The sequence below is a fragment of the Manis pentadactyla genome, chromosome 3 (genome assembly GCF_030020395.1).
Source record: "Manis pentadactyla isolate mManPen7 chromosome 3, mManPen7.hap1, whole genome shotgun sequence".
NCBI classification, from domain to species: domain Eukaryota; kingdom Metazoa; phylum Chordata; class Mammalia; order Pholidota; family Manidae; genus Manis; species Manis pentadactyla.
In genome coordinates, this window is record NC_080021.1 from 139,120,931 (window position 1) to 139,265,109 (window position 144,179).

A 144,179-nucleotide genomic window follows, 5' to 3' on the forward strand; every position below is an offset into this window, starting at 1 on the left:
AGATCTGCGCTGGGAGCACAAACCTACATTTCATGGTGCTTTCATGAGACTCGCATTACTACGGGTTGGAAAGTTAATACAGGCAGAGTTCCTGGGGAGACTAGGATCCCGGTTGCTTGTGGAAAGCAGGGATCCATATCTGGCTGCTCTGGGACAAAAACTTATACCTGTGTGACTGGCCCACTGGTTCAGGCAGTGGAGACAGGCACAGCAGCTGGGAGGAGGGGAAAAGCTCTTTCCTCCCCCCAGACAGCAGTATCGCTCCCCTGCAACCCCTGGCATTGCTTCAGGGGCTCAGAAGCTCCAGAATAGAGCTTCTGGACACTAAAGGGGGCCATATACAAACATGAAATGCCAAAGGAACCTTGTCCAGAGTAAAATTGTTAATACAACTCCCAAGAAAGATTTAAATGATATGGACCTCATGACTCTTCCTGAAAGGGAGTTCAAAATAAAAATAATCAACATCCTAATGGAGGTACGGAAAGACATCCAAGAACTCAGGAATGAATTCAGGTCAGAGATCCAATAGTTAAAGAACACGATGGATGGTATTAAAAGCAGGTTGGATACGGTGGAGGAGACGATAAATGAAATAGAAACTAGAGAAGAGGAATACAAAGAAGCTGAGGCACAGAGAGAAAAAAGGATCTCTAAAAATGAAAGAATATTGAGAGAACTGTGTGACCAACCCAAGCGGAACAATATTCGCATTATAGGGATACCAGAAGAAGAAGAGAGAGAAAAAGGGATAGAAAGTGTCTTTGAGGAGGTAGTTGCTGAAAACTTCCCCAATCTGGGGAAGGAGATAGTCTCTCAGGCCATGGAGATCCACAGATCCCCCTACACAAGGGACCCAAGGAAGACAACACCAAGACATATAGTAATTAAAATGGCAAAGATCAAGGATAAGGACAGACTGTTAAAAGCAGCCAGAGGCAGAAATAAGATCACATAAAAAGGAAAGCCCATCAGACTAACATCAGACTTCTCAGCAGAAACCTTACAGCCCAGAAGGGAGTGGCATGATGTTTTTAATACCATGAAGCAGAAGGGCCTGGAACCAAGATTACTTTATCTGGTGAGATTATCATTTAAATTTGAAAGAGGGATTAAACAATAACCAGATAAGCAAAAGCTGAGAGAGTTTACCTCCCACAAACCATCTCTGCAGTCTATTTTGGAGGGACTGCTATAGATGGAAGTGTTCCTAGGGTTGGATAGCTGTCACCAGAGGTAGTAAAATCATGGCAGGGAGGGTAGAGCAGCATATTGCGAGGCAAATGCAAAATTAAATTGACTATCCCCAAAGCCAATCAAGGGATACAGGAAAAGTATAGAATCTGATACCTAATATATAAAGAATGAAGGAGGAAGAAAAAGGAGAAATAGAAAAGAACCCTTAGATTGTGTTTGTAACAGCATACTAAGTAAGTTAAGTTAGACTCTTAGATAGTAAGGAAAGTAACCTGGAACCTTTGGTAACCACGAATCTAAAGCCTGAAATGGCAATAAGTACATACCTATAGATAATCACCCTAAATGTAAATGGACTGAATGCACCAATCAAAAGGCATAGAGTCACTGAATGGATAAAAAAACAATACCCATCTTTATGCTGCTTACAAGAGACTCACCTCAAACCCAAAGACATGCACAAACTAAAAGTCAAGGGATGGAAAAAGATATTTCATGCAAACAATAGGGAGAAAAAAGCAGGAGTTGCAGTACTAGTATCAGACAAAATAGACTTCAAAACAAAGAAAGTAACAAGAGATAAAGAAGGACATTACATAATGATAAAGAGCTCAGTCCAACAAGAGGATATAACCATTCTAAATATATAAGCACTCAACACAGGAGCACCAGCATATGTGAAACAAATACTAACAGAACTAAAGGGGGAAATAGACTGCAATGCATTCATTTTAGGAGACTTCAACACACCATTCACTCCAAAGGACAGATCTACCAGACAGAAAATAAGTAAGGACACAGAGGCACTGAACAACACAATAGAACAGATGGACCTAATAGACCTCTATAGAGCTCTACACCAAAAAGCAACTGGATACACATTCTTCTCAAGTGCACATGGAACATTCTCCAGAATAGACCACATACTAGGCCACAAAAAGAGCCTCAGTAAATTCAAAAAGATTGAAATTCTACCAACCAACTTTTCAGACCACAAAGGTATAAAACTAGAAATAAATTGTATGAAGAAAGCAAAAAGGCTCACAAACACATGGAGGCTTAACAACACGCTTCTAAATAGTCAATGGATCAATGACCAAATTAAAATGGAGATCCAGCAATATATGGAAATAAATGACAACAACAACACAAAGCCCCAACTTCTGTGGGACGCAGCAAAAGCAGTCTTAAGAGGAAAGTATATAGCAATCCAGGCATATTTAAAGAAGGAAGAACAAACCCAAATGAATAGTCTAACATCACAGTTATCAAAATTGGAAAAATAAGAACAAATGAGGCCTAAAGTCAGCAGAAGGAGGGACATAATAAAGATCAGAGAAGAAATAAACAAAATTGAAAAGAATAAAACAAAAGAAAAAATCAATGAAACCAAGAGCTGGTTCTTTGAGAAAATAAACAAAATAGATAAGCCTCTAGCCAGACTTATTAAGAGAAAAAGAGAATCAATACACATCAACAGAATCAGAAATGAGAAAGGAAACATCATGACAGACCCCACAGTAATACAAAGAATTATTAGAGACTACTATGAAAACCTATATGCTAAGAAGCTGGAAAACCTAGAAGAAATGGACAACTTCCTAGAAAAATACAACCTTCCAAGACTGACCAAGGAAGAAACACAAAATCTAAACAAACCAATTACCAGCAAAGAAATTGAAGTGGTAATCCAAAAACTACCCAAGAAAAAAACCCCTGGGCCAGATGGATTTACCTCAGAATTTTATCAGACATACAGAGAAGATATAATACCTATTCTCCTTAAAGTTTTCCAAAAAATAGAAGAGGAGGGAATACTCCCAAACTCATCTATGAAGCCAACATCACCCTAATACCAAAACCAGGCAAAGACCCCACCAAAAAAAAATTACAGACCAATATCCATGATGAACGTAGATGCAAAAATACTCAATAAAATATTAGCAAACCGAACTCAAAAATATATCAAAAGGATCATACACCACAACCAAGTGGGATTTATCTCAGGGATGCAACGATGGTACAACATTCGAAAATCCATCAACATCATCATCCACCACATCAATAAAAAGAAAGACAAAAACCACGTGATCATCTCCATAGATGCTGAAAAAGCATTCAACAAAATTCAACATCCATTCATGATAAAAACTCTCAGCAAAATGGGTGTAGAGGGCAAGTACCTCAACATAATAAAGGCCATATATGATAAACCCACTGCCAACATCATACTGAACAGCGAGAAGCTGAAAGCGTTTCCTCTGAGATTGGGAATAAGACAGGGATGCCCACTCTCCCCACTGTTATTTAACATAGTACTGGAGGTCCTAGCCATGGCAATTGGACAAAACAAAGAAATACAAGGAATCCAGATTGGTAAAGAAGAAGTCAAACTGTCACTATTTGCAGATGACATGATATTGTACATAAAATGCCCTAAAGACTCCATTCCAAAAGTACTAGAACTGATATCAGAATTCAGCAAAGTTGCAGGATACAAAATTCATACTCAGAAATCTGTGGCTTTCCTACACACTAACAATGAGCCAATAGAAAGAGAAATCACGAAAACAATTCCATTCACAATTGCATCAAAACGAATAAAATACCTAGGAATAAACCTAACCAAAGAAGTGAAAGACCTATACCCTGAAAACTATAAGACACTCTTAAGAGAAGTTAAAGAGGACACTAACAAATGGAAACTCATCCCATGCTCTTGGCTAGGAAGAGTTAATATCGTCAAAATGGCCATCCTGCCCAAAGCAATATACAGATTTGATGCAATCCCTATCAAATTACCAACAACATTCTTCAATGAACTGGAACAAATAGTTCAAAAATTCATATAGAAACACCAAAGACCCCGAATAGCCAAAGCAATCCTGAGAAAGAAGAATAAAGTGGCGGGGATCTCACTCCCCAACTTCAAGCTCTACTACAAAGCCATAGTAATCAAGACAATTTGGTACTGGCACAAGAACAGAGCCTCAGACCAGTGGAACAGATTAGAGACTCCAGACATTAACCCAGACATATATGGTCAATTAATATTCGATAAAAGAGCCATGGACATACAATGGGGAAATGACAGTCTTTTCAACAGATGGTGCTGACAGAACTGGACAGCTACATGCAAGAGAATGAAACTGGATCACTGTCTAACCCCATACACAAAAGTAAACTCAAAATGTATCAAAGACCTGAATGTAAGTCATGAAACCATAAAACTCTTAGAAAAAAACATAGGGGAAAATCTCTTGGATGTGAACATTAGTGACTTCTTCATGAATGTATCTCCCCGGGCAAGGAAAACAAAAGCAAAAATGAACAAGTGGGACTATATCAAGCTGAAAAGCTTCTGTATAGCAAAGGACACCATCAATAGAACAAAAAGGTACCCTACAGTATGGGAGAATATTTTCGTAAATGACAGATCCGATAAAGGCTTGACATCCAAAATATATAAAGAACTGATGCTCCTCAACAAACAAAAAGCAAATAATCCAATTAAAAAATGGGCTGAGGAATTGAACAGACAGTTCTCCAAAGAAGAAATTCAGATGGCCAACAGACACATGAAAAAATGCTCCACATCGCTAGTTATCAGAGAAATGCAAATTAAAACCACAATGAGATATCACCTCACACCAGTAAGGATGGCCACCATCCAAAAGACAAACAACAACAAATGTTGGCGAGTTTGTGGAGAAAGGGGAACCCTCCTACACTGCTGGTGGGAATGTAAATTAGTTCAACCATTGTGGAAAGCAATATGGAGGTTCCTCAAAATGCTCAGAATAGACTTACCATTTGACCCAGGAATTCCACTTCTAGGAATTTACCCTAAGGATGCAGCACTCCAGTTTGAAAAAGACAGATGCACCCCTACGTTTATCGCAGCACTATTTACAATAGCCAAGAAATGGAAGCAACCTAAGTGTCCAACAGTAGATGAATGGATAAAGAAGATGTGGTACATATACACAATGGAATATTATTCAGCCAAAAGAAGAAAGCAAATCCTACCATTTGCAACAACATGGATGGAGCTAGAGGGTATTATGCTCAGTGAAATAAGCCAAGTGGAGAAACAGAAATACCAAATGATTTCACTCATCTGTGGAGTATAAGAACAAAAGAAAAACTGAAGGAACAAAACAGCAGCAGAATCACAGAACCCAAGAATGGACTAACAGTTACCAAAGGGAAAGAGACTGGAGAGAATGGGAGGGTAGGGAGGGATAAGGGCAGGGAAGAAGAAAGGCGGTATTATGATTAGCATGTATAATGTGGGGGGTGGGGGAAAGGGGAGGGCTTTGCAACACAGAGAAGACAAGTAGTGATTCTACAACATCTTACTATACTGATGGACAGTGACTGTAATGGGGTTTGTGTGGGGGACTTGTAGGGGAGAGCCTAGTAAACATAATGTTCTTCAAAAAAATAAAAATAAAAAAAGAAATAAAGAAAAGAAAAAGAAATGAAATCAGATGGAGAATTTTAATAAATGGTTCAAGCTATTTTCTTAAAGAGATTTCCTCTATGGGCAGAGATCTTAAATTGCCTCCTGGTCAGCCACATGAGAGCAGTTCTTGATAAAATTGATGAATTTAGCTCCCACTCTGGACAGAGAATCACCTGTTTTTATGCTTGCTTACATTTTTGCTTTAATGTCTTCTATGGGACAAGGTCCACTTGATGTGTTAAGAGTTTTTGTCTGTTTGGTGAAGGGTTCTTGATCTTTTGATCTTGGTGGTGGTGGTTATGAGTCTTTTCCATTCTGGTTTGATTCTTGTGCCTTTTTGGCTGGAGTATCTTATACAGATTCCTTTACTGGAGTTGTTATTCTTCTCCTTCTCCATCATCTTTAGCAGCAAGCTTAACTTTTGTCTGTGGAACCTCCCCACCACTTCCAGGGGCAGAATGCTTTCCAGATATTCTCATGAGTTTCACCTCTTCTCTTCATCTTCTGACTCTGCATCTTCCTCCACATCAACTAAATGCTATCCAGGAACATGCAGGGGCCCTGAACCACCCTTCAACTACAAGCCACAGGTGGTGTTATTTCAAAGCTCCCAAGGGGAACCATTGGCTTTACAGACATTTTCAAAGTTACCAGTGTTACTTTCACTGGACTTTCTGCATACTGCACTGCTTCCGCCTCACCAATGTGTGATTTGTCCTTTGCACCAACCCTGAACTCTTCCTTAAAATAACTGGTGATCATTTTCTACCTTAAAATTATAATCTGTGTCAGCCTCAGTTTATAACTGGAGCCTCAGGGGGCTCAAGTCCAACTCCATCAAGTTGTTTGTGGGATGGTGGCACTCAGGTGGGAGACAAGGTGGACGGAAATAAATGACTACTGTTCTGGAGAACAGTTGTGCATGATGGAATCGCACCAGAGTTTTTACTGATTTTTAATGGCTTTGTGTATGTTAAGTATACTCACCCTTTGTTGGTTTTTCCATGTTGTCAACATTTTTCTCTCTGTTGGTTTTCAAGTTTGTTGTTGTACTTTTCTATGATAGTGATTTTTCATGCTGTTACTGTTTTATTCTTTAACTGAATTGCTTTTCTATTTCAGGCAGGCAAATCTGTTACTGCTGTGGTTTCTGTCATTGGTGTCATACTTAGAAAGACCACCCTATCCTTAGATTATAGGATACCTGTCCATATTTTGTTATAGTCCTTTTATCATTTCATCTTAAATCTGCAGTTATTTTGGTGAAAGGTCTTATTTCAGGATTCAACTTCAAGTTATTACATTCTAACTTAAGTTTGTAAAAGAGCCATTAGCATGGTTATTGACCAATACTGCTATGTTTCTATAGTGAACACATCTGTATGCCTCATGTTTTACACCTGTTAACATTATCCATGCCTCGGTCTGACCTCCCTGCCCCCTGTGCCCCATGCTGTGAGTATCACCGTTTAATTGCTTAAAAGTCAGGATAGGCTTTGGCCATCCTCCTGGCCTGGAAGGAGTAAGAAGACCGTCACTCTAATGCTGGCTGGCACACTCAAATTTCTTTTTTTTGGCTTCTCAAACACTTAAAATTATGGTCTTGTTTTGTCTTCCTTGAGGCTTTTGAGAATAGCACAATATTTCAGTCATTGGTCAGAGAATCCCTATTTTGTGAGAAATTTGGCTCTCCTGGGGGATGACGATGAGGAGGGAGTGGCTCACCTTCCTTGTGGGACTGTTAAGACTTAGCCTCTATTCCAAGCACTCCCAGCTGGCCAGATCTCAGAGGCCCAGACACCTCTGAGCGCAAACAGTGCTTCTTCCGTGTTGCCCATCTCTGAATGCCACCAGCTGCAGAACAGATTGTTTCCTACTTTAGAGTTAAACTTTGTCTCTTCTTCTTCTTTCTTTTGCAGAGCCCCAAATGCGAGAAGACATTCCAGCTGTAGGATCAGAGGACTCTTCCTACAGTATAAAAACACATGCAGCTGTACCAGATTGAAAAATATACAAAAGAGGGCACAACCTATTTATTCATGTTTTTGAGGTTCCTAAACTTTCATCTTATAAAATGTTGTCATCAGTACAGTACATTTGCAGGTAGGTGACCCAGGTGAGGGGAAGTGGGTGGGTAGAGAGAGGCATGAGGATTTCCAGACATTTGGGAAGTGCTTCCACTTACATTTTGTATTTGTGTTTAAAATTTTAAGAGTGTCTCACAGGCAATTAGCAAAGTAACTGATTAAGTTAACCGTATCAGTAATGAGGTTGCCTGGGCTTTGGGCTAGCAGACAGCTCACTGGTCATTCGGTATTTAATTGGTTGCCTGATAGATGGTGAAAACATTGTGCACTGAGTATCATTTTAGCAAGTTTTATAGTACATCAACCTTACCATATTATATCCACACATTATTAAAATTAAGAAGTGGTATATTGAATTGTTTTCCTTATTCACACAAAACAGATGGTCTTTACTTAAGTACAATAAATTAGGGTTGGATGTGTTGAGTGAAGTGAATACTCTGACTATTTTAGAAGGATAAATGTAGTAACTGTCCTGCTCTGGCTTTATTTGAAAACCATAAATGATATTTTTAATGCACTTTGATGTTCTTCAAATGCCTGGTTGGAGTTCAAGGATTATAAAATCAGATTCTTGAGTAGAGGGATGCAAAAGTACTATGAATTTTGCTTCCCCCATCCCATCCATATGTTGAAGTCCTAACTACCAGTGTGATTGTATTTGGAGATGGAGCTTTTACGAGATAATTGAGGTTAAATGAGATATTAAGGTCGGGTCCTAGCTTGATAGGATGGGTGGCCTTACAAGAAGAGGAAAGAGATTTCTCTCTCTTTGTCCCCATGCACACACGCAGAAGAAAGGCCATATGAGAAGGTAACCAACCACAACCCAAGGCAGAGCTGTCACCAGACACCAGCTGGGTTGACACCTCGCTCTGGAAATTCTAGCTTTCAGCAAATAAATTGTGTTGCTTAAGCCATGCGGTCATGGCAGTCCCAGCAGACAGAGAAAGGAAGGAGATGGAGTGTGAAATAGAGCTCTGAAAGGGACCTGCAGAAGCTGGAGACAGAAAGCAGAGAGCATGTCTTGTGAATGACCCTTTACAGCTGGAGCTTGGTGCACCCAGCATGGTTCAGGGAAGGAGGACCTGCCTGGAAGCAAGAGTCTGGATTTACCTCTCAGCATGGCCAGTAGCTTCAGTCTCAGGTTCCTCGCCTGTAAAATGAGGTGACTGGGTTAGCTCTTCTTTAGGTCCTTTCTAGCACTTTAAAAAGTCCAAGGGGTGTTGTATTTTAATTATTAGAATATTCCAGTGGACCTCAGATGCTTAGGGATTCTCTTCCGAGTGGATTCTGGGATCCTTTTCCAGGTGTGTGATACTACCCAACAGGAAGATATTGTTTCATGCCTCAACCTCAAAGTTAATTTTGAGATGGGAAACAGCAAGGTTGGGAAATATCCTTCCACCTCCACACCTCTGAATTAGGAGTCTTCTTAATACAGATTATCAAGTAGTGAGATTTCTGGGCATCAGCGTGTGTGACTTTTGGCAATTGGGTAATCAAAACATACTTCTGTGTCTGTACTGTCCCTTCACAATCACTCGGTGAGGCTCTCCAAGGATTAAGGCGGTCACTGGCCTTTCTCCAAAATGGGAAGTTGAACACTTTGCAAAAGAGAGCTGATTGCCAATAAAATTTATTGACATGCTGCAAATATTCTAATACATCACACCCACACCCACACAAATACACGCATATACTCATCACTGTGGGGTAAGGTCATGGTCCCACAGAATTTTTTTTATCACCTCATAGGCCAATGTGGGCACTTCCAACACTATTCATGAGTCACCAGGTTGTTGGTGGGGAGGATCTGGGCTCTTTCCAGGTCCATATGGAGTGTTATGTTACATCTGCAGGGCCACGTTCTCCACTGGGATTTGCACACCAGATACACTGACTTCCTGTCCAAAGAAGGCCAGTAATACCTCTCTCCCCGCTATAGGTGGCTTTGTGTGAAACCTCCTGGAGGGTGAGGAGAACCTGTAATTTAGTTCTGGGGGGAAGTCTGGGGTTTTCTTGTTCCCCAAGACACCACTGTATCGGGTCAGGGAAGGACAGTTTCAGGGAAGGGGGCTTGAGGGAATGTCATATGAAAGAGAATGGAGCCCATAAGAAAGTACGGCATTTCAGAAAAGTTGGCCAGGGCTTAAGGTGTGGCCCTGGGGAGAATTTTCTTCCTTCATCAGGGGTGGATAGACACATACCTCTATTGTGTTTAAATACAGTAAATAGAGCCTGGAGAATGGGAAGTCCAATTAAATTAGCTAATGTGGGTATAAGCTTTGCACTGAATCAGTGCATATTTTCACATATGTGATCTCACTGATTCTTGGAACAATTCTTGGATTGGGTTCCATCTGTATTTACCCCAAATTTATTTATTATTTTGGTCCCATCTACTATTTGAGAATGAAAAAATAGGAATCAGGCAGATTAAATGACTGGCCTGCATGACAAAGCTCATATGAGGCAGATTGGGGCCTTATATCCATGGCTTCTGATCCCTAAAATTTTGCTCTTACAGGGAATAGAATAAAGTGGAGTTCAGTGGGTGGAGCTGGAGGGAAGACTTATACTCTATCCAACCTGTTTTTCTCCTCTCTCCTCTGACCACCTTGGAGGGTCACTAAGTAAAGGTCCTGCCCAGATTCTAGGCTATAAGATGCCTCCACCTCACAAATGCCAGTCTCACCCCCACAAAACACAGCCTCTCCCAAGTCCCTGTTTCCTTTGGTTGTGTCACATGATTTAAACATGAAGGTGGGAGCAGATAAATCCTAGGGACACAGGGACTGAGAGAAACATTAAGAAAGTAAGAGCATCTTCTTGAGGAAAAACTTGACCTTTTCAAAATGGAGACTCTTTATCAGGTGAGTCTCTCTGCCAATTCTTCTCCTTCTTTACAATTTTCCATTTACCATTTTCCTGAGTCCTCTGGTGATAGGGTTCTGGGCTGTGAGAGCAGGTTCCCAGGCGGCCTCTTCCTCTGTCAGTGGCCTGGCTAAAATGCCCCATGCTTAGGGAGCACCTGTCAGGGTTGTTTCAGATGGGAGGTTATTTAGAATAAAGGAAAGAGGTCTCTCCCACAGCTTCTCTCTCCAATTTGATCATATTCCCAGTACAGGCTGCAAATCTGGGGTATGTCCTAGTCAGGACTCTCCTCTTCACGGCTTGACCTCCACTGTGCAGAGTACGGTCTCCTCCCAAACCGCTGCCTAACCCAGTATCACGTCTTGGAGAAGGAGGACCCTGAAATAGATACCATTAAATGGAGATGGCAAAGTTCAGTGATTCATCAAATATTTATGGCCCAGAAAAGCTCAATATCGTTTTGGTATTATTTCAATCATAGTATTATTTGGTTTCATTTTGTTTAGATAATACAATATTAATCATCGATTGTTTAGGGGCTGGTTGATTAAATGGGCTACTTGTCTTTCTTCCAGTCAATCCTTGCCCAACAAATATTTATTGAACACTTATTTTTGTGCTGGATATCATGTTAGGCATGGAGAATGCTATGCAAAGGCAAAGTGTAAAGTCAGACAGAGATCCTGCTTGCAAGGATTTACTGTTAAACAACTGATCTCGCTAAGATGCCTAATTACAACTAGAGATTGTGATAAAGGGAAGGTGTTTCTGTGGCAGTGTTAAACAAGGCATCTTGTACTCCTGAGCTGAGTCAGGTAGGAGTCCTCTGAGTTGAGAAGCCAGGACTGTGTTCCCTGAGTGAAGGGGAGATACTTGCCAGGAGTCAAATAGCAAAAGGTGGGGGCAAAAAAGAGCATTCCAGCCAGAGGAGAGTCCTTCCAATGACCTTGTAGAGAGAGGGATGGGACGCTTTCTTAGAAACGAGGGTCAAGGATAGTGAAACTCCAAGGATGGCTAACATAAGCTGAGGCTGGAGAAAAGGTTGGAAATAAAGCCCAAAAGGCCTTTTAGCCATGTAAAATATTAATACCATAATCACAGGTCATATGGAGAGCCACTGGAGGCTTTTAAGCAGAAGTGTGTGTGTGTGTGTGTGTGTGTGTGTGTAAATGATTAGATTTGTATTTGGAAAGGAAACTGGCTACAGTAAGGATCTTACAGAGATAGGGAGATGAGCAAGGAGCCTGCCCCAGTCACTCCAATGAGGGACAGTGGTATCCAGAACTAAGAGTTAAGATGGCAATTGGTGGTTGGACGTTTGGGCAGTGGATTGGATATAGACATGAAGAGGGGGAACCGTGTTGAGGATAAATCTCAGATTTCTGATCTATACATTTGGAAGGATGGAAGCATCATTTCCTCTGATGAGGACACTTGAAGAAACTCCAGGTGAGAGGGGGTTTCAAGAGTTCAGTGTCTGTCTTTCCATTAGTGATCAGCTACAAAGAACAGAAAGCCCTACTGGAGTGATGAAATAGTTAGGGGTGTGTGTGATTCACAAGACAGGGTGTCCAAGGCTAAGCAGTCGGGTCCTGTAAGGCAGCTCAACAATTCATGGATGGACAGGCTCTTCAGCTTTCTGGTCTACTTACTTTGGTGTGGAACTCCTTATCATATTGCTTACCTCCTTATCATTCAATATGGCTGCTGTGACTCTGCCCTCATACCTGCATTCCGAGTAGGAAACTGAATGAAGGGTCAAGAGATGAAGGGCTTTATCCTAGAAAAGATTTTCCCTTTTAGTTGAGAAGGTATCACTCCCCAGGAACTTTGTCTATATCACACTGGCCTGAACTAAGTTTTGTGGCCATTTCTAGCTAAATGGAAGCTTGAAAATCCAGAGTTTTAGCTTTCTAGCCTACGAGGTAAAGGAAGGTCAAGGAGAGGGACCATGTGAATAGCTTTTAGGACTAGCATATGTCTAGCACAGTCACGTGGAGTTCGAGGTGCTTTGTGTCATCCAAATAGAGCTTTCAAGGAGAGACAGAGATACTTTGGCCCAGAGCTGTTCTCCTTTTCTTCCTCCTGAGGGGGAAGAGGTGATTTGGAGACAGTTAAAAAACATGGCAGTTAAGGAATATATCCCAAGTGCTCTCCATCTCCTCAAAACAAAAGGAAGGCAGAAAAGCTTTGGCTAAGAAACTTGATCATCCAAAAGGGTGATTCCTTAATATGAACAACTGGATCATTGGAGGTAGGTGACTAAAGGGACTTTAAACTAGGATCCAATAATTCTGTGTGGGTCATGCTTGGAAAATGTCACAGAATGGGCTTCCTGACCTTGCACTGACCCAGCCAGCCTCTTTGATGGTGCATGAATCTGTAGCATTACCTCTTATCATGTGGCCACTCTGGACCACATTATAAACTTTAATGCACCAGTGATAATGATAGTAATAACCTTATTGCTTTATCAGCCAAATTGCATTCTTCTCCATTCATTCTTTCTTTGAGAAGAGATGATGAGAGCAAGGGTGGTGCCATTTCATAGGAGATTGTCACTGAGATGACAGTTAAGGAGAGAGCTGAAGAAAATGATGGAGGATGCCGTAAGGACCTGGGTTGAGAGCAATTCAGACAGAGGCAGAGTCCTGCAGTTCAGGATCTTAGGCAGCACCAAGATGGGCTAAGCAGTTTAACTATGCACAGGGAGAGTTTATAGGGGAGGATACCAGGAGAGAAATAGAATATTGCCATCAGATTCTTTATTTGAGAAGTTTTTAGTGAACTATGAAAACAGAACACAAGAAAAATAAAACATGGGACTTCTTCTTTGCATTGCCACATTTGAGTCCTGTGCCCTGCAAACCATCTCTCCCTACTGAGCAGGCTTCTAGAACTGCATCTGTCTCAGAAAGGATAAGTTGGGTGTAGGTAACAGAAATTTTGACTAACATTTGCTTTACATAAATGAAGTCTAGAGGTAGGAGGTTCTGGGGTTGGTTTAGCAACTCAACAACCTTTCTGTCATGGGGGATAAGTTATCAACAATAACTCCAAGCATCACCCACTGGTGACCCAAACAGGAAGGAAGGTGAAGGCCAAAGAAAGGGAGAAGCCCTTTACTTGTCCAGTTCTCTGTTTATCCAGGAGGAAGAGAGTGCCTCAGCACATTTCTGCTTATATCTCATGGGCTGGCACCCAGTCAGCTGCCTCCTCTACAGATGATCAGCAATGGGAATGAATGGTCACGCTTGGTTGTGCCAAGCTTGGCTCAGCCAGTGGGGGGGCTGTGGGAGGGGCTTAGCTACTCCAAGCTTGTTGTGGTCAAACCAAATGGGCTTCTATTGACTACAGAGGGAGGAAAACTTTCTATGGGATAGGTGACCAGGAGCATTTGTCCCACCAGCATATCTGTGAATCCTCTCAAGTTTGGTCAAGAAGAGTGACTATCTCCTTTTCTTTATTCTGTCTGGATGTGGACTGTCAATGACCCATTTCCTGACCACATCTAGAGGATGAATTCACTTTATCCTAATTTGGGTTCCTTCTAGAAACTGACATAGAGCAAATATTCAAGTGAGAAGAGTTCCTTTGGGAGGTGCAGGGAACATTGGCAGGGACATGGAAAGTGAATCGAGATGGGAAAGCAGTCGATAAGCACTGAATTAGTGAACTAGTTACCAAGGTGAGCAATTGGAGCTTAATAATGTGGGGGAAACTCTGGGAAATAGTAGAAAGCACATGTCTCACAATTATTCCACTTGAGAGATGAGGGTGCTGAGATATTTATCTTCCAAAGCTCATTGGTCACTGGGGAAGGCTGCTCCCAAGATGTGCTAATTCCCCAGTATTCCTGGCCTGCCCACTTGGGCAGAGTGATCTTCTGTGGCTCTGGAAAAAGCTCTCAAGTCCAGCCATTGCAGGTTACTGCTGGTGGAAGTCATCCAAAGCACAAAGAAATGGTAAAGTTCAAGGGACATGGGAGGGGCATGGACAACATTTGCTCCACACAGTACCTCAAATGTGCATGAGCCCCTTCCTTGATATGCACTGAAATGCTTTGGTGGCATACTTCTAATTTAGATATGTAACTTGATGAGTATTCCAGAAACTGTATGCTCCTCAAAACAAGCACTGACCAGACTTGTATAATTGATCAACACAGCATCCTGCATAGCACTATGCATAGGTAACTATGCTCTCAGCTGCACTTTGATGGTGTCATGTTGAGGATAAGAATGACTTTGTCTATGCCACAACATTTGGGCCAGTGCCTATCATCATGATTAGGCCATACTTTGATACAACTTTTCCAGTGGATCAAACAGGTCAAGTGGTAAAGGCACAGCTTGTGTAATAACACCACACCAAAAGAGTGGAAATTGGGCACATCCCTATTACTTTGATTAGAGTAGTCAACCCAGTGAAAAAATTCAGTACTCTAAATTCTAGAACCATAATCACATTTAGGCCTAGAGATTTCCTTCTGTCTCCTTTGAATCCAAATGAAAAGAAGCAAAACAATTTTTAACGTCTTTATATGGTGCATATGCTGTTTTTATAAATGTGGAATAATTCATTGAGGATATAAGTAATGTTGAAGAGACATTCTGAGAAAACCTTGCTTTTGATGCAATCTAGTCCAATGGATGATTTTCTTTCTCCCCACTCTCTGCTCCCTCCCCAGTTCATTTTTCCCAAAGTGAGTTTCCATATGTTCCATCGAAATGACTCACATTCAGAGAAATCATTCAAATGATCTGTAGGCACAGATATTTTTCTGTCATTTGTTGCTTCGAAGTGGGTGGCTATAAGGAGTGGAAATGATGGTAGGCTCCTCTCCAAACCCCAAATCCTTTGGCTTGCTCTGACTCTCTGAGCTCTCACATTTCCAACTTCACTCTATACCAGAGGGAAATAGCCATAGCAAATTGCAAAGATTATTCAATTTCAGCCCACTTTAAGTGCCTTTACAGGGAGGCTGTGCTCATGGCTTCTCAGGGGATAGGCAATGCATCTTACCATGTATAAAGTGCTGGTTGAGAGGTTTTAAATCACATTTGTAGAATGGAAGACTAATGTTGGAGGCAGTCCTCTTCCTTAACAGTAATGCTATCTGTGTCGCTGACTGTACAGAGCACTAAGGGGCTCAGGAGGAACCATGCTGACCGGTGTAAGGAATGACAGAACCATTCAAAGGTTGTCTTTCAAGGAATATGAAAACCTTACCCAGGTTAATAAGGACTGTCATTGCGTTTCACACTTAGAGTCTGAGGGATGCGACTGTTCTCTGGGCCCCTCTCTGCTACCTTATGTTGGTCAACCTGAAACACACACAAATCTGAATCCAAATGAGGCAAGACGTTTGATCTGAGCTGGAAAAAGCAGATCTTCTCTAGTAACTGAATTTAATGCTGTCTTTGATTTTTACCCTTTGAATCAAAGTTCATCTTTATGAGTGAACATTTATGGACCACTCACTTCTGACTGGCCTAGTTATTGAGGGTTTACTCTTGACTTTGTTGCCCCCCTCTACCCAAATTGGTCTGTTTTCAAGTGAATAGGTACATTGACAAGGGTTCTGTGGGCTTCATTGTTATTTGGGTTCGATAATCTCTATGGTTTCTCAGAAAAGACTCAATTCAATTCTGCACACACTTTTTGAGCACTGACTTTGTACCTGATGCTGGGATAATAAGCTAGTCAGTCTGTCTGGAATCTTGCACAACTGCATGGCCGTCTATGGCTTATTCTCACTGATATTTGGCCCTGTCCCAGAAAAGACAGAGAAGGAGCAGAGTGGAAGGAAGAATGGAATAAAAAAATGAAGGAAGGAAGGAAGGGAGGGAAGGAGGGAGGGAAGAAGGAAGGGAGAGAAGAAGGAAGGAAGGAATGAAGCAAGAAAGGAAGGAAGGAAGGAAGGAAGAAAGGAAGGAAGGTAGGAAAGGAGAAAGGGAATGAGGGAGTGAGGTGGGAGGGAGGAATCAGGGATCTAAAAATTTCAGATCTTTCCAAGCAGAAATCATGTCTGAGATATGAATGTAATTGAGGCAGGAGGCAAACATCCTGCCTTCCTTTTGCCTCTGTGAACATCACTCTGTTGGACACATTCCGTGGTGTGGGCAGTGTAATATACCCAGACTCCCTCAGCTTCAGCTCTTTAAATGTTTCTAAAATTGGTGCATCTGAAGTCCTTCTATGTAGATGAGGTGGCATGTGTCCAAACCTGGCTGTTCCCTTTCTGCTTCAACAACCACGGTGGCTTGGGTGGAAATCTGCATCTTGCTCCCTTCTTTCTCACTCATTTCTCTTGCTGGCTGGGCAGGATTCCTGCAGCAAGCACCCAGCCAGCCCTGTTAGGCTGATGTACCCCTGGGGCCCAGGTGTGTGGAAACTGATTGAGACCTGTGATAAACAACAGAATTGGGAAGTATGTTGGGGTCAAGGTGTGTCCCTAGATTGTCATTATTGTTTTTTAAATGTGTTTATTATTTAGACCTTACCTATTTCTAAAGCATCTTTGAGATGACTTACAATAAAAGAAAGAAAAGTGATTAGATTCATATAACTTGGACAAAACATGAAAACTTATATATGAAATGACAAACCTTGACCTTTAATAGCTATTTATTATTATAACACTGACTTTAGTAGTGGGCTCCTAGGCAATCAAAACTTAAAAATGTAATGAGGGACCAATTACCTGCTGATAAAAGCATACACACTAATTCACTAGGAGGTGAGTTTTCTCTTTAGAAGACTAACTCTTAATTGAAATTTATTATGTGGATCCTGTATACAGGTGAAGAATATCTAATGAATGCTTTCATTGGTGATATATATATATCTTTTTTGAGAGGGCATCTCTCATATTTATTGATCAAATGGTTGTTAACACAATAAAATTCTGTATAGGGGACTCAATGCACAATCATTAATCAACCCCAAGCCTAACTCTCAACAGTCTCCAATCTTCTGAAGCATAACAAACAAGTTCTTACATGGTGAACACTGCAAGGGCAGTCATATCACAGAAACTTTCAGTTTTGATCATGCATCATAAACTATAAACAATCAAGTCAGATATGATTATTCATTTGATTTTTATATTTGATTTATATGTGAATCCCACATTTCTCCCTTATTTTTTTTTAAATAAAATGCTGAAGTGGTAGGTAGATGCAAGATAAAGATAGAAAGCATAATTTAGTGCTGTAAGAGGGCAAATGAAGATGATCAGGTCTGTGCCTATAGACTAAGTATTGATTTAAGCTAGACAAGGGCAACAAAACATCCACAGATGCAGAAGATTTCTCTCAAAACAGGGGGGTGAGGTTCTAAGCCTCACCTCTGTTGATCCCCAATTTCTCACCTGTTGGCCCCCCTGTGACTGTGCCTGCCTTAGGTTGTTCCTCCCTTGAGGAATCTTATCAATGGTGATATTTTTTAAGTTGTAGAAGTTTCTTAATGTTTGTTTCTCATAGAGTGAGTTGATTGGTTCATATAGGAGAATGAAGACGTTTTTTAGCTTTTCAGTTTTACTTCATCCAGGCCGCATCTTATCCATGTCAGAAATATGGACGTGATATTTTTGGCAGAAAGTGTAGCCATTGGTCCACTTTGTCTTCTGCCAACATGGTTTATGTCCCGGACTCTTAATGGGTTTACCACATGCTTTCCCTGCAAGAGTATCTTACTATGGTTGCATAGTTACTTGGTTATATGATACAACCTTCATAAGAAATCCTTTCTTTTTTTCCCCACAATGGAAGTTTCCTTTTCTTTATTTTTTGTCTTTTTACCTTTTTCCCCAGCTTTATTGAGATATAATTGGCATGTAACATTGTGTAAGTTTAAGGTGTACAACGTGGTGTGATACACAAACATTATGACTTGATAACCGCAGTAAGGTTAGTTAACATCTCCATCACCTCACATAGTTACCATTTTTTTTTTTTGGTGGTGAGAACTTTTAAGATCTACTCTCTTAGCAACTTGCAAGTATATAATACAGTATTGTTAACCTATAGTCACCACACTGAAGTTGTTCACCTTGAAATTGAAAGTTTATATGCTTGACTGACACCTCCCTATATCTCTACTCCCCAGGCCCTGGCAATCATCAATCTCCTATTTCTGAGTTCAGTATTTTTAGATTCCACATGTAAGTGAGATCATACAGTCTTTGTCTTTCTCTGTCTGACTTATTTCACTCAGCAGAATGCCTTCAAGTCCATGCGTGTCATTGAAAATGTCAAGATTTCCTTCTTTGTTATGGCTAAGGAATATTCTTTTAAACATATATGCTACATCTTTTTTCATCCATTGATGGACACTTCAGTTGTTCCCATGTCTTTACTGTGAATAATGCTGCAATGAATATGTATGAGTGCAGATATGTCTTTGAGGTACCTATTTCAATTAGAGATTCTTAAAATTGCCTCTCCTGGCTGACCCCCCAGAGGTCTTTGGAATAAGAACTGGTGGGTCCTTTAGTGCTTAGGTCTGTCCCTAAAAGTCTCTGATTATTCAGGGAAAACTACAGGTCTGCTTAAATCTTTGCATTCTGCTAAGAACATGATACCCTGTTACCTGAGAGATCACTTCTGATGTACGCCGATGCTAAGTGCTGGGGGAGATGAGGACCAAGCTTTTGGACAGACCCTCAGAGTTAGGTATCCTTTCCTTTCAGCAGACAGTGCCACAACTAATTTTGGTAATCTTTCAGTGTTTGACAGAAATGTTCTTCATCATGAATATTTAGAGTGTTTATTTCTAAAATTCTGCCTAGTGCAATGACATCACAAATGAGTAATACTGTATATTCCAACTTCAAAGACTGACAAATAGTTTGATGAAAGTAGCAAATTGAGTTGGCTTAGGGCCATTTATGCAGCATAGACACAGAATCCAGATGTCAAATGTCAAATATCATTTAAGAACAGAAGAGCGCTAAAGCAACAGAACATTCCACCTGCATAGGTGATCCTGTCCTAGTCATCAGAGAATGCAAGAAGGAAAGGCTATCAGGGATAAAAACACATGAAAAAAAATTTAATAATCCTCAGAACATATGGAAATTAATGATATTCAGAGCTTGCAGAATACCAACATTTTTCAGCTTAAAATAATCTTCCTGCTGATGCACGGTTACTGGAGGGTTCCCAAAATGCCACAGAGAAAATTAGATGCAAGCAAAAAAAATCAACTCTGAAATTCAGGGAACAGGGTAGAAATAAAGTAGAATTATTTGTGACAAATTGAAGAGACAATGATGTGGACAAAGCACTAGATGAGACTGGAGTCTATGCCCTGGGTTTCTCCATATCCATCCTACTTGGTCTTGGACAAGGTTCTTGTCTTTAATTTCTTTAATTGTAAAGTGGAGCTTTGTTTTAGCATCTTTAATATATTTTATTATCTTTTAATGTCTTTACATTTTTAAAACTGTATAATTGAGGCCCAATGGCCAGTTTATCTTCTATCAGAAGATCTGCACTGAATTGGGTAGAGTTTCACCCAGAACATACAAGTGTTAGGAAACCTAGTAAGAATTTACAGCAGAAGGAGGGATTGCTCAACTACCACTATACCACATAATCTCAAGGACAGAGCATGGTGTGGGGAAATGATGGGTGAAGAAAATGGCTGATCCTTTGGAAGCCTGTGTATTATCCACACATTACGCATTCATTCTTACCTAGTTCTATTTGAAATGGGGTTTAAATTGAGTAAAGGATTCAGTGCAACCCAAACCTCAGGACTGAGATTTCTCCAACGATAGTTTTCCAAGTTTAAAGCAAAACAAAACAAAGATGTCCCAGAGGTCTAGGTGAATGCACTCCACAGTGGCATTACTGTTTCTCTTACATGCATTTACTATAATTGAATCAGAGCTTCAAAATCCTTGAACCCTTGTCTTCCATTTAACCCCAAGACCTTATTGGCAAGCAGGATGCCTTCTACAGAAAGCTTTTAGCTGACTGTATATTCAAGAGTGACAAGCCTTCTTCAAAGAGCTCTGAGGCCTACAAAAATCACAGGAGTATTGGGAGGTCACCAGAAGATTTTTGAATTATTAACACATGTTTAACAATTAAAGAAAGAGATATTGATAGGCTATCAAGGCAATTAATTATTTATTTGTAAAATGTAAAGAGTGAAAAAAATATGAAGAATAATGGGTATGAGTCTTTGGCTGCAAAGGCAGAGAGGCATTAAATGCCTGTCATAAAATTCTACCTGCCTGAAATCAAATCACACCTGACTCCAAACCCCCATTCCACTGAGCTGGTGCAACATTTAATCTCAGGTGTTACCAGCATCCTTTTCCTACCCTCTTCCAGAGTCATACAAAAGTCCTTATTGAGAAAGAGTAGGTCTTACATGTAACTGATTTTCCAGATGTCTCTCTAATGCTTTGAGCCCATGCCTACACAAGTGAGTATGGCTTCCAGGGGCTCTGCTAATTCTGAGGTATGCTTGGGAACAAGGAAAATTTTGCCTAAGGTTTGGACTTCTGAGGTGACCTCTCTCCTCAACTGCCTCTCAAGTCACTCAGGGAAGCCAGCTATGGGTGGAAACCCAGGGGTCTGCCACCACTTTAGCAAACGCAGGGCCACCTCATCTCTTCTTTACTGCTCTTCCTCTCCTGCAAAAGCATTAACTTCTCTCTAATTCCCTTTGGAATTCCTGCCACCATCCCCTCTTAACTACCTACTCCAATCTCCTCAAGGACTCAGGCTTTAATAAAAGAATGAAAGACAGGCTGTCTTCCAGAAACTTTTTTTTTTTTTCTGCCCAGCAATACAAACTTCTCTTGATTCAGGGCCCAGCTACCTGCATGGATAATGGAGGTGGGAGATAGGTGTGAAGGAAAACACACTGTTAGGACAAGCCCAAATTAACACATCAACAAATCATCCCACCCCTCTTGCCCCCCAAGTAAATCTTTGGGTTCCTTTAGCCCAGATGTCCAGGGTTCTTTCTTAAGTAACTCTTCCACACAAAGCTGGCTGGGTGATGATATTTCCCCGGTCTTTTCAAGGTCTGAGCATGGGAGCCCAGGTATGAGGCAGCATTTTTCCCTTCTGGAATGAAAGGCAGCTCTGTGCACATGAAGAATAGATGTATTGATAGTTATTAATATGGACAATGTAACAAGAAGAAGGAAGACCGTTGTTCCATTCTCCTTGGTAAGGAGAACTCTTCATAAAAGTTTGTAAATAACACTCAGGGCAAATTGATGCAGAATGTGGTAGTACCATGGCCATTTTGGAGGGGACTGAGGGCTCCCTGGCTATTGCATAACTGAAAGGCATGTGAAGACCCTCACATGCCCATGGGTATGATGACTGAAGTAGAGGGGAGACTGCTACCCTCAATCTCTAAGTTAGGAATGACCTCTGCTCTTTTAACCCCTTTAATGAAATTCCCTCTGACTTCAAAAGTATTTTTGTTGTTGTTGATGTTTTGCAGCCCTTAGCAAATAGCAAGTAAATAATTCTTATACTTATTTATTTAATTAAAGTTTGCCTCCCTTGCTAGTTCCATGAGTGCAATGGTCAATATTTGACTTATTCATCTTGATTTCCAGCACCCAGCACAGAGCCTAGTGCTTAGCAGGTACTTAATAAATAGTTTGGTTGAATGAATGAATGATCCAAGTAGACTGCATTTTTATTCTGAAGACATTTCTAGCCATGTAGACCAGAGAGTACCCTCTTTCTTCCTTTGACTGCCCAGAGCACTAATGACATGTCCCACCAAGTTGTCATGGAGCATAAAATGCCTTGTGTCACCCATGTGACCCACTTAGGTACTCTGCAAACCTCCATTGGCAGTTTGTAAGGTCCTAGAGGGGAGAGTTGATAACTTGCACTTCTCTAATTCTCTCTAGCAGTAGCACTTAGCTTTGCTCTTAGTGGGAACCTGATATCTAGTATTTATAGATAATTGTTTTGTTTAGAAATAAATGTTTGGCACTCAGCCCTTTCTTGCAAATGGTGCTGTTTATGTGATGAAAATCCTTTTGCTGGAAAGCAGTTTTGGATATTTCTCCTATGAAAAAAATGCATTTTGCAAAACTGTGCATTAAATATAACAGGGTTCATGGATAAATTAAAATTGGGGCAGGCCATTCAAGACCTATGCAAACTCTGTAACCACAGCCCTTTTGAAAACAAGAAATGCAATCTTGAGAGAGAACTTAGAAGAGGTGGTGGTGGCTGAAGAAGGCCTCGGTAGATATTAAAATGCACAAAACCAATCGGGTGCAGATGTTGGCCCATGAGCACAGACCCCACAGATGCAAGTGAGCCCTGAGCCCTGAGTGCTCCTGTCACCAGCAGAGAGTCCTGCAAAGCTGGTGACACTGGGGGGAGCTCTCACCACAGGCACTCATTTTAAATTTTCTTAAAATTAAGATAAAGTGCTCTAGACTGTGCAGCAGCCAGACTTACGGCTCTTTCCTTTGCTGCTGGGTATTCTTTCAGTTCTGTCGTCTGTGGATAACTCATCCATGAACCAACAGAACTTTCTCATTAGATGGGTGTCATTCAGTGTGAGCTACTCGCTACACGTATGGTAGCAGGATAGACTGTTACATGCCACTTGTTAAATATGTGGTAGCAGGATAGACTACTTGTCTGGTCTCAATCTGCTTGTCTTCTAATGTTCTAGAATGTAGTTCACTCAGAATCATTTGTGGTTAAAATGTTTTATTTTCACACCCCATACTAACAGTAATAACAATGAGACTAGCAACGACCACCATGCCTTTCACACCTCCAACCACTGTGATAAGACTTATGGCCCAGACTGCGGTCTATTTGGTGAATGTTCTGTGTGCACTAATGTGTATTCTGCTGTTGCTGGATCAAGTCTGAGGATGTCCATTATATCCAGCTGCTTGATGATGTTGAGTTCAACTCTGTCCTTACTGATTCTCTCCTTTTGGAACTGCCCATTTCTGAGAGGGGTGCTAAAACCTCCAGCTATAACAGTGGGTGCACCTATTTCTCCTTGTGCTTTTATGAGTTAGGATTGTAATGTCTTCTTGAGGAAGGGAACGTTTTATCATGTAATGCCCCTTTTTGTTCCTAATAACTTTGCTCTGAAGTCTGCTCTGTCTGAAATTAATACAGTGACTACTGCTTTCCTTTCATTAGTGTTACTGTGGTATACCTTTCTCCACCCCCTTTATTTTTAATTTATATGTATCTTTATATAAGAGGGTTTCTTGTAGACAACATAAAATTGCATCTTGCTTTTGATCCATTCTGAAAATCTGAGCCTTTTAATTGGTGCATTTTGACCAGGGACATTCAAAGTGATTATTGGTAGTGTTGGATTAACATCTATCATATTCATTACTGTTTTCTATTTGTTAACCTTGTTCTTCACTCTTGTGTCTTCCAGTCTGTTTCACCCTTTTGGAGTTTTGAGCATTTTATGTGATTGCATTTTCTCTTCTTTGTTAGCATATTAGTTATATTCTTTCTTTAAACCTTTTTTAGTGGTTTTCCTAGAATGTATTCCTTAGTTACAATATACATATATAACTAACCCATGTCTACTTTCAAGTAATACTATACCACTGGTGTTATGATCTATATATACATAAGAATATGAAATTGGCCACATTGTTGCTACTATTATTTTGAACAAACTGTTTTTTGTTAGATCAACTGAGAATAAGAAAAATGAGTTTTTATTTTATTTTCACTTTTTCTTCTTCAATGCTCTTTCTGTCTTTATGTGGACCTGTTTCTGACCTATATTAGTTTCCTTTTCTCTAAAGAATTTCTTTTAACATTTTTTGCAAGGCAGGTCTACTGGCTACAAACTCCCTAAAATTTTGTTTCCTAAGGGAAAAGTGTTTCCTTTTCACTTTTGAAGGATAGTTTCATAGGGTATAGAATTCCATGGTGGTATTTTTTTCCTCTTCAACACTTTAACTATTTGACTCTATTCTCTTCTTGCTTGCATGGTTTCTGCAGATGTAATTATTTTCCTTATTCCTCTGTAGGTAATGTGATTTTTTTCCCTCTTGTTTCTTTTAGGACTTTTTCTTTATATTTGGTTTTCTGTAGTTTGAATATGCTATACCTAGGTGTGGTGTTTTTTTATTTTTGTTTTTGACATTTAACCTGGTTGGTGTCCTCTAAGATTCCTGGATCTGTGATTTGGTGTCTGACATTAATTTGGGAAAATTCTCAATCATTGTTGTTTCAAACATTTCTTCTATTCTTTTCTCTCTTTTTTCTCCTTCTGGTATTTCCATTACATGTATTTTGCACCTTTTGTATTTGTCTCACAGTTCTTTGATATTCTGTTCTTTCCCCAAGACCAGTTTTTGTTCTGTTTTTCAGTTTTAGAGAATCCTACTGATACATCCTCAAGCTCAGAGAGTCTTTCTTTGGTTGTGTTAAGTCTACTAATAAGTCCATTAAAAAGCATTCTTCATTTTGGTTATAGTGTTTTTGATTCCTTTTTGGTTCTTAAGATTTCTTGCTTTGCTTACATTGCCCATCTGCTCTTGCATGCTGTCCACTTTATCAGAGTCTTAGCATATTAATCATAGTTGTTTTAAATTCGGTCTGATAATTCCAGTGTCCCTGCCATCTCTGGTTCCAATATGCATTCTCTCTTTAAACTGTTTTTGTCTTTTGGTATGCCTTGTAGTTTTTTCTTGATAGGCAGACATGATGTATTGGGTAAAAGGAACTGTTGTAAATTGGCTTTCAGTGATGTGGTGGTAAGTGTGAGGAGAGGGGAAGGGTCCTATATCCTGATAGTTCTCAGTTTGTTAGTTAGCCTGTGCCTCTAGGCTAATAACTGGACCAGTGCTTCTCAGTTACTCTCACCGTTTATTTGGAACAGGATAGCTAGAGTGGGTTGATGTTGGGGTTTCCCTTCTCCTAGAGCAGATAGGCTCTTATAAAACTGCAACAGGTTAAGCTCTGGTTAGTTTCTCCTGAAGACGGGCTTTGATAAGAAGAATGAAGTGTTCTGGTGTATTTAACAATGGGTTCCTTTTCCTCTCTGAGGGAATTTTTCTCTAATATTTGCTGCAAGAAACTGGTAGAGATCTGAGAGGTAACAAAAGTGACTGGATTCCCCTGGAGATTTTATCCCTCTATCTTGTCCACACTGAGCCTCCATCAATACATCAGTTACAGTTCTGGCTTTCCTACCTGGCACTGGTTTCCATGGAGGTTTTAGCTTGTTTCTGCTTTTGTAAGTTGTGATTCTCTGTATTTACCTGCCAATCTCTCCAGTTTTGGAGGTAGAGGATTGCTCTGTGACCTCACTTCTTTTATGGATATAAGAAAAGCTGTTGATTTTTCAGTTTAGTTTTTCTCTCATTAGGATAGAGTGGCAGCTTCCACACTCCTTATATGTGGAAACAGAAACTGCCTGGTAAGCTTTTTTGCAGATTTTGTCTACTTAAAATTCAAAGCAACCCTGCAATGAAGATATTCTCATGCTCTTACTATGCATAAATTTCCTCTTGGAGCAGACCACATGGTCTCACCAGCAGTCAGTGATGGTGCTTGGATATCAAGCCAGTCCACTGGCCTTTGAGCCAAGCTGGGTAGTGAGGAAGGTCTGGTTAAGCACCCTCTAAGCTTTGACCTTTCTCTTCTTCCAGCCTCAGTGAGGTTATACTAACTTTCAGTGGGAAGAGTGGCTGTTTTTGTTCTTGCTTAACAGGCAAATGGTAAAGGTATTTTTAGGTTGGCAAAGTGAATCAAGCTGACGTTTAGTCTCTGAAGCTTCCTGACCCCTTGTTTTATAGTCAGTCGATTCTATTGAGAATTTTAAAGAAAGATTTCTTCCTTTATTTATTCTGAAAATACTATATCAGTCTCTTCCTCCAAGCACTTCTGAACTCACCAGGGGCTGACAAATAATAAATATCTAGAAGGAAAAAGTTAATCAAATTTCTCCTGTGATGCAAAAAATGTAATTGAAGATTTCAGGCGATGACTTATGTTTCTTCTTTTCAGTCTACCTATGACATCTATAGGAACATAGCTTGTTTTTAATTAGCACATGATGCCAACCACTTCTAATACTTTAATGGGAAAACACTGTAGATTAATATATTTAAGACCATTTATTATCAGTGACTCTGATATTTACTGAAGGGTGTGTTGATAGAATAAATGTGTTAAGTCAGGATATCAACCAAAAGTATGAAAAAACAATTTGTAAAAATCTGGTGGGGTTATTCTATATAAATTGATCAGGTATTGGAACAGGAATCTCCAGAGAGAAGCTCTCAATATTACTTAAAATCAGTCTTATGAGTGTCAATAAACCAAATAAAGATACAGTAGGGAAAGAAAAGACTGAATTCAAGTACCAATCAGTTGCTTACAAAATCCTAAGTCTGTACAAGGAGATACCTTTAGTTTCTCACACTGTAAGAAAGGGAAACTGGGGACATAGCAGGGATGAGCAATGTGACCTTAGTAAAACAATGAAGAGACCAGGAGCAGAGGTGTGGAATGGTTTCCTGGATTAGTCAGCTACACACCCACGAAGTGCCCGCAGGGCACACAGAGAATTGGTGTCAGTCCAGTACGTCCTCTGAGTTCTAACAAAGATGCCAATGCAAGATATTTTGTTGTTTTAAACTTGAAGTTGTAGTCTTCTTCTGTGTCTTACTGTAAAATCACTCTTGCGAACAAAGTCCACAAGTATCCCTTCAAAAGCTTAATATTTATTTCTCCATTCTTTTCCAGATCAAATTTGACTCTTACTGCTCTTTTCCACAGGTCTCTCTGGTATTTATGATGGCCAGCAGAGCCCCTTGCCTTCTGGGCTGTCACACTGCGATGGGATGTGTATTGTGCTACAGGCAGAAAGATAAAATATATTTTATGATGACAACATGCTGCTCTTTTGGTTTGGTGATTGGGACAAATCAGGGCACATATTCGGGGCTTTACTTCCGGAAGACACCTTAAATTAGTTACATGGATTGTTAAGTTGTTATTTAACTTACTGCATGAACCCACTACTATCAAGTTTTATGGCTAAGTGAGATGCTCTGGGGTGACCTATGCTTCAAGTCTGAAAAACTGGAAGTCATTAAATGACCACCTGAAAACTGTGAAGATGTGTTCTCAGCCCCAAGAGAGCCTGGACACAACATAAGGTACAACTTTACTTTGCTTTCCTGGATATTTGGTGTGGCAAAGGAAAATGACACACATAACTCACCTAGCACTGTAAGATTCCCCCTTATTATTTGCCCTTTTTAATTTTTAAGAAAAGCACACTTCAAAGTAGTTTTTTCAGGGACTGAAAAATTTGGTCGGCATACTGTTTTTCCTTTACAATGGAGTGAAATATACTAAGATTTGTTCCACTGCCTGACAGGCAGGTAGCGTAATGGCTAAGGACTTGGATTAAGGGCTGAGGCTGCTGGGGTTTAAATTCCAGCTTCACCAGTCACTCTCTCTGTGGCTCTGAGCAGGTTATTTTACTTCTCTGTGTGTCGTTAAATGAGTTCATAGATACATTTTTACATATATATATATGTAAACACATGTATACACATTATGTAATTGTGTATATATATATATATGTTATATAAAAGTATATTGCATATAAATATTATATATTTATTTAGAACAGTAGCTGACACATGGTGAAACTAAGTGTTTGTTATATATTTTAGAAGCAGAAGTAAAGTTTCACATATTTACCCAAGAAATTTTAGGGACTGACTTGGAGTCATTGTAAACAAGTTTTCGAGCAACATCAAAGATTATAAATAAAACACAAACGACTTCTCACCTGGAAGCTGTACAAGTAATAGAGACAGAATTTCAGTGTCCTATTTAGGTTGGCATTTTGCCTCTGATTGCTGGAAGAGATTTGTTCATTTCTGATATGTTTATCTTCAAGAGTACTAACACTCTAAGTGTCAATTTGCTGATGTCAATTATAAAACTATAAAAAACTTTACTATAATAAATAAATTTGTCTTCCCGTCTTCCAACTGCCACTCATATTTCTTCTCTCACTCCAGAATATCAACAGATGTTAAAATTTCATCGTGTTTCTCTTTTTTCTTAACTTTGCAAACCCAGAATCACTAAAAAACAAACGAAACGCCACCACAAAACAAAAACAAAAGACCTTTTCTCTTAGTGCCTTTCATTCACAAAACGCTGTATATTTTTTCTCTCCCAAGCACTCCCCTTGGTGTGTTCAATGCCTAGCACACTGCAGATGTTGATCAAGAAGCTGTTACAAATGCTCCCATGAGCCTTTTAATTTAGCTTTCAAACTATGAGATTACTTTAGCAAAAGAAATACGGGATATGATATCCTCAAAAAGCCACCCATTGTGGGGCACATGGTAAGACACAAAGCAACCAATCAAACAGAAAGCTCCTGGAGAGGTAAAGGAATGTCCAGGAATGTTAAGAGCTTCTTGTTTCATCTTAAAACATAACACACAAAATCCAGTGCTTTTAGTGCAATAGGAACTCAGGATTGACTGGAATCCTATAGAAACAAGAAATGAATATACAAAAATAGTTTTTAACATTACTCTTCAGCATAGGTCCAAACTGGTTATGAGGTATTGACAGTTTGGTGGGTTTTTATAAAGGATGAGCTGCAAAGACAGAAGTTTGGAGTCCTCTCATGTCAGAAGGGTTGGAAGGAGGAAGAAATGTGAAGCTTGGTGAAGAGGAGGGGAAATTAGAGCTGTTTTGTTATTTTGGAAGTGAAGATTTGGTCAAAGAAATTTGGTTCGTACATTTCTTCTGTGTTACTCTAAAGTGCATAATTAGCACACAGGTGGAAGGTATAAAAAATTAAATTTCAACTCAAGTATAAGAAAGAACAAAGTAACAATTAGAAATATCCAGGAACTAGATTGGGTTGCTTTTATCAAATTAGCTTGTCTGACCGGCACCACTTATTCATTTACCAGGGATTCTTTACAAGATCACTTTGACTGGAAAATGGACCTTGCTAATGTTTCAAGTCCCTTGCAACTATACATTCTGTGAATTTAAATCGCACTAAAGAAAAAAATCAAGGTTTTACTTCAGGTGCAGTGAATTGCAGCCTAAGATGCACAGAAGGAAAAAAATGTATATTCTGTCCAAAAGCATAAGAGAAAGTAATGGACTGTATCCTCCCAGGCTTCAGTGGGAATGTGTAGCTTTCCTTTATGGGCATTTATTGGGCACTTAGTACATTCACAGCACTATGCTGGGCTCTGTACAAAACGTCCAGCAGTGGGCAGGGGTCATGCTTTTGAGACAACCCAGCATTTGAGCTCCCTCTTTGTGTTTTTGTGAATTTCTTTGGTTTACAACCCTGGGGCAGAGATAGATTCCACTTCCTTTTATAAAAACTGTTATTAAGTTTCTAAGACTTACCTGCAACAAAGTCATGGGGATACAGTTTAGGATCCACCAACTAAAGGCTTCTGTTTGAGACTTGTAAGAGTCTGGAGGCTTCTCCCCAAAGAGAGTGAAGGTTTCGAGAAGAGTTCCTGGGGCAGCAGAAACTGTGGTGCTCAGGGTGGCATCCAGGGTCCAGGCTGGAGACTTGTGGGGTGAATGCCTGCCAGTCTTGGCAGGGACTTCCTCATCAGAGGTTCTGTAACATAATTCCAGACAATGTTCCTGAAATAATTGCATATCTTCCATCCTTCTTAAAAATTCTATGAGATAGGCAATATCTTTTAATAATTTCCTTTGCTTTCTATATCAGTCAGAGAAAATACTTTCTTTCCCTATGAGACCCCTGAATGATACCTAAATTGGTGCCAGGAAAGGTAGCAAGCAAGTAACCTGCACGGAAGTAGAGGAGTCTGGAATTTTTTAGATGCCTTGGTTGGGGATGAAGATTGTGAAAATCCAACTAAGCATTATGTCCTGAACTATTACAGCTAATGACACATAGTTGCAAAACAGTTATGAATCAGTTAGGATCTGGGAAAAGCACTGGAAGACTTTGCCAAGTTATAGATCTTCTAGAGCCTGAAATTGGTGTAGGAATGCATTCTCAGGTAGCTAAATAAAAGCCAAAAGAATATAATATTAAGTAAAGATAAACTTATTAATATGGGTGCACTTAGCAAAAACTCTGGGGTTAACATACTTGTTCAAGCAGCAGGGAGTGATTCCAATGGGTCGCTTGTTTAAGAGCCTGAAATCTGAATTAAGTGGCGGCCATGCTAAGTGATGTTGAGCTGCTGGGATTCCCTTGTTATACAGAGGAAGAAACTCATCTCCTTGAAGAAGAGAATGCTGGAGTGGATCTACCATGTTTAATCTGCATATATGAATTATGGATAAATAATTAGCAATTTAGTTCTGTGGATAAATAATTAACAAAAGAAGCATCACATTTTTAAAATTAATGTATCATTGATTAACACTTTTATGAGGGTTTCACAAGAAAAACAATATGATTATTATATTCATCCTTATAGAGTCCCCCATACTCCATAACAATCACTGTCATTCACTGTAGTAAGATGCCACAGAGTCCCTATTTGTCTTCTTTGAGCTGCACTGTCTTCCCCGTGACCCCCCACACACCATGTGCACTAATCATGATACCCTATAATCCCCTTCTCCCTCCCTCCCCACCCACCCTTCCCCACCCTTCCCTTTGGTAACCATTAGTCCCCTCTTGGAGTCTGTGAGTCTGCTGCTATTTTGTTCCTTCAGTATTGCTTCATTGTTATACTCCACAAATGAGGGAAATCATTTGGTATTTGTCTTTCTCTGCCTGATTTAATTTGACTGAGCATAAATACTCTCTAGCTCCATCCATGTTGTTGCAAATGGTAGGATTTGTTTCTTTCGTATGACTGAATAGCATTCCTTTGGGTATATATACCACATCTTCTTTATCCATTCATCTACTGATGGACACTTAGGTTGCTTCCATATCTTGGCTATTGTAAATAGTGCTGTGATAAACATAGGGGTGCATATATCTTTTTGAATCTGAGCAGTTGTTTTCTTTGGGTAAATTCCTATGAGTGGAATTCTCGGGTCAGATGGTATTTCTATTTTTAGTTTTTTGAGGAAACTCCATATTGCTTTCCACAATGGTTGAAATAATTTACATTCCCACAAGCAGTGTAGAGGGTTCCCCTTTCTTCACATCCTCCCCAGCATTTGTTGTTCCTAGTCTTTTCTATGTTGGCCATCCTAACTGGTGTAAGGTGGTATCTCATTGTGGTTTTAACTTGCATTTCCCTGATAACTAGTGATGTGGAGCATCTTTTCATGCACCTGTTGGCCACCTGAATTTCTTCTTTGGAGAAGTATCTGTTCATATCCTCCGCCCATTTTTTAATAGGGTTATTTGCTTTTTGGGTGTTGAGGCATGTGAGTTCTTTATGTATTTTGGATGTTAACCCCTTGTTGGATATACCATTTACAAATATATTCTCCCATACTGTAGGCTGCCTTTTTGTTCTGCTGATGGTGTCCTTTGCTGTACAGAAGCTTTTTTGCTTGATACAGTCCCATTTGTTCATTTTTGCTTTTGTTTCCCTTGTCTGAGGAGTTGCATTCAGGAAAAAGTTGCTCATGTTTATATTCAAGAGATTTTTGCCTATGTTTTCCTCTAAGAGTTTTATGGTTTCATGACTTACATTCAGGTCTTTGATCCATTTTGAGTTTACTTTTGTGTATGGGGTTAGACATTAATACAGTTTCGTTCTCTTGCATGTAGCTGTCCAGTTTTGCCAACACCAGTTGTTGAAGAGGCTGTCATTTCCCCATTGTATATTAATTGACCATATATGCTTGTGTTTATATCTGAGCTCTCTAGTCTGTTCCATTGGTCTATGGGTCTCTGATTGTACCAGTACCAAATTGTCTTGATTACTGTGGCTTTGTAGTAGAGCTTGAAGTCGGGGAGCATAATCCGCCCAGCTTTATTCTTCCTTCTCAGGATTGCTTTGGCTCTTCTGGATCTTTTGTGGTTCCATATGAATTTTAGAACTATTTGCTCCATTTCATTGAAGAATGCTGTTGGTATTTTGACAGAGATTGCATTGAATCTGTAGATTGCTTTAGGCAGGACAGCCATTTTGACAATACTAATTTTTCCTATCCTTGGGCACAGGATGTATTTCCATTTATTGGTATCTTCTTTAATTTCCTTCATGAGTGCCTTGTAGCTTTCAGGGTATAGGTCTTTCACTTCCTTCATTAGGTTTATTCCTAGGTATTTTATTCCTTTGATGCAATTGTGAATGGATTTGTTTTCCTGATTTCTCTTTCTTCTAGTTTATTATTAGTGTGTAGGAATGCAGCAGATTTCTGTGTATTAATTTTGTATCCTGCAACTTTGCTGAATTCAGATATTAGATCTAGCAGTTTTGGAGTGAATTCTCTGGGTTTTTAAAAAATGTACAATATCATGTCATCTGCAAACAGGGACAGTTTAACTTCTTCATTGGCAACCTGGATACCTTTCATTTCTTTGTGTTGTCTGATTGCTGTGGCTAGGGCCTCCAGTACTATGTTGAATAAAAGTGGGGAGAGTGGGCATCCTTGTCTTGTTCCTGATCTTAAAGGAAAAGCTTTCAGCTTCTTGCTGTTAAGTGTGATGTTGGCTGTAGATTTATCATATATGGCCTTTATTATGTTGAGGTACTTGCCCTCTACACCCATTTTGTTGAGAGTTTTTATCATAAATGGATGTTGAATTTTGTCAAATGCTTTTTCAGCATCTATGGAGATGATCATGTAGCTTTTGTCCTTTTTGTTGATGTGGTGGATGATGTTGATGAATTTTCAAATGTTTTACCATCTTTGCATCCATGGAATAACTCCTACTTGATCATGATGGATGATCTTTTTGCTATATTTTTGAATTTGGTTTAATAAATTGTTGAGTATTTTTGCATTTATGTTCATCTGAGATGTTGGTCTGTAATTTTCTTTTTTTGTGGTGTCTTTGCCTGGTTTTGATATTAGAGTGATGCTGGCCATGTAAAATGAGTTTGGGAGTATTCCCATCTCTTCTAATTTTTGAAAAACTTTAAGGAGGGTGGGTATTATGTCTTCACTAAGTGCTTGATAAAATTGAGCAGTGAAACCATCTGGTCCAGGAGTTTTTCTTAGGTAGTTTTTTGATTACTGATTCAATTTCCTTGCTGGTAATTGGTTTATTCAGATTTTCTGTTTCTTCCTGGGTCAGCCTGGGAAGGTTGTATTTTTCTAGAAAGTTGTCCTTTCTTTTACATTATCCAGGTGTTAGCATATAATTTTTCATAGTATTTTCTCATAATGCTTTGTATTTCTGTGGTGTTGGTAGTGATTTTTCCTTTCTCATTTCTGATTCTGTTTATGTGTGTAGACACTCTTTTTTTTTTATTGATAAGTCTGGCTAGGGGTTTATCTATTTTGTTTATTTTCCCAAAGAACCAGCTCCTGTTTCATTGATTATTTTTATTGTTTCATTCTTCTTGATTTTATTTATTTCTGGTCTAATCTTTATTATATCCCTCTTTCTACAGACTTTGAGCCTCATTTGTTCTTTTTCTAGTTTCATTAATTGTGAGTTTAGATTGTTCATTTGGGATTGGTCTTCTTTCCTGAGGTAGGCCTGTATTGCAATATACTTCCCTTTTAGCACAGTCTTCCCTGTATCCCACAGATTTTGAGGTGGTGAATTATTGTTATCATTTGTCTCCATATATTGATATCTGTTTTGATTTGGACATTGTTCCATTGATTATTTAGGAGCATGTTATTAAGTCTCCATGTGTTTGTAGGCTTTTTTGTTTTCCTTGTGTAATTTATTTCTAGTTTCATACTTTTGTGGTCTGAGAAGCTGGTTGGTACAATTTCAATCTTTTTGAATTTATTGAGGCTCTTTTTGTGGTCTAGTATCTGATCTATTCTTGAAAATGTTCCATGTGCACTTGAGAAGAATGTGTATCCTGTTGCTTTTGGATAGAGTGTCCTGTAGCTGTTCATTTGGTCCATCTGTTCTAATACATTGTTCAGTGCCTCTGTCTCTTTATTTATTTTCTGTCTGATTGATCTGTCCTTTGTAGTGAGTGGTGTGTTGAAGTCTCCTAAAATGAATGCATTGCATTCTATTTCCCCCTTTAATTCTGTTACTATTTCCCCCTTTAATTCTGTTAGTATTTGTTTCACATATGTATGTCATCCTGTTGGGTGCATAGATATATATAATAGTTATATCCTTTTGGTGGACTGACCCCTTTGTCATGATGTAATATCCTTCTTTGTCTCTTGTTACTTTTTTTGTTTTGAAGTCTATTTTGTCTGATACAAGTACTGTAACCCCTGCTTTTTTCTCCCTATTCATTGCATGAAATATCTTTTTCCATCCCTTTACTTTCAGTCTGTGTATGTCTTTGGGTTTGAAGTGAGTCTCTTGTAGGCAGCATATAGACAGGTCCTGTATTTTAATCCATTCAATGACTCTATGTCTTTTGATTGGTGCATTCAGACCATTTACATTTAGGGTGATGATCGATAGGTATGTACTTATTGCCATTGCAGGCTTTAGACTTGTGGTTTCCAAAGGTTCAACAGTAATTCCTTTACCATCTAACAGTGTAATTTAACTCACATAGTATGCTATTACAAACACAACCTAAAGATTATTTTTTTTCCTCCTTTTTCTTCCTCCTCCATTCTTTATATATTAGGTATCATATTCTGTACTCTTTGTCTATCCCTTGATTGACTTTAGGGGTAGTTGATTTGATTTTGCACCTGCTTAGTAATTAACTGTTCTACTTTCTTTGCTGTGGTTTTATTTCCCCTGGTGACAGCTATTTAGCCTAAGGAATACTTCCATCTATAGCAGTCCCTCCAAAATGCACTGTAGAGGTGGTTTGTGGGAGGTAAATTCTCTCAGCTTTTGCTTATCTGAAAATTGCTTAATTCGTTCTTCAAATTTAAATGATAATCTTGTCAGATAGAGTATTCCTGGTTTGAGGCCATTCTGCTTCATTGCATTAACTATATCATGCCACTCCCTTCTGACCTGCAAAGTTTCTGTTGAGAAGTCTGATGATAGCCTGATGGGTTTTCCTTTGTATGTGATCTTTTTGCTCTCTATCTGCTTTTAAATCTGTCCTTATCCTTGATATTTGCAATTTTTATTATTATATGTCTTGGTGTTGTCTTCCTTGGGTCCCTTGTGTTGGGAGATCTGTGCACCTCCATGGCCTGAGAGACTCTTTCCCGGGATTGGGGAAGTTTTCAGCAATTACCTCCTCAAAGACACTTTCTATCCCTTTTCCTCTCTCTCCTTCTTCTGGTACCCCTATAATGCAAATATTATTCCATTTGGATTGGTCACACAGTTCTCTCAATATTCCTTTATTCTTAGAGATCTTTTTTCTCTCTGAACCTCAGCTTCTTTATATTCCTCCTCTCTAATTTCTATTCCATTTACCGTCTCTTCTACTACATCGAATCTGCTTTTAAATCCCTCCATTGTATGTTTCATTTCTGATATGGAATTTCTTAATGATGAATCTCTGTCCTAAATTCGTCCCTGAATTCTTGAATATTTTTCTGTACCTCAATGAAAATATTTATGATTTTGATTTTGAACTCTCTTTCAGGAGGATTGGTGAGTTCAGTTTCATTTTGCCCTTTTTCTGGTGTTTTTGAGATTTTTGTTTGAACCAGGTTCCTTTGACATTTCATATTTGTATGTAGTGCCCTCTAGTGCCCAGAAGCTCTAGTCTCTGGAGCTGCTTGTCCCCTGGAGCCATGTCAGGGGTCACAGGGGAGTGGCATTGGTGCCTGGAGGGAGGAAAGAGCTGTGTTCTGCTTCCCTGCTGCAGTGCCTGTCTCCACTCAGAACCAGTGGGCTGAGCACACAGGTATAAGCCTCTGCGCTTTGCATCTGTAACTGCTGTGGGCAGTGCCTCCCTCTGGCTGGCCTGACACCAGGGCAGGGACTTCCAGTTTATGAGTGGGTGCTGGCAGGTGAGGAGGAAGGTGCAGCAGGCTGAGTATGACAGTGGGTGTCCTCGGAGCTGAGTAGCCAGCCAGGGAGATGGACTTGAAGTTTCTGAAAGTTCCCTGCTGGGCAGAGCATGTCCAGACAACCTTGTCCACTTATCCCTTCTCCCCCACAGCAAGGTGCATGCAAACTCCACCCCTTCAGCATCCTTCTTACTGTTAGGCAGCGTTTCAGACTGCCCACCTTTCCTTTGTCCAAGAGCAGCCATATATGGATCCCTGTCCTCCACAAATGGCTGGAATCTCAGTCCCTCCAAGTATTCTGCCGTCTTAGTTTTCCAACCCCACTAATCTCCAGAGCACCATGTAATGTAGGTTCGTGCTCCCAAAGCATATCTCCAGGGCTGGGTGTTCAGCAGTCCTAGGCTTCCAATCCCTTCCCCACTTCATTTCTCTTCCTCCTGCCCATGAGCTGGGGTGGGGGAAGGGCTTGGGTCCTGCAGGATCAAGTCTTTGGTACGTTACCTTGTTTTGTGAGGTCTGCTCTGTTTTTCAGGTGTATGCAGTGTGGTGCAGCCTTCTTACCTGTTGCTCTTTTAGGATTAATTGTATTAACTATATTTTCATATTATATGTGGTTTTGGGAGGAGTTCTCTGTCTCACCTCTCACCCTGCCATCTTGAATCTCCCAATTTACTTTTAAATCCCTCCATTGTGTGTTTCACTTCTAATTTGTGTTCTTCAGCTCTGAGTGGCTCTTTCTCAGGCCTTCTATCTGTTGAAGTCCTTCCTGAGATCTTGAATACTTTTCTGTAAATCCATGAGCATGTTCATGACTTTTGAAATCTTTGTCAAGAAGATTGGTGATCTCTGTTTCATTGAGATCTCTTTCTGGGGTTCTGTCCTGTAGTTCTACTTGTATTGTATTCTTCTGCCTACACATTTTGTTAGGATTTCATTGTTTCTTCCTTTGTATTAGATACCTCTGCTATGTTTTCTGGCCTATCTAGTAATAGCTTTATGAAGAAAGCAGCTTCAGAATTTCCTTTTTAAGGCTGAATAATATTCCATTGTATGTATAGATCACATTTCATTTATCTGTTCATCAATCAGTAGACATTTGGGTTGCTTTTACCTCCTGGTTACTGTGAATAATGCTGCTATAAACATGGGTGTAAAAGAATTTAGCAGTTTTAAGCAGAAGTCAATAAATACAGAAAGACCTTAGCATGTTTTGGTGTTGATGGAATCTTGGGGTGACTGTATAATTTATCAGGCAAATGTGGTTACTTCTGAGAGTGAACTACTCTGTGAGTGAGCTACTGTTAATAATTCTCCTGGGACAACCAGCATATAACAGGACTCACAGGGCAAACTAGGTTATAGGCTCACCTTCATCTATGGGGATACAGAGGCAGCATTTTGGGATAATAATGACTGAATGAATGATGGCAGACAAGTGTGTAGCGTGAAAGGCATGGTCTTTACAGTTACACAGATCCTTCATGTGACTAAGCTTAGTGATTTCTTTGTAATTGATTTGACATTGTGTTTGTTGTTTTCCAGTAAGAGGAGGCAAAATATCTGAAATTTTGTAGCATATTTGAGTTTAAGATACAGAGAAATTTTCCTATGTTGAAAGAAGTATAATTTCCAAAAATAATCTGTTTTCTCCCCTATAAATGTTATACTAAGTTGCTCTGTTTTTAATAAATGGCATCTTTGTCTATTCCAGAAAGTTTATCTTTTAAAAAGTAATTTCAAAGAGTAATAGACTCTCCCAGTGGTAGGCATGAACTTTGACTCACCCCTCCTTTCATGGTGCATAAACCTCACCTGAAATATCAGGAGGAGCCCATCTAACTGCACTTGAGCACCCTGGGAATGGGGCCACCTCCACAGCAGCAGACTGCAGTTGTTATAGCCTGCTCTGCTTCCTAGAAGACAAATTCCATGTTTTACTCAATTTTCCACATTTTACTCATTTTTAGTAAATTGCACATCTTGTAAGATCTGGGGATCATATAGATTTTGTCAACCCTGAATTCCCGGGGGCTACAAAAAATCCTAGCACATTAGTTTTTGTTGATTGATGGAATGAATGAATGGACTGAATATTGGAAAATAAGGCATGAGGAAAGGTCTCTGTAGCACCCATTAGTCTGCATGATTTCCCCATAATGCTTCTGCCTGAGTCTTCATGAAGAATGTCATTGAGCTCAGTGGAGTGTATGACTTTAGATGCTTTTTTCAAGATGCCCTTCATTGCTCATAAATAACCATCAGCAGACACATCATCAAAGGACAATTTCACAGCTGAGCAATTAAGAGTGTCAGGCTAAAAATGGCTTGTGGACTCCACTAGTGAGGCTTTAAGAACAACAGTAATACCTGGTTAGTGTTTAGGCCACATCTAAGTCAGATAATGAAGAATAAAAATATACCTCCTCACCAGTCACGAAAGGACAAATGCTCTATGAGCCAGTGATGTGAGGTCCCTGGAGTAGCCAAATTCAGACAGGAAGTGGACTGGCAGGTGCCAGCAGTTGGCAGGGGGGTAGGGTGGTGGTGGGGGACTGGGGGCGAGGAAGGGACAGTTGGTTTCATGGAGACAGAGATTGGGGAGATGGGAGAGTTCTGGAGAAGGAAGTGGATGACAGCTGCAACAATGTGAATGTAGTCAATGGCACTCAAGTGTACACTTAAAATGGTTTAAATGGTAAATCTTGTTCATTTTACCAGAAAGCATAACCAAACATAACATACCGCCTCAGAAAGGCAAAGCCCTCTTCCACCCTATGTGGATGTTCAAAGAAGGGAGGGCCATACAATTTTCCCTTCCTTTTATGTCTTCCTGAGATGTCAGACTTGCTTTTTCTATTTGAGAAGACTCTGGCTCAAGAGTGTCAGGATAAAACTGACTTGCGGGCCTTCCAGGCTGCCTGGTTCTGGCGGCTGAACTGGGGCCTTGGCTCCCAGGGAAGCTACTAAGCAGAACTGGGGCTGGAGGTTCCTGAGCTATCATCAGTGTTTCCGGATGCCTAAAGGAAATCACAGACAGCACTTACAGAGTTGACACATCAGGTAACATCCTGGCATTTGAGTTCTGTCATCTCAGGGTGCCACACAGGCCCCTCGTGCTGATCAGAAACCCTAACACCATGGTGAGCGTTTTAAAAGAAATGCAGGTACAAATGATCACTTAGTATGACCAGATTCTTCCGGAGGTAAGTATTCTAAAACCTTGCTACTCAAAGGGGATCTGCAGAGCAGCAGCACGGGCATCACTTAGGGTTTGGCTAGACGTGCAGAACTGCTGGCCCTCCTCCACCTTTGGAATCAGTCTGCATATATTAACAAGATTCCCAGATGATTTATTTATACTTAACACTTAACTACCTGAAGACATGGACTCCATGGCAAACACTAAACAGGAACTTGATAGTCAGCAGCTTGGGAATTATCCATTCATGGAAGGAAAACTACTAAGGAGAGTTTCAGGCTGGGTGACTGCTGCTGGTTCAGAGCCCTTGCTTTGGGAAGGTTGGATTCCAGGCCGCTGAGAATCGCAGCCATTACTCGTAGGTTCCGGAGGAGGAGCAGGGGAGGCAGCTGACAGCACACATCCCACAGTGACTTAACCTCCACGGGCTGCACATCTCATAGGAGGCTGATGGTAGAAGGCTGAGGGTTCTGGGCCCTCCCGCCCTGTTCTCCCTCTGAAGTCTGGTCCAGCTGACCCTGGGCCCAGGGGGTTCAGCTGCCAGTCCACGATTAAGGCAGGTTTCTTTCTTCACAGGAATTCTCTTAGTAGCTAAGCAGAGTTCCATTTCTCTATATGATAGTTGTGGTTCTTTCCAGATGAGTTACTGTGATCATTTGAAGGAAATAGAGCAAACGTCACCCATATTTTAATACAGGACAGAAAGTTCCTAATTGGATGGAAACTCCATTTTCCTCAGGTCTTGCTTTAATTGATAACCGTATGTACAAGAGACCAGAATTACAACATACTGAGCTGGATGCTGTTTATGTGCAGTTAGCTCATTGCATTTCCCCAAATTCTGAGATTGTTCTACAGAAGGGGAAACAGGCTCAGGGAAATTACCAAACCTGGGCCAGGCCACAAACCCGTGATCAAATCCCTCAGTACCCTTAATCCCCAGACCTGTATCTGGCATGCCGGCATCTACAGCTAAACCTCAGCATCAGGCTAGTTGCATTTGTATTTCTCAGGGTTTGTGTCATCAACTGGCCCAGGTCATGTCTGCTCTGAGGCACCAATGGGACACTGACAGTGAAGAGCTTTGCAGGTGCTGAGGGTCTTACAGTTTCTGGTGTATGGGAATGACCAGGCAGCTTCACATCACAGGCTGCTGCACCTCCTGGTCTCTCAGGTGTCAAAACATGACAAGAAAGGCTGCTTTTGAAAGGTGTTTCCTGCAGAATGAAACCTAAGAGGTACTGGAAATCTTAGGGATATCTGAACTTGAGGGAATTTTTTGAACCTTCATCCCACGTTTCCTCTTTGAGGAAAAAAAATTATCTTGTGGGTCAGAGCACAGGGCAGGGGATGCCCTGCAGAGTGGCCCATCTCCTGAGACTCAGAGGAGTATTTTAATCACTCGCGGGAGTGAGACAAACCACTGGCTCTGCCTCTGGTGCGTGCGAAGCTCCCAGCACAGCAACTGGTGCTCCAAATGCCACATGGGGCACTACAAAGGATGCCTGGAGTGGGTGGTGGAGCCTGGATGCAGAGGCAGAACGGGCAGAATGAGGTGTGGCTGACCGGGCTGTGGGCCAGGCACTTTGCCAAACATAGTTATGACATGCCTGGTGCTAAAGGAATGTGAGAGAAATGAGAGAGCTTTTGTCTTCAAGAGCCTTAGGACACTGCAAAGGACAAAACCCACGACCCGAACACCTGTACAAAAATGCTGGTGTCATGAGCCCAGAGCCCCGTGCCTGGCCTGTGGAGGTGGGTTTGCTGTGCTCTGGCCTCTGAGGCCTCCTTCTCTCCATCCCCTCTTCAGGCCCTCTGTGGGGTTTTGCAGCAGCTCCCTGCTGTTGTCCTCTCCAGGCCTTCCCCACACTCCCCAGGGCAGCCAGGCTGACAGGTCTGAATGCAGTTGTTTGGAGGATCCCCTTGTCTCATTACCTCTGAGGTACCTTTTCCAAGTGCACCCGTCTTGGCCCCTGTGAGATGCATTGTGGCCCAGCTGCCAGGGGCACGAGCTGCAGCCAGACAGCGTGGGCTGGCACCCTGACTTGGCCACCTAGTGTGTCACCCTCGGTCAACTATTTCATCCATGCTGTGCTTTTAATTCTCAAATATGAGACAGAGAGCTACTTCACTGGATTGTTGTTACACTGTGTGTTGACACAGGTAACAGTGAATTGCACCGTTCCTGGCATGCGTGAGTAGGCAGTAAATGCTAGTTATGACCGACACTTACCATTCTCTCCCCATCGGTGTCTGTTATTTGCCAACTCTGGTCTTCAGGGTCAGGGACTGCCTCTGGTCATCTGTGAAGCCTCAGGGCCAGTGGTGAGCAGGGTGCTTACAAATATGCCGGAAGGGGAATTTTAAAACCCTCTTTGGAGGTGAGTATAAAGCTTGGCTGACAGATTTGGAAAAGGCATTGCTGGTAGGGATAATGACAGGGAGAACGTAAGGAAGGAATCTATGTGGGTGTGCGATATAATGAGTCCTAACAAATACATATTATTTCCCAGGTATATTTGTTCTTCGTCCACAGTTCCTGAAAACACTGCAGTCTTAAAGGTGAAATGGGTGTTTTGCCATGTTAATGAGGGACTTTTTGGACCACCACCCATGGGCAGGGGCTAGAGGCTGAATCAGCCAATGGCCAATCATTTAGTCAATCGTGGCTATGCAGTGAAGCCCTCGCAAAACTCCTGAGCTGATCCCTCTCTGCTTTCTTGGATCCTGCTTCTCAGTTGGAGAGAGCTTCTCTGCTTGTGTCCAGGCCCCAAGCTCCATGAGGATAGAAGTTCCTTTATTTGGGACCTTGCCCTATATATCTCTTCATTTGGCTGTTAACTAGCATCGTTTATAGTATCCTGTTATTAAACTGGAAGTGTTTCCCTGAGTTCTGTGAGCCACTCTAGCAAATTAATGGAACCCAGGGAGGAGGTCATGGAAACCTCCAATCTGTAGCTGTGAGGTCAGAGCACAGGAAATTGCCTGGGGCTTGCGACTGGCATCTGGAGTGGGCTGTGGAGGGCTGTCCTATAGGACGGAGCCCTTAACCCAGGAAATCTGGTGCTGACTCAGGGCACATAGCATCCGAATTGAGTTCTCCAACACTCTGCTTGTGTTCAAGATTGCTTGGTGTTATGTTTGGGAAGAGCCCCTCCCACATACCCACACACGTTGGAATCAGCTCTAGGAACCCAAATAGAGTTACACAACTATCACTGCTATGTATCATAGCTATTGTTATGTGAATATATGTAGGAAAAGACAACATAGCAGGGGGGCTGGAGGAAGCAACTTGAGGAGGTGGATGACCTCACAGTGAAACAGGAAGACAAGGATGAAGAATAAAGGGAATGATGGGGGCTCTGGAACAACCTGATATGTTGGTCCAAGGGCTGCATGGAGCACGTAGCACCTAACAGACTTGATGCGACAGAACAGGAAGAGAAGATTTCTGGTAGCAGAGAGACTAGTTAGAAAAACATGGCATTTATTTATTAGCTACTTATTAGCTACTGTAACAGCTACTATACCCAAGCCCTTCTACTTTAGAAAGAAAAGGCAATATTATGATCACATAGGACTTTTTTTTTATTGACAACTCATCCTCTACATACATACAGTATCGAACAAATTGTAAGTGGGTTGACAATTATATTAATGAATACAACCTCATAAACATTTACATGAAGCGACTGTTCTAGGTTCTGGAGCATTTTGTGCCAGGTACTTTAGTAACTATGACAAATGTAAAGGAACTCAAACTACTTTAAAATCCATGAGAATCAGCTTTCAAAAAAGCATACATGTCATTGCAGCAGGAATTAGTGTGCCAAAATCAGGAAAGTCAGTAATTAAATGGAAAAAGGACTCTGGTAAAGAAAAGTTGGTGATAAAAATGTTGTAGGTTAAAATAGGTTTAAAAATTTGAGTCATTCGCCTTAGGATCTAGAAAGGATCCTCCGGCAAGGACCCAGGGGCCACGCCCCTTCTACCCCCAATTTTTGAGTTTGTATCACAAAAGGGTGCTGAATTTTCTCAAGTCCCATTTGTGCATTGATAGAGACAGATTATTTTATCCCCTCCCTGTGTTAATTCAGTGTGTCCCATTCATTTGGGTATGTTGAACCATCCTCACTCCCAGGAATAAATCTGACTTGATCATTGTGTATGATCTTTTTAATGTGGTGTTTAATTTGATTTGCTAAAATTTTGTTGAGGATTTTTCCATCTATGTTTATCAGGGATATTGGCCTGGAATCTTATTTTATTGTATTATCCTGTCTAGCTTCAGTATCAGGTAATGCTGATCATCTAAATGAGGCTGTAAGTGCTCCCTCCTATCCAATTTTTTGGAACCATTAAAGAAGGACTATATTAATGTCTCTTTAAGTGTTTGGTAGAGTTCACCAGTGAAGCCATATCATCTTGAACTTTGCTATTTTTGGAGGTTTTTAAAAATTGTTTCAATCTCATTTGTTCTTGGTGTGTTCAGACTTTCTATTGCAGCTTGATTCAGTTTTGGTGAATTATGTTTCTAAGAATTTATCCATTTCTTTTAGGTCATCCAATTTGTTGGCACATAACTGTACATGAATATCTCCTATGACCCCTTTTATTTCTGAGTCATCAGCCGGGCCGCTGCACCTCCACGCTGAGAGCCCGTGAGGTGTTGGAGACAGGCAACCGCCCGCGCGATCCCGCCTCCAGGCAGCCGCCACGCGCCCAGGCAGCGAGGATGCAGGGGCCACACCCCCTCACGCACCAGGCGGAGCAGCCGCCCGCAGGCCCGGACCAACGACACGGCCGTTGGCCCCGCCTCAGCGCGCTTCCGCGCAGCTCGAGCAGACCCCGCAACGGACCCTGAGAGCCGTTGGAGCACCCGGTCTGCGCGCCCGCGCCCGCGCCCGCAGCCGCTCCCTGGGCGTGTGCTGCGCGTGTGTGCGACGTGAAGCGGGAATCCGCGGTTGGGAGGACCCTGCTTCAGGGTCCCAGAGCCTCGGACCTGGGCCTGCTTTCTGCCACCTGTGGACTGGGTAACCCCAGCCCGCATCCTGCGCTCGGTCGCCTGTGCACCGCGGGGTGGCTGCCTCGCAGCTGTCCTGTCTCACAGGCCTTAGGGGCAGCGGGCTGACTCCCTAGGTTAGCGCCCCACCCCTGAGTTCAGCGGCGGCTCTCAGAGACGGGCTGCAGCTTCCCTCCAGACCTCATCAATATTAAAAACATTTGCTCTGCCCATGATCCCCTTAACAAGATGGAAAGAGGAATTACAGACTGGGAGCAAATATTTGCAAAACATGTATCTCACAATGGACTAGTATCCAAAATATAAAAATAACTCTCTGAGAACACTCCTGGCTCAGAGCTCTAGACCCACCCGGGAAACACTCGGGGTTCTTCCATGGGCCTGCTGCACTAGGTGTCCCCTTCATGGCACCTCCTGAGTGCATGCAGGTTTCCCGGTGAGCACGCCTCCAGGTGGAGGGTGGTGGGCACACCCTGCTCTGTGAGCATGGCGCTCTGACCTGGATTCACAGAGGCCAAGGGGCCAAATGAAGTTGCATAGCAGGCGGCGTAGGAAGAGCTTTACTCCCCTCCTCTTCTGGAGGGAATTTCATAGAATTTGAGCTGGCAGTGACAAAAACAGGCAGCAGAAGCCACTTTGGGACTTGAGTTTGTAGTGCATTCCAAGAGGCTCCAAACACCAGTCCAGCCTGTTGCAAGGTGGGTACTGGGTCTCAACTCCGCAACCTCACCTACCGCACTAAAACCTTACGTGCACACGTGATCTCCCCAGTCTGCTGCTCTTCCCTGACTGGGAGGAAGTTCCTCTGTCCGCTAAGGCCAGAGACCCACGTCTGGAGATTTTTGTTTGCTCGAAAGACACCTGCCCCTGGCCTTCCTGCAGGAATGGTCAGAAATCAGAGTGCAGAGGACTGTCATCTCACCCTTGCATGGCTGGTGTTTTCAAACACATTTGGGCTAACAACTCTGTCTGCTTCTGGAGCCTAGGCTTTTTGATGGAGTCATACAAAAAGGGGTGTGGAATTGAGATGAGATAATTTTTCCACAATGCAGTTTTCCACTTGGTGGTCCTGAGAAGAATAAGCAAATCCTACATCAAAGCCATGAGGGAGAATCTTGTCCACAATTGGTGGAGGAAGCAAGAGGGAAGCCTGCCTTTCGTGAGCGTCTCAGTACCATACTTTGCTTCACCATCCCTCTGAATATGAAGTTACTTGGTGCAAATCATGTAAGGTTTCCCACGATAAAATCCCAAGTCCTGGGAGATGTCTGCAAGTTGTTGTTTCAATCCCCAGCAGGAGTTCTGTTAAATAAAGCTCACTGTGATTTGCTTGCAAGGCTGTAAATATATCAGAACCTAAATGAATTTTCACCTGAAGAGAAAACAGAAGGAATGAAAAAATAAGAAGAGATTGCATTTGCCTTTGGCCACATAGTACATGTCTCAGAAGATCTGCACAATCAGATGACACTGGTACCCAGTGGACAGAGATCTGGGCTGCTGGGAAAGAGGTGGGAGGAGGACTTGCCACTATACTTCCCATGTTTGTAATGGACTGTGAATCATGCAAAGGTCTTACTTGTGTGAGATAGTGCATTAAAATAATTAAAAAGGTAAAAACATATTTAGCAGGAGCATGATGTCCTGAGAAAAGCAAAGGAGGAATTTCTGGTCTTGGATGTGGAGGCTGCAGGGCCTTTCTTTGATGGGCTGGGGCTTTCCAGCAACGGGGGCCTGGCTGGGGTCTGCAGGGCCTCCCCAGACAGCCCTGGGGACACACGGGCTGCTTCCTAAAGCGCGATGGGCACAGTGCACCAAACAGGCCACGGCTGCACAGACATCCCCATGTGAAACGCAGGGCTGCCCGTGGCCATGAGTACCGGGGTGCTTGTCAGAGCACACGTTCCCATGGGTTCAGAATGCCCAGCCTCTGTGGAAGTCAGTCATGAGCGGTAGGAAGCAGTGGCTCCCTGGCCGCAAACTAGGTCGATGGACACAGAATGGAAGTAGCGGGAACAACAGCGAGGACCTTGGTGCTGTGAGCCCGAAAACGATTTGTAAGCAGCCAAGAGGCACCCACCGAGGGTGTGGCCCTGTAAGCTGGAAAAGCACCTGTGCTCTAGCCCACCTGCCAGAGTGCCCATGGAATGCCTCCCCCTCCCTCCTGCCTAAGCCCACCTGCCCCTGCCCCTCCCCCACTGCAGAATGTCTGGACCCCCTACATTCTAGGCCTGTTTAGATTCAAACTTGCCCTCCCTGAGTGGGCTCCTGAGCAGTTGGTGGAGGAGGCTGCTCTCTCGGACTGACTGCACTGGGTCCTCGATGTCGAACGGCCAGGCAGCTGCGGTCGGCTCTCAGCCCGTGGGGATGACTTCAGGAGGAGGTAAGGCCTGAAGGCTGGGTGGGACTGTTTCAGGGGCCCCCACCCACCGGTCCCTGGGATTCAAATGTGACTCTTATCCAGGCACAGTGGTTAGACCATCAAGGGAGGAGAGAGCTCCGGGCCCGAGGGTATCTCACCTTGCAGGTGGGGGGGCCTCTGGGAACCTCAGGAGGCCCTGGGAAGGTGGCTTCTGTAGGTGGGTCAGGTGACACGAGGGAAGTGCCCTGAGCAGGGAGAAGGGACGGCCACCAACACGCTGCTGCTTCCTAGAAAGGAGGCAAGCCATGGGCCCTGTGTTTGGGGAGGCTCTGGTGGTGGCTCGGGGGGATCCCAGGAAAGCCCAGTCCTGAATCCTTCTCTTGGGCACACGGCTGGCCCCACGATGTCGTCCCAAGGGATCTGGAGTGGACTTTGCCAGACCCCACAGTGCGCTAGGAGAGGTAGAGAGACTTGGTCTGAGCCAGAAAATTGTCCAGGGGCCCTATCTGTGGCCAAGTCTGCAGGCACATGTCCTTGCCATGAGCAAGGCCACAGCGTCCCCTGACTGCTGGAGCCCAGACCTCCCGCCCTCCCTCCAGCCAGAGCTCCTCTCCTCTGGGCAGTGGGCTGTTGTTGGGCTCAACGGGGACAGGGCAGCCGGGTGACACCAGCAGAATAGGACTTGGGCTCCTGAGTCATCCTGAATCCTTCTCCCTGTGAGGAGACTCAGTTGTGTAGAGCCACTTCCTTCTGGTGCCTGGGGACCAGCTGGCTCTGTACCCCCACGGGAATGTCCCCAAGCTTGGTCCTCCCTGAGCACGCTCGGTGCTGGGCAGGTGCCACCGGGCACCCACACTCCTTCCCTGCATCCTCCTCAGCTCGCATCCCCGAGAAGTCCGGCACTGGGGCCCAGCCCGCCACTGCCCAGGCGCACCAGTGCCAGCGGAGCCTGCACACCGAGGCGCTGACAGAGAACACCCCCAAGGCTGTGACCAAGGACATCGGCAACACAGCTGAAGGGGCGCCCGGTGGAGAACGGGGAGAGGAGAGCTCCGGGCTGCCACCGGGAGAGGAGGGTGACTACCCAGACCCGGGTCTCCTTACCTACCTTGACGAACTTTGTGCACAGGACAAATACTTCCTTGCCAAGGTGGGCTGGCCCTGGCCCGGGTGCCACAAGATTTTGGGGAGCAGCACTCCCACCACCCAGGTCTGGGTGGTGCCCAAGGAGCAGGGATTAAGTTTGTTTCTTATTCCTGAGCTCTGGTGTGTGTGTGTGTGTGTGTGTGTGATGGTGGATGTGCACATGTAGGTGTGTAAATGTGTGTGTGTCTGTGTGTTGTACAGGGATAACCCAGGTGAGCCAGGGGTGTGCATGTTGTTGGTGTGCATGTGTACACATAAGTACGTGTATATATACTTGTGTGGGTGTGGGTGTGCATATGTTTGTGTGCGTGTCTCTTGGGTGTCTGGCACACACATATATACATGTGTATATGCTGTGCATGTGCATGTGTGCCTGTGATCGGGGACCGTGACCATGTCTTTCCAACACCCCCTTGTTGTGGAGGATGGGGCTGGTCTCTGCTTTTCCCTTGCCCTCCCGGTCCCCTGGGTGCCCAGGAGATCCCCTCCAAGGGTGCTCACAGCCTCTTGCTTCTGTGCCAGGTGGACGTAGTGCTGCACCCACGCTTCCTGGAGGAGTTGCTCTCTCCGGATCCTGAGCTGGACCTCTTGGCCCTCGCTGAGGAGCTGGAGAAGGAGGAAGGACTGTCCATCTTACAGGTGAGCTGGGAAAGGGAAGGAGACAGGTGAGCCCGGGGAGGGGGCAACCCAGGTGAGCCAGGGCAGGGGACCCCAGGACAGGATTCCTTCCTGACTGCCCCCTGCGTTGCATGGCAGGAGTGGCTGGGAGGGCCTCTCTGAGGGTGGGGGCTGGGCAGGAGGAGAGCAGGGAGAGGATGGGGAGCCGGGGAGGTGAGGGAGGATGCAGGCTGAGGTACCAAGCGGGAGGATGAGGTTGGCAGGAGAGCCACAGTGGCTGTCATTGGCATGGCACCTCCTCCCCCTCAGGCTGCCTCATGGTCCCCTCTCTCCTCACAGCTGGAGCACAGCCGACTCCTGGAACTGACGCAGGAGGAGGAGGGTGTGCAGGCCTCCCTGAGTCACAGCGCACCCCAACTGGACATAAGGCCTTCTGTGTCTGAGGCCGGCCATTTTCCCCAGAGGCCAGGCCTCAGCCCCACTGGCCCTCCAGCTGCCAAGGCCAGCAGTCAGCCCCCGTGTGCAGGCACAGCCCCTGCTGAGAAGACACCTCTGCCAGGGGCCAGCCTCGGGGTCGCTGGGGGGCCAGCCTTTGCTCTGGGTCTTGGCCGCCCCTCACAGGCCCAGAAGAGAAAGGGGGACCCTTTTGTCCCAGAGAGGTCTAAGAAGCGGCACTGCAACCAGTAGGGAGGAGCCGGCCCTCCAGGGCAGCTTCAGGCTCCTCCACATCCCAGTCCTGATTCTGGCTGCTGGGGGACAGGGAGGGTGGGGTGGGAGAGGCGGGAGGGAGGGGCCCCTGGGGGTGGCTGGTTGGCGGGTGGGATAAGAGGGTGGTGGGAGAGGTGGGTGGTGGTGGGGTTCAGCCCATTTGACCTTTTGTTTGTAAATGTAAGTAAAGCCTGTTTTGTTAGGAAATGTTCTGGGCTTCTCCGTGGGAAGGGGCGCCGAAAGCAAGAAGGTCCTGGGCTTCGGGATCCAAGGCGGTGTCCCCGTTCCCCCTCCGGATTCACGTGCATTCTCCAGATGGCTCCCAACAGCCCCCCCGCCCCCATAAACCCTCAGCCCCACGCCTGCTCCTGTGGAGGTCGCTCTTGGGAGTCCCCAGGATACAGCACCATCACAGGACCCCAAACGTCTAAGGATGGCAGCTGCTTTGGCCCTGTGCCCTCTGCAGCATCAGCCAACTTCCTGGACAGAGCCTGCAGACAGCCCTTGTCTATAGGGGGCCCTCCCTTTCTCGCTGAAGCAGGCTGGTGGGCTGGTGGGGTCTGGGGGATGCTCAGGCATCAGGGTCTCCTTGGGGGGTGAGCAGAGAGGAAAGGCATGTCATGAGGGGACAGGCTCCACAACCGATATAGAAGGCCCATCCTCCAGCTTCAGTCGGAGTATGAAATGTGTGGGCTGGTGGATAGAGTCCCTCTTACCTCAGTGATTACGGAGAGGGCCTAGGGGTGGGAGGAGAGTCGGGGCCTCCAGCTCGTCATGCAATCAGGAATGATACTGGTCAGGGACACCAGGGCTCTCGGGGATTTCTGTGGAGGCTCCCCTGAGGTTGGAGCCCCCATGTGGCTGTAGCCTGAGAGGCTGACCCCGGGAGCCTTGCATTTCAAGGATGCCCACAACTGCTGTCCCCTTGCCTTACCCCAGGGCTGGACCCTCTGTGAATAGGTGTAGATGTAGCTTTGGTTTTTAGTGTGTTTAATGTACTATATTTTGTCATCTGCAAACAGGGTCAGTTTAACTTCTTCCTTGCCAATCTGGATGCCTTTTATTTCTTTGCGTTGTCTCATTGCTGTGGCTAGGACCTCCAGAACTACGTTGAGTAAAAGTGGGGAGAGTGGGCATCCTTGTCTTGTTCCCCATCTTAAAGGAAAAGCTTTCAGCTTCTTGTTGTTAAGTGTGATGTTGGCTGTAGGCTTGTCATATATGGCCTTTATTATGTTGAGGTACTTTCCCTCTATACCCATTTTGTTGAGAGTTTTCATTATGAATGGATGTTGAATTTTGTCGAATGCTTTTTCAGCATCTATGGAGATGACCATGTAGTTTTTGTCCTTTTTGTTGATGTGCTGGATGACGTTTATGGAGTTTTGAATGTTTACCATCTTTGCATCCCTGGAATAAATCCTACTCGATCATGCTGGATGATCTCTTTGATGTATTTTTGAATTTGGTTTACTAATATTTTATTGAGTATTTTGTGTGTATGTTCATCAGGGATATTGGTCTGTAATTTCCTTTTTTTGTGGTGTCTTTGCCTGGTTTTGGTATTAGAGTGATGCTGGCCCTGTAGAATGAGTTTGAGAGTGTTCCCTCCTCTTCTACTGTTTGGAAAACTTTAAGGAGAGTGGATATTAGGTTTTCCCTAAATGTTTGATAAAATTGAGCAGTGAAACCATCTGGTAAAGGTGTTTTTTTCTTAGGTAGTTTTTTGATTACCAATTCAATTTCCTTATTGTTTAGCCTATTCATATTTTCTGTTTATTCGTGGGTCACCCTTCTAAGATGGTATTTTTCTAGAAAGTTGTCCATTTCTTCTACATTTTAGTTTGTTAGCATATAATTTTTCATAGTACTCTCTCACAATTCTTTGTATTTCTGTGGTGTCAGTAGTGATTTTTCCTTTCTCATTTCTGATTCTGTTTATGTGTGTAGACTCTTTTTTTATTGATAAGTCTAGCTAGGGGTTTATCTATTTTGTTTATTTTCTCAAAGAACCAGCTCCTGCTTTCATTGATCCTTTCTTTTGTTTTATTCTTCTAGATTTTATTTATTTCTGCTCTAATCTTTATTATGTTCCTCCTTCTACTGACTTTGGGCCTCATTTGTTCTTCTTTTTCTGTTTCCTTAATGGTGAATTCAGACTGTTCATATGGGATTTTTCTTCTTTTCTGAGGTTGGCCTGCATTGCAACATACTTCCCTCTTAGTTCACTGTGTCCAACAGATTTTGCCATGTTGAATGATTGTTGTCATTTGTCTCCATATATTGCTTGATCTCTGTTTTAACTTGGTCATTGATCCATTGATCCATTGATTGGATCATGTTATTAAGCCTCCAAGTGTTTCTTGGATTTTTTATTTTCTTTGTGTAATTTATTTCTAGTTCCATACCTTTGTGTTCTGAGAAACTGGCAGGTACAATTTCATTCTTTTTGAACTTACTGAGGCTCTTTTTGTGGCCTAGTATATGATCTATTCTTGAAAATGTTCCATGTGCACTTGAGAAGAATGTGTATCATGTTGCCTTTGCATGGAGAATTCTGTAAATATCTGTTAGGTTCATATGTTCTTATATGTTGTTCAGTGTCTCTGTGTCCTTACGTATTTTCTCTCTGGTTGATTTGTCCTTTGGAGTGAGTGGTGTGTTGAAGTCTCCTAAAATGAATGCATTGGATTCTATTCCCCTTTTAATTCTGTTAGTATTTGTTTCATATATGTACATGATCCTGTGTTGGGTGCATAGATATTTGTAATAGTTATATACTCTTGTTGGAATGACCCCTTTATTATTAAGTAATGTCCTTCTTTGTCTCTTGTTACTTTCTTTTTTTGAAGTCTATTTTGTCTGATACAAGTACTGCAACTTCTGCTTTTTTCTCCCTATTCATTGCATGAAATATCTTTTTCCATCCCTTTACTTTCAGTCTGTGTATGTCTTTGGGTTTGAAGTGAGTCTCTTGTAGGCAGCATATAGACAGGTCCTGTATTTTAATCCATTCAGTGACTCTATGTCTTTTGATTGGTGCATTCAGACTATTTACATTTAGGGTGATGATCGATAGGTATGTGCTTATTGCCATTGTAGGCTTTAGATTTGTGGTTACCAAAGGTTCAACAGTAATTCTCTTACCATCTAACGGTGTAATTTAACTCACTTTATATGCTATTACAAACACAACCTAAAGGTTCTTTTTTATTTCCTCCTTTTTCTTCCTCCTCCATTCTTTATATATTAGGTATCATATTCTGTACTTTTTGTCTATCCCTTGATTGACTTTGGGGTTAGTTGATTTGATTTTGCAGCTGCTTAGTAATTAACTGTTCTACTTTCTTTGCTGTGGTTTTATTTCCCCTGGTGACAGTTATTTAGCATTAGGAATATTTCCATCTATAGCAGTCCCTCCAAAATGCACTGTAGAGGTGGTTTGTTAGATGTAAATTCTCTCAGCTTTTGCTTATCTGAAAATTGCTTAATCCCTCCTTCAAATTTAAGTGATAATCTTGTCATTTAGAGTATTCCTGGTTCAAGGCCATTCTGCTTCATTGCATTAACTATATCATGCCACTACCTCCTGGCCTGTAAGGTTTCTGTTGAGAACTGTGATGATAGCTTGATGGGTTTTCCTTTGTATGTGATCTTTTTGCTCTCTCTTTCTGTTTTTAAAAGTCTGTTCTTATCCTTCGTGCTTGCCATTTTTATTATTATATGTCTTGGTGTTGTCTTCCTTGGGTCCCTTGTGTTGGGAGATAAGTGCACCTCCATGGCCTGAGAGACTCTTTCTGCAGATTGGGGACGTTTTCAGCAATTAGCTCCTCAAAGACAATTTCTATCCCTTTTCCTTTCTCTTCTTCTGCTACCCCTATAATGCAAATATTGTTCCATTTGGATTGGTCACACAGTTCTCTCAATATTCTTTTATTCTTAGAGATCCTTTTTTCTCTCTGTGCCTCAGCTTCTTTGTATTCCTCTTCTCTAATTTCAATTCCATTCACCATGTCTTCTACTACATCTAATGTGCTTTTAAGTCTCTCCATTTTATGTTTCAATTCAGATATGGAATTTCTTTATGATTGAGTCTGCATCCTAAATTCTTCCCTGAGTTCTTGAATACTTTTCTGTACCTTCATGAACATGTTTATGATTTTTATTTTGAACTCCCTTCCACTAGGCCCTTTTCCTGGTGTTTTTGAGATTTTTGTTTGAACCAGGTTCCTTTGACATTTCATGTTTGTATGTGGCACTCTGGTGCCCAGAAGCTCTCATCTTTGGAGCTGCTCAGGCCTGGAGTGATGTCGGGGGTCACAGGGGAGCTGCACTGGTGCTTCAGGGGAGGAAAGAGCTGTTTCCTGTTTCCCGGATGCACTGCCTGTCTCCTCTGTCAGAACCAGTAGGCTGAACATGCAGGCGTAAGCCTCTGTGCTTTGTGTTTGTAGCTGCCCTAGGCGGGGCCTCCTTCTGGCTGTCCTGATGCCTTTGCAGGGACTGTCAGTTTGTGAGCTGGTGCTGGCAGGTCAGGAGGAAGGCGCAGCAGGTTGCATACCACATGGGGGGGGGCCTCAGATATGAGTGGCTAGCCAGGGGGATGGAGCACCTGAAGATCCTGAAAGTTCCCAACCTGCTGGGCAGCTTGTGTGTGGACAACCTTCTCCACCTATCCCTTCTCCTGAGCAGCAATCTCCAAGCAATCCCTGCCCCTTCAGCAGCCTCTCACTGCTAGGAAGCCTCTCAGTCCACCTGCCTTTTCTTTGTCCCAGAGCAGCCGGATGTGCATCCCTGTCCTCCACAAATGGCTGGAATCTCAGTCTCTCCATGTATTTTGCCTGTCTTAGCTTTCCAACCCTACTAATCTCCAAAGCACCATGCAATGTCCATCTGTGCTCCCAAACGATATCTCCAGGGCTGTGTGTTTAACAGTCATAAGCTTCCAGCCCCTCCCTGCTCCAGTAAGCTGGGGTGGGGGAAGGGCAAGGTTACTGCTGGATCAAGGCTTTGGTATGTTACCCTGTTTTCAGGTCTACTCTGTTCTCTAGGTTTATAAATTCTGGCATAGTCTTCTTTCCTGTTGCTCTTTTAGGATTAGTTGTATTAACTATATTTTCATATTATATGTGGTTCTGGGAGTTCTCTGTCTCACCTCTCATGCTGCCATGTTTAATCTCCCCTAGAAGCATCAACATTTTAATAAAATCTATAGTGTCTGTTCTTCATAGGCTGAAGATTTAGTGCAAGATGTTGAAGCATAAATGTGTTTCCTATATTGTGTATGGAATCCAGAAGGTGTTTAGGTGATCACTACTCTAGACAACAGAACTGGCCTCTGAACCAGAATTTTCTCATCCACAGGAATCTTTGATGATGGTCAACTGATCATGGCAGTAAGATGGAAATGGATGGGTGGACCATTAAAATATAATTTTATTTGTAGAACTGATAAAATAGGAAACCTGTTGAAGAGAGGCCTGATCTGAGCTATCAGAAGCAAGGCACAGCCCTGTTTTTTACCTGGATCTTCATTTATAAAGTCAACTGCGTGATGACACAGAGAACCAGGATTGTTGGAAGACTTTTGTTACTTAATTTCCTCAGAGCAAAGGGCCTGCAACACAGGGCCTCAGGGCAGAGTGAGATTTTTGGTCAATAGGCAGAAGCAGGAGTGAGGGGAAATCCCTGGTCATGGTCTTCACTGGGGTTTCTGTGGGGAAGGCAGAGCAGGATAAATTGACTTATTTTCCCATCCCCCTAAATTCTGGCCAGTTTGAGTCATGTTGGTGGGCTCTAGACGTGATTACTCAGTTACCAGTCCTGGATAACCGGCCCTGGAGTGATTTAGGGCAGAGAAATGTTGGTTTGGTGTGTGAGATTTAGATAAAGGGGGTGAGAGGCATATGGACTGGGGATTGGTTGGTTTACCTGTGGAAGATGCCATTTACAGCTTTTTTTTTTGCCATTTCCAACAACTGGCCAGCTGGCAAGGGCAGTCTGCCCTGGTCAGCAAGATTATTAAGATCTTAAAAAATTGTAAGATACAGAAAAAGTAAAAAATATGATTAATCCAAGACTCCCATCCAATTTTCAGACTTGAGTCTGTGTACACACATAGAGAATATTGAGTAAAAGTGGTCAGCTCCCCTAGAGGAAGGATCTTTACATGTTTTCATTGTGATTTTCTTCTTCCTAGACTTCAGTGAAGGTACCAGCAGACATTTATTAGGGTAAATGGACTGTGAACAGGAAAATACATACCAAACATTTTGGCGGTTATTTGGTGTTGGATAAAGCCAGCACTAATTCCTGGAGACTCAGAAAGCTATTGTCAGAATTTAGGGGTACTGGAAAATAAGTAAAACTACTATCTTAGTTCTTTCCTATTATAGGTTCATTGAGACCTTAAACACATTTTGTGGTGATGTCCCCAGATATGACAGTATATGAGTAATACACATGTCAGTTGGCAGAATTCCTGTAATAGCATTTTGTCCTGGCGCAGTAGCTTTCATAACAGGAGGAGCCAGATAGAAGTTCTTGGAACACCTTCTCTCTGCCCAAATAGCAAACCAAGAATAATACCTTATCACTGTGGGGAATTTGCAGAGTTAAAGGTCACCATCAAAAATCTGAAAAGTGTAGGGATGGGGATCCTATTCCACATCCACCTAATAAGTTTGGCTTATGCTGAAGCTGCTTTGCTTGATCAGGAAGAATATCTATTTGCAGCTTCTACTCCAGATTTGTCCTCCTAATACAATCCATCAGTACTTGTAATTTTAGGTATGCAACATTAACACAGTGAAAACCTTTTTCTGCCAGAAGTCATCAAACTTGTTCTTAAAGAACCAGAGAGTAAATATTTTAGGTATGTGATACCATGTGACATGTATTGCAACTACTCCACTCTAACGCTGTAGTGCAAAAGCAGCCATAGGCAATACATAAGTGAACAGCTTTAGCCATATTCCAACAAAACTTTATTTACAAAAACCATTAGCCCATCCCTGGGAAGAATTTGCCAACTGCTGCTCAAACTCAACAACTAGAAAACACCAAAAATAATTTGCTATAAGCAGGATAAGACAGAGGTACATCCTTACCAGTAAGGCTGGGACAAGGGGTGTTCCAGCAATAGATCCATGCTGAGACCAGAGCAAGTCTCCAAGATAATTTGGACCCTAAGATTCCTGGGCTTTTATGTAAATATTTCTACCCCTTTTCCAACATATTTCAAGCGTGCAGGAAGAAACAATATGTTACCTCATTTGCCTACTAGGAGTCTCCTGCTTCCATCCCTAGCTGAAAAAGTCCAAATGCAGAATGTTGGGTAGAACTTGTATTGTATTGAAAAAGGCTTGCATTTCAGTGACTTTCTCAAACAAAAAATTAATCTTACATAAGGAGACTCTTTAAATTCACCATTAGAAACAAGCTTCCAGCACCCTATCCTCCTAAAGTAAAATAATGAAGTTCTGTACCATCTACATTCCACTGCATCTACAATTCTGTAATGAATAATGTAAAGACAGATCATAGTCAATCAGTCTGGTATTTCCTTGAAGGACACCAGATATGCTATTGTAGAAGTAGACCTTGAGACTCAGGGTGATTGGGGATGGAGTTGAGTTTTTATTTAGTTATGCATTTCTAAATTTCAGGTAACAGAGCTTTGTGATGTGAAGGGTTGCCCAGGCTATCACCACCTTCCTAACAATTTTGTCTGTTGAAATCTGATCTCTCCCCTGCATAGACATGCCACAAGTCCTGAATTACTATGTGGCAATCATATTAGTCACCATAAAAGTGCTAATGTGCCCCATTTAAATGGGCACTGTGGATTTCAGACCAGCACAGTGATAGAAAACAGAGCTGACAGCTGCCCCGTCAATCATTTTTCTAGGCTGTGCCCTGCAGCTCTTCAGCATTATCACTTATTTACTGTTTTAAATAGACACTTTATAACAATAACTCAAAAGCCATGGCCACAAAGGGGAGAAAACTGGCCCTTGAGGTCTGGGGAAACTTTGTGGTCAGATATATATTTAAGCTTATGTTATTTGAATACATCTCATTACTCACTCTGAGTGAGCCTAAGACTGCAACTTCAAAGGATCAACTCACCACACAGTAACTAAATGGAAATACACAGTCCACTTTGCCTTGAAACCCTTGTCATGAAACTAAAGTGCTTAAATACCTAAGAGAGATTTCCCTGATTCCAGAGCTCACTGACTATAGCTTAACTGGCTTAGCTTTCTGTCTTGGTGCCTATATCCTAATGCAGTTTGCTGAATGCTGGATCCTTCAGTAAGAAAAAGTACTGCATAAATTTTTTTCCTAAGGCAATTTTTAGCACAATGCAGCAAGTAAGTTATGGTGGTCGGGGGTTGGTGGTGGCAGGGATGGGGGAGAAAGACAGAGCATAAGCTAAAGAGAATGATTTAGGCTTGGTTAATACATAAGCTGGCCTGGGAAATTTGAGCATTTGGGTCACTGTCATGACTGCTATAAATCAACATGGGTGAATAGATATGGTGAGACCCATTTTGCTCACTAAACAGCTGTGCCATAGCCCAGCACTTTGTGAATATAAACTGGAACTTAGATACAAATTAATTGACATACCATATTATACTATTTTCAGGGGTACAGCATAGTGATTAGATACTTTTCTACCTTACTGAAATAATCTCCTTGATGAGTCTAGTTACCATCTGTCACTATACAAAATTATAATATTATTAACGATATTCCCTATGTTCTACATTAAATCCCTCTGGTAATTATTTTATAACTGGAAATTTGTCCTTCTTAATCCCCTTCACCTGTGTCTCCCAACCCCCTGCTCCCTGCTCCTCTGGCAACCACCAGTTCATTCTGTGTACCCATGAGTCTGTTTCTGTTTTGTTTTTTCATTTGTTTAGTTTTCTTAGGTTCCACATGTAAGTGAAATCATATGGTATTTGTCTTTTTCTGTCTGACTGACTTCACTTTGTATAATTGCTTCTGAAAACCAACTAGTTAATTACATAAACCACAGTGAGGCTATGGAAACTCAAGTAAGGTAATCTAAAGATAACTTCCCACTCATTGACAGAGACAGGGCAGAGAGAAAATGTAATGCAAGAAAAGTAGAAAGTTGAGCTTCTCTTAATATCTGCTCCAGGACCAAAGAATTTTCCCTCGTTTCTTTCAGGGTTGCTACTAGAAATTAAATTGCACAAACATTAAGGAAAATTCCACTGGCATCATCAAGCAGTCAACCTTGATCAATCTATGTGAACTCCAAGAGCAAAACAGAAATTTGGGGGTTTTATGTATAAAAATGAGCTGTTTGTTATCTGGAAAGCTATTTGTTAATGGACCAGATGAGGATTTAAGGTATCTGTTATCTCTGAAATATGGTTTAAATTGCCTTATGTTTACTTGGAATGAGATATTTATCTGCTTTATTTTTTTTTCAATGGATTTAGTTTCCATCAGATTATTTTTTACCTTTTTTTTGCAACTTAAAAAAATTTAAAGTTGCTCAAGAAATCTTTTGAAAATTGAATATTTTTCAAATTAAACCTGTAATGTTTTCAGAAAGAGGAACTTTATTTGGAAAAAGACCAAATGAAATAAACATGTCTTTTAAATACACAGGGTTTTAAAACACACTCTCATCCAATAGCAATCTAATATACAGTTAGATAAATAATAGAGTTATTTTGGGTGGGGGCACTGGGAAGTTGTTGGGGAGGAAGTACTAGGGCATAGGGAAGGGTTTGTGCCTAACTTCTCAAAACCTTACCAGCTGTTTCCTTTTCTTACTCGACAGTGTCATGGGAGGAGAATCATTGGTGCATGAGAAAGAGAGCATGACTGATATGTGCACTGAATACCAAACTAGAAGTGTGGGTAAGGGCAGTCAGGACTGTTGAGGGTGGGAGAGCATAGCAAGATGAAAGGGTAGTGGGGCCATGTGAGAGGGGAAGTCTCTGCCCCCAAATGCAGCTGTCCTGTGCCAGGGACCTCACACATCAGATGGGCAGGCTTACTGCCCCAGTTAGGACTGAAATGACCACATGGCACATTCAGGATTCATGGACTCTGTGGCCAAGTAACCTACGACCACTGTGTACACAGCCAGGATTATTCATGGAGACATCTGCTCCTGCAGGGGGAGGTTCTTCTTTAGGGCTACAAAAATCAACTGAGAACCCTTCTTCATCCTTCAGAGCCTTGGGATGGTGGCATGACCATCTCCATTCACAGACAAGGAAATTAAGGCTCAGAAAAATGGCACACCCCATCCTGTCCAATGGGGATAGAGAGGACTATTGGGGAGCCTGAACTCCAGCCAGAGAAGGATGGCCAGGGCCAGGGGCACATGGGGTGGTCCAGGCGATCTTGTCCCTGGATTGGCCGTAACTTTTCCTGTTCATGAACCTCCAAGACCCTTTCTCTCTGTTGGAAAGTTAACAGAATTTTTTTGTAAGGGGTAGTTTCCTGTAGATTTTAACTGAGGTTTTGGGCTATCCCTAGTATTTGTGGCATCCCAAGCAAGAGTACAAATGGCAGCCCAGAAACCAAATGCCTGCATGTTTGTAATAAAAATACCATGCTACAAACTATTAAGTTATAAAGATTGAAAATAAAATGGATTCCAGAAAGATCTGGCTGTGGGGCTGTGCTCCTGGGAAAGACATATTACCACCCTTTGTATCTGCAGTTTGTATATTACAGCATCTCCACCCTAGCTGGAAATAAATGACTGGGGCCAGATATAAAAAATACTGTTGCCAGGGGCCCAGTCCAGAACAAGTAAATACAAATACATTGGGTGGAGTTCATATATTCATTAAAAAGAAAGATATAGGTGATTCTAATGTATAGCCAGGAGTGATAACCTTTGATCCATAAAATAAGGATTTATTCTCTTAGAAACCTTTTGGCTCTTAATATGTCAATTCTTTGAAAATTTCATTTTACTGCTCTGAAGTTTGATTTGTTCATACACTTTCCCCCATAGCTAAATCATTCTGTATTTCCAAATCACCTCTTGGAAGAAGCTCTGCAGCCTAATATTCTGTTCTTCTGGCTTCACAGTCTCTATGTAATTTTCCTGCCCAAATTCCCTGCATCTACTTAACATCCAGCCAGTCTTAAGTCATTAATAGAGTTTTCCCTCCCCAACCGTACTTCTCATTCTGCCCTAAAATATATCCTTTACTCTTGTCTGGTCAGGTTCTTCCTTATACAACTATTAGCCAATAACATTAATTCAATTATCTATTCATTGTTGAACAGCTCTCTCTACTGGATCCCATCTATGTTCATTGTTGTCTCTGAGGGTGGTTCCAATGCTTAGTGCACATATACATACACTTCACACCTGTCATTCTAAGAGCCTAGGGTGCTAGTTCACCAGCCAAGAAAGCAGGAAAACAAATTATTCTCAGCCCAGAGATGTAAAGGTGGTATTTTGGCAAAAGAATAAGAGCAGAGAGGTATTATTCTTCTGGACTCTCCTATGTTTTGGGTTAATGGAAGTTAACTTTCTAAGAATTAGAGGAACAAGTTATCATGAGCCCGATGCAGACAAATAAATAAGAGTCCAGATGTCTTTGGAATGGCAGCCTTCTGGTTTTGAAATCACAAAAACTGCTTAATTAAAAGAAATGGTTGCAGTCATCAAAGTCAAAGACAATGTCTGAACTCCCCACCCCATCTCAGTGCTCCACTCTGAGATCCCAGTTTCGCTGTCATCTATGGGTGGATTCTGGGCTTTCAGTGATTATGTAGCAAAATCAAGAAGTAGTAGGAGCTTGGAGGGACGCTGAACCTGTCAAAGCCACTGGATGCTGGGACCCACCTTTGCCAATGCACAGTATTCCTGATGGAGCAAATATTTCTAAGTTTAAAGGCAATACATCTTTTTTGACTTACATGGCAGTTTGTTGGCATTGTTTCTTTTGAGGCTGGCAAATTTGTAAGAAGAAAAGCAAACCCACATGGTCTGGAGAGGAAAGACTTGGTTAATGACTCAGATTGAGAATGAGAAACTTGGAAGATACATAGGAATTAGGAATTGAATGTAACCCTTCTGCCTATGAATACAATGTTAGCGACTGTGTATGGGGATGATGCAAAACATCATCATGCAAGATCCCCAGCCAGTGGGGAACTTGTGTTGAGTGGATAAAAAAGAAAACTATTAGCTGATCATCTCAGGGCATGTGAAGGGAGAAAATGAGGAGCACAGGATACTAAGAGATCAAATAAATGGGCACTTAGTCTACTGTGAGTCTTGAAAGATTTAAGTGCATAGGTGAAGTGGTGGAGGCAGGGAGAAAGGAAGGGTGCTCAGTGCCAAGTGCACATCGTTGTTGCTTCTGGACCTATCAGCTGACAAAGCAGGGCAATAAATGTGTGTATACACACTAATGAATATACATGTACCTACAAATATCTCTATGTGTAAACATCTGTTTCTATATTAAACTAAATGTGCACCTATACTGATGTCTTCAACCCTAACTGATTGCATTATGGATTGATCTCGTCTTTTTCTCTTGGGTATCCATAACCTCCCACTCCAACACTGAGAAACCTGGCTCCCACCGTCTGTCAATCGCTTCCTTAATTGTCCAGTTCTAGCATACATGTACAGTATTTTCAGGATGGTTAACCCATACACCCCATGGGAAATAACTTCATCTACCAGAGCACAGGCTGAGGTGCAGTTCCTTTTGCCTTTGGTTTTTATAGACTCCACTCATTTCCAAAGTGACTTAAGTCAGCAAATTCTCTCCCCACCCCCTTGAGAAAGGCTGTTTCATACATTTTTAATGCATTTAGATTGTTTTATCATATTCTATATTCCATACTCATATCCTCTGACCACCTAAATGATTTTTTTTACATTTTCATATATTAAGGCTTTCTCATTATATGTGGAAGTTCTATGGGTTTTAAAAAATGCACTGTCATATATCTATCATTGCGGTACCATATAGTTTCACTACCCTAAAATATCCTCTGTGTTTTACTAATTCAACCCTCTTTCCCCCCATCCCTTCCTGGAAACCTGGCAACCACTGATCTGTTTAGTGGCTCAATAGTTTGTCTTTTCCAGAATGATCTAAAAATGGCATCCTACAATAGCCTTTACAAATGGTCCCCTTTCACTTAGCAATATGCATTTTAGAGTCACCTATGTCTTTGCATATCTTGATAGCTTATTTCATTTTACTGTTGAAAGTAGTCCATTGTATGGATGTACCAATTTGTTTATCCATTCCCTACTGAAGGACATCTTGATTGTTTAGAATTTTTTGAAAGTATGAATAATGCTGTTATAAACATTCACATGCTGGCTTTTGTGTGGATATGTTTCCAAATCAGTTGGGTAAATACCTAGGAATGTGATTGCTGCATTTTATGGTCAAGTTATGTTTATTTTTGAAAGAAACTGCCTATCTATCTTCCAAAACAGCTGTGCCATTTTGCATTTCTACCAGCAATGAATGAGAGTCCCTGTTGCTCTGCATCGTTGCCAGAAATTAATATTATAAGTTTTTTTATTTTAGCCATTTTAACAGGTGTGTTGTGGTATCTCATTGCTGGTTTAGGTTGTAATTTCTGAAGTACAAATGATGTTGAGCTTCTTTTCATATGCTTTATTTACCATCTGTATATCTTCTTTGGTGAGATGTCTATTCCGATTATTTACCCCTTTTTAACTGCTTTGTTTGTTCTCTTATTATTGAGTTTTCAGAGTTCTTTGATCATTTCTGATATGAAATCTTATCAGATAAGTGTTTTCAAATATTTTCTACAGTCACTGTCTTTCCCTTTCATTCTTTGAACAGTGTCTTTGATTGAGTGAATGTTTATAATTTTAATAAAATCTACTTACTATTTTTTTTCATGGATTATGTTTTTGGTGTTGTGTATGAAAACTTATCACCATACCCAAGGTCATATGTGTTTGTTCCATCTTTTCTTTTAGACATGGTATAGTTTTGCATTTTACATTTAAATCTATGGTCTATGTTGAGTTAATCTTTGATAAAAATGTAAAGCTTATTTAACTTCACAGTTTTTAGATATCAACATTTAATTTTTTTAGCACCATTTATTGAGAAGACTATCTGTTCTCCATGGAATTGCCTTTGTCAAAATCAGTGGACTGTATGTATGAGGGTCTATTTATAGGCTGTCTATTCTGTTGCACTGCTAAGTACCCATTATTTTTGACAATACCCATGCAATCTTGATTGCTGTATCTTTATAGTAAGTCTTAAAGTCAAATAGTGCCAGTCCTCCAACTTTCTTTTTCAGTATTATTTTGTTTATTCTGAGTCTTTTGCTTTTCCATACAAACTTTAGAACCAGTTTGTCAGTATCTATAAAATAGCTTGCTGGGATTTGATAAGGATTATGTTGAGTTAGAAATTAGGAAGGATTGAATTTTAACAATATAAAGTCTTCCAGCCAATGAATATAGGATATCCCTCCATTTTTATCTTCTCTCAATTCTTTCATCAGTGTTTTATAATTATCTGTATATAGAATCCTATAACATTTTGTTAGATTTTTACTTAAATATTTTATATTTTTGTCCTATTGTAAATGGTATTGTGATTTTAATTTTCAAATTCCACTTTTTTATTGTTGATATATAAGAAAGCTATGATGATTAGTGATGTTGAGCACCTTTTCATGTACCCATTGGCCATTTATACATCTTCTTTGTAAAAACTTATATTCAGTTCCTCTGCATATTGATTGGGTTATTTGCATTTCTGCTACTGAGTTGTGAGTTCCTTGTATATTTTGGATATTAACCCCTTCCTGGGTTTATGTGTTTTACAAAAATATTCTCCCATTCCACAAATTGCCTTTTTATTTTATTTTACTTTTCTGTGCAGAAGTTTTTGAGTTTGATGTAGTCCCACTTACTTACTTTTGCTTTTATTGCCTTGGTTTCGGTATCAAATCCAAAAAAATCATTGCCAAGACCAATACCAAGGAACTTACCCCCTATGGTTTCTTTTAGGAGCTTTACAGTTTTAGGTATTATGTTCAAGTCTTTAATCCATTTTGAGTTGATGATTTTTGAGTATGGTGGAAGATAACTGGCTCAGTTTGCTAAGAGTTGGTGCTGAAGTCTGTTAAATGTCTTTTTTTTTTGCACCAATTGATATGCTCATATAATTTTTCATCTTTAGTTTGTTGATATGGTAGATTTCACTGATTGATTTTCAAATATTAAGCTAGTCTTACATACCTGGAATAAATATTGGCCTTGGTGTATAATTCTTATTTTATACATTATTGATAATATTTTGTTGAGTTTTCTATGTTCATGAGAAATATTGGTCTGTAGTTTTATTTTAGGTAATGATTTGATATTAAGATAATACTGATCTCATAGAATAAGTTAGAAACTATTCCCTTTGCTTCTAATTTTTTGGAAGAGATTGCAGAGAATTGATATTATTTTCTTAAATGTTTGATAGGATTCACCAGTGAAACCATCTGGGTATCTTTTTTTTGGAAGGTTGTTAATTATTGATTCAATTTAAAATATATTTATAGGGATATGAAGGTTTTGGATTTTGTGTGTGTCTTGGTAGTTTGTGTTTTTTAAGGAATGCATCCATTTCATCTAAGTTGTCATCTCTGTGGGCACAGAGTTGTTCAGTTTACTTGTATTAATCTTTTAAGGTCCCCATATGGGATCAATAGTGATTACCCTTCTTTTTTTTCTGATATTGGTAATTTGTTTCTTTTCTCTTTTTTTTCTTGGTTAGTCTGGCAAAGGTTTATCAATTTTTTTGATCTAGTCAAAGAGAGTTTTTGATTTTGTTGATTTTCTCCATTGTTTTCCTGTTTTTCAAGTTTATTGAGTTGTGTTCTAAGTTTTATTGTTTTTTCCCTCTGCTCACTTTGGGTTTAAGTTGTTATTCTTTCATCTAGTTTCCTAAGGTATTAACTTAGGGTATTGATTTATATCTTTCTTCTTTTCTAACACATGCATTTGATTTCACTGAATAATAACTTTTATTTTTATTTAGTTCAAATATTTTCATATTTTCAAATTTAATTTTAAAACTTAAAACTTCTCTCACTCATGTATTATTTAGAAGCATGTTGTTTAACTTTTGTATATTTCAAGATTTTCCAGATGGTACTGATTTGTAGTTTAATTCCGTATGTTCTGAGAATATATTTTGTATCTTTTCTATTCTTTAAATTTGTTAAGGTGTGTTCATGAATTGGCATGTAGTCTATCTTGGTGAATGTTTTATGTGAACTTGAGAAGAATGTGTGCTCTGCTGTTGTTGAATATCTAAAAAATTTAATTAGATGTTGTGCAACAATGTTAATATACTTAATGAACAGTACACCTATGAATGGTCAAATGATAAATTTTATGTTATGTATATATCATTACAATTTAAAAAGTTGAGTGAAAAAATGAAAATGAAATTTAAATAAAAATAGTTAAAAATTAAAAATACATCAAAATACACTAGAAGGTCAATTAGGTCATGTTGACTGGTAGTGTTGTTAATGCCATCTATATCCTTACTGATTTTCTGCCTACTTGAACTATTATTTCTGAAGAGGGGTGTTGAAATCTCAACTGTTAATAGTGGATTTTTCTGTTTCTTCTTGAAGTTCTGTGCCTCATGTATTTTGTTGTTCTGTTATTTGATGCATAAATGTGTAGGAATGTTATGTCTTCTTGGAGAATTTTTATATCATGCTCCTCTTTATCCTTGATGATTTCCCTTGTTCTGAAGTCTGCTTTGTTTGAAACTAATGCAGCTTATTCAGCTTTCTTTTTATTAGTGTTAGCCTGAATCGTCCTCCATTCATTTATTTTTAACCTATCTGAATCTTTATATTAAAGTGGGTCTCTTGTGAACCACACATAGCTGGGTCTCAAATATATACTTTTGATGTTATCTCCAGTCATCAAATATCACAGAGCTACCCTTATGGGTTTGAAATTTTAAACATGTACTCCATTATCAAGTCACATGGTCAAATGTGCACTATGAACTGTATCTATAAATCCTATTATACTGTGACTTTAATATTTATATTTTCATGATTTTTCATAGCAAATGATTAGTGTAATAGTGTTATTGGTGCTAATTTACTAAGTGCCAACATTAAAAATATACTACAGTTTTGAAAACTACTTTGGAATTTAAAAAATTTTCCTAATACGATAAGTACTTAAAAAATGGGACAGGCCAGGGGCATCTCTTGAACCACTGAGAGAAACTGTGGTGTAAGATAATGTCTAGGACTGGTCACCTGTTTGGGTTTTAAGTGGTAAGTGACAAGAATCCCTTTGCATCTTTCCTGCATTAAGACTTGACTATGCCAAACAGTTTCTCAAATGTCATTTGGGAAAATAAAGAAAATCTGGGCTTAACATATTCCTATTCCTGGGAAAAATGAGGTCTTCATGCTTTGTTGCTTTAACACAGTTGTGTTCATTTCTTTGCCCTAACATACTGGACTCATTTGCTAACAGTGTTGTTAGTAAAACAATGAAGACTATTAGTTACCACCACTAGAAGAGAGAAAAGATGCTGTGTGTGTGCCAAAGAAATGGTAGCTACAGACAACCTATTGCTGGGGCCATAATTTCTGCACATCTTGCTTCAAAGGACTCAAAAGTACTTAACTTGATGGGATAAGAACTTGTAGTCTCTGGCTTGCAGAGGAAGAATTTAACTTGTAGCTGGACATTATCAAATCATTTACTCTGGATTTGCTTCAAAGGACTCAAAAGTACTTAACTTGATGGAATAAGAACTTGTAGTCTCTGGCTTGCAGAGGAAGAATTTAACTTGTAGCTGGACATTATCAAATCATTTACTCTAGATTTCTTTCTTCCTTTCCCCTTCTTATTTTCCGTCTTTTTATCTTTATAGAAATTCTGAGAAATATAATAACAGGAATAAGTAGATACGGATAGAAGAAGTCTTTTTATATCAATCAAATCCCTTTGAAATTCTCTGGGGTTTATGACAAAAAAAAACCCTACAAAGATCTATTATTAAAGTCTTTTTTATTGTCAGATGATAATAGATTGTTCTTCAATAAACTTGTTGAAAACAAATAAATGAAAGCCTCTGATTTTCAAAACGAAGTTTTAGTTCAGTAGCTGGAGTCATTAACTTTCTTAACCCCAAAACCAATTTTATGAATTATTCTTTTGTTTATTGATCCTGAGGGATTTTTCCTCTTTCCCTCTTTTCATTAAAAAAAATTATTTTTTATTTTTTATTTTTTTTGAGAGGGCATCTCTCATATTTATTGATCAAATGGTTGTTAACAACAATAAATTCTGTACAGGGACTAGATGCACAATCATTAATCCACCCCAAGCCTAATTCTCATCAGTCTCTGATCTTCTGAAACACAATGAACAAGTTCTTACATGGTGAACAAATTCTTACATAGTGAATAAGTTCTTACATGGTGAACAGTACAAGGGCAGTCATCACAGGAACTTTCGGTTTTGATTATGCATTATGAACTATAAACAATCAGGTCAAATATGAATATTCGTTTGATTTTTATACTTGATTTATATGTGAATCCCACATTTCTCCCTTATTATTATTATTATTATTATTATTATTATTATTTTTAATAAAATGCTGAAGTGGTAGGTAGATGCAAGGTAAAGGTAGAAAACATAGTTTAGTGCTGTTAAGAAAGCAAATGTAGATGATCAGGTGTGTGCCTACAGGCTAAGTATTAATCCAAGCTAGACAAGGGCAACAAAACATCCACGAACGCAGATGATTTCTCTCAAAACAGGGGGGGGTGAGGTTCTAACCCTCACCTCTGTTGATCCCCAATTTCTCACCTGATGGCCTCCCTGCGACTGTGCCTGTCTTAGGTTGTTCTTCCCTTGAGGAATCTTACCCGTCTCTGGCTAACCAGTCATCTTCTGGGGCCATACAGGGAAATGTAAAGTTGGTAAGTGAGAGAGGAGCAATATTGTTTGAAAAGGTTGGCTTTTTACTTCTTTGCATATTTATGCCCTGTGGGTTTTATGCCCAACATTTGTCTTGAGGTATCTTTACCACTTGGAAGAATTATGATACTTGGTAAATTCGATATGAGGCACGAATTCTATTTAAGGGTTGTAATTAGGAAGGAAGAAGAAAAGCTATAGAAGTAGCAGACGGAAGAAACCTGGGAAGATTGGTTATTTCTTTGGCATATCTTCTTGTAGAGTAACTTAAGCATGTATAGGTTTTAAACTACTAATTAAATTGCGCACCCACATTAACATAATCGGAATACAGTTACATAACCAAAGCAGACCTACAATTACCAGCCATCTCCAGTGAAACCAAGAAAACCAGTTAGGCACCCTAAGCATTTGTGAAAACTTATCTATGATATGATGGATATTGTCTAACTGAATTTGAATAGTTTGAGAAAAATCAGACTATTTAAAACAACACATTCCTGGGAACTGTTCACATCCCATATGTTCTTTTAACCGTAGATAGTCTGTAGTCTCAAGATTTTGGAGCACTGCAACTTGCACTTCTCCTAATTCTTGGTTGAGTTCCAACAGTATAGATCCAGTCAAATTTGTTATTTTACTGTATGCACAGGCCAGCTTACATATCTCCTTCTTCATTCCAATGGCAATTCCAGGATCCAGTGGGATGAATGCATCTACAACTGCAACAGCGCCAGGATCTTTGTTGACGTTTTTTGATGATCATCTTCTGGAATGACTCTTCCAGAGTATGTTGATGTTGGAACTTCTTCTTCATATCGTATCTTAGTTCGTTTTCTGTGTAGCCAAATTAGGCTTTGATCCCCTGTATAAACACAAACAGACCCTTTGCCCACACTTTGATATGCCCTTTATACCATTGTGAAGAACTTATTGGAGGTCACCACACAGGAACTGCTTTTTTTAAAATTTTATCATTAATCTACAATTACATGAAGAATATTATGATTACTAGGCTCTCTCCTATACGAGGTCTCCCCTATAAACCCCTTTACAGTCACTGTCCATCCACATAGCAGAATGCTGTAGAATCAATACTTGTCTTCTCTGTGCTGTACAGCCCTCCCCTTTCTCCCACCACCCCCTTTATGCATGCTAATCTTAATACCCCCCTTTGTCTTACCCCCTTATCCCTCCCTACCCACCCATCCTCCCCAGTCCCTTTCCCTTTGGTACCTGTTAGTCCATTCTTGGGTTCTGTGATTCTGCTGCTGTTTTGTTCCTTCAGTTTTTCCATTGTTCTTATACTCCACCAATGAGTGAAATCATTTGGTATTTCTGTTTCTCCACTTGGCTTATTTCACTGAGCATAATACCCTCTAGCTCCATCCATGTTGTTGCAAATGGTAGGATTTGTTTTCTTCTTATGGCTGAGTAATATTCCATTGTGTATATGTACCACATCTTCTTTATCCAATCATCTACTGATGGACATTTAGGTTGCTTCCAATTCTTGGCTATTGTAAATAGTGCTGCGATAAACATAGGGGTGCATCTGTCTTTTTCAAACTTGAGTGCTGCATTCTTAGGGTAAATTCCTAGGAGTGGAATTCCTGGGTCAAATGGTAAGTTTATTTTGAGCATTTTGAGGAACCTCCATACTGCTTTCCACAATGGTTGAACTAATTTACATTCCCACCAGCAGTGTAGGAGGGTTCTCCTTTCTCCACAGCCGCGCCAACATTTGTTGTTGTTTGTCTTTTGGATGGTAGCCATCCTTACTGGTGTGAGGTGATCTCTCATTGTAGTTTTAATTTGCATTTCTCTGATAATTAGTGATGTGGAACATCTTTTCATGTGTCTGTTGGCCATCTGTATTTCTTTTTTGGAGAACTGTCTGTTCAGTTACTCTGCCCATTTTTTAAGTGGATTGCTTTTTGTTTGTTGAGGTGGGTGAGCTCTTTATATATTTTGGACGTCAAGCCTTTATCGGATGTGTCATTTTCAAATATATTCTCCCATACTGTAGGGTTCCTTTTTGTTCTATTGATGGTGTCTTTTGCTGTACAGAAGCTTTTCAGCTTAATATAGTCCCACTTGTTCATTTTTGCTGTTGTTTTCCTTGCCCGGGGAGATATGTTCAAGAAGAGGTCACTCATGTTTATGTCTAAGAGGTTTTTGCCTGTGTTTTTTTCTAGGAGTTTTATGGTTTCATGACTTACATTCAGGTCTTTGATCCATTTTGAATTTACTTTTGTGTATGGGGTTAGACAATGGTCCAGTTTCATTCTCCTACATGTAGCTGTCCAGTTTTGCCAGCACCATCTGTTGAAGAGACTGTCATTTTGCCATTGTATGTCCATGGCTCCTTTATCAAATATTAATTGACCACATATGTTTGGGTTAATGTCTGGAGTCTCTAATCTATTCCACTGGTCTGTGGCTCTGTTCTTGTGCCAGTACCAAATTGTCTTGATTACTATGGCTTTGTAGTAGAGCTTGAAGTTGGGGAGTGAGATCCCCCCTACTTTATTCTCAGGATTGCTTTGGCTATTCGGGTTCTTTTGTGTTTCCATATGAATTTTTGAATTATTTGTTCCAGTTCATTGAAGAATGTTGCTGGTAATTTGATAGGGATTGCATCAAATCTGTATATTGCTTTGGGCAGGATGGCCATTTTGACAATATTAATTCTTCCTAGCCACGAGCATGGGATGAGTTTCCATTTGTTAGTGTCCCCTTTAATTTCTCTTAAGAGTGACTTGTAGTTTTCAGGGTATAGGCCTTTCACTTCTTTGGTTAGGTTTATTCCTAGGTATTTTATTCTTTCCGATGCTATTGTGAATGGAATTGTTTTCCTGATTTCTGTTTCTATTGGTTCATTGTTAGTGTATAGGAAAGCTACAGATTTCTGTGTGTTAATTTTGTATCCTGCAACTTTGCTGTATTCTGATATCAGTTCTAGTAGTTTTGGAGTGGAGTCTTTAGGGTTTTTTATGTACAATATCATGTCATCTGCAAATAGTGACAGTTTAACTTCTTCTTTACCAATCTGGATTCCTTGTATTTCTATGTTTTGTCTGATTGCTGTGGCTAGGACCTCCAGTACTATGTTAAATAACAGTGCAGAGAGTGGGCATCTCTTTCTTGTTCCCGATCTCAGAGGAAAAGCTTTCAGCTTCTCGCTGTTCAGTATAATGTTGGCTGTGGGTTTATCATATATGGCCTTTATTATGTTGAGGTACTTGCCCTCTATTCCCATTTTGCTGAGAGTTTTTTATCATGAATGGATGTTGGATTTTGTCAAATGCTTTTTCAGCATCTATGGAGATGATCCTGTGGTTTTTGTCTTTATTTTTGTTGATGTGGTGGATGACGTTGATGGATTTTCGAATGTTGTACCATCCTTGCATCCCTGGGATGAATCCCACTTGGTCATGGTGTATGATCCTTTTGATATACTTTTGAATTCGGTTTGCTAATATTTTATTGAGTATTTTTGCATCTACATTCATCAGGGATATTGGTCTGTAATTTTCTTTTTTGGCGGGGTCTTTGCCTGGTTTTGGTATTAGGGTGATGTTGGCTTCATAGAATGAGTTTGGGAGTATTCCCTCCTCTTCTATTTTTTGGAAAACTTTAAGGAGAATGGGTATTATGTCTTCTCTGTGTGTCTGATAAAATTCAGAGGTAAATCCGTCCGGTCCGGGGGTTTTGTTCTTGGGTAATTTTCTGATTACCGTTTCAATTTCTTTGCTCGTAATTGGTTTGTTTAACTTTTGTGTTTCTTCCTTGGTCAGTCTTGGAAGGTTGTATTTTTCTAGGAAGTTGTCCATTTCTTCTAGGTTTTCCGGCTTGTTGGCATATAGGTTTTCATAGTAGTCTTTAATAATTCTTTGTATTTCTGTGGAGTCTGTCGTGATTTTTCCATTCTCGTTTCTAATTCTGTTGATTTGTGTTGATTCTCTTTTTCTCTTAATAAGTTTGGCTAGAGGCTTATCTATTTTGTTTATTTTCTCAAAGAACCAGCTCTTGGTTTCGTTGATTTTTGCTATTGTTTTATTCTTCTCAATTATGTTTATTTCTTCTCTGATCTTTATTATGTCCCTCCTTCTGCTGACTTTTGGCCTCATTTGTTCTTCTTTTTCCAGTTTCGATAATTGTGATGTTAGACTATTCATTTGGGATTGTTCTTCCTTCTTCAAGTGTGCCTGGATCACTATATACTTTCCTCTTAAGACTGCTTTCGGTGTGTCCCACAGAAGGTGGGGCTTTGTATTGTTGTTGTCATTTGTTTCTATATATTCCTTGATCTCTATTTTAATTTGTTCTTTGGTCCATTGATTATTTAGGAGCATGTTGTTAAGCCACCATGTGTTTGTGAGCCTTTTGTTTTCTTTGTAGAATTTATTTCTAGTTTTATACCTTTGTGGTCTGAAAAATTGGTTGGTAGAATTTCAATATTTTGGAATTTACTGAGACTCTTTTTGTGGGCTAGTATGTGGTCTACTCTGGAGAATGTTCCATGTGCACTTGAGAAGAATGTATATCCTGTTGCTTTTGGATGTAGAGTTCTATAGATGTCTATTAGGTCCATCTGTTTTACTGTGTTGTTCAGTGCCTCCGTGTCCTTACTTATTTTCTTCCCGGTGGATCTATCCTTTGGGGGTGAGTGGTGTGTTGAAGTCTCCTAAGGTGAATGCATTGCAGTCCATTTCCTCCTTTAGTTCTGTTAGTATTTGTTTCACATATGCTGGTGCTCCTGTGTTGGGTGCATATATATTTAGAATGGTTATATCCTCTTGTTGGACTGAGCCCTTTATCATTATGTAGTATCCTTCTTTATCTCTTGTTACTTTCTTTGTTTTGAAGTCTATTTTGTCTGATATTAGTACTGCAACCCCTGCTTTCTTCTCTCTGTTGTTTGCCTGAAATATGTTTTTCCATCCCTTGACTTTTAGTCTGTGCATGTCTTTGGGTTTGAGGTGAGTTTCTTGTAAGCAGCATATAGATGGGTCTTGCTTTTTTATCCATTCTATTTCTCTGTGTCTTTTGATTGGTGCATTAAGTCCATTTACATTTAGGGTGACTATTGAGAGATATGTACTTATTGCCATTGCAGGCTTTAAATTCATGGTTACCAAAGGTTCAAGGTTAGCCTCTTTAGTATCTTACTGCCTAACTTAACTCACTTATTGAGCTGTTATATACACTGTCTGGAGATTCTTTTCTTCTCTCCCTTCTTATTCCTCCTCCTCCATTCTTCATATGTTGGGTGTTTTGTTCTGTGCTCTTTCTAGGAGTGCTCCCATCTAGAGCAGTCCCTGTAAGATGCTCTGTAGAGGTGGTTTGTGGGAAGCAAATTCCCTCAACTTTCGCTTGTCTGGGAATTGTTTAATCCCGCCATCATATTTAAATGATAGTCATGCTGGATACAGTATCCTTGGTTCAAGGCCCTTCTGTTTAATTGCATTGAATATATCATGCCATTCTCTTCTGGCCTGTAGGGTTTCTGTTGAGAAGTCTGATGATAGCCTGATGTGTTTTCCTTTATAGGTGACCTTTTTCTCTCTAGCTGCCTTTAAAACTCTTTCCTTGTCCTTGATCTTTGCCATTTTAATTATTATGTCTTGGTGTTGTCCTCCTTGGATCCTTTCTGTTGGGGGTTCTGTGTATTTCTGTGGTCTGTTCGATTATTTCCTCCCCCAGTTTGGGGAAGTTTTCAGGAATTATTTCTTCAAAGACACTTTCTATCCCTTTTCCTCTCTCTTCTTCTTCTGGTACCCCTATAATACGATTATTGTTCCTTTTGGATTGGTCACACAGTTCTCTTAATATTGTTTCATTCCTGGAGATCCTTTTATCTCTCTCTATGTCAGCTTCTAATCGTTCCTGTTCTCTGGTTTCTATTCCTTCATGGCCTCTTGCATCCTATCCATTCTGCTTACAAATCCTTCCAGAGTTTGTTTCATTTCTGTAATCTCCTTCCTGGCATCTGTGATCTCCCTCCAGACTTCATCCCATTGATCTTGCATTTTTCTCTGCATCTCTGTCAGCATGTTTATGATTTTTATTTTGAATTCTTTCTCAGGAAGACTGGTTAGGTCTGTCTCCTTCTCTGGTGTTGCCTCTGTGATCTTGGTTTGCCTGTAATTTTGCCTTTTCATGGTGATAGAAATAGTTTGCAGAGCTGGAACAAGTGACAGCTGGAAGAACTTCCCTTCTTGTTGGTTTGTGGCCTTCCTCTACTGGGTGAACAGCAACCTCTAGTGGCTTGTGCTGGGCAGCTGTGCGCAAACAGGGCTTCTGCTTCCTGCCCGGCTGCTACAGAGTTTATCTCTGCTATTGCTGTGGGCGTGGCCTGGCTCAGGCTGCTGCTCCAAAATGGTGGAGCCCCGTTGGAGGGGGAGCAGCCGGGAGGCAATTTATCTCCGTAAGGGGCCTCTGTGCTCCCTGCTGCCCAGGGGGTTAGAGTGCCCAGAGATCCCCAGTTTCCCTACCTCTGGACTAAGTGTCCCACCCTTCCCATTTAAGACTTCCAAAAAGCACTCACCAAAACAAGACAACAACAACAAAAATTTTTTTAAAAAAAGAAAAAAATACAACCGCTCACTTTTCTTTGTTCTCCAGCGCCAGCCTCAGTCATCCGCTCACCAGTCTTTCTGGCCTGTTTCCCTAGTATCCAGGACCCCATGCATGCACTGTGTCTGCACTCTGGTCCGGATGGCTGGGGCTGGGTGCTTACCAGTCCTGGGCTCCCTCTCCCTCCCCTCTCTGACTCCTCTCCTCCCGCCGGGAGCTGGGGGTGTGTGCTTGCATCCCACCGGGCTGGGGCTTGTATCTTACCCCCTTCACGAGGCGCTGGGTTCTCGCAGGTGTGGATGTGGTCTGGATGTTGTCCTGTGTCCTCTGGTCTCTATTCTAGGAAGAGTTGTCTTTGTTATATTTTCATAGATACATGTGGTTTTGGGAGGAGATTTCTGCTGCTTTACTCACACTGCCATCTTGGCTCCTCCTCTCCTCTTTCCCTCTTTTTAAATTAAAATTGAGGTGTAATTTATGTCCAGTGAAATGCACAGATCTTAAGCACATTGCTTGATGAGTTTTGACAAATACATACACCTGTGTAACTCACAACCATGTTAAATTACAGGATATTTCCCTCACCCAAGTTAACCTTGTATCTTATAACCTGAAAAAGAAGTTCACCCACTAATTCTAATAGTTTGTATATTAGGATTTTCTCTCTGTACTACCATATAATCTGAAAATAAATACACCTTTACTTCTTCTTTTCTAATTGTTATGCTTTTTATTACATTTTATTTATTATTTCACTGACTAAGACCTTTAAAACAAAACTGAATAGAAACAGTGAAGGCTGATACCATCTCCTTATTCCTGCACTTGGGAGGGTGGGGTGGGGTGTTTCTAGTCTTTCACTATAAATTATGATGTTCACTATAGGTTTTTGCATTTGACTTTTATTGGATGAAGAAACGTCTTTTTCTCTTCTAATGTGCAGAGTTGTTTTTGCTGTTGTTTTAATTATGGATGAATTTTGAATTTTTGCATCTCTTGAAATGGTCATACAGTTTTTTCTCTTACTGTCTTTATGTGGTAATTTATATTAATTGATTTAAAAATGTTGAACCAATCTTGCACTCCTGGGATAAACCTTTCTTGGTCTTGATATAATATCAGTTTAAAAATATATTGCTGGATTCTGATTGCTAATCATGCTTTTCAGGTTTTAGAATCAGGTTCATGTTGGCTACACAAGATGTTGAAAATGTCCTCTTTATTTTTTGAAAAAAAAGTTTGTCTAATATGAGTTGGTGTTAAATATTTGATGGGATTTGCCAATAAAACCATCTGGTCTTGAGGTTTTCTGTTTGGAAACTATTTTATTACTTTTTTAAATTATAAATTCGATTCTTTAACAGATGTAGGGTGATTCAAATTTTACATTTTTTTGTTTAATTTGGGTAAATTGTGTCTTTCAAGGAATTTTCCCATTTGAGCTAATTTATCAAATTTACTGACATACAGTAGTTCATAATTGCCATTATTTTTTAAAATGTCTGTGGGATCTTCTCTTTCATGAGTGAAATGGGTAATTTGTATTTCCTTTTTTTAATTGATAAGTCTAGATAGTGACTGGTTACTGTATTAAACCTTTCACGAGACTATTCTCAGGTTGATTCATTGTTTTTTTTTCTATTATTTGTCCACTTTCTATTTCATTGATTTCTACTTTGCCTCTGTTTTCACTGTTTTCCTTTTGCTTTAATTTCCTTTTCTTTTATTAGCTTAAGGTGAAAGTTTAGATTGTTGCTTCTAAGCCTTTCTTTTCTCAGCTAGGGGTTTCCCTTTAAACATTGCTTTAGCTGCATTCCACAATTTTTTGTCCCATTATCATTCAGTTTCAAATATTTTCTAATTTCCTTTGTGATTTCTTTTTTGATCCATGGATTATCTGGAATTCTGTAGCTCAGCTTCCAAATATATAGTGATTTTACTGATAGCTGTTTGCTATTGATTTGTTGTGTCAAAGATCATTTAATTTGTTTTATTATTATTAGAGAATATCCTTTGTATGAATTCAGTTCTTTGAAATGTATGGAGGCCTTTTTATGGCTCCGTGTCTGATCTATCTTCATGAATTTTCCACATACCCTTGGAAAATATGTGAGTTGTTGGGTGTAGAGTTCTGTAAATGACAATAGGTTAAGTTGGTTGATAGTGTTGTTCTGTGTACTCAATTTTATGCATGTTTGTTCTATCAATTGCTGAGAAAGAAATTTTAAAATCTCCAATTTTAACTGGGGATTTGTCTATTTCTCCCTCAGCTCTGTCAGTTTTTGCCCTGAATATTTGAAGTTTCACACTAGATTCATAGAACATTTAGGATTGCTATGTCTTCTTGAGTGGCTTATTGCATCATTATCAAAAACTTACCATCTTTGGTAATACTCGTTATCCTGAATTCTACTTCTTATAATATTAATGTAGCTCCTCCATCTTTCTTATAATTAGTGTTTGCATTGTATAACTTTCCTAACATTTTACTTTTAAACTGTGTCTACTCTTAAAGTTCATTTCTCAAAAACAACATATAATATGTATTTCTCACTTGTCTAATTCAACAGTCTTTACCTTTTAGTTGTAATTTTCAGTTCACTCACAGTTAAAGAAATTATTGATGTCATTGAATTTAAGCCTACCACTCTTCTATCTGTTTTTTTGTAAATTTGTTTCATCTCTTCTTTGTTCCTCTTTTCATTCTTTCCTTCCTTCTTTTCTGATTAACCAAGTATTTAAAAAAATTCTTTCTTCATTCATCCATTGGTTTTTAGCTACTTTAGTGATTGTGATAGGGATTGCACTATACATCCTTATACTATTATAGTCTTTCTTGAATTAATATTATACTCCTTTATGGATAATGTAAGAATGTACTAGAGCACACCTTTAGTTACCCCTCCCAGTTAAGTTAACCTTAGTGCTGGTGTTGGCTCCCATTTCCCCTCTGTATTTTTATAAACCCCGTGGTGCGTTGTTATTATTTCTGATTTGAATAGTGAATTGTCTTTAAAAAAAAGAAATGGGGAAAGTACTTTCTGTTTACCTGCACATACCTTTATGGCACTCTACCTCCCTTCATTTTGATCTATTTTCTATCTAATATCATTTTCCTTCAGCCTAAAGAGCCTTCTTACATTTCTTTTGTTGGGGAAAAATTCTCTTGGTACTTATTTTTGTCTTTATTTTTTTCATTATTTTTGCAGAATATTTTCACTGGATATTGATTAGTCATTAGTCTCTTTCCACTCTCCCAAACCCCAGCACTTTAAAGACATCTTATCATTGTCTTCCAGTTTGTATTGCTTCTGGTGAGATGTCTGCTCTCATTCTTATTGTTACTGTTTAGATAACATATCTATTCTCTGCCTGCTTTTAGATTTTTCTTTCTATCTTGGTTTTCAACAAGTTGAATATGATATTTTTATGGTTTTTTTAAAGCTTTTTTTGATATGTTAGTTTTCACCACATTTGGAAAAATTTTAGTTATTATTTCCTCAGAATTATTCTTGCCCCAATATTTCTCTCCTGTCACTCTCAAACTCCTATCATGCATATTTTAGACCATTTGATATTATTTTACTGTTATTGATACTCTGCTGTTTTTAAAAGAAATCTTTTAAAATTCATCTGTTTTCAAGTTCACTGAGATTATTTTTGCAGTGCATAGTCTTTTTTCAGTTCAGCCAGTAAAATTTTCACTTCAGATATTGTATTTTTCAGTTCTAGAGTTTTCCTTAAATTATTTTATGGTTTTCTTTACTCTGCTGAGCTTCTCCACCTGTTTAACCATTATGTCCATCTTTTTCTTTAAATAAATAAACATATTTATAATAACCTTTTTAAAGTCCTTATGCGGGTAATTTCAACTTTGGTATCATCTTGGATCTGTTTCTATTGATTGTTATTTTCTTTTGACTATAGCTTACATATGCTTCTTTGCATGTCTATTACTTTTTATTCTATGATGAACATTGTATATGATAAATTGCTGAGAGCCTTGACTTTGTTATCCTTTTCTAAAGAATAATGACTTTTCATCTAGCAGGCAGTTAATTTACTGGCACATCAGTTTGACTTTGTCAAGATTTATTTTAACCTTTCGTAGGGTACATCTAGTAGAGTGCTTACTCTAAGGTTATGATAGGCTTCTACTTAAAGCACTGCTTTTCTCGGATCTCAGCTGAACACTCAAGGTGGTTTGCAGGGTTTTACCATTTGGGTAGGCAGAGCTCCGAGATTTCCCGCAGTTATCCAGTGTGGAGTCCCAGCTCGGTTCTAGCCACCTCTTCCTCTCCAGTGGCTGTTTTCTTCCAGCATGTGTGGAGTCGTGTCTGAACTTCTGCAGTTCAGTATTCAGCTGAAGACTCAGCGGGACTCCTGTAGCTTCCGCGGCTCCTTTTGTTGTCAGCTACTTCCTTTCGGGTGCTCTGTCCCACAAATCCCAACTATCTAAGCAGCCATGAAATTTTGTTTTCTGTGAATTATGAGACTGTTGCTCTTTGTTTGGTTTCTACTTCTCTGTGCTATGATTTGGAAAGTGCCCCCCGGATTGAAAGCTCAGGAGACTGTGGAATTTGCCTCCTGTGTTTCACCTCCTACGAGCTAACTGGTATCTAAAGTCCAGAAGCAGTTGTTCCATATTGTCTCCTCATGAGGGTAAATTAAATACCTATAATTACTGTCATGGCTGCAAGTGGAAGTTAGTCCTTCCTTTTATTTTAAAAACAACTTTCAACCTATGAATTCACCTTGCCATGCTATCCATTGAATTTTGGTACTCTACCTGTGCTTGTATTTTTGTGAATATCTTCATGCTCCCTTCTTGTCCTAACAGAGGGACAGAGATGGTTGGACACAGCAATAGAAGGGCTCACTGATACACATACACCAAGAGAGTTTCCTGCCCCCTTCCTATGGGTAATGTTTTTCTGTCATAGTGCCAGAGGAATTGCCAGAGCTTGGATTTCTGCTAGAATTCCAAGTGAGAGGTGAAAGTGCTGGCCAAGAATATCAACTTGGCAAACATTAGTATATCCCTGGGGATATTTGAAGTCACTTGTCACCCTTCTTTGCCTCTATTACTTCCTGTTGACCTGTCATTGTGTAGACCGTAGTCAACTCTGTTCTAGCCACCACCTCTTGCCTTGATATTCTTACCTATTCGCCGAAACTTGAAATACTCTGCTCTGGTTGCAAAAACCTTCACAGTTAGCAGGACTTAAAACTCTGGAAAAGGTGACACATTGAATTGGCGTCTCATTGAGGTATAAATAACCCCAGGTATTTTCATGAGGACAAAGTTCTGTGGAGAAGGATGGTGATAAGCTGAGAGTATTGTAGGGAGGCAGTGATGGGTTAAAGGTGGGAATGAAGGAAGAGATGCTGTGGTTGGCAAAGATAAACTGTGTGGATGTCACCCACTGGCTCCCCAGAGTTTGTTTTCTGAGTGTGAAGAAAGCAGTAGAAATGTTTGACAAGCGATGTTCCTGTTGCCCACCCATTTCTGGTGAACAAACTCAGACAACTGAGTGAGTCTGTAAGAGAAAATATCTTCTCTACTTCCAGGGCTCTCATTTGGCTGGTGTAGATTAGCAAAGAAAGTATTGCCAGAGGAAATGATGCCCTGACTTAGTGCACCAGTTGGTGACAGCTCCGGGTCTTCCAAGATCCACCCCATCAGCTCTCCTGCTGCAGTCTCTTTAAAAGTCTGTGCATGGCCTCCAGCAAGTCAGCAGCAATGATTTTTAGAGTTAAACTATGTGCAGCCTAGTTTTATCTATAAAGGTAAAAATCTTTATATGTATTAATAATAGATCTTTACATTTATTGAGTTGTTTTCTCCTTGGCAATTCCTTTTTGCCCTCTAGCTTTCCTCTTCAAACTGGACCCCAAAACATCTTACCTTGGATACAGGTTATTATAAGCAGAAGGGAAAAACAAAACAATCCATTTTTTAACTTTTGAGGTCCAAATGCTTGTTTTGATTTTTAAGAACCTCGACTTTTGATCTACAAAGTCTGAGTCCTGAAACCTTCTTGCAAGACTTTCTTTCCAGTAAATATCACTTAAGTTCTATATTCCCAAACTTCCATGAGTAGATAAAGATTATCAAGGATGGGGGAGGGAGAAGAAGGTCAGAAAAGGTGAATGAGTGTAGGTGCTCATGGGATTTCCCCAGAAGGGCCCTGTGTCCTGTCCCAGCCCTGTTGAATCCTGGAGGTGGGCGGAGGGATCTGAGAACAGAGAGGACCTGTGCTATCTTTACTGTTGATAGTTTCTAGTTCCTCCAAATGACAAATATCAAAGTATAGTTTTCACCAAACTGAAAGCATGACTTTCACATAAATATATAGTGAGCATGGGAAAAAGGTAATTTATTTGATGAAGGAAACAACTGGATGGTAAAGCTAGTTCAAAGAAAAATGTAAGAAAGCATTATGTAACTGAATAATGTATTCTTACAAGGTAATACAATTGTACACTTTAGGATTATCTGTTCTATTGATAGAAATAATTTGTGAGCCTACTGGACAAAGATAAAGTGCAACTTACCAATTTTCTATAAGAAAAGCCTGAGCCTTAATTAATAGTAAGTAGTAAGTCAACAAAGTTGTCTTCCCCTGTTTTATGAATTCTCAATTGAAAGGTGATTTTGACCCTGGGAAGATGAAAATTAGTTCTTAGTGGGCAAAAAAAAATCTTACGTATTACAATGGTTTGTGCCTTCCAAAGCTCAGCCCTACCCAAAAGTATCCTATTGCTGACTATTTTTCTCTCATTAGGGTAAATGAAACCAATTAATCAACCAAGTGATTATTCATTAAATCAATTAGACTAAATTAATTCATTAAAATCAAGATGGAATGTAATTCCGTTTTTCTCTGAGAGACGGGTCATAAAAAACAGATAAGAAACTCTGCCCTACAGCATCAAATGACCTGTAAGAGGGCCTGTTAGATGATGTCCATAATTTTAAAGAACACTCATCCATGTTTTCACCTTATTTTCAGGTAGTAAATAATTTTTCTTAAACTAGCAAGCTGTGGAGTAGAAATGGCTGTGTGGGATGTCTAGATAGAGAGGGTTGAAAGCATGAACTTCAGAGTCCCCAGAAAGGTGTGGGAACAGAAACACACCTGCTGTGGAATCTGAAGACTCCAGGATTCGGCTGAGACAGTCAGGGCTGGTGTACAGCAGAGGCTGGAAGTGAGGGGTGCTCTGGCAGCAGCCACCGTCAGCCCGACAGGTGCCAGAGCAGGCAGGTCCTGCCGGGTGCCCAGCGTTCTCACACCATTTTGGACTCCACTGTACCCACAGAGGTAGGAGCAGAACTGGCTGTGAACTGAATCTGATTATGTTTTCACCAGTCAGCACACTGGGGACTCAAATAGAAATTAAGTTCAGATAAAGGAAAATATAACACATCACATGTATGATAACCCCTCACTTGTGGCATGAGATTTTGCCCACTAATGTGCTGGTGAGGAGAAGGAGAAGAATACCCAGTGATGTGGTGGGGACAGAGTGCTGGACCCCCAGGTGCCCCTTGGGAATCTGAAACAGCTGCTGAGCAGACCCATAAAGGAGCATGCCCTGGGTCTAGGCCAGCTTTTTCTATGGCAATTCTTACATATGCTGTGATATGGGTGCACAGGGATTGTTAACTTCTTTGGTCAAAAGCCCCAAATTCCAGTGTCAAATTAGAGATGGTGGTCTTTTTCCAGAAAGTTCTGCCCCTGACTCTTCCCTTTTGCTCATCCTGCTACCTTTCCAGGTGGTAAAAATCCTGTTGGAATTTAAGTGTTTAGCATTTTCCTTTCAGAGCTTCCTGAATCCCAGAAAAAGAGCCCTGAGCATGTGAATTGAAGTGCTTGTGAACATTTCTGGCAAAAGTTTACTGCCAAATAAGATACCAGTTCTGTGGGCTGAGTTAACCAGCTCTGCATAGATAGAATTATGGCCACAGCCTGTGTCAGCCACTGCTGCCCCATTTCTTGCCCCCAATAAATTTCACTGGAGTCTTTTTAGTGTCAAAATATAGTTTCAGAAAGTTGAAACCCAATTCTCATAAAATATAGAATGGCCCTGTGGCAAAAATTTCTACAACTCATTAATGGATAAGCCAGTAAGATGGTAAAGCTGTTGCAGGAGGATTTGAGGAACAGGGGTATTTATTTACAAGCATTTAAACAATGATAAAACAAATTACTAGTTTAGATACAAAACCCATTAATGTCCCACAGGGCAAATAAAGCCCAAATCTTTGGGATTATTTTATATACTAGTTAGAAATCATTAGTGTTTCTCCTGGACAGAAGTTATGAGACTTCACAGAATCTAATTACTAGGTAGCAAAGTTAAACATAGTATTTTCTAGATAATTAAATAATCTTTTGTCAGGCCTATAAAGCCATGCCCTAGTGTGGCGTTGAAAGGCTGTCTCTGCCTTATATCCAAGTTTGGGATAATATATCTTCACAGAAGCTCTTTGAAATACTGGTGACCGTGTCTAGAACTATATCTCTGAGCTATAAATGCTGCTATATCAGTGCTTCTGGACATAAATATATATATATATATCATAATTTAAGAAAACACACAGAACATTACAGGGGGGCTCTGGATTGGAGAGGAAGAGGGGACAAACTGGGAAATACAGCAAATGAATGGCATTTTGTGTCATTGAGCTTTATGTAAGTATTACTTTGGATTTAACGAGAGGTGTTTAGCTCAGTTTGGGTTAAAAAGGAAAACAGAGCAAAGAAAACAGGTTGTTTGAATCTGGTTCGGCCTCTGACTAAATATGTAAAATTGCTGTTGGTGGCAGCTTGTCTCCAAAGTGAACTCTGCCTCTGCTTGAACGCCGTCTGCAGCTCCTCCCAGTGTGGCACGGACTGGCCCGGGGCGCCCCTTTAACCAGTGGAATGTGGGAGAGGTGACACTGTCTGAGCCTTAGGAAGATATGACAGCCTCTGGTTTTGTGGTCCTGGAAGCCAGTCTGCATTTAAGGAGTTTGACTGTCCTGCCAGAGAGAGAGAGGCCACGGAGAGGAGCCCCAGAGGGAGAGGGGCGGGGCGCTGAGCGTTCTGAGGGGCCCGCACGTGAGTGACGATGCCATCGTGGGCGCCCCAGCCTGGTCGGGCCTCAGAGGACCCCGGGCCCCTTCGTCGGGCAAGGAGACCCCAAGGGAGAGCAGCAGAAGTGCGTGCTGAGTCCTTCAACCCAAAGAATTGTGACAGATACTACATTGTTGCAAGAATGCGTTGTTTTCAGTTCTTTTGTTACCTCAGATTCCTAAGACCTTGTTCCCAGCAAAGCCTTCTGGGACTCCCTCCAGCTCGACTGCTCCGACCCTTCCTCTGAGGGACACGAGAACAGGCACCCAGTGTTCGCTGAGTGAAGGAAGCATTTTGCTGTGTTTGTTACACTCATCTGTGGCAGTAAACTCTTGGAAAACAAAATGAAGAATTTTACTAAGTTTCTCTTTACCCAAAAGGGAAATTGCAGCCCAGCTTATAGGTTCCTTTATAAAAAACCCAAGTCTGCTAAATACCCTAATATTTCCCTCATGTTTCTTGGTTTGAATTTTTCTTTTCTGTCAAGGCTTTGTTGAAACCCCACCACCTCACTCTCCCCTCCTCCCCCCCTGAAGTAGTGCCCCGGCCACTTTCTAGTTCCTTACTGAGCTTTGTTCTGCTTCATAGCTGGTCACTGCCCAACATATTACCCTTTATTTTTCTATCTCCCTAGAGTGTTAGCTTCCTGAAGACAAGGGTTTGGTCTTTCCTGCTCATGTAACCTCTCCAGCCCCTAGAACATTGCTCGGAACATATTTGCTAGTCAGGGAATGTTTGTTGAATTGACTAATAAATCACTACTTTTTCCCACCTTGGAAAAGAAAGACCATAAACTTGTTGGACCTTGGGAGTTTCAAGAGGAAAATCCTGTGATGTCCCAAAGGAAAGAGCTTTGTGCCTCTATTGGCTGCCCTAATGGAGGCACAGGGATGGGGGAGAATTTCTTTTTTTTGCCCAGAGAAAATACAACAGAGAAATGCCTGGGTGCTATGGAAATGCAGAGGAATTTAGGAATAAACCTCTGTGGTGGTGAAACTTTGGAACTAAATGCCTTAAAAGCAAGCAGACAAAAAGCCATTTAATAAAAGCTAAAGATGTCATTGCCAAGCAAAGACAGACTGAGTGAGAGGTCCCCCATGGTGAAGGGAAAGCTAATGAGAAAAGAAGAGTTTTGGTGGGGAATTGAAACTTAATGGCAATGATGAAAAATTGTGGCATATTCTCTTCAAAAGAAGCCAGGGATGCACAATTTCTTGAGTTACTGTAAAGCTGTACAAATCATTGGATGAAGATGCCTCAGGGAAGAATCCTGAGTGATATTTGGTGAGAGAAAGAGAGGCTCTACATGACCAAATAGGTCTTTTCCATCTCTGTGTGGGGAGTTTTATTGCTGGGAGCTCGGAGCAAGCCTGAAAATGGAAGAATTACTTGAGGATGAGATTTACGATGGTCACAAAATATTTGTCTTCTAAGGAAACCTGGTTAAAAACAAGGTTTACAAGATTTTAAACAGAAACATACTTTATTTTAAAAAGTACAATAGTCTCATGATTGTTTTAAAATATTTGAGCCTACCCTAAGGTAAACCATTCCCTTCATAAATCTTGTCTACACAGTAGCTTTTGAATGCAGAAGAACTAACCTTTGAAATCGTGTAATCCAATGTGAAATAAAACCAAACCCTCTTTCCTTTGAATTATTCAGAGAAGCTAATTTTAGTATTTACTGATGTTGTACAGGCGGGAGGTTTTCAAGCTCCTCAAGATGTTATCAATAAAGAAACATCAGTACCCAGTACAGCTTCAGATGTGGTTCTTGGTTTTCTTGAAACATTCTAAAACATCCAACCTCAAGCTGTTTCTTTCTGTCCACTGCTTGTACTGTGTTAGTGACTCAGTTTATGTTTTATGAGCCAGCTGCAGATCCCACGGTGCCCCTGCTCTGTCTCACTTTAGAGTCTTTTCTTGAGACCTAGGAGAAAGGCAGGAGAAGATTTCACCAGGTCTGAACTAGGGACTGTTTTGAATCATGGGGCTTAAGGAGTGAGAATGGAAGGTCATGGAACAACACCTAAGCAGGCAGCTGTTGTGAAAGAGATGCCAACCCAGCATCAACTCGGTTCTGAGTTGCATCTTCTTAGTTCTCAACACTTTTAATCTTAAAAGGGCTTCAGAAATCACTCTATCTCCATTCTGATAGACAATGACAAACACAGAAATAATATCGGATTTTAGAAGAAACCTTTTAAAATGGTCTAACTGTATGGATAAGGACACTAAGGCTGGTAGAAGTGAAGCAAGTTGTCTAATGACCCAGAATGAATTGATGGTAGAATTTCAATAAAGGAGTGAATGATGTTCAAGTAACACTTAACGAAATATTTTGGTGCAGGGAAATCATGGGCAGTTTTCATGTCATGGCCTTATATACTCCTGTATGTTTGCCTAACTGCAAAATGTTTTATAGAATGAAAAATTTAGGGACTTTCGAACCACTAGGATTTTTTACTCTGAGTCCAGATGAGAGATCTAAAGGAACCCCTGTGCATATAGAAACTAGTACAGGATGTCTCTTTTATAATTAATTTTGTTATTGTGATAAATATATGCACATAATTAACAATTAAATATTCTCTGCCTTACTTGATTACCACCATGCCGTTTTTATTCCTAAAGAAACCACTTTTCTTTTATTTATTCTGGTATTTATACCCAAATTACCGTATAATATGCTATCTTATAGAAGCAGTGAGATAGAGTTATTCTCATTGATTATGGACATTATTTATTTACTTTCTATTATGGCAGCAGAGGATTTAGCTCAGTCCAAATGTTACTTGTACTAGAACCTGAGAAGGAATTTTTCTCAAGCCCTCATGAGTGTGGACTTAGAATCAAATTTTATTGATTTTGAAAAATCAGTGACATTTCTTGCAACCAAGTGTTGTAAGGCAGGTTCATATTTGTTCTCCACAGCATGCACAGAATGGAGTCCTTTACAGATCTAGTCATTTATGGACCAAGTCTTTTGAGATATGTATTATTATTCTTATTTTCCAACATTCTATAATGAGGCCTAGTGAGCCTAAGTCCTGGGTTATATAATAAGTAATTGGCAAAGTCAGGATTTAAACTCGGATCTCTTTGATTCCAAAGACCACCTTTTTCCTAATGCTTCATTCAGTCCCTGAAAGGAAGTTTCCCTCAAACAGAGCTCCCTTTGTACTCTTTGGGCATCACGGCTGCTGTGGCTGCTGTTACCATCTTCTTGCACTGGAAACCTCGGAAAAGAGAATTCTGTGGGTCTGGAGGAGAGATGCAGTGTCGTCTCAATAATTCATTGCATGAAGAGGTAAGAGTGGAGTAGAAGAGGATGCCTGAGGGGAGCCAGGGGCCAGGCTCCCATTGGCTTTGTGAGAGAAGAGGGCAAGGCTGAGGGTAGTAGGCAAGCAGATCTCAAACAACAGTTTCTTCCCTCCTAAGGCCCCTTTGAATACAGCTGGGTGGGGACAACTTGGGCTACTGGCAGAAAACAATTCTTTGCATGTTGCCTTGTACCTTCAGTACCTAGTTTGACAAAGTGCTGTGATGAGCTAGGATATTGCTGAATATCACTGGAAGAATGAAAGTGATTTCTACTCTTCCTTCTCACCTAGACTAGGAGGAAGATGGCTCTTACCTAAGCACGTGATTGTATTCTTAAAAAGAGTAATTTCAAAGTTTTGACAGCATCTTTGGTCAAAAAAGGGAAGGATTGTTTTGAGGTGTTTCTCTCAGTGATAGGGGAGGGGACGGGGCAAGGGCGCATCAAGAGGCAAGATGCTTCATGTCTTAACGTGGGAGGCACAGAAAGGGGAGCTCTGGGAAGACAGACAAGCTGCCGGTACCAAGTCTTCTTCTAAAAGCCCTGGAAAATGAAATTCACATGAAAATGAGCAGCAGAACAATAATGAGGGAAAATCCCATATGCGGATATTCAAGGAGAAAAGAGAATAAGGAACAGAGTAACATCCTACGGACGATGAAAGCCTGCTGGGAAGATAGACTGCATTACAGAGCTTAATCTCTTCGTATTAAAGACAGGGAAAGAGAGAATTGGAGAAGTTTGGGAAATAGTTGGACAACTGAACAGTGACAGAACTGTTTTGGGTGTTTTGGGGCCCATCAGGACTTTTTGGGTCACTTCATCTGCTGAAACTTAAAAAACAAAGAAGATGTGCCCTTAGAACAAGCAATCTTTTATGAAGGGAGCCCATAATTTTACAGATTTAATTTAATGGCTATGTATTAATCGGGCATGTTGATATTTCATCCTGATCCCCTTAAAGGTAGGTAGATTTGTGAAGTCAGATAGGGTGGTAGGAAATCGTCAAGAAAAATGGAAGATTATACCTTCTCAGAATTTTGTGTGAGGTTAAATTTGTGTGTGTGAGTGTGTGTGTGACAGAGATTGAGAAGGAGCAGAGAAGAGAGAAGAGGAAAGAGAAGGGGAGGGAAAAGGAGGGGGGGGGATACCAAGAAGGAAGGAGGATGTTAAGAATGAGCTCTGGCTTCCCCCCAAATGCTAGAACTAGGTTAAGCCCCCTCTCTTGTGAATGCATCAGTGTGGGAAAGAACGTGTGCTTCCTTTTGGTCTCAGCTTGGTCTTTACATTGCCTCCTCAAGGTGCTGACTTGGTCACGTAGGAAGTCTCCCCACTGTGTCCCCATCACCCAGTAATCTCTATTCAGGTAGAAGATGGGACAAGGAGGAGGCCCAGAGAATCTTCATTTCCAGCTGAACCCTTAGTGGGGATGGATGGGTGGCCCTGTAAGGGCAGCGACGGGAAGGTCAGCCCAGGGCTGGGTCTGCTTCCACGTGGCTCCTACTTTGCTCCAGAAGATGATTCCCCTCGAGAATTCAAGTTTCTCCTTTTTTATTTTCCCTATTATTTCCTGTATATATTTCCCTGTTATTCTGCCTACTTCTTCTCTCTCCTTTATGTGTCATTGATGTTTTCACAATCTCTGTGATTGAACATCTAATTCTGGACTCTTCCTATCTCAAGTTATTCCTGACTGTTTGTTTTCCCAGTGGATGACTCGCATCTGTTTAGTTCCAGGGAGGAAAGAATTCCTTGGGGTATAGTTCAAAGAATTTGGCAGGTTTATAATGGGGTAGAAACACAGGTGAGCATTAAGAAATATTACCCCACCACTCTGACATTATGTAGATAAGTTCTTCACTCCATCACTTCGTTATAAGTGGGTGCTATATACAATCTTGGTAGCCATCTCTCTAAGGAGAAGGTGACAGCATAACCTTGATAGAACTGAAAATGGACCTAGGGAAATGAAGGAAGCCAAAAACTATATAACAAGGAGGCGTACCTGGGAACATTCCCCATGTAGGTGCAATAAGCTTGCTGTGTGAGCACAAGAGGTCCAAATTTATGATGTTGACAGAACCTACATCTTGACCTCTGAGGCTAACCTGTTTGGGTTACTACAGAATTTGAAAATTTAAGTCATCCTAAGCTGGTACACTCTGGCTGGTGGCCAAGATCAGGTCCAAAGTCCAGACCTCCCAGTGACTGAGTACAGAAAACTGTTAATGTTTTGGAAGTGTTTCAAATCTTTCAGGTCATTTGGAGATCATTAGGCATTCTAAAAAAGGTAATTCACTAAAACAAATTGTAATTGTATGAAAAAGCTAATGCAACTCTCCAAGTCAGTTGTTTAATTCTTATTCCCTTACAGGCTCAGGGCACCACAGTTGGCATTCATCTCTTCCCACCAGTTCTCACGTTGCTCTGAGTGCTAGTCTGTTATAACACTTGGACCAATCTGCCTTGTGTTAAAGTTGTTTGGCACTAAAGTGAAACAAGACTGTGTCATGAGGGCATGATAGGAAGCAGGCTGAGTTGGAGGTCCATGTGGGACCAATGCCCCTGTAGGAGCTAGTGGGACAAGAAAGGACTTCCAAGTCTAGGCAGGAAGAACAAGAAAGAGAAGTCAGACACTAATGTTTCAACTCTCCAGATGAAGTTGGGTTTTCAGAGAGATGATGGTTTGGCTGAGGTTGAATTAAGAAATAATTGGTAGGAGTTTCAAGACTCATGGCACACAGTGGAATCCCCAAAGGCTGGGAATCTAACAGAGAACACATCTCAGGGCTTATCATGTTCCTTCTAGAAAACCATGAAGAGGTTTCTATATCATAGACATTTAGTTCTGATACTTTGGGGGAATTCCCCCAAAATGTTTCTGGATTGATTTAAGGCAGGTTCCCAATCTTATTGCTGTTTACATTTTGGATCTAAAATGTCTTTGTTGTTGAAGGCTGATCTAAGCCCTGTAAAATGGTTAGAGGATCCCAGGCCTCTGCTCACTGGTTGCCAATAGCATCTCCCTGCTGAGCTGGGCAACTGTTCTTCCCTCCTCCTGGGAGCCCTTGAGACCCAAGTGAGGTTGAGGACTCTGGGGGACTGTAACTGTGAAAGCCAAGGGTCTTTGGGCAGGAGTGCACCTCCTTTTTTATACTTTATCATCTGGGGAATAAAGCAAGTTGTGGTACCCCTGTGTTTTTCAGAAGGGAGAATTCTAAAGGAATTCTGCAGAGCAGTAACTTCTATTCTGTTCAAGGAATACTGCAGAGTCCAGTAACTTCATCTTCCCTCCTTGATCTAGAATCAAATTTGAACCTGTTGGGTCTGCCCAGCAGGGCAACTCTCAGTGACAGATGCCAGCTTGTTCTTCTAATTCCCTTTCCCTCTGGGGATCCTGTACTGGACTGAGCGCTTTCTGTTATTCCCCCTCTTCTACATCTCAAGAAACCTTGATTCTCAAGTTTTAGGGGATTGCAGGACAGGAAGAGAAGTTCCCTGAGGAAAACCTTTTTCTGGTTTTTGTTCTCAAATCACAGAACAGACTATGCTGTGTTCTCTTGAAAGAAGGGAGAAATATTTCCCAAGTCAAGAGGGCAATAGAGATGTGTGGTTTTTACAGAGACGTCCTTTTCCCTATCAGTGCCCTCAAGGAGGTCACAGAATCTCAGAAAGGAGGTATACCGGGTGTCCCTAAGGATGTTTAGATGTTACACACCAAGACTCCTGCCTTGGCAGTGATTTTCATGCCCATGCTTGATCCATGAGGATAATGCCACCATTTCCACAACTATAGACATGTGACTGTCAGGTACAGATTACATATTGGCTACAATGGTATCTCCCATCTTGCATGCCCATCTACAGTGCAACCTTGCCTACCCCCCATCAGAAGGTGGGGCCCATTTCCTCTCCCCTTGAATCTTGACTGGCTGTAAGACTCTCTTGAAACCAACAGAATGTGGCAGAAGAGCTGCTGCCTGACATCCAGAGTTAGATTAGAGTAGTCTGTGCAATTTCTACCTGATTCTCTTGGGACATTTTCTCACTGAGAAGCCACATCTGGAAAGCCAATGACCCTGAGATTTCCGTACCGGGGAAGACACTTTGCACACGTTCTGGCTGACAGCTCCTGCTGAGCTCCAGGCGGAAGCCAGCCACATGCTGCAGCATCTGCGTAACGAGCCCAGTGGAGTCTCCCGATACCCAGAGCCCAAGTCAGCACGTGACCACAGCCGTGGGAGGGAGGGAGCAAGAATGGCCCGGCCCAGCCCTTGCCCAATTCCTGAACCTTGGAATCACGAGCAACAGAAAATGGTTGTTTTAAGCCACTAAGTTTTGGAATAATTTGTTAAACAGCAATAGTAATTAGAACAACTTCCCTGAATTTCCAGGTCTCTTCAACAAGCCTAGGGCTTCCTCATGGCACTGGGAAGGGCAGGCACCTCACTATAACCCTGTCAGAGAGAGGTCCTGAGTCAAATTGATCTGATTTTACTTTTGATATAATAATATGACTCATCCTGAATACGTGAGCTTGAGAAGGAGAATTGATACTTGGTATACTTAACTGCCCAACTGTCTTTTCCTTTAAAATGAGTTCTTCCTCAGATTTTCATCTTTTCTGTGAATAGGCTGCTGGGAGGCCCACCTGGGATCCTCATCAGACCAAGCAGATGTGTCTGAAACCTGTGGTCAGCACCACTGCGACTTCTTCTGGAACCTGGGTGGAGAGAGCACTCCCTCTAATGCATCATTGGCAGAGTTAGTCCAGCTTGGGACACCACCAGAACCCAAGGGCCCTTTGGGTCATGAACTAAGCCACTTCAGGAACCCTGGCCATCACTGCCTTGTCCACTGCTGTATACCCTGCCCTGATATGAATTCCTAACCCATACCAGTTTCTTAGTAAATATTAGTTGAATGCGTGAACTAATGTTGAGAAAAAGGGCAGAAAACATGGAATAAGGAACTTGGTTAAATTTAGGATTTAGAGTGGGGGCAGGAGAGTTAAATTTAGAAATGCTATGTATTTTTACTTGCGATTGCCTTAGCACAAGTTAAAGCTTTCATCTTTGTGCTTCAACCTAGAGGAACTCCAGTCTTCATCTGAAAGAGAAAAGTGAATTCAGCCTTTAGGATTAGTCATCAGCTGAGTGATCCAGAAATTACTTCAGATTTCTATTTCTATTTCTATTTCTCCCTGCTTAAAACTGATTGCTTTAACAAGTCCTTTCAGCTGAAAGATCCCATTTCCCTTTAGAAGTTGCTCAAGGTCTTTATTTATTACCAAGCTTAATTTAAAAAATAATACCTCAGACTTCTGAAGTGTTCTGGTTTCTACCTGTATGAAGTTTAAATGAAATATTTAATTTTTTCACTCTATAATTTTCCTTCTTATCTAATAAGTCTGGGGCAACCATATGCTGCATTCAGATCAGATTTCTTTCAAAGAATCTAAGTTGATTCTACATCTTGAGATAAAAGTGAGTATTTATACAAGGGATTATCAACTCAGTTTGTTCAGAGCTTTCTGTATTATTCTGGACAAACTTTTTACAATCATGACTTTCATCATGTCTGTTCTTGTCAAAAACAGGAAATGAATTCCTACTATTGTCTCTTTATGCTCAATATGAAAGTGAATAAAGTAAATCAAGGACACATTTAAGATAATCCTACAGGGAGGCCCTCTTAGCATTTGAATGATAGTTTCTGCATTCTTGATATATTGGGTGAGAATGTGGTAATAATACCTCCCTCATAAGGTTGTGGATATTTGTGTATAGAAGTTAATTTTTTGATACTCTCTTGCCAGTGTGCCAGATAAATTGTATTTTTGTCCTGTGACTTCCTTGAATGTTCCTGTCCTCCTTGGCTTTACTCTATGCATTTATAACCAACATTGCCTACTTCTGCACTTTATTAAGTACCATTTTGTATTTCTTGTTATTATTTTAAATTTGTTCATCTTGTTTTGCAATAATACTGTTTTGTATATGGAGACTACTTCTGTTCTTCAGGGTGGCTAGCCCAGTGATGAACAATGTCAGGCTTCGATAAATACTTGCTGTTTTGTTTCACCATCTTGTTTTCAAACCTGTGGGCTTGAAATCAAAAGATAATCCTGAATTAATAAGCACCCCTGATGACTTATTCTGTCCCTCTTTTGGTTTGGCAAGCCTGGGCAAGGGTGTGCCTTGTCTCATAGCTCCTAGACACATCTTAAGGAGAGGACATTTTCTGGTGGAGCCATTGATATGTTTCTCAAAACAAATAGAATTTTCATTAGCAGAGAGTTTATTAAATGAACATGTCCCCATGTTTTGAAGAAAGCTGGGGAGACATATGAGCTAACTCTCTTCATTAGTAACAGGACCTCTGATGCCTGAAGGGAGGATCCAGAGCCATCAGCCTGACCGAAGTGCTGGAAGTCGGCTCCAGAGCAAGGAGTTGGGAAGGAAATGTGGGCATGGGGCAGCCAGACCCATCTCCAGATGATGAGACTTCTGAAGGAAGCGTGTGGTGAATTCAAGCACATCCTGGAATAATCTGTTTTAAGGGACGGACCTTCCACTTGCTGTCTGATGGCAGGGACTGTCTCAGGAGGAACAGTCTTGGGGACGTGGTGGCCATGCTGTGTAGTGAAATCAAGGCCCTTATCCTGTATCTACCCATGGGCTCTCCTCCTGGGAGCCTGGAGCCGGGGGAAGTACAGCAGGGTGGTCCCTGGCATGGAGTTTGGGGTCACGCCCACTTGGGCTAGATGTTTTGTTTTCCTGTTTCCTACCTGAGTGACTTCAGGGACTTTGTTTAATCTCACTACACCTTAGTTTTCCCAGCTGTCATATTGGGTCTATAGTACCTGCCTCAGAGGATTGTTGGGATGATTGATTAGACTAATGTATACAAAGCCTTTCTGAGGGTTCTTGGAAATGAACAGTAGTATCAGAATCCTTATGTCTACTTCAAGCCCTGCTCCAGAGGCCCAACTGAGTTTTCTCATGCAAAGTCTCCAGACCAAAGGCTCTGCATAGAAGCTGTAAAAGCCACTAGGTCAGATGCTGGGCAGAGCTGCCTCTGGTGAGTAAAGCAGAGACCTGTGAAGCAGAGACAAAAGAAAATAAGCCGTTTCTCTTGGGAGCAGAGAGATTTCCTCCCTCTGCAGGAAAGAAGTGGCTCCCTGGGCCTCTGCAAATAAGCCATGGTCCAAAGAGGCTTCAGACCAAAGGACATTGTTTGGCTCCTATCCCCTACTTTTCTTTGGGGGCTGACTGAGACCTCACAGGAAGGACTAGAAGAGGTTCTGTTTATGTGGCAAATCTACTTATAGACCATGCTTTTATTTCAATTTCTCATTCAGACTTCATTACCAAAGATGCATGCATGGAAATAAGCATTTGGTCTCTACAGTTGGGAGCGTTTAGTCAATGAAGCAGTTGGCCAGACCAGATATAATTACCTGGAGGAGCATTCCTCCTCTTCTTCCTTCCAAAAGAGTTTAGCAGGACAAGATGGTGTCACCCTTCTCTTTGGATTTCAAATAAAGCTCTCTGTTTTCCTCTTCATTATGAGTATAGGGCATATGGGCCTACAGGGTGCCAGGTGCACTTACTGGGAGATACTGGTAGGGCTGGGTGATGGGTAGACCAAGCCCTCAAGGAGTCCAGCAGTTTCTACTGGTTTATGCAGGACACTGGAAAAAAGAAAAGCACTGGCTTTCTGTCTATGCAGACACCCTGTCTCTGGTGAGTGTCCCCTATGGAGTAGCAGGCAGGGTGAGACCACTAAGATGTTGGCTTCTTTTGAAAACGAAGAAGGCACTATTAAAGCAGGATGACTTCAGATGAGAAGATATGGGGAGGGAAATGGGGCTGATGGAGGCTATGGGTCATTCTGTGAGCTCTGGAGGTCCTATCAAGGCATTCTGGAAAATGTTTTATCATGCTCCATGAAGGCATCATCAGTTATGGATTGCTGCTTTTGCTTGGGTGGAGACAACTCCCTGTTTTCTGGGAAAGCCTGGTTGTCTCTTTGCTCTCCTGTCTCCTTACTAACTCCACAAGCTTGTGAGGGTCCTTATGTAGCTCTGCCCCAGGTGTTCAGTGTCTATAAGAGGTGTTGGGGTAGGGCACCTCAGAAGGCACTTATGAAGGAAGTAAAACTCTCCAGGACATGCAGGGGGAACCTGGGGCTTCCATAACTGGGTCACAGGTTGTGGAGCATCTTGCTTTCTCTGACTCAGCTCAAGCTGCTCTTCTATCTAAAACATAGGCGGTGACCTATTGATTGTTGAGATATGTTTTAAAAAGCATCTGAAATCAGGCAGTTAGTTCCTGCTTAATGCAGAATAAGTGAGGGCCACTGATTCTCTAATTGATCAGTTGGTTCATTGTTTTACTTGCATGGCTCGATGTGGACTCAGGCCAATGGGAGAAATAAAGGAGAAAAAGAAGTTGAGAAAGTGGAGCCGGAGATTTATTAGCCCCACAAAGAAATACATTGTTCACCCATTCATTTCCCAGTAATTGCTTGTTTATTAAGGTGGCCACTCAAAGAGAAAGCCAACAGCAGAGATTGTCAATAATAAAGAGGGGTTATGTGTTTACTGTAAGTAGATGGTGCTGTGCTTCAGATACTAGAGCTCCCAGCTCATAAAGAGGTACGGTGAGAGTTCTGAGGCTATAAAAATAAATATGGGATATTGTCCATCATGAAAGGGAATTTCACAAAGCCTATGAGCTGCCAGAGAAGGCTTCTCTGGGTAAAGTGAGTTACTGAATGTAATTAAGATTTCTCTTTGAAGCTGTATCCTTGGGAGACAGCATGTTGCATTGCAAAGAAGACAGGTTTTTAAGTCAGTCATGTGTCAGACACAAGTTTATCATGTATGAACTCCATTAATAACTGTATAACCTCGGGTTTGTTTCTTAGCTTCTCTGATCATCCTTCTCTGAGAGGTAAAACAACATGCACATTAAGAGTGTAGACTTTGTAGCTAGGATAACTGGGTAGGAATTGCAGCTCTGCCGCTTTCTAGCTGAGGAGTCTTGGACAAGTTAGATTAGTTGACAGTGTGTAGCAGAACTGGCAGATGCCTGGACCCAGATCATCCTTGCCCATCTGAGTTTACTTGCTTCCCATGCTGACAGCTTCCCATCTCAAGCACCTGCTCTCTCTTCTCTGGAAGGCTGAAGGCTCTCTCTTGACAGCAGGTAGCTTGCTTCCATGCACAGGCAAGGTCTGGCCTCATTGGGGTTGACAGACACCCCTGAGGTGACCTTCAAGCAATGGGAATGGGATTCCTGGGTAAATATCTTAGTGGAACAATTCTAAGAGCTTCTTACCAGTTCCTTCCTAATGTCACCAGGAGGATTGAGCCTACTTGCCCACACTGACATGTCCTTTATCGAGCCGTCTCCCTTTCAGTCATTCACTTGTTGACCCCCCTAAAATTGACAAACTGCAGCCAAGCGTTTGTCTGAGGGGCTGATTTAGGGGGAACCCAAATTCGGACATACTAGTATCTACTCTAAATAAGTTAAGGCACTTTATAAGAGCTTTATAAGTTACCTGGCACATGGTAAATAGTACATGTTAGCAGTTTTATCAGCTCTACTTCGAAGATTTGGAAAATGAAGTCAAAGTTTAAAACTTTACCTCTCTACCTACTAATGGCAACCAGGAGCTCAGTACCCTCTGTCCTCAGTGGTTTACCTCTGAATCTGTCTTTATTCTGACATGGTCCACTTCTCCTCTTTCTTCCCCAAACTTATCGATGTTCTTGGTCATCTGAATTCCTGATCTGTATATCACCAGATATAACAACGTGGTGGTTGTGTTAAGCCCTGAAAATTTTAAGGCTTTATTGAGGTATAACTGGTGTGATAACAGCACATGTTTAAAATAATTGATCGATAAGGTTTGATGTAGGTATATACCCATGAAACCATCAGTGCAACCAAGATAGTGGACATATCTGTCGCTGCCATGTTTCCTCCTGCTCCTTTGTGAGCCCCCTTCCTGCCCCTGCCCTCCCACGATGGCAACCACAGATCTGCTTCCTGTCACTAAAGATTAACTTGCATCTTCTAAAGTTTTGAATAGACATAAAGAGAAATACACTCTTTTTACATCTGGTTTCTTTCACTCAGTGTCATTATTTGAAATTCATCCATGTTGCAATTTGTTGTTTTTTATTTTTGAGTAGTATTCTGTATTATGAATATATCACAGTTTTATTCACCTGTTGATTCATTTAGGTTGTTTCCAATTTTGGTTATTACAGAGAAAGCTGCTATGATCACTTCTGTTTAAGTCCTTGTGTGGACATGTATTTTCCTTTTTCATAACTAAAATACCTAGGAGAGGAATAGCTGGGTCATATGATAAGTGTACGTTTGACATTTTTAAGAAGCTACCAAATTATTTTTCCAACTGAGTATTTTTAAGAGTTCCAGTTCCTCTGCCTCCTAGCCAACATTTGGTATGTTTGGCCTTGACAATCCTACCTATTCTAATAGGCGAATAGTAGAATCCCATTGTGGTTGTACTTTGCATTTTCCTGATGACTAATGATGCTAAGAATATTTATAGGTGGTTTTTGATAATCCATATATTCTCTCTGGTGAAATGTCTGTTCAAATGTACTTTTTTCCATTTACAGTAGAGATGTTTATTTTCTTATTGTTGAGTTTTGAATACTTGTTATATATTACATACAAGTCCTTTGCAATATAAATGATTTGCAAATAATTCCTCCCGGCCTACAGGTAGAATTTTCATTCTATTAACAGTAGGTTTTGAAGAGCAGAATTTTTATTTCTGAAGAAGTTTAATTCATTTTTTTTCTTTCATGGATCATATGTTTGGTGTCATATCCAATAAATTTTTGCCTAGTGCAAAGTCACAAAGGTTTTTCTCTTTTTTTCACACAAATTTTATATTTTTAGATTTTACATTTACACCTGTGAACAATTTGAGTTAATTTTTGTATATGATGAGAAATACAGACAGAAGTTCTTTATTTGGTTATGGATACCCGACTTTTCAAGGATCATTTTTTCTCCACTGATCTGCTTTTGCAAATTTGTCAAAAACCATTTGTCTGTATATATGTGAATTTATTTGTTTTTTTTCTTCTCTTACATTGATCTATTTTTACCAGGTAGTGTACAGGTTCCAAATTTATTCTTCATTTTCAAACATGTTTTAGCTATTCTAAAGGTTCTTTCCATTTCCATATGAATTTTAGACTCAATTTGCCAATTTCTACAAAAATGTGAGCTGGGATTTTGATTGAATTGTTTTGAACCTATATATTAATTTGAGGATAGTTGACAACAGTGTTGAGACTTCTGATCTCTGAACACTATGTATTTCTGTATTAGGTATTTGTATTTTCTCTCAGCCATATTTTGTAGGTCTGTGTAGAAATCTTTCAAGTATTTTGTCAGATCCAGTTTCATCCTATGTATTTAACACTTTCTGCTGTTGTTTCAAGTGGTGTTTTTTTAACTTTTACTTTCCGGATGCTCATTGTTGGCTACAAACTCCAGGACAATGTTGAACGGAAAGGCTGAGAGAAGTCTCTTGCCATTAAAAATGATGTTAACTGTAAATTGTTCATGGATGTCCCTTATTAGTATGAGAGAGGCCCAATCTATTTTTAGTTTACTGAAAATTTTTATCAATAATTCAGATTGGATTCCACCAAACACTTTTTCTGCATCTGTTGAGATAAGCATATGGTATTCCCTTTTTAGTTTAATATGGTTAATTACATTGATTGCTTTTCTTTTTGTCTGCTTTATTGAGGTGTAACTGACAAATAATTGTAATATAAATTGTACTATGTAATGATTTGGTATATGTGTACACTGTGAAAGGATTACCACAATCAAGCTTAATTATCCATCAACTCACATATTTACCTTTTTTGTGTGAGTTCGAGAATACTTGAGTTCTACTCTCAGCAAATTTCAATTATACAATGCAGTGTTACCATATCTACATTCAATCCTCTGACCTTAATCATCTTATAACTGAAAGTCTATACCCTTTGACCAAACTCTCCTCTCTCTCCAACCCCCTAGCCCCTGGCAACCACCATTTTATTCTCTGTTTCTATGAGTTTAACTTTCTATAGATAAATATTTCCTACATAAGTGATACCATGAAGTATTTGTCTTACACTGTCTGGCTTACTTCACCTAGCATGCTACCTTACTGTTTCACCTGTGTTGTTGCAAATGGCAAGCTTTCATTCTTTTTTAAAGCTGAATAATATTTCATGTGTATATTATACATGTATATTCTTTTGGATTTCTTTTTTGACCCATTGGTTGTTCAGGAGTGTGTTGTTTAATTTCCACGTATTTGTGTGTTTTTCAGTTTCCTTTGTCACTGATTTCTAGTTTCATACAATTGTAGTCAGAAAGGATATTTTTTTAGGATTTCAACCTTCTTAAATTTGCTAAGGCTTGTTTTGTGACCTATCATATGATCTATCCTGGAGAATGTTCCATGGAGTCTTGAGAAAAATGTGTATTCTCTTGCTGTTGGATGGAACGTTCTGTATATGTCTTTTAGGTTCACTTGGTTTAAAGTATAGCTCAAATCCAAAGCTTCCTTATTGGTTTTATATCTGGATGATCTATCTGTTGTTGAAAGTATTGAAGTCCCCTACTAATATTGTATTGTTGTCTATTTCTTCCTTAGATCTATAAGCATTTGCTTAATATATTTAGATGTACCAATGTGGGGTACATTTATATTTATGATTGTTATTCCCTCTTGATGCCCCTTTTTCATATATAATGACCTTCTTTGTCTCTTGTTGCAGTTTTTGACTTAACGTCCATTTTGTCCAGCATAAGTATAGCTACTCCTGCTCATTTTTGGTGTCCACTTTCATGGGGTTTATTTTTCTATCCCTTCACTTTGAGCTTGTCTATGTCCTAGAGCTGAAGTAAGTCTCTTGTGGGCAGCATACTTGGGTCTTGTTTTTAATCCGTCCAACCACTTTATGCCTTTTGATTTGAGAATTTAAATTCATTTACATTTAGAGGAATTATTGATAGGTAAGAATTTACTAATGCCATCTTATTAATTTTTTTTAGCTGTTTTATAATTCCCTTGTTCTAATGAGATATTCTACATTCTTCTTTTATACTGGTCTTTGAAAGTCAGTGCTTTACACTTACAGCGCATCTCAATTCAGACTAGCCACATGTCACGTATTCAGTAGCCTCCTGTGGCTGGTGACTGCTGCCCTCCACATTGCACGTCTCTATCTTTGTATGTGCTGTTCCCTCCTTAGGTAACAGTGTGCCTTCTAAGTCTGCTAAATGAACTTCTTTTTTCCTTCAAGAATACATTCAGGCTTCTCTTTAATTTATTTCACTTAATAGACAGGTTCAAGAGTGTGTTCTCTGCTTTCAGACTCTTGGATTCCACCCTGGATGAATTACTTAGTATTTTTGTGCTTTATCTGCAAAATGTGGATGGCACCCATTTAAATGAGTGAATTATGTAAAGTACTGAGAGCAGCACATGTAAATAAGTGCTCCGTGTCAGCAGTTATTTCCGTCATTCTTATTATTTACAAGACCCTGGGTTAGGCACTGTATTGACAACGAGGCCCATGGCTCTCACTTAATGAGCTTTGGGCTAATTAAAGGCAATACAACATGAAAGAAGTATGAGGACATTTGCAAGTGCTTTTTAGTTATTTCTCTCCACCCAGTATTGTGTCTGGCACAATGAATATTCAATATATTTTTGAGGAATATATATATATAAAACATATAGTGGGCCCACTTAATAAAACATTTTCCCTATGAAAAATGTGACTTCTTTATCACCTGTTCTCCCTTTCTAGGAAGAATAAACAAATTTAGATATCAGGAATCACACAACTTCAACTTTAGACTCTTGTCTAAAACACCTTTGCTTTGGGGTCTTGCACATTTATACAATGAAGAACACACATTTCATAGGGGTTTTTATAATAAATGGTAGTTATGCATTTGCCAATAGAAAGCATTAGCTCTAATAAGTAATAGAGAGAGCTCTTACTATTCCAAGAACAAACTTCTAAAAAATAGAAAGAACCACGTCCTGTTAATTATTGTAAGCCTGCTTGTTCTTAGCCTAAGTAATTGTCCAGTAACTCCCATTTATTTCTGGTTCAAACACACTTCCATAGCAGCAGCTTGTTCTTACCTGGAGACATAATGGCTCTGCTGTTATGTGTGTGGCTAACAGGTGATTCTCCGAGGATCAATATGCAGAGGGTGTGTCTGGAGGGAGGCCGTGGAGGATGGAGGGACTGGCTTAAGCCAGATGTAGAGAAAACATCTCACTAGTTCAGGCACACATCCACCAGGGGTGATTTGTAAGTAAGTCGTGGCTCTGTTTGGTCTTAAGTGACACTTTTGTCTAGTTCCCCTTCAAGAATGACCCATCTGAATCTGAGGAGGGGATGAGGCACAAGGATTGTCTGCAATCATCAAAATACTTCTGGAGCCCACACCTGCTGTGCTGCAGCCCCCCTCACTAGCCTTGCAGCACAGGCGTGGTGTCTTGACTGTTGTCAGAGAGGACTAATGTGTGGTTTTAGTAGCCCTACCCCTGCTCATTTGTGTCATGTTCTTTAGAAGGAAGCTATTTAACATGTGGAAACACTTCCCGCCTTTGATGCTCTGTAGGGTTACTGAGTTCAGTTATCTTGAAGGCAAATAACTCCATCCATGGGGTAAAAAAACCTATAATACTTCATTAAGTAACTTGTGAGATGAATAATTCTTTAATGGTGTGGAATATTTTGCAGCATGAATACTTCCAAAATAACCCCAAATATTTTGATTTAACTGTAGATGATTATGGAACTACTATTCTTAAAGCTAAAAGTCAGTATAGACGATGGTTATTAAGGAGTGGGAAGACTTTCTTTTCTGTGTAGCTGGTCATAATTTATTGCATTCAAGTTGACATAAGCAACTATTTAGACTAAATTTACATCTTCACAATGGTTTCCATCAGATTGTACCCATTTAAGTATTAACAAGAAAACTATGCACCAGGGCAGTGTTCCTCAAGTATGTTTATGAAAGTCTGCTAATGGACCATAAAATGAATCAAAAGATGTTTCCTATGTATGTCTTGTAAGCGCAAGCATGCAATTCCATTGATGCTTTTTTTTCCCCAGTGGACATGTGCAATGGTTAAATGAAGCAAGACTTTGAGGTCTTTTTTTTTTCATTATTTTGGCTACATTGATATGTGTTACAGTAGAAACTGTTTGAGAATCACTAGTTCAGGGCAGCATTTCCAAACCCAATCCATATAGAAGTCTGGGCATGTTGCATCTGCATCCTTATGTAGAGATGAACCATGTGTTTGAGCTTAGTGAGGACTCCGAGTGGTTGAGGCAAGTGTTTAATGTTGTTTGATTAATACTTTTCTTCCAACCACTTTGAAGTAAAGCTACTTTGTTTTTTGTTTATGAAATATCATATTTTAGAGACTACTGGGGTTCCAAGGAAGACAGTTTGGAAACTGGAGTCTTTGGAGAAATAGAAAAACAACCTAAATTTGTATATAAGCACAGCAACCAGTAACACACCCACAAAAGTGGCTACATAAACTATAAAATGTGATCACCCCTTTTTCAATTTGTTTGGCTATTTTAAACTATGATTACTTTGACTATGGTTATTAAGAATTGTGTATTGAGGTTCCTGTATTATCCATGGGAGACCCACAAATGGCTGCAATACACATAAATTTATACACACACACACACACACACACACACACACACACACACACGGATATTTTCTCAGAGGAGTAATTCACATTGTATTCTTTCTGTGTGAAATGTAACCCTTAAAGTAAGTCATATATGTACTTGCAAGTGTATATCAATCTTTACACATGTGCATACACACAGAATAAGGAACTAAAAGTGAATCTAATTAATATGTTTGACTGGAGTAGGAGTTGAAGCAGAAGTACAGCTTCATCTCACCCCAACAGGTGAGGCTTAGGGAAACAATTTCTCTGCCTCCTCCCACTTCAAAACCATTTTTCTTAGGAGTATCTTCCTATATATGGTGCTATTTAAAATAATTTAACAAATATCTTCCCTTCTCTTAGGGAAATACACCTTTAAGATCCCCTCTGTTATTGAGGCAAAGAAGAACTTCTGATGGTGGTAATCAAGGATTTAAGATAGACTTAGTGAAAGATAACTTGAAAAGAGAGTTTGTGAACTTAGAGTGATATAAAGTATTCTTTCTATTTAGAGATAACCAGTATCCTGACGTCTATGTAATTTCTTTCTTGCTTTACATTTACTGTTTATTTATGCATCTTTGATAAATACAGAGTAGTTTTGCCTGGTTTTGACATTAATATGAGTGAAATGGAATAATAATTTTGTATAATTTATTTCTTATTGTGCTTAGCATCATTTGTAAGATTCATCTATGTTGCTGCATATAGTTCTAGTTTGTTAATTTCCATTGCTATGTATTCTTCTGAAGTACAATATACTCTAATTCATTTATCCTTTCTACTATTGATGCATGTTTTTTTTCCCACTTTTTTGGAGAAGCCTGCATCACTGAGTGGCAGCTTGGAGAAGAGCCACCAAGAAGATTTGCCCAATCTGACTCCGAGTGTGCATGAATGAGAAATAAGCCTTTGTTGTCCCACACCACTGAGACTTTGGGTGTACTTGTTAGTATAGAATAGCTTCTTTTATCCTGAATAATATAAATGGTAATAAAAAAGCTCACCTTTCACTAAGAAATCCTAAACCCCTGTGCTTTAACTGAAAGTTTTATCAAGCATTCAAGGAAATAAAAGAAATTTTGATTAGCATAAACAATTTCAGAGAGTAGAAAAAAATAGTAAACTCTTTGGTTTACTGGTTTTAGAAGGCATAACAATGGCTCCCCAGGGATGTTCCTGGCCAAATCCTTGGAACCTGTGAATGTATTACCTTACATGGCAAAAGGGACTTTGCAGATGAATTTAAGTTATGGCCCTTGAACTGGAACATTATTCTAGATTATCCACATGGGCCTAATCTAATCATGTGACTTTTAAAAACTGAGTAATCTCTCTTGGTTGCTGTCAGAGCAAGACATGAATAGGAAAAAGAATCAGAGAGATGTGACAGAAAAGTGAACTCTAACTGGCTGTCCTGGCTTTGAATATGGAGGGTAAGCATTTCCAGAAAAATTATACAGAATCTTCTAGAATCTAGGAACGACTCTCCATCTACAGCCAGAAAGAAAATAGGAATGCAAGTCCTATAATCTCAAGGGACTGTATTCTGACAACTACCCAAATGAGTAGAAACCAGATTCTTCCCTAGAGACTTCAAAAAGGAATGTAGCCCTGCTGACACCTTGATCTGATTTTAACCCAGTGACACTAGTGTTGGATTTCTGACCTCTAGAGCTGTAAGATAAATTCATGGTATTTAAGCCATTACATTTATGGTTATTTGTTATGGCAGTAACAGAAAACTAGTACATTGTTATAACCTTGATTCCAAAACCTGGCAAGGACATTATGAGAAAGAAAAATATTAGGCTAATCTCATTTATGAACATAAATTCTATCATAAACAAAATATTAAGAAAGTAAACTAAAAAATTTATAAAAAGGAAAATAATTATGACCAACTTGTGTTTATACCAAGGATTTCAGGTTGTCTGAAAATCAATCAGTATAATTCACCACATTGACAGATGTAAGGGATATATCATGTGATGTGTTCAGTGGCTGCAAAAGAGCATCTATTTCAACATCCATTTATAATTACTAGAGAAACTCTTAGCAAAAGGGAAGGGAAAGAAATTTCCCAAGCTTCATAAAAATTATCTACAAAACCATACATCAAACATTATACTAAATTGAATCAAATTGAAAGTTTCCTTTCTAATTGAGAATAAAATAAGGATGTTTGAGATCACCACTTGTATTCAACACTGTACTGGAATCCCTAGCCGGTAAAGTATTGTAAGTTTGAAGTGTAAAAAAGAAAAAAACAAATATTTTTATTTATAGATGATATGTTTGCATATGTAGAAAATCCAAAAGAACACACAGATAAACTATTAGAAGTTTAAATAAAATTCAGTAAGTTCGTTGCATAAAAAAAAGTAAAACTAAATGTACTTTTATGTAGTTGGAACTTACAAATTACTAGTAACATGTTGGAAAAGACATGGGAAAAATTACAAAAGTTTACTGAGAGACATTAAAGATTACCATTTTTATTGATTGGAAAACCCAATTAAAGATTTTAATTTTCTCTAAGTTGATCTCTATGTTCAAAGTCATCCTAATCAAAATCCCAATTGAAAATATTTTGACAGAACTGACAAACTGATTCTAAAATTTACATAGAAATATAAAAGGCCAATAATTTAAAAAAATTACTTTTGCTGAAAAAGTAGAGGACTTGCTCTACCTGAAGCAAGGTATTTATTATAAAGCAACTATTTATTTATTTATTTATTATATTCACTATAAAGCAACAATAATATAAAACTGCATACTATTCACATAGGAAGAGAAAAAAGTAGACATTGGAACAGAACAGAGATCTAGAGACACATATATGGATAATAGACTTGGGACAAAGGGAGCATTACAGAGCTGTGAGAAACAATGGTATTTTCCAATTTTGTAAGATACGAATAAATTGCAATCTTTTTATTTCACTACATATACAAAAAGCAATTCCAGGTGGATTGTTGCTTTAAATGTGAAAGTTAAAGTTTACAGCCTGTAGTAGATAACATGGAAGAATATATTTATGCCCTCAGAATAGGAAAAGGATTTTAAAGAAGATCCCAAAACCATTAACCATCAAAGAGGTTTCATTTGATGGTTTGCTTTTTCATCTTTTTCTGTCTTTTGCTCTTTTCTGTATGGAAGGAGGCTGGCCCCTGCAAACTATGGTGCCCTCATTACCTTGCCCAGCAGGCTTCTTGCTAGGCTGAACCAACTGCAAGTGGCTTGCTGGGAGGGCGGAAGTGAGCGTCTCCCCTTCCTCACTGTGGAGGCTCCTTTGGCTGAATCTTCATCACCTCTATGGTTCTTGTTCCCAGAGAGTCCTTCCTTCCAGGGCTTCAGCTATTACCAGTGCTGCCAGATTCTTCCCTCTGGCCAACCAGCTTTTGCTCTTGTCCTTCCAGTCCTTGGGATGGTGGCCCCTTACTGCTGTAGCTCATCTCCAGTTCTGTCAGCATTCTCTGCTTGGCTTTTCAGCAATCTCAACACTTTTAGGACTAGGTCCCCATATTAAATTCTCTCAATTGAACCATGTGCGGGGGTCTTTTCCCTGTTTTTTGGACTGCCTGTTTTCCTGACTAATTTCTGACCAAGACAGGAAAAGATACATTAATTCAAATTACCTAAAGTTAAGAACTTCTGTCCACAAAAAAGAAAAGAAACCCAACATACAGATGGGAAAAATATTAAATATCTTTAAACAGATTATACAATTTAATCCTAAGAATAATTTTTTAAAAACTTTGACAAACCAATAGAAAATGTGCATATACTTGGCATCTGCAACCAATACAGTCTTATATAACCCAACAAAATTTTATCCTTTCCAATAAAAGGAAATAAACTCATTTTCTGTCTTATTTTTTCCCTCTGTTGCAGATATTGGCTGTGTGGGTAAAACTGCCATCTTTCCAGACTTTCTTGCCTGGCCTTAGTCCATCTCTATGTCAACAGGTGTTTATAAGGGGTGGGTGGAGAGGCAAGCACCCACCAGGACAGGAGAGGTTTTTGGCCTCCCAGCTAAAATGGGAGAGAAACAGGTGAGCAAGAGCTGCAGCTGGAGTGAGAAACAAACAGAGCCAGGCCTCCAAATAAAAGATTTTTTCCCCTTGGCTGATTTTGGCTTCATAGGTTTGTTTGTCCCAGGCTTGGAACACAGTTTCCTCCAGGAGTTGGGGACTGGAATAAGTCTTTAGCTCAACATCTGTATTATAGTCATCCATGGTGTGCTTTGCCAGGTCACCTATAATGCTGCCACTTGGTGAAGGTATTCCTGGGGACAAGTCACTTGCTATCAAGAAGATAACTACTGGTCACTGTTTGATATCTTTTCTTTTAATCTTGGTGTGTGTTTATGAGAGAGAGAGAGAAAGAGACAATGAGAATAAGATGGAGAGAAGGTTTAAAATTTTTCTTTCAAAAATCTTAGACCTGAAGGGCTGTTCAGTGTTCTGTTAAATACAATTTAATCTTTCTTTTACTCTTGATAATTAGGTTGTGTTAAACAAGTGTGACACCACAGTGGCTATATTTGTGCATAAATCTTTGTCAAAAAAGTTTGCCAGGGATGCATATGCTGTTGGTCCAGCAACCATACGTCTGGCACCTTGGCCCCAGCAAATCTAGGAATGGAGACTTTCCCTCCCGGGGGTGCCTCATCACTTCTTGGGGTTTCCCTTAATTCACCCACACCTTGTAAGTGAACCTCATTCACCCATTGAATAAGTCATAGGGTCCTGCTGGGCCCCTGACTGATCCTGAGCCTCTAAGGAAGTTTAGAGACATCTACTGAGAAAATATTTAGTTAGGCTCATGAAAATCATCATTTAAAAAGACAAAGCCAACAACAAAAGAGAGAAAGTAAAAAGCTGTCTCTCCTAACTCTGGGTGACCAAGGCCAACAGGAAGCACCCTGACTGCAGTACCAGCTGCTGCCTGTGGGTGGAGCACATGAGAGAGACCAGGTGGGAAGACAATCCTCCTTGGGCCCCAGGCCCCTGTTTTCTCCCAACTCTCTAGGCCCATCACCTTTTGAATAAAACCAATAAGGCATTCCCTTCACCAAACCAGCCCAGGTTTGCGCATATGTGGTTTTGGGTGCTGGGCAGACTCGCCTTGCTCAGACCGTAACAGTGGCTCTTCCGGATTCACCAAACATCCCTGTTCCCTGAACTGTCCACAGGGCAGATCACAAGATTTTTATTTCTGATGGATTGCAGCCTTCCTACCCTCATATGACCCTTAATAATAATAAAAGTCAGGTACCTACTTGAGGTTTAGATTGAGGTAAGCGTGCTGATGCTGGCTGCAAAAGAAAAAGAGCTTATCAGAAGGAAAGCCTGTGGGTGTCCAATTTGAGCCCCTCACTCTACCTCCGGTTTCTCCAAGGGGGTGTCCAGCTTTCACATGTTTTCCTGGCTCACACAGAAGATGGGAGGCTCTGGTCACTGAGTGACTGGTGGCCAGATGACACACAGTACCTCCCAGGGACAGAAACTTGAAAAGCATGGAAATAAAAATTGCCTATTATTTCCATAAGCTTTTGGTATTTAGTGCTTGACAGTGAAAAAATGTCCCCAGATGGTGTCTGAATACAAATACTCCCAATTCATTCTGTGACTTCCATTTCTATTTTCCAGGTACATATTCTATTAAAAAAACACATTTTATTAGAAAACAAGTGAGAAATTGCTCTCAGAGAGCTCAGCTTTCAGAAAAAATGTCCCTATAAAGTGGATGTACATTAAATTGGTCCTCTGGATGTTTGATCCAAACATGGAAGTACATGCACCACACTGAGGCTCAGAGTCCCACCCAAGCAAGATGACAAACACACCCTTGGTTCATTACTGCTCCACCAGGATGCTTTATTTGTCATAAAACACAGGCATTCCAATCAAACTCTAGTACAGGTAAACTGTCAGTGATTCAAAACAGTACTCTTGCTGCTCTGGAAGTAACAGTTGAGTCTGGAGTTCATGCATGGCTTTCCTGTTGTAAGCCTCAGAGCTCAACCCTTTCCCATCTGACAGATGAATTTATTGAAAATAGTTTTGGGCACCATGGGGCTGTGCTGGCCACAGGGCACACAGAAGGCACATTCTCTGTGTGCAGGTTTTTTCTTTTTCCTAATTTCCCACCTCTGGGACCCTATATCTCCTTCCATCAGAATGTGATTTCCAGAAAGGATCTGGACCTTGTGAAATATGAATGATGCAGTCTCCTCCTAGCATTGCTACACTGCTGAGGTGATGAAATCCTAAGAAACAGTTTCAGGAAGGAGAATGGGGTAATTCTGTGGAGTGAGGGATTCTTACTGTGGATGCCATAACCTTAAACAGCAGTAACCCATATCTATCTGTGCTCTGTGGCTTGAGAGTTGGGATCAGTACACGTCTCTGTTCTCCACTGCTGCATACCCAGAAACAGAGAAGAGCTCCTTTTATCAGAGCCGTATGTTGTCAACACCTGCAGCAGCCTGGATTCTGCTCCTTTTGTGATTTTAATCCTTCCAGGAGCCTCCAAGATCCATTTCCACCTCTAAGTTTCTTGACTTGACTCAAGAATGACTGTTCTTGGGCCAGTCATTATGATTGCGAGCACTGTTAGACCACACTCCCTCAAACTTCCATGCCAGCTTGCTTGCCTTGCTTACAAAACAAAACAAGCAAAACCAGAAAAACCCTCCCTGCCTTTTGTCCTGTCCAGCACCTCCTTTTGACCTGTTTGCATGAGACAATGTGGTATCTGTCTTCCCTCTAACAGCCATTGCTATTTCCCTTAGGGTGGATACACAGCAGCTGACCATTGACTTTATTTCTAATTACACACTGGGGGGCATTATGCATCATTTTGGGGTGGGCAAAGCTGCCTCTAGGCTTGCAATATATTTTTTATACTTTACATTCAATGGAATTGAAGACTTCCAATTTCTCATTCTTTTCTCTTCTCGTTAAAAAAATAATTGATGAAGCAAGTTGGTTTCTTGGTCAAATATTTAACTAATGAATTCTTAGGAAATTCAGGATAAATTCCATCTATCTATGTTGAAACAGCAAAGTTTTGCTTCTAGGCGTTTCCAATTTTTCTTGTCCTGAATTCCTGAAGTTACTTATTTCTTGTGTTCTTTTTGATTAAAAAATATGGTGCTGGCAAGGGAGGCACGGAGGAATGGCTAGCATGTCTGACTGTCTTGATTTGGCCTTGACCTTTCCTTTGTCTTTAGAATCCTAATTTCTCCCTTGCGCATGGAAAGGCAGCATGACCAGTGTCCATGGTGCTGGCCCTGGAGCAGGGGGTTGGTCTAGATTCAATCCCAGACCTTCAGTTCCCCACCCCAGCCACTTTGGGCAAGCGCTCTGGCTCTCTGCTCTCCCCAGGTGTGCCATCTGTCAGATGGAGAAGAGCCCGCGTACCTACAGGACAGCTGGGAAGGGTGTCCATGTGGTGCCCCAGGTACTATGTCTGACAAAGTGTAGTCTCCTTAACTCTCACTCTGGTCCCTTCCAGATCCTATCTCAGGGCTGGACGTGAGGACACCTGAATTTCAGTCCTGGTGAACTTACCACAAGCCTCAGCTCCAGGGAATCTTTTTGCTTCTGAAGTTTTGTTTCTTCCTTAAGTAAACAGAGGGGAGGGCAATACTGCTGGCAGGCCACTTCAGCCCTCAGAGTCAGCACTCAAGGTCACGCCTCATTTCCTGCCTACTTTTGCAACTCTGTGACCTGGAACTCCTTCACCTGCACCTCTTGTGACACTCCTCTAACTTCCCTCGCCCCTGTTCAGCTGTTCAGGTCTTTTCTCCCTCCTACTCAGCCATCCCCACCTCTTCTTGAGCCCACCTCCACCCCTTGAAGTACTCTCTCTTCTTTTGGTCTCTCTCTTTGACTGACCCATATGTAGTAGGCAGAATTGATAGGGCTGTAAAATCTAACTTTCCCCACCGTGAAGCATCATAGCTCTCCCTGCAGCTGAGACCAACACAGAGTTGTTTTTACAGTTTTTACAAGGACAGACTGATACTGCTCTCCCTTCCCTCCAGACCCTGAGCATAAGTTCCCTTTGGTGTGGGCTCACCCTGGGCTTCCTATCCAAATAGCAGTCATCTACTTTGATGTCTAATTGTCACCTCTGATACTACACAGTCTGGTAACTAAACAAACATCTTCTCTAGAGTCCCTATTAAAGTCCAAGTAAAAAGGTTTTATTTGGCTTCTCATTCTGAATTTTAAGATAAGATCTCTGTGTTCCCATATTTTGGCATTTCCCCTCCCATCTGTGAGACAACTGTGGTCCCTTTTTGTCTCAGAGGTGCACAGGAAGAGGCCTCCTGTCTCTCGATCAATCTTATTATTATTATTTTTTACTTGCTTAGATTTATATTGTTACCTTTGTTTAATGTTGATTTTTAAACATCACAACTTTTCAGCTAGGTCAAAAACAGATGGGTAGAAGTTTGTCAAGTGAACAAAAGAGACAGGCATTCAGAAAAAGGGATCAGAGTTAGAATTTGGGATGCATTTCTACTATATTCAAATGTGGTTTGATCTTGGACAAGTTACTTGACCTTTGGAGCTTCCATATCCTCACCTGTAAAATATTTTTCTTGTCTGTCTTAGGAAGAATAAAAGAGAGAACATAAAAGTATAATTTGGTAAACTTGGATATGAATCATATGAATTCAAATGCAGGCTATTATAATTGTCACAAAGGAAATTGGAGATAGGCTATCTACAATGTAGTAGACCCTGGTGATTTCACTTCTAAACACTGAACTCTGATACTGCAAGATCCTCCTTGCCCAAGAGCTTTATTCTGGCTCTTGGACTATATTCAAATGGTGAACAAGACAAACAGAAGATATATGGAAGAGCCCAGCTCAGATCAGCAGAGCCACCAGGTCAACCCACAGACACATGAGCTAAATTGTTGCTCTCTTAAGTCACTAAATTTTAAATCATTAAATATTATGCAACAACAGATAATTAATATACCATGTCTCCAGTCTTTTGCTGCCTCAGCCAGCCACAATAATAAGTCTATGATCAAGGGCCCCCAGGCCTGTGTATCTTCTCTCCTGAAGGTCCACAGAGCCAATCCTAATTGTGTATATTAGGGAAGGAGATGATAAACAGAGTGTTAGTAGAATTACTTCTCCTTTTGGAATAAGCTCAGACAGAAAATTATAAAGCATATGAAGGGTAAGAGGTAATGGAAATATTAAAATCTACCAGACCTACTATAAATTTGCTTTCTGTTTTAAATAAGCAAATTTGGAAATTAAATGAATTGTGGAGCCAAACAATTTTAATGGATTTGATGGAAATTCCACTTTTTGGTCCAACTGGAAACAGATAATTAATAGTTATATTTGAGGATAATTGCAGTATCATAATCAACTGCAAAATCATAACCAGAAGGGGTTCAATGTAAATGGAACATATCAGTTTGAAGTTTTGGTCATGTCTGAGTGTGTGGCCACTTACTACCTCCCCATAGCGGGAGTGGGGGACAGCAAACCTTAAGGGCATCTCAGGACAACATGTGTGTCAGAGAAAATGGCCATGGTTATTGAAGCAGGCCTTCTCATAACAATGACCATTTCATCTTCCTTCCTGTGCACTATCCACTTTCAGGGCATAGACCAAACTAGAATTTGTAGGAAGGAGTTAAATTGGTTGGTGCAAATTGATTACTTGGCATTAAATTTTATTGTCAACATGTAATGATGAGAAATAAGGTGTATTCACTTGTTGCTTTATTAAGTTATATCATGGTCTCTAATTACACAACAGAAAATGCTGAATTAAGTTGTTTCTTCCCTGTTTGACGTAGACATGTCAAAAACTCAGAGATAGAGACATCCTGCTTTATTGTACTTAATCAAAAACATGTTTCAGTTAGAGGTTAATACTCTGATAAACCTTACCAATTTTTTCTCTTTTTATTAGTGTGACCTAATCCAGAGGTATACTGATTTCTGAAAAACTAAGTACCAGTAGTAGTTTCAATATGGTTTCCTTAAAGCTGTAGGAAAAAATCAGGCTGGACAAAACATTTAAAGAAATTTATAGGCAAAAGCTGGAATAGTTCTGACAGATGAACAATAAACAGCTTCTATTTCTCAGTTTCCTCAATTATCCTTTACTAATCCTTTGTACTTACTCCAAAATGTTTAGGAAAGAAAGGATAATGTTAAAAACATTGTTTTATTTTTAAATACTTGTCTACATTGGCTTTTAGTTTTTATTTACAAGTAAATGCTCATGACAATTGTAGAATCACTTATGTTCAGCAATGGAAAAGTAATCAAAGATTGCATAGATAAACAACTTATATTTAAATCCCTTCTGCAGCATTAATTAAATGCTCATTCTATTGTTGCTTGCATGCCTTCAAACATAGGGAGCACACCACCCCAGGAATTACTTCTTTGGACATCTATGACCATAGATTGGAAGGCCTTCATATATTGAACTGAAATAAATTTCCTAGAAGCTTCCAACAACCAGTTATTGTTAACAAAATTGTAAAATATCAGAATTGCAAAGGATTTTCTAGATGTCATATTCCAATGTTTTCCAAATTGCAGAAAGCACAAGTGGGTTATAAAAACCTGTTTAGTAGGGCATAATCACATTTTATGAAAATGAAATAGAATAGAATATCAAGGATACGTTTAGTTTTGTTTTTACCAATAAATACATGCATGTGTCTGTTGGACTGTAATTCAAAAATATATTTACAATTGGTAATTTTTAAAAGACACTGATATAGTTTACTGTTATTTTGTAGATGGGATAAATTAAGCCCAGAGAAATAAAATGACTTGTCCAAGATCCCACAATTGGCCAAGGAAATCTAGCTGGAATTCTCTTGACCTACATCTAGCGTTCTTTCTGTTAATACATCAAATGCCTGGGTCCTTGATGGACTAATCTAATTCCTTTTTCATGTATTTGTCCTTCAAATTATCAGGTAGCCTTCTGGTTTCCCCACTGAGTTTTCTCCTCTTCATAAGAACCATTCCTATTTTTAAAAAAATAATGCCTCAGGTGAAATGGTTTTGACCCCTTAATCATCCTCATGTGCCCTCTTCTACATGTGTTTCTACCCTTTTTAAAATGTACTCAGAACTAAAAAAAATTTAGATGTGTTAGGTGGTCATTATTTCCATTATTCCAGACACTCTGCTTCTACAAAGGTAATCTAAGTTTGCTTTATCATTTTGGGAAGCCATACAATGTTATTGAATTTTATTGAGTTTACTTTCAACTGAACCACTCAATTCCTTCTATTCATGATGGGAAGAGAGGACACGAGTAAGGACAGCAAAGAAGGGAGAAACCAGTGTCTGTTAAATGGGACTCACAAGTGTAAATTCCCTACCCTGAATGCTTTTGTGAGATAAAAATTTAGCATCATTTTATAGATGAAAAAGCTGAAGTCAAGAAAGGGATGTCAAGAAACTCACCAACATCACTCAAAATGGCAGAGCCAGGGAGCAACCTAAGTGTCCATTGATAGCTGAATGGCTAAAGAAGATGTGGTACATAGATGCAATGGAATATTGTATTTCAGCCATAAAAAGGAATGAATCTTGCCTTTTGTGACAACATGAATGGACCTAGTGGGTATTATTCAAAGTGAATTAAATCAAATAGAGAAAGACAAATACCATATGATTTCACATATATGTGGGATCTAAAAAAGAAAACAAACAAACACTCAGAACACAGGAACAGACTCATAAATACAGAGAACAAACTGGTGGTTGCCAGAGGGGAGTGGGGTGGGGGGTGGATGAAACAGGTGAAGGGATCATGAGGTACAAACTGCCCAGTTATAAAATAAATCAGCCACAAGGATGAAAGGTGCAGCATGGGAAATATAGCCAATAATGTTGTAATAACTGGGTATGATGACAGATGGCAACTACACTTATGGTGGTAAGCGTTTTGTAATGTACAAAAATGTCAAATCACTATGTTGTACATCTGAAACTATTACAATATGTCAACTAAGCTTCAATTAAAAAATTTGCTAATTGCAAAAGAAATAGTAGAACCAGGGACTGAGAAGGTATTTGAACATAGTCTGTCACTCTACTGAAGCACCTTAATTCTTTCCACTGTGAATGTAGAAAGTTGGTTGGCAGGGACAAACATAGTACCTTATTTTTCTCACTATACAAGGGTAAATGACACCCTACCACTCAACATGCTGATGAACAGTGAGAATAGTTCCTATTCCATGCCTTGGTGCTAATTACACAGCCTTATAACTCCTTAGGAGTTCTGTGCTTTCCAAGGCCCTGCATACTCCTGCTTTTTCTTGCTACTGTATTCCTACTGTGTGAGCTATCAGACTCTACCTGCGCCTTCCAGGATATATCAATCAGACTTTTCACTGGCTTCAACAAGAAATTTTAAGAAATCCACTCACACAATGCATTTTATCACTATAGGAATTTTAATACTTTAATGCATATTAGAGCCCCCTTAGTGATAATGAAAAGGGCATATATAATCTTATTTCACTAGCTTATCTTTCAGTTTCTCCCTCCTTGCATAACTTTAAAAAAATTATTCTTTTTGCTAGGTGAGGAGGTTCTAACCCCAGTCAGATCCCTTGAGGATCTCAGCTTCTTGCATGGAATTTATTTGAAAGAAATACCACATTCTCTTTTCTAAAATTTCTAGTAAATATAATTTTCTCTCTCTTATTATGCTATTATTAAATTTCATATTATTATGCAGCATTTAAAAGGAGGCCTTTTTTTGCTTTAGTTTTGGCTAAGTCTACAAAAGTTGTGAATGATAAGGTAGCCACCAAATACCCAAAAACACTTGAGAAGGGGATTACAGCACATATGCTGAATGCAGATGATTCTAAGAGATCAAAACAGCCTGGCCAGCACAGGCCTTTCACCTGTGCTGTTGAGTATGAAAGAGGCAAGGTGGGGAAGGTTCACTGTAGATTTGGGGGTATTGGCTTTGTGTCCCAGTGCAGAGAGCAGTAGACTTCTCTCTCTCAGTTTAAACTATGTGAGAGTAGTTTTAAGGCATCCCTTGGAGTTGGGAAACCTAATGACTGGTACTGGACTCTTGCCAGGAAAATCTACGGGCAGGAGGGCAGGTGCAGATAAACGGACACAATGACAGAGCAATATCTGGAGAGAGTTGCTCACCCACCAGGCAAGAGGAAAGGTCTAGGCTTTCTGTGGTCCAGGTGTGGACCCTGCAAAGGAACTTGGCCCAGGTAGTCTTAAACAGTATCTTGTCCAAGCAATGTCCTGGAACGTGGACAGAGTGCCTGACACAAGATCCCTGGGGATGGAAAAGGAGTCTTGAACAATCAGCTGTGAGAAGGGCACCTCACAGTCAAGAGACCTGCAGGTGGAGGTCCCCAGCAGAGGATTTCTGAGGAACCCACAAAAGCAGCCTAGAAAAAGGAAATTAGCTTTGGACTTCCATCAGGAGCAGAGAGCACCACTAATGATGACCCAGTGCCAGTCACAACACACCCTTCAGCCTCTGTTCTCTTCCCATCCCCCCTACTCCATCTCCAGAGGGCCCGGACACCGGAGGGACCGCGGCTAGTGAGTGGGTCGGGGCCAGGGGATAGTGAAGAACTGGCCCTCTCTGCTCCCTCATCCACACTTCTAAGCCCGGATCAAACCTGAGCTGAACAGGGGTAGGGATAAGCTTTAATTGGGTCATAGGTCAAAGATTTGGAAATTACCCTGGACTGGACTCAGAGCTGTGTGACTATTAAGATGGCCTGGACGTTTTCATGCCCTAGTGAAATAACTATTCATTTTCTAAGAATGATCTGAAATGCTATAGGATAGGTATAAGATTTCCTCCAGAGACAGTAAAGAATGGGGCAATGGAGCAAGTTCAGAAAACAGTGGTGAGAAACATGTAAATTAAGTTTGGTTTTTGTTATGTATTGTTAATACCTGTTGTTCGGTCAATAATGAACAAACTAGGAATATTATGATAACCAACGAAGATCTTTTTGGGGTTTTGTGTTTCTCTTTCCATGTATTTGCTCTCTCTTCTGGTTTCTTATCATTCACAGTTTGATAAGCCATTTCCATTAGAGTAGCAAGAAGTCATTTCATGAAGCTGACTGGTGACATTGCCATGACATTGTGTTTTGGTTGGGTTGTAAGGGCAGGCTTCCAGGTGACAGTGAACAAATTCCAGGAGAGATCTCGTGTGGGCATAACACCCCGATCACACACAGAGGTCTACTTGTTAGAGAAATAACTTGTCAAATAATGACATACTATAACAAACATCAGCACTAACCTGACTTTCTGTCATTGCGGCCGCCATCTGAATTTGAAAACAGTTATATAATAATTATAAACTAGGTGTCTTAGACCTTGTGGACTAGTATAACAAAATACCAGTGACTGGATTACTTACAAACACTGGAAGTATATATCTCACTGTTCTGGAGGCTGGGAGTCTAAGATGAGAGTGCAGCGTGGTCGGGTGGGAGCCCTTTATTTTGGTCCAGACTATGTGGAGAAAGGGTCTAGGGAGCTCTGTGGGGTCTCCTTTATATGGGCAATAATCCCATTCATGAGGGCTCTACCCTCGTGGCCGAAGCACCTTCCAAAGGCCCCGTCCCCAAATACCATCACACTGGACATGAGGATTTCAACCTATGAATTTTGGGGGGACACAAACGTTCAGACCACAGCACCTGGACACATTTTAACAAACTCTCCCTTCCTTTCTGTGAAGGAGTAGTGGTAAAGGGACTAAAATATATAATCTTGACTATCATTTTATCTGAGAATATTTTTTGGGGGTGGTAAGTGGCTCTTTAGGTCTATTTTGGAAGGAGTATTATATGTCTATTTGTTGGGTTATAAAAACTATTATGGCGAGGATCACAACTTTAGCTACATTCGGAACCGGCAAATAATTTCTGGGGATGCCTGGGGATGCTAACAGGAATTCTGCATTTAAATTATACCCTTAGCTCTCAGCCCTGTTCTGCCTTACTCAGCAAGTCACTCAGGTTTGGGGGCCTCTTTTCTTTAAACCATGTCACTATCCAATCCTAGACAAACTACAGTATTTAATACAGTTGGAAGTTCCCTGATGAAGGGGTAAAAGCTCTTTAAGAGAACATTATTATGGAATTTCATAAGGGTTCTGTTCAATTTCAAAGGCCAGACTTATACAAATATAATGTTAGGAAACATGAGTCTAAGAAATTTCAAGCCCACTGATAACTGGATATTTTAATAGCAGTTCTCTTTTACTCATCTGAAAAGACTTTTTTTACTTATTTCATTTATATTCTAGCTTGTTGTCTTAGTTGGGTCCTCTCAAGAGTAGACACCAAGACTAGGACTCAGTTGCAAGTAGTTCTTCTGGAAGTTAATCCCAGGAGACACCAGAAGGGCTGAGGGACAAAGAAGGAGGGACAAACAAGTTAAGTGTGTGAGCGAGAACAAGTCCCGGGAGCTTAGGGAGTCAGTAACACACACTTCAGGGTTGTCTCAGCCGGAGGTGAGGAAGTTCTGGGTCACTCCTGGGGGCTGCTCCAGGGGCACTAACTCTCCGGAAGTTCTGGCCTTCCGTGGGTCAGCTGAGCAGACTCCCATAGTCAGAATAAAAGAGCCCAAGTCAGTGGCAGGTCTTTGTTTGAAGCAGATTTCAAATCCTTCAGATTGTGGAAGGAAATGCCTGCCAGAAATCTCAAGACCGTATTAGCTTCAAGTCAGTATCTTCCTTTCTTGAGGTGAATAGAATGGACAAAGGTTATGTTTAGAAACCACTACATTTGAGATAATGAAGGTCATTTGAGATCAGATGACACTTTGGGAAGAACATTAAATCTGTCCAGTGAAGCATTACATGAGCCTTGAGCCTGGATAAGGGAGTAAAGGGTCCTAAGCCTGAACTAGGGCTAAGTATGAGCTAGAGGCAATGAGGAAAGTCCGTGGACACCTAAGTGTGTGTGTGTGCATGTGTGTGTGTGTGTGTGTGTGTGTGCGCGCACGAGTGTGCTAAACCTGTACTCCAAAGAGTTTGAAAAATCGGAAAGATTTTATTTCCCATTGTGAATAATTTGGTGAAAATAGTTTTTATTTTAAATACAGTTTTAAGAATAGGACATGTTAGAAACACATGGGGAGTTTTTTCTCTTCTATTATGACCTGTGAATTTAAATCTTGGCTATCTTGACAAACTAACAGAAGTTCACCAGCAACTGCTCTATTCATCGCCAAGGCAACATTTAGAAATCTCTGTTCTGTCCTCTGAACCACTGTAGCAACCCAAGAATCTAATTTGGTGCCTCATAAATGATTGTGTTCCATCTCCTGACATTTATTTTTAAATTCTACGAAAACACCAGCTCACAGGATGTTGTGTGTGTTTTTTTCTCCAGTATTTCTGCTGTTCCCCAGCTGTTTGAAACATGTTGTGGTTTTGAGTTCTTCAAACTACCGCCTGTGATGAAGATTACCTTAATTACTTGTTTGTGGAACATTCAGTCAGAGGCAGAATATGCTGTAACAATTACCCGAGAGGTGAAGGCTGACATTTTACATTTCTTGTTATTCCATTAGCAGTTTTTTTTTTATGACATCTTGTTTGGCTTTTTTTTTTTTCTTTACCGTGAAGTCAGAATATCCTTTGAAGTTTTGTGATCACAGTTCCATCATCCACCTCTTACCCCCATCCCCTAAAGGAAATCGTCACAGTCAAGGTAAAGGCTTGTTTTCTTTCCAACAACATTTAACAACCATTTATTGAGCACCTATTTTGTGCTAGACACTAGTGTAGATGGAGGGGACACAGATGTGAACTTAGCAGACTAAGTCTTACCTTTATGGTACCTACATTCTGGTGGAGGAACCAGGAAGCGAACATGCAAACAAATCAATCTGTGAGGTACTTTCACATAGTGGCAATGCTATGATGAAAATAAAGGAGCAGCCAATGTTTTCTCTGTCTTTCTACGGTGTTTTATCTCCCAGAGCTATTTTATGCACGTAGAAAAAGAACAAATATGTATTGTTTGCCTTTCTTTTCTGCACAGTGGTAGCATACAATATGTACTTTTTACTACCTTCCTTTTTCCACTTAGCCATGTATCTTAGAGGTCACTCCTCATCAGTACTTACTGAATTTCTTCATTCTTGCTTAGAGGGCTACACAGTATTTCATGCATACATCATATTATTTCATCAGATTTATTTTAATGGATATGTAGATCATTTCAATTCCCTTGGTTTTATGACCCATGCTCTAATGAATATCCTTTTATATGATTTTGCACATGCAAGGTATAACAACTGGATAATTCTCAAAAGGCAGGGGGTTGGGTCAAAAGGATGTGTACTTTTGATTTTCAAGAGAATGTATTTCATGTCATAACTTCTATGAATAGGTAACATGCACACATTTTAAATCTTCAAAAGGAGAAAAATTGCATGTAATGCAAATTAAGTCCTCCTCACACTTTTCTCCTTGCCCCAAATTTGCTGCTCCAGAGACAAGTGCTGTTTTCTATCATTTCAGTCATTATATTTAACATATAATATGTAGATATTATTAATATGTATATATGCTTCGTTGCTTTGTGTTCAGCCCTATAGCATCATCCCTTGGGTTATTGTGAGTAAAAGTGCTGGTTCCACTGACTCTCCTGATGCCTTTTTTTGTTCCGAGGAAGAGCAGCTATGAGTGTGAAATCCTATACTGTCTTTGGCCACAATTTTTTGAACTTGCCCCAAGTGTCCGCATGTCCTTGTTTCTTTCTGTGCTTGGTGCATATCAATCATCCTGGGACCGTCCTTATAACCCTAGAGATTCCCTCAGCTCTGCGTGTGCATGTGTACGTGTGTGTGTGTTGTTTCTTCTGTTGCTTGTGCCCTGTGAACAATTCTTTGGTGGTTTGGTCTAACCTTCGGATGATTCGCAACCTCCAACAGCTTTCTGAGAAAGAGTTTTAGGAAGGTAAATTTTTTGAGAAATTGAATGTCTGAAAATGTTTTTATTCTGTCTTCTCACATAATGAATAATTTGACTAGACACAGAACTCTAAGATAGAGAACATGCACCTGACATTAACACCTCAGGTGCGAATGGCATGTATCATTTCTGTTCACACACTTCGCAGGAGAGTTAATCACATGTCCTACCTAGATTCAAGGGGGAGACGGGCTATGTGTTCTCTGGCTGGGCAGCCACTTAAGAGGAGAGTAAGATAGAAAATAATTTTCTTCAGAATTTTGAGGATATTCTTCCCTTGTCTGTGAACCTCTAATGTTGCCCTAGAATATCCAGAACAATTTCAAATTCTAATATGTTGTAAGTGAACTTTCATTTCCTCTCTGGAACTCATAGGAGCTTCTCATTGATCCCAGTGTTTTGTAATTTCACAATGATGTACCTTAGTGTGGGTCTATTTTTATCCATTGTGCTGAGCATTAAGAGGCTCTTTTAATGTGGAAAAATATGTTTTTCAGGTCTTGGTAATTTTCTTGAGTTATTTAATTTGATGTTTTCTCCCTCTACTTCCTTTATTCTGTCTTTCTGGATTTCCTATTATTCAGATGTTTCAACTTCTTGACTAGTAGTCTTCCAATATTATTAACTTTTTATTCTTATTTTCCATCTTTGACTTTTTGTTTAGATTCTGGGAGATTTTTTTCAGTTTTGCCCTCCAATGCTTTCCATTGATATTTTTCTCCTCTGCACTCATGATTTTAATTACAAAAGGTTTTTTTTTTCTCATCTCTAAATGTTTCTTTCGTATTCTATTCTGTTCTTGATTCATGCAAGCAGATGACCCACCATGTCTTTATCCTTCTTTCCCATGGAAAGATGAGCATGGAACAGCTTGAAAGTACAGATACGGAAGAAGGTTGAAGTAGGAGACTAATGGGACGTTGGGAGCAAGAAGCTTGGAATTGTAATCAGTGACTGAGAGTTTAAAAGCTAGATTAAAAAGTTACTAGGCTTGTTTAATAATAGGCCAAATTATCTTCTCTAGCTCGGTTAAATGTTCAAAGCCCAGAAAATATATGCAATCATAAAAATGAAAATATTCCTAATGTTTATACCTATAAGGAGAGGGATTCTTCAATCACATCTATTTTTTATATTATCTGCCTATTTCTGCAGTTTTTGAGTGATACTGAAGTTCCCACTTACTTATCATGGAGCAGAGGTGCTATGAGAGAATCCTTACTTATGGAAAGCTCTAAGGAAGATGAGTAGCTGACCACCAAGTGTCCCTACTCTCCTCTTAAGTGGCTGCCCAGCCAGAGAACACATAGCCCATCTCCCCCTTGAATCTAGGTAGGACATGTGATTAACTCTCCTGCGAAGTGTGTGAACAGAAATGATACATGCCATTCGCACCTGAGGTGTTAATGTCAGGTGCATGTTCTCTGTACTCATTCCCCTTCCAATGAAATCTTAGCTATAGGAAGGAAGCAGCCTGGATCTCTGAGTCATCCCTTCAAGTAAAACCTCATTTCAAACTGAGTCACGAGCAAGAAATAAACTTTCGTAACTGTGTTAAGCCATTGAGATGTTGGGGTAGTGTTGTAGTCTATACTGATAAATGCATACATAGACATGTTCATTTATTTACTTGAATAGCTGAAGTGGATAGGAATGCTCCTTGTGTTAATTGAGGTTGCCATATGTGATAAAGAATATAGATATTCTTACATCTAGGTGCACATTGAATTTTGGGGACACTTTTACAAAGCTGCTATAGTAGAGTTCTATCTTACTATAAAAAAACACAACATATGAATGTCCAGATTCATAACAAGATATAAAACAATGTTATCCTTACCACGCAAGAGGATTATTCACTTTACTGCATCATCCATCTTATCATTAAAAATATAAGGCTCCCTTAGGACATTTGGAAATGCAATTTAATTTAATAAGATGTGTATTACTTCCATGCAAGGCCCCTCAGCTCATGCTTCCCACGAACCATCCAGTTCACTTGAAGTGTGGTGCACCTGAAAACTGTTACTCCAGAGGCCCAGGCAGGGCCACTCCTGCTCACATGACAATCCTTCCAAGCACTCATCACATTGACAGGTAACACTATAGAATATGCTGTAGAATATGCCTCTCATGAGCACAGTCTGGGCAATGGAATTTCTAGCCACCTCAAACTCAGAACACTCATTTACCTCCTGTTGGACTTTGTGCTCTACAGCACTTCTGTGAATTGTCCCAGAAGCTCTTAGGTATACGTTACTTTACAGAACATCACAGAATGTTCTTACTTCAGTTCTTTTTAAGAGTCACCCAGGATCCACCTTCCTGGCATTTGTTCTCACCTACTCTCATAGGCAGGCTCTACAAAGAGCAAGCCCTTAGCTTTGGAGGTAAGTAAGAAAAGTCACTCATAACCACCTCCCTTCTTCTCTCCACTTTTTGATATTCTAATTTTGGGAAAGGCTGAAGAAGTAAAGGGAATATCCAAATTCCAGTGGGTCAAGGGACATTCAAACTTTCCCGAACCTTAGCCACAGATCAAAGCATTTGTGCATGTTTGAGTTTCATGACAGTTCTAGAAATCAACCTATTGTAAAATATGCACAGTTGTTAATAGTAATAGCTAATATTTATTGAGCACTTACCATGTACTAAGTATTGTTCTAGTGTTTCACAAGTGTTAACTCATTTAATCTTCACAACTATCCTCAATATGTTTAAAGTGTAATGGTTCATTGCCCAAGAAATGTTGGCTATTTTCATCCAGTCTACTTACTAACCAGATCGTGTCTTCCTGTCATTGTGATTCTTCTATCCTGGGGAATCCATCCTATTTCTGGGAACCTGGATCACAGGGCTTGCTCATCTGGCCTCTGACTTAACCAGGTTGTGACAATCAATCATAATTATTTAGATTGTCTTCAGTTTCCACCACATTCTCTTCCACACTACCCACTTCCCTTTGGCACATCTTTTCTTTCATTTTAATAAAATTATATACCACACATATGATTTGGTTTTTGCAGATAAATAAATCTTAAAAATCCTAAAACCATAAGCTTTTGGGAGTAGAAAGAACCTCAGAAAATTTCTGCTTTTTGTGGATATGGAAACTGGGCCCAGAGAGATGAGGTTACTTGTCCAAGACTATATAGTTGGTCTAATTGTTCAACTGGTACTATTCTTCAGCTTTTAAGTCCCTTCTCATCACTTTGTGCTCAGTGAATGAGAAAAAAGCCTTCATCTAAAAGCTCAGTTTTCAGACCATGAGGGGGGTAGAAGGAAAGTCATTCTCTCTCTCTGCTTTTTTTTCTCTCTCTTTTTTCTTCTGTATCTCTATTCATCCATCTGTCCTTCATCCATCTATTGTCTAAATTGTTTAGGTAAGTTTTTCCAAAGTGCAGCTGGGCATAACTTTCATATGATCATGCCTGTCATATCACAAATTCACATGGAGGACTCCATCAATCATATGAATATCTTGACTGTTGATTTACAAGTGTTATAATCGATAAAAAATGCAGTGACTGCAAGAATTGCATACATTTCTGTGAATGTTGTTATTTAATCACAGAGTATGTATTTTTCTGGCATTTGTTTATCTTCTTAAAGGATTCCAAATTTTAAGTTGTGTGAAAATGGTTGAACCATGTACAAGAACTTTAAGAAAGCACAGAAGAAGTGTTAATGAAGGAAGATCAAATGGACTATCAGAATGAAATGAGACTCAATATTGATGATAATGAAGGTGGATAGAAAAAGTGAATAATGAGGAAAATATCAGAAACATTAAAAGGAATAAAATGCAATGGGTGATCAAACAGTGTATTAGCTCAAGGCCATCATGCAGGAAATTTGTTAGAATTGAGATCTTGAAACTGGAAGCTTTGGGGAACAACCTTTCAATAAATTGAATAACTTCCTTCAATGCTGTCAAGATGAAAAGGTTTCTGTGAGCCCACTATCTGAGACAGACACTCTATAACAAAGTCATTGTGTATACACATTAGGAAAATAACCCACAAAATATATACTAAATAGGACAACTCAGCAATGACTTTCACATTGCAGGATGCCAAGATGAAGTCACCACCTGGAAGTGGTCCAGGTCATTTTCAAATATTTGGCCAGATAAACAAATGCATCAATATTTCACTAATAGCTATTAAATTCTGCTTAATGCTTACATTATATAGGATATGGCTAACACCCACATGCAGGAACAGAAACTCCAATGGGTGTTCGGCAGAAGCACCAATCTATTAGGATCCTAATAGTCCAGAGTCCTGACCAAGTCCAGAGAGACCTCAGAGTAAGCAGAGCTGAAGGAGGGGTAAGTGGGACTAACATATAAGTCATAAAACATTTTAGATTCCTGAAAGGTTTTTTTCCTCCTTCTGTTGACCTCAGGATCAAGGCTGAGTTCAGGAGTCAAGTTTTAGGTGGATCATTGATAAACTTGAGAATATATGGGGGCAGTGGGGGGTTGGAAATCAGAATCATAGATGATCTAGTGATCAAGTCATAGTAGGAAAGTTTGAGGAGCTGGATTCATCATTCAACAGAGAATAATGTTGCTCCTGCAACATGCCAGGGACTGAACTGCACTCTCGGGATATAGTAGTGAGCAAGATGGTAGAATGCCCTTATTTACGAAGCTACATTTTAATGGTGGAGACAGATAAGTGGATAGATGCTTTTAATGTAGTGCATTAATATTTAGGGTATGGATTAAGAGCAGATTGACATGAGAGGGGTGCCTGATTCAGCTTTGTAAGCAGGCTGGTGGGGGATGAGTCTGAATGGAGCAGGAGTGATCCAGTTGATGAGGAAAGAGGGCATTATAGGCATGGGGCATGCATTACGGTCCATGTGGGAGAGCAAGATAGGTTTGGGAACTCTAAGTAATTCTGAATTTGATAGATGTTGTGTGAAAAGGAAGGGATGATGAATGATGAGCCTGGAGAAAGAACTAAGGAACAGATAATAAAGGGCTAACAGGTTCACAAACTGAGTTTTATCTTGAAGACAGTAAGAAGCTATCTGACTTTTTCTGCCTGGCTGCCTGGGATGGGTGGGTGAAATAGGTGAAGGGGATAGAGAGGCACAAGATCTCAATCATAATATAAATTAGTCACAGGGATGAAAGTACAGCACAGAGAATATAGTCCGTAACATCTTTCTGTGGTGACAGATAGTAACTGCACTAGTTGGGATGAGGACTTAATAATGTATATAACTGTTGAATCACTATGTTGTATACTTGAAATCAATATAATATTGGATATCAACTGTATTTCAGTAAGAAATATAAATAAATAAAATAATGTAAAAAAAGAAGTTATCTGAGTTTTTTTCTTAAAAGAAGATGTTTATGTTGGAAATATCATTCAAGCTAATATACTAAGAATTGGTTAGAGATGCAAGACTAGAGGTAGGAAGGTTTCCCAGGACACCAGGAATAATTGGATAGAAAGGATGCAATGGAAGGAGAATGGAGAGAAATGGGCAGTTACTAGATGTCTCAAGTAGACTTTGACCCAACTTAATGTTTGATAAGATGACTGGCATATGTCCTTAAATATTTGAAAGAATGTCATTTGGAGATTCTTATGCCCCATGGCAGAAGCAGGACCAATTGGTGGAATTAAGTTTTATAAGCAGAACCTTCACACAATGTGTGTGTGTGTGGCTCAGCAGTGGGGTGGGCTGACTCAGGAGGCCATGGAGTCCTGGTAAACACTGGACTCTCTGGCGATTTCTAGTGGACGTTGGAATAAATGCCCATCAGGAATGCCACAGAGGATATTCCTGCATGGAATTTTATCTGGGTGACTTGGAATGTCTAATCAAATTGTGAGATTCAGTTGTCATCATTGACACGACTCCATGTGGCATCCCCCAGGGCAGGCTCCAAGCAAGCAAGAATGACCTGATATTCACCTGGCATTCTTGGCTTGTTAGGTCTGCACATCTTGTTCTGAAATGGAAGTATTTAAGGAAATATGGAAAGAAAACTGAGGGAATTAAAGTATTAAAACTGGACTTTCTCTACCAAAGCCAAGTTAAGCTTATGTTCTATCTCTGCTCACTGTGGTGACTCATATGGCGTGACAAGGCCAGGAGCGACCTGTGAGCTCCTACTTCACTGTGTTCTGCCCACCGGATCTACTGATTCCACATGTTAAGATCCTGTTGGAACAGACATTAACAGCATATAACCCATGAAATTTCTTAACTCTGGTATCTCCCAGATGTCACTGAAACAACATAATGTAAACTAGATAAAACACTGAGGGAAATTCCACAACAATCAAACCACAGTGTAGATACATCAGTTTAGGTAACGAATCCTGACCTGAGAAAAAGAAAGTGCGTATTCATCCCTGGATCTAAAATGCATGTTCTTCTCCCTAAAGATTCTCAAGTCTCCAACTAATCAACTCATGTTGGGATTTCTTCAGCATTAGAAAAAGGGTCATGTGTTTTCTTATCTTCAGCCCTCCCATTTCAGAGTAGTTGCCTTGTCCTGTGCAAGCTATTTGAAGGTATGATGATATTTATTTTAACTTGGGTATAAATGCACATTTTTTGATGTATCAACAAACTCACCAAAATGGGAAAACTCCATAGCAGAAATCTAAACTTTGGAGAATATTACAATTTTTAACAATTTTTAGGAAATTGTCTTCATTGGAAGCAGAATTCTCTGTGAGGTACCAAAATTCCTTTCTCAGTTTCCTTTGCTGCTCATGCAGGCATGAGATCAAGTCCACCAATAGTTTCAAAAGTTTCAAACCCAAACTTTGAAATGGGGGCTAGTGCAGGCCAAGAAACACTTTGGTGGCCGTGGCAGAGCAGCAAGAGTGAGTTTGCAGGGAAGCCCTGGCAGCAAGGGTCAGAGTGGCCTCCAGTCCTCCCTGTCAGCAGGCTGGTGGAATGAACTGCAGCATCTTGAGCCTGAAGGCCTTGGCAATGGTTCCCTGACCTGATTTGGAGTGTGGTTCCCAACCACTTCGTTTGTGAGGCTGGTTATCATTTTTTTTTGGTGATTATATGAGCTACTCAATATTCTTACAATAAATTCAATTTCTGCATCAAATCAACCAGAGTTGACTTCTGTTGCTACAACTAATAATACTAATCAAGAAAGGACAATGCCAAGGAATATTTGTTCTCTTATGATCTTATTCTACAACAGGAAACATGAAAAGAGTTATACTGAGATGGCTAAACTCTCTACTAAAAATAATTATTTCCATGATATATAGGAAACAGGATAGGGAGAGTTGAGTATAACCAACTTGCTTACTATTCTGTTATTTAAGTGGATAAAGGATTCAGGGGAAAAAATGCATGCTATGGAAACTAATCATACTAAAGTACAAATGAGTCTATGACTAATTTGCATTTGAAAACACCAACTTGTGTTTCAACCAGATCTTTAATTAAGGCACAGTGAAAAGATATTTAGCTAGTTATCTCATTCCACTTCAAATATCCTAGCTACCCAGAAAAGAGTTCTGTACAGAAACAGATATAAGGAAAGAGATGGTGATATAGGAAGGAACCCTCTCATTTAACCCGGACTGGCCTTTGCCAGAGCTTCCTATTCCAGCAAATATAGTTTGGACCATGAGATCAGATCAGTTGTTAAATATTTAAATATCCCAGGGTAAAACCCTGAAATCTCCCCGGCCACAAGGTAACACTGGAAATGTTACTCTATTGATACTTTGAATGCTTAGAGTGAATTGTGGAGTTAAGGAAATAATGTGATCCCTATTCTCTTTAAGATCAAGTTATTTTTCATTGATTTTATTTCCTTGTTTAATGAGTAGTATCAGCACTTACTGAAAAATAATGGGGAGATTATTGTCCTGTGTTCCTAGTTAGTCTTCTTGTCACAGTTTAAGTAGGGGTTTTGCCTTTATTGGGACAGTTGATAATGTGAAAAGATACTGGCAGAATGGGGTTCTGGGGTGAGACAAACACATTTTCAGAGTTTAATGGTTGTAACCAAGGCAGAAACTCTTAAACAAAGAGTCAGCCTTGAATGGAGTAAGGCCCAAATTTGGTAATTATGTTTCTTTCATAGGGTTCATTAACCCAAATTTGGTCTTTAGTTTCTTCTAGTGAAATAATTAAAAATAAGACTTTGATTTCATTCATTCATCCATCCATCTATCCATTCATTCAACAAAAAACTTATACTGAGCTTTGCAGTGTGCCAGATTCTATGGCAGGGCTTAAGGATTCAAAATGTTTGAGATACAATCCATATCTCCAGGAGCTCAAAGCCTAATTCTAGAAAGACATTCAGGCTCACATATGCTACACGGTAGTTGGTGTTTTTTAGTTACATACACTAGAATAGCTTTAAATTCTTGCTACCACTTTAGAAAGGCACTGGAGGGACTTCTGGGGTTGTGTTCCCTGTGAAAGAATTACTCACGTAAATCTCATTAGTGCAAATGGGAAAGAGGTGTAAATCCACAGTGATCTAGCTGAGAAAACAAACACTCCTTCTTTGACTTCTGTTGTTTGTTTCTATTTGTTCCTGGTTGAGTCATGGAAATAATCAGGAAAATTATACGTGTTCAATTGCCCGGTTGCTCCAGAACCCTTGGAGTATCTAATCACAGTTAATAATTAAAACAAAGCAAGGAGACTCAAATGCGGGATTTAAGTATCATCAGGAGAAAAAGAAACCATTTGAAGGGGAAAGTATGAGGAGTGCTTTGTGGTAGACAGATTTTCACAGACAGAAACATGGGCTATAAAGGGAAAATGCCCTTTTGAAATGGATGTGGATTATGGTGGATCAATCAATAAATATATATTAAGTGCCTACTGTGTTCCCAGCTCTGTTATACCATATAGGGGACGAAGGATAAGTTTCGCAGTCCACCAAGGGAAACAGAACCAACAAATTATATGTAATTGAAACAGAAACTGGCAGCAGGGTGTCTCGCCAATGGGTTTCAGCCCCAGGGCAAGTTCACTCTTGATTTGGTGAGACTGAAAAATGACAGTGGAACATCCTTGGGGTGAAAAAAGGGTTTAAACTCAGCTTTATTCTCATGGTTGCAGGTCAAGTGCTAGAATTCCATCCCCCTCAGAACAAGTCTGCTTGAAGCAAGCTGGTCTCTGCCTCCAGGCCTTTCTGCCCCCTGCAGCCGTCTCAGTCTCTGTCCTCAGTGCTGCCACCATGCCTACCCCTGCTCTCCTGCAGCCGTGCAGCCCAGGGCCCTGGGTGGAGCTCTTTATATAGAGTCAGTAATGCTTATTGCCCACATGTGTGTAGTGGGCAAGCCGACCAGGGTCAGGTGAGAATCAGTTGTTAAATATTTAATTTTCTCTACATGGGGTTTAAAAATAGGAGCGTTTGAAATAAGAGCATTGACAGAAATTGCAGAAACAGTTTCATATTTTGGATGTTAACCCCTTGTCAGATATGTCATTTACAAATATATTCTCCCATACTGTAGGATGCCTTTTTGTTCTGTTGATGATGTCCTTTGCCATACAAAAACTTTTTAGTTTGATGCAGTCCCATGTGTTCATATTTGCTTTTGTTTCCCCTTTCTTGAGGAGATGCATTCAGGAAGAAGTTGCTCATGCTTATATTCAGGAGATGTTTGCCTATGTTGTCTTCTAAGAGTTTTATGGTTTCATGACTTACATTCAAGTCTTTGATCCATTTTGAGTTTACTTTTGTGTGTGGGGTTAAGCAATAATCCAATTTCATTCTCTTGCATGTAGCTGTCCAGTTTTGCCAACACCAGCTGTTGAAGAGGCTGCCATTTCCCCATTGTATGACCATGATAAAGGTATCATATATTAATTGACCATATATGGTTGGGATTATATCAGGGCTCTCTAGTCTGTTCCATTGATATATGGGTCTGTTCTTGTCCAGTACCAAATTGTCTTGATTACTGTGGCCTTGTAGTAGAGCTTGAAGTCAGGGAGCATAATGCCTCCGGCTTTATTCTTCCTTCTCAGAATTGCTTTGGCTATTTGAGGTCTTTTGTGGTTCCGTATGAATTTTAGGACGATTTTCTCTAGTTCATTGAAGAATGCTGTTGGTATTTTGATAGGAATTGCATTGAATCTATAGATTGCTTTAGGCAGGATGGTCATTTTGACAATATTAATTCTTCCTATGCATGAGCATGTGATGTGTTCCCATTTATTGGTATCTTCTTTAATTTATCTCATGAGTGTCTTGTAGTTTTCATAGTATAGGTCTTTCACTTCCTTGGTTAGGTTTATTTCTAGGTATTTTATTCTTTTTGATGCAGTTGTGAATGGAATTGTTTTCCTGATTTATCTCTCTGCTAATTCATTGTTAGTGTATAGGAATGTTACAGATTTCTGTGTATTAATTTTGTATCTTGCTAGTTTGCTGAATTCAGATGTTAGATCTAGTAGTTTTGGAGTGGATTCTTTAGGTTTTTTTATGTACAATATCATGTCATCTGCAAACAGGGACAGTTTAACTTCTTCCTTGCCAATCTGGATGCCTTTTATTTCTTTGTGTTGTCTGATTGCCGTGGCTAGGACCTCCAGTACTGTGTTGAATAGAAGTTCCTCCGTGTCTTTTCATGGCTTGATAATGCATTTCTTTTTAGCACCAAATAATAGTCCATTGTCTGGATATACCACAGTTTATTTATGTATCACCTACTGAAAGACATGTTTGTTGCTTCCAAGTTTTGGCAGGTATGAATAAAGCTGCTATAAACATCTGTGTGCATTTGTTTATGTGGATAGTTTTTCAAATTCTTTGGATAAATACCAAGGAGCATGATTGCTGGATCATATGGTAAGAACATGTTAGCTTTCTAAGAAGACACCAAATTGTCTTCCGAAATTTCTGAACCATTTTGCATTTAAAGCAATAATTAATGAGAAGGCTTATTGCCCCACATCCTCCCCAGCATTTGGTGGTATTGTTGTTTTGGATTTTTGCTATTCTAATAGGTGTGTAGAATGTTAATCTAGACATTCTCTTAATTGTTTCAATTTGTATATCCCTGATGACATATAATGTGGAGAATCTTTTCATATGCTTATTTGTCATCTGTTTATCTTCTTTGATGAAGTGTCTGTTAGGGCCTTTGGCATTATTGTAGTTTTTAAAATTAGGTATTCTAATTGTTGTTGTATTGAAAATGCAATTGTTTTTCATATATTTAACTTACATCCAGAAACTTTGCCAGATTCTCTAGATAGTTCTAATATGTTCTCTATAGACTCTTTTGAGCTTTTTATGCAGACAATTATATGTAAATAGTGACAGTTTTGTTGTTTCTTTCCAGTTAGTATGTGTTTACATTTTCCTCTTTTCCTGCTGTGCTGGCTAGAGTCTCCAAGAAAATATTGAGGAGAAGCAGTCATCCTTGTCTTATTTCTCATAGAAAAGAGAATGATTTTAATATTTCACTGCATTTCATTTGATATTTATGGTAGATATGCTTTGTCAGATTAGGGACATTTCTCCCATGAATGAACGCTAATTTTAGAATGCTTTTTCTGTATCTATTGAGATCACACTTTCTTGTTTTTAATCTTTTAATTTGGTACATTACAATAATGACTTGTGTGATGTCAAATCAAGCCTAAATTTCTGGAATAAATCAGTTCAGTCATAAAGTATTATCTTAGTTATAAATTGTGGGATTCAGCTTGATAATAGTTTTGTTTAGAATTTTGCATTGCTTTTCTTTAATGAAATGGACTTACAATTGCCTTTTCCTGGGCTGTCCATGTCTTGTTTTGATATCAAGTATTAAGACTCATGAATGTGTGTGTTTATGAAAGATATACGCTATTAACAGTGATTACGACTGATTAATTAAATTTCAGGTGATTTTGTTTTCTTATCATTTTCTACTTTTTCACAATGAGAAAGAGTTATATATGATCACAAATCATTCATGCAAAAACAGACATGCTCATAGACACACACATATAGCCTAGCATAGGATTTGACTGTTGATCCCAAGACATTGGCTTATCTGCACTTTATCCTGGATTCTAGGGTGCTCCCTGGTGTGGAGGCTAAAGAGTGGCAGGCAAAGTTCTTTGGGAATCCTCAACACTAACTTGGGATGATAAAGTGTACAACAGTGAAATGTAAGGGAATTGGAAGCTTAGGTTTGAATATGTCACAAGTTGTGTGACTTTAGGTAAGCGCATCTAACTCTTCTGAGCTCTAGTTTTCTCATCTGTAGAATGAGGAAAATAATTCATACTCATGATCACAGCATAAAATTGTTGGCACTTTGTAAATATAGTGAATGTGAGAGTGCTTTATAACTTCATTTTAATTTGCCTTCACGCCCATCATATGTATAGGAACATATGTATGTGTGTGTGTGTGTGTGTGTGTGTGTGTGTGTGTGTGTGTGTGTGTGTATATATATATATTCACACACATTGTATGTGTAGGTAGAGTAAAATAGAATGGTTTAAGGGACCCAGGGGGTCCTTAACACTCTCTCCAGTTGATTCCTTGATTTAGGGAGCACCTGAGTACCTGGTGAGTCCCATGGAAGCAGGGTCAGAGTTCACAGGAAATCTAGGTCTTGTCTTTACTCTTTTGCCTTGAGCAGCAGTTTGCAATTTTAATGGAAACTCATGGTTGGGGGTCATTCCTGTTTGTGCTCCTTGCTTGATTACTACCAGACAACATTTTCTAAAACTGTTTATGCAAGCCTTGCAGTTTATTGGGTAGTTACAGTTCATTGGCTAGTGGAAGAGACAGAACAAAAAAGAAGAAAAGGGGGCAAAGGTAGAAGAAAAGAGGAAAGTAGGAACTCTTTAGTAGGTCGGTTTTCACTCTTTTCCAATTTCCAGACAGATACAGATAGATCTACACCGATGGATAAACAGATGAAGAACATTAAGCAAAAACAAAATTGTTAGCATGTAAGTCAGCATCCACTACCTTTCTCACTCCATATGTTACATCCTCCTCACCTCCACTGCACACACATGCATGTCTTGCTGTGTGGCTCCTAGAGGGTAGAATAGATGCTTGTGGATAGCTTTAGTTATAGATACTACACGCAATGGAAAATGGAAAAACAACACAATCCAAAGGTGATAAAGTCTTAGTTAATCTTACAAATAAAAGATGAGGATATGGAGGAGAATTGAAATTGGTAGAGTTTTCAGGTATGTGAAGTGAAAATGTAAAAAAAAAGTTTTGGGGAATGGCTATTATTCCTGTGAATGATATTGAGAGGGCAGAGATGGTTAGAGAAAATTAAAGAAATGGTTTTCATACATAAGGCCTCAGTAGACTAAGTAACAATTTGAAGTGTTAAAGTTACTTTGGGTCTGCTGATTGGAACCAACTCTTGCTTTTAATATGGCACCAACCTGAGATGGGACCACATGGGGCCCCAGTTAAATATAGGTTATTCATTACAAAAATTTGCTTTGGGAGTAGAAGGCTTAACCAAAACACACTGTATACATTTACTTATTTCTCTTCTCTTACCTGTGACATTAAGCAGATACTGATCTGTGACATGAGGAAATAAGAAGAGACAAGTCTCACTGAATTATTCCCATTGGTCATTACTGTTAATCAAAGCAGAGTTATTTAGTACAAAAACAGGAAGAGAATTTCCCCCTGAACTACCATCCATTCTGCAGGATTCATATTCATACCTCACCAAAATAATTCATATTCAGGCTTTTTAATATTAGTATATGCTCAAGGGTTTTCCTTCTACTCAACTTTTTACCTCATGCTCTCTTCCCCCTAAAGAGGAAAGATATCTAACTTTAAAATTCTGGAAGAAGGAGAGAAAGGCATGGAGAGAACTGGGTTTGGGCATGGTGACCAAATGCAAGATGGAATGTGTCCTGTCCTTACAGCCTTGATGGGCACCATTCTGTGCACGCCCCCCAACATCTTAGCACGGACCTATGACTCTCCATGTGAGAGCTTTCCCTCAGCCCCCAAAGGGGAGTACCAGAGGAGCTGGTAGTTAATGCCTCTGGGAACAGCCCAGTCAGGGATGGATGGGGGTTGACGGGTGAATGCTCCAGCTTCCTTGCTCTTTGCTGGGGAGAACACAAAGTTTCTACTGTCTTTCTAGAAGGGTCCTCAGTTGTCCTTGTTCATATTTGCTTGATAGCATTCCCCTTTTCATTGCCCTACTCCCTTAGCTGAGTTTTTGGGGATCACCTCCTAAGTAAACCACTTGCCCTGGTATTCTAAGCTTAGGGTCTGCTTCTGGGGGCAGCCATCCTGGGGCCGGTGGGTGTGGAAGGCATTTGGAAGGGGAGTAAGGACATCAGAGACAAATAGTTCTTACTTCTTCATTGTGCCTCTGTTCAGATCTTATTCTCCCATATTCTTTCTTCATGGTGAGATTGTGCCAGCACAGCACTGTTGTACTGTATAAGCAAGTTGAAATAAAAAGACAGAAAACTGCATCATGAGCATCTAATGGATGAGATGTTACACTTAAAAAGACAAAAACTTAGAGGGAAGTTTGTGCTTTCTATAGCACTCTGAGAATAAAAATCCATTTCGGATTGATTTCTTTCTTAACATTCAACCCTCCCCCCATCCCCACCTTGCATTGAATAATCTGGGCAGTTATGACCTCAGGTTTCAGGCAATGTGCCTTTGACCTGGATTGTCTTCCAGAAAACCTTGACAAGAGATGCATTTTTAAAGATTTTGTACCACATCAGCTCTATATTTAGTGTTCCAATCATCTGTCAGAGATTCTTTTCCTAGGGTATTGAAGATAGCAGTCAGAAAATGAAGTCAGGAGACTGCCGATGCCAGTTAATACTCAGAGACCTCAGAGATAGTAAAGAATAATTCCTAGTGATTGCTGGACATAAGGGCACTAATGGAATGCTTAAATGCATAATGAAAACCTGTATCTTTTTCAATCTCACTGATTTTTGGGTGTGTGATTTTTTTAGACCTACTTTGGGCCTAAGTTTACTTTCCTTGCAATTTCCAAAAAAATTAAAAAGGAATATGCATAACCAGATTTCAGGATGCATAATCCACCATTAACTGCATCCAGGTGGAATTTAAAAGAGGTGCCTTAATGGTCATGTTCTGAGGATATCCACAGGTACCCCTTTCTCTCCATCAGCCCCATAATCATTATTTTGTACTCCCTTGTTTCTTAATCTCTCTCCTCTGAATAGGGGGCTCTTCTAATGTCACAGCTATGTATATTTTAGTCATCTTTAGATTCCAGACAGCAGTGATATATAGTCAATACTCAGTAAATGGTTGTTGAGTTGAATTTTCAGAACTTTAATGCGGCCATCTGAAAGGAAATAATTGATGTGTACCTTGGCTTTTCCAAACTGTGTTAATTTTTACTTTGTGCAGTTGATATGAACAACTGCAGTTCTTCAATTTTTAGTAATTATTTTATAATTTGAACTTTTTATTACTTTATATTGTTCTCTATTTCTTTTCATAGTTAATGGCATTTTACTGTACTTCCAAAGAAAGACATGTTTGGAAGGCCAAAAGGAATTAAAATGGAGGATAAAGTGATGATTAAAATTACAGAAAAGGAAGAAGACACTTTCAAGAGTAAGGTATGTTTATAAAAGTTGGAATGAATTCAGTTCCATTTAGTCAACATTAATTCAGTACTTACTTACAACTATGAACAAGTGTTCTGAGAGATTAAAAGGTTGATAACAGTTCTAAAAAATTAACTAAACATGTTAAAAAGTGGTCATCTTTGCATAGCACAATTATGGATGGAATTGAGTAAGGTGGGCATTTGGAAATATGTTTAAAGCAAGATATTATATTTGGAAAAATATAGTTTGTATGTATTTACATGATATAAAAAAGAAGCAGTCACAGAGAAGCTTAATAAGGCTCTAGAAATGGGAAGTGAGATTGGGAAGGAAGTTTACTTCTTATTTTCTATCCTTCCCTTCAATACAAAAATTTGCACTATTTTTTGTGTATGCATTATTTTTATAATAAAAAATGTTTTAACAAGTAGAATAAATATTTCCCAGTCTTCAGAGAACTCAAGATGACCTCGGAGGATTTAATGAATGATACATATTGTGGTAGATTACCTCCAAAGATGATCACCATTAATTTCTACCCTTTATTTACATCCCTGCTATCAAGAAACAGAGCCAGAGAGTAGATCTTAAAATTTCTCATCACAAGAAGAAAAAAATTTGTAGACTACATGAGGTGATGGACATTAACTAGACTTACTGTGATCATTTCACAATATATACCAATACCTAATCATTAGGTTGTACACCTGAAACTATATAATGTTATATGTCATTTATATCTCAAAAGAAAGAGAGAGGTATGGAGCTGATTTCTCCTACTTGAGACTTGCAATGAATATCATGCTGTGCCAGATGCCCAGCACATAGTAGGGCCTTAGTAAATATTAATTCTCATCCCTCCTTGACTCCCTTGTTAATGGGAACAGAGTTGCCTTCCTGTTCATGCCAAGAAACAGTTATTAATGGAAGAAAGAAAGAGAACTATCTGGAAAGAGAGGACTCAGAGAGACTTGATGACTGGGCCTGTGTAGAATGTAGAATTGCTGGGCTGGGGCATTCCTGGGTCCCAGTTAGATTTTGGGCTATTCCCCCATACTTGACCCAGTATCTTATTTTTCTAAGAATCCAAATACTTAATATCCCCCTCATTCACCACCTCTCTCCTACTCTCTCCACTTTGATTTGTTTCTTACCTATTTCCAGCCATTCAAGAGGTAAAAGGAAATGAGAAGCAGCCCCCGAAAGGATCTGTGTATGGGCCTGCATTCCACAGCCTGGAATGCCAGAATCTCTGCATTATTTAATTCTGTTGGAGTGAGGGGAAGGCCTTATATAAGATCTGTGGATTTTTTCCCGGTACAGCTGACAATACAAAGATCTGTGAATTTTCCCAACACTTGCCCCTCAGGGGGAATTGCCTCCCGCAGTATCTGCAGGGTGGCATGTGCCAGGGGAGCCATGCACAGGAGGACAGTCACTTATTCTGACCAGAAATGAAGTACATCACCACTCATTTGAGGAGCTATTGTTCAGGGACCAAAGCTAAAGTTATAATTCCTGTTGGCATGTGACACACTGCAACCACTGGTCAGAATCTGGGGCCTACCCTTTGGGTAGGGCTGTGTGCAACACCATTCAAATAATTGAGTTTTGAACTTCAATTTCCTCGTCTACAGCATGGGGAAAATATCTGTGACACAGTGCTGCTATGAATATTAAGTTTTAAACATGTTGGAAGGTACCTGGCACAAGGCAGGGGCTCTGCAAATATTTGCAAGATAAAAGAATGGTATGTGGGTGGTATTCAATAAAACTGTCCCCCCACCCACATGGACAGAGGGTAGAGAGCAGGGTGGGGAAAGATGGGGGAAGATAGGTTCCTGTCAATATCTATTCAGGTCCTTGGGGTGGGGGTGGGGGTCTACACTCCAAATCCTACAGGATCCAAGCAGATGAGGTGAGACTCAAGTTCTTTGACACACCTTACATTGACAGATGGTGTCTGTGTCCCTTCAGTGTGATTCTGGATAAGGATATGAATGTTTCATAGCCAACAGAGTATAATTCTGAATGTTGACCATAGAAGACTGTACACTTCTGCCTGGCTCTCATAGGATACTGGCTATGGGGGAGCAGCCACTATGTGAGAAGCTCTACTCTCCTCATTTGCCATGCTGCTGAGGCCACGCATTAGTGCCACGTCCCCTGCACATTTACTGCAGTTCTGTGAGTGGCCATCTTGGGCTTGCAGCCCAGTCACACCTTCAGATGAGTGCCACCCAGCCAACGCCTGCCTACAACTACAAAATCATGAGCAAAAGAAAATGGTTCCTTTAAACCACTGACTTTTGGGGGGCAGTCTGCCACTCAGCAATAGATGTCACCAGAACTGCCAGGTGCCTGGGCCCACGTAAAACTGGACAGTGTGCTTTATCCACAGGGGCAGCCATGCCTCGGCTCAGGCAGGTGCTGTCCTGGAGGGATTCAGGTCTTAGCTGGCTAGCTGGGTAACGAAGAGATGTCAGATCCCGGATTTTGTGAAATCTTTAAATGTTTTAGCTATCAGTTACTAATTAAAATTATTTGAAAACACCGTGTGCTTCATAGCAAAGCCACCCATGTGCCAGTAAGGCTTGTGAGCTACCGGTTTGCCACATGTGTTTTCTCTAGTAGGGAGGCGAGTCTGCTTGCCCCACAGTGTCCAATGCCGTCCTATGATCTGTGGCTGTGGGTCCTTGCTAGTGGCCTCCAGCCCAGCAGGAATGCTTCCCTATAACATATTAGCATATGAAAACCAGCATTTAAGCAAGCTTTTGTGCTTCCCACATCTAAGCCAAACAAACTGCCTCTTGTTTCACTGGTGATTGGAGCCTTGACCCACTCAAGCCTGACAGCAAAATAGCGATTAGCGGGGGTATTGTTAGTGGTGTTTTGATTGGGAGGGAATGAAAGAAATTGGAGGGAGAAGGACAGAGGAGGGGCAATAAAGGGAAACTTCCTGGAGGACAAAAGTTCACTGGTTTTCCCTTGAAATTAATTTAAGGGCAATAGCATGACATCAACAAAATGAATTGTTATGTTTTTGAAAAACAGCCCTAGTTGTTGTTTTTGGCTTTTGCTGAGTCTATTTTACTCTGGGGCCTAAAGGAATTCACCTTTACTGTGGAGGAAGGAATTGCACATCATTCTTTATCAACTTCTTGAGTACTTTCTTCAGGATGTGAGTGAGGCAGAAGGCAGGGCCACTGAGCTGACACAGACGTGCCCAGGGGACTTTGTGGTCTGTGGGGGACCTAGGAGGTGGGAACAAACGACCATTGCAAAGCCAAAGCATGTGCAGTCACGGAGAGAGAAGGACAACACCAAGCTGGGATCAACTTTACAAAGAGTGGCAGAAGTGTAGACATTAGGGATTCATTCTTCAACAGAATGAATCAATATGTGAATGCTCTCTGAGGAGTGCCTGTATCAGAAAAGTGCTCATGGTACGTTAAGAGACTATTACTGTTTTAATCTTTTTTCCAGAGTTATTTAACGTAAGTACAGTATATAAATTATTTTGCTCACTCAAGTGGAGCCATACTATATGCTCCATCCTCCACTTACCTGTTTTCACATGGCTGTATAACCTAAAGAGCATTCCATATTTCCATTGTTGTTCCTGTGTGTGGGGGACAGGGCATTCTTTCCTACAGCTGCACGATATTTCACATTATGGGTAAAACCATAACTTATTTAACCTATTGATGGACAAGTGTATTGTATCTATGGTAATTTCCTTTTGAAATAATTTAAGAGTGAATTTTGTAATATGTGTATGAGTGAAATCTGATTTGTGCCTTAGGAGTGATTAATCAGCATTTAAAGTAGCCTGAACAACCCTTCAAGGGTGATTACTTAGCACTTCAAATAACCAATGAGTTTGTTAATTAGCCAAAGGGATGAGAAAATAGAGTTCAAAACAGTGGTTGGTCAGGAAGATTATATATACCTCACATTCTGTCTGTCTGTCTGTCTGCCGGTCTGATTGACTGACTGAAATGTCTTCACTGATTAACTATCTGAATAACTGACTTCATGAAGGGCTGGCTGACTGGTCTTGGTAAGCACGGAAGGAATATTTTGCAGAGTGAGTAGAGGTGACTACAAGGATTGGAGTCTCCTTTCCAGCATTTACCCTATCAATCTATTGGAAGTGGTTTTTTATTTTTGTAGTAAGAAGCCAACTGGCCCTGTGAGAAATAAACATCACCGAAGGAAAAGTAGTTCATAAATAATTGCCAATAGATTTATGGTATTTGCAGGAGCCTGACCAAACAAAAACAAAACAAACAACTTTTAAAACCCCAAACACCCATAAATCAAATCTCAGAGCTCAGTCAGCTGGTTGCCTCCTCCCAGCTGCAAACAGGATCCCTTTGAAGTAAAACTGTGGCATATGAAAACTTGTTCTCCATGAGCTGTCCCTCTAGTAGTGACCCTTCATGTCCTAGCTGACCAGGGCCTTGCCCCTTCACCTCTTTCCTCTTGCAAAACAGAGAAAGATCTGACAGCCAGTCAATGACCCTTGTTGACTGATGGATTGTATTTTGACTAGAACTCATATTCACCTACATCTTGCCTTGTGAAATAAGCTTGTGGAATTTAAGCCTTTTAGCTATATGGGATGAACAGTGTCCCACTCAGGCTGAAAGAATTTCAGGCGTCAGCAAACAGGAAGGGAGAGGTGAAGGTCTACCTGGCCACCTCTGAATGCGGTCCTGATCTGTCTTCTTTTTGGGGGGGGTTTCTCCCACAAGAAACCTCTGGTGTTACTGTGGAAATAATGCAGGGGCTGGAAGAGATAGAGCTGCTGGAGGTCCAGACCAAGGATTATTTAGATGAGAACTTTCAGTGGCCTCTGGAACCTTCTAGATCTTGCTCTCACCTTCTCTACTTGACCATAGACAGATCTTGTTCCTTACCACATCAACCAAATTCCTGACCCTAGTCCATCTGTTCTAAGTCTCTAAGACACATAGTTCACCTGTTTTGGGTATTTTGATCATTCAGTAATTATTTAATATTTTTTGTTTGTTTATTTGCTTTTTCCCCGTCTTAATCCTATGTCTGCCAATCTGAAAGCATTTGGCTAAAAGTATGTCTGTCACAGGTTAGGAAGTTTCTAACAACAACAGGAAATATGTCGTTAATATACAGTTCATTTATTAATTAGAGTTCAGGACATGGTTAACAAGGAAGCTTGGGAATGAGGACTCCAGGTTTCAGTGTCCCTTTCGGAGCTGCATATTTGAAGGAAGCGTTCTCTTTTGTGTCTTAATAACAAAGTTGGGTATTATCCTTACCTTGCCTATGAGGAAATTCATACTCAGCTTTTCCTAGTGATTTTTCCCAAGTAAATCCAGTTCTGCCTGACTCTAAGTCACGCTCTTTCCATTATAACACAATGGTAAGAAATGGTTTATTTCCTAGGAAGTCTGTACATTCAGTTACACAGAGACAGCTATCATTTCTAACACTGGGTTGAAATACATATGACTGGTTTTAAAGAAGGCAATGAGTATCACTATTTTTAATGTCTCATTGTCTTTCAGCTTTTCCAATAGTCCAAAATTTTCTAAGAAAAGGATTTTCAATGATTTCCTGACTACAATGGTCCTTACTTTTACCAGAGGCTGGCAAAAATAAATGCAAAGTGGACAGAGTAAGTTATGTTACTTTTAAAGCAGTAATTATTAATGTAAAAACAAATGAGACAGAGAGATCGTTTATGAAACAAAAATACATGAGCTCCTGGCTCTGTCTTGGTGGGTATATGTCTTAGGGAGTAGGTTAAAAGTTTACCATAATACACTTTGTTATCTGCTCCATTTCAAATCCAGGATCGATAAGGCTTATCAGAGTATTTTTATGACTTCAGGGAGGTTATCACTATCTTAATATAGTGATGAAGACAAAAACCAGACCTCAGGAAAGGTCATAACTGAGCAATCAAATTAACATCTGTTAGGAATGACTTGGTCCAATCCTCAAGGTCAACATATTCACAGATGTCAAAGTATCTGAAAGGAGAGATGCTAATCATTGACCCTGAAACCTTCCGGGGCTTGGCAGGCAGCTGTAGGAGAGATAGGGAGTTTTCTGTTAAGACAGCAAAAATACATGTTTGAGTGTATGGTGCTTATTTTTCCTTTTGTGAAATTAGAAGAAATGTCAAAAACAAGTGTCAGTTAGCCATGATCTTGCTGGATGGAGACAAAGCAGATGACTGAAGCCTCACTTTCCCACCGCCACTTTCTCCAGAAGTATAATTCTGGGTCCTTGACAGATACTAGTTCTACATTCTTTCTTTACTTATTAACCCTGAAGAAGCATGGGAAAGGGGTGGGTAGCTAGAAGAAGGAAGGGGAAAGAAGAGAGATCAGGTATGGCTAATCATTGAAGGGACAGGCTAAATTTTCCTAGAAAAGCTCTAAGTTTCACGTAGCTTTAGTAAGCCGTCATCAACTAGGTGACCTCCTAACAAGCTCTTCCCTCTTCTGATTAGAACTGAGCTCCCAATTGTAATATAGACCTAGATTTGAAATTGATTCAAGACAAAACAAAACAGAACAATAGAACCGACCATTGTGTCCTGTGTAGTCTACAGTTTTGGGGCCTAAGTTATTATCTACTGATAGTATAAATTCCTGAAGAAAGGAACTTTATCTGTTTTGTTCTCCAGTGTATTCCCAAAGCCTATAGAAGTGAAGAGGCGCACTCACTCTGTCAGCACCTTAAAGTCTCCTGGTGCATTTTCTCTCACAAGGTGTAGCAAACCAGTCAGCTGGAGTGAGACAAACTCTCCTGGTGGTCAGTGCACCCTGACAAGGCGGGTAACCTGGACTGGAGGCTCAGGTGGGGACTCTTGTAAAGAAGGTCTGACTTACTGCATGTAAAAGTCAGGGCCCTATGAAACTTTTTTGTAGAATAATTAACTGATACTTTACTCATCTGTGAAATGTTGGTGCCAAACAAGACTACTTGTAACTTGATTTTATGCCAGTTAAGATTGGTGTGACTTTTAACT

At 40.2% G+C, this 144,179-nt stretch overlaps 1 protein-coding gene and 1 pseudogene across 1 annotated transcript; one reads left to right on the forward strand and one right to left on the reverse strand.

Moving 5' to 3' along the window:
- Positions 1-5,755: 5,755 nt before the first annotated feature.
- LOC118931896 (nucleophosmin-like) lies at positions 5,756-44,881 on the reverse strand (annotated as a pseudogene).
- Positions 44,882-47,176: 2,295 nt separating this feature from the next.
- Positions 47,177-49,667, forward strand: LOC130683123 (NUT family member 2F-like). The gene is made up of 4 exons (XM_057499397.1): positions 47,177-47,237; positions 48,095-48,366; positions 48,885-49,001; positions 49,320-49,667. The coding sequence occupies exons 1-4, from the start codon at positions 47,177-47,179 to the stop codon at positions 49,665-49,667; spliced, it is 798 nt and encodes a 265-aa protein (XP_057355380.1).
- Positions 49,668-144,179: the final 94,512 nt, after the last annotated feature.

What these genes read in the sequence shown, in the direction of transcription:
- LOC130683123 (XM_057499397.1), top strand. Translation starts at nt 47,177, where the DNA reads ATGTCGAACGGCCAGGCAGCTGCGGTCGGCTCTCAGCCCGTGGGGATG. An exon ending in GGGGATGACTTCAGGAGGAG is followed by an intron (nt 47,238 to 48,094) that starts GTAAGGCCTGAA and finishes CATCCTCCTCAG; the next exon opens with CTCGCATCCCCGAGAAGTCC. An exon ending in AAGGACTGTCCATCTTACAG is followed by an intron (nt 49,002 to 49,319) that starts GTGAGCTGGGAA and finishes CTCTCCTCACAG; the next exon opens with CTGGAGCACAGCCGACTCCT.